This window comes from Chelon labrosus (assembly GCF_963514085.1).
Source record: "Chelon labrosus genome assembly, chromosome: 12".
NCBI classification, from domain to species: domain Eukaryota; kingdom Metazoa; phylum Chordata; class Actinopteri; order Mugiliformes; family Mugilidae; genus Chelon; species Chelon labrosus.
In genome coordinates, this window is record NC_140345.1 from 21,278,364 (window position 1) to 21,421,287 (window position 142,924).

Sequence of the window (142,924 nt, forward strand, 5' to 3'; positions counted from 1 at the left end):
GTGCTAGAATTGTGCTTGTGTTGAGGTTCCACTGCACCCTAGCGACCCCAGAGCCTTTGAGTGACTTGTTTCAGTCCACCATCTCGACCAACAATCGAACGCAAACTAAGGTGCTTGAGGCATACAACGGCATCAGGAATTCAATAAATACAAAACTTGTGGGTTTCTTTTCTTTTTTTACAAAATTTACATATCAGTATTTGCAAAAATAGTTTTTCATCTAATTATTTACAAAATGCAGCAATTTCAAGAACCCTCTGACCTTCTCGTCCAGCAGTCCAACCATCAAACTTGAGGGGAAAGGCCTCCTTTCCCCCCCAAAATTCTCACTTCCTTTTTTAAAACTCCATAATTGTAGGTTGCACCTGTGGAAGAACACTGAAGTCAGCACAATGATAAACAAAACACACATTTTGCTTGCATGCAAACACCTTTGCTGTGCAGTTGTGAGGTCCAAAATTGCTAGGGTAAAGTCCAAAACAAGTCTGGCCAAATTACAGACTTAAGGAGCTAAAATCAGCTGATGTGACAGACAACTCACTAGTGTTAATATGAGGGGTTTAATTTGGACAAATGTTAAGCGAACACACCCCTCGCCATTTGGTTTATAGTAAGAGACGTACCCGTGCACTGTCTCTTTTTAATAGGGAAAGATTAACTAACTTTATTTCCATTTTTCCTTATCTAACTTGGTGCAGTAGCGAGATGTGCCCAGCCACAAGCTAACGTTAGCTACTCCACCTAGCATTAACTCAATAGTGCCCAAGCAGGATTATGTTACACACCAAGCAGTCATAGCTTGTTATGTAATTTCAAATGTAGAAGCGAACTTGAGACCCCCGGGGTGGACAAATAAACCATTAAATGCATGTTTTAAAATTTTTGAAGATAACGTTTGTCAGCTAATTCCAATTTGACAGCTAGCTTAGCTGACACATCATCGCTAGCTAAGGTTAGCGAGCTGCGGCATATTGACGTCGTTTTCTTTTCTTACCTTCCGCTAGACGAAGAGAAAAGATGAGAAGGAGAAAGCAGCAACAACGACGTACATCCACTGTGTCATTACTACAAATGAGATATGCTAGCGGATTTTTTTAGCTGGTGCCAAATTTGAGAGGGCTAGTATCCCCTGAAAGCTTTCAGGTTACGTATGAACTCTCGTCAGTGTCGAGACTTCCGATTGGTCAGGCCCCTTACATCCCGATGTCCTATTGGTTCATTTTTTGGGTAAATTCGCTGAGTTCAGAGCATTGCTGTTGCTGGATAAATGATGTCATAGGAAATATTTTTATTCGTTTTTTTATTTTTATTTTATTGTTTACATTCCCGGCATAATAAAAAAATACAATAAAAATGTTAAATAATTATAATTTAGATAAAATACTGCCTTAATAGTAAATAATAAGTATCTTGTAAATAAATGTATCGTAAAAGTCTGTAAAAGCCTGTGTTTGTGTTATTTGTGTCAAATAAAAAAATAATACTTAAAAAATAAAATAAAATAATCACAAGAGAAGACAGTACTTGTTTAATTTATGTACATTTACATGATTTACATGAAAGTAACATCTTATTATTCAAAATAGAAGAAAAAAGTGTAATCTATCAGTCTCATAAAGATATTAAATAACAAGATAAGCAGACTAAAGGATTAAAATCATTATATGACAAAATAGGATAATGTTTTGCCCCTTGAAGAATAAAAATAATGTGATGTGCCACCCTAATCCAAGCTTGCGAGAATATCTTTCTTAGTGTGTGGATTAAAGTTTGCAGATCATCCACGAGAACGCTATCACAATAGTTTCATATGCAGCAGTTACACTTTGAGAGGAGTATCAGTTTCACTTACAATCCAGGTTTCATGGAAATACTCTAGATGATTGTCACATTGACCCTGGCTAAGAATAGGAGAGGGTCAAAGGAGGGTAAAGCTAGAGTTACACCAGGATGCACACCAGGGGCTTCCAAATATGACATATTGATGAGCATGCCCTCCCTCACCATTCAAGCATGAACACACCCACAGTTTTCCTTCTTGGTGGTATAATCCTGCAAAACCCAGCAGACAAGGCCTCCACTATAAGGTCGCCACACAAATAATTTATCAAAATGCACTCTTTGTTTTTTGAAATAATATTACTGAATTGTTACTGTGATGTGTTGTATTTCCGCATTTGATTGCGAGAATAATTTGTAGGTATTACACGCAGTTGGGTTGTAATTAAGGATATTTAAATTAAGGATAATTGCATTCAACTCTCTGCATAGATGTATAGTGAGCTTTTCAATCATTAGGGAATTACTTTGAACCTTTATCTCAAAACTTCTTTTAAACATGAGCCTGGCGCCAGCATTCAAATGAACACAAGTTACATTTATTTTACTATTATTTGAATTCGGTGTCTGTGTGATTCTGTGTCGTTTTGACTTTCAATAAATCTTGACAATGCTTTTTCCCCTGCCTTCAGTATAGAAGGTATAGACCGCCCTAAAGGAGATTGTGGCTTCAGAGTAGAAGTAGGCTCTGTGATGTGACATTATCAGTGGATCAAATGATTAATGGGTTTGCTTTAAGAGTATTCTTTTGGCTTCTTGGTTCCTTCATTGTTTTCCACTGACACTGCGACTTATCAAATGGGGTTTGTTTTGAACAGGACTGAAATCTTATGAGAGCTATTTCCATGCTATGATTCAGAAAGGTTTATCCAAGAAACTGGGGCAGCAAATTCCCCTTTAAACTACAGTTTCACCTAAACAAGTGATCATCAGTAAACTGGAGAAATTCAAAAATATTTTTATATGAATATGACAAACTTGCTTGTGCTTGAGTGGATTTTGTTGGTAAAGGTGGGTATTTACATTGTCATTAATACTTACCATGCAAGTCAGCGATGCAAACTATTTATTCAGATATATATATATTTGTGTGTGTGTGTGTGTGTGTGTGTGTGTGTGTGTGTGTGTGTGTGCGTGTGCGTGTCTTAATTGTTCCCTCTACTTTGCATTTCCTTAATATATTTCCCTCTTGCCTCTTGCAGTGCACTTTTAATTTCCTGTCTATGTAATTATCATAAACTATAAACACTGCACTGCTGCACTACAGCAATTACTAGCAATAAAAAAAAAAGATAATTGCAGTTTTTGCATTCAGATTTATTGACTCATCACTTCTCCATTCTGAGCTGTCCCACTTTGCCTAATGCTGTTGACTGGCATGCTTCTGTAAATCAGTTTTTCTAAAAATTCATCTTGATCGCAAAAAATACTGTTGTACTTCAAGATATTAAAATTAATAACAAAGATGGTTATAATTTAGATTGTCGATTAACAGTGATGATTATGTTGATTAATTCCAGCATTATTATTCATAAACAGTACTTTATTGGTTATTTGGTGCCACTCAACATTCACACTCTAAACTAGGGTTGTCAAACTCATTTTTACAGAGGGCCACATTAGTACTGTGGTTGCCCTCAAAGGGCCGGTAACTGTAAGACTGTATTAGTGTAAATACTGTTAAATAATTGTCTTTGTATTTCATTTTTCAGATTATTTATTCAAGATACAAATAGTGTGTTTTTTCCATTTGCATATATGTGAAAAGTATTATAACATTTATTTAAAAAAAATCACATTAATAAACATTGCTCCATCAATCAATGATCAAACTGCTCAAGTAAATAACAAAGAAAATGTCTTCTGTATGCTGAAGAGTCTTTTTCAGCCTGATGATCCATTCATCCTGAACCCCCCTGTCACACATGTGACGCCATTAGTACGCTCCAATCACTTTAGGGGAAACTTGTCACGATTTTAAGATTTGAAAGATTTAAAGACAAAATGAGGTTAGTGAAAAATAAACAAAAAAAAACATTTGTAAGCATCACTGTGTGGGAAATTTGAAATTTCAGCCCCAAAACAAAACTTCTGTGAGTTGTCCGTTCACCCCCTCTTTCTTGAATAGTGGTACGCTCCCCCCTGGCAAAGGTTCTGCTCTGAGCTACGGTGTTTGGTATTTCCCTACGAGGAGCACGTATGTAATAGATGGCACTTCTGGGTAGAGATGGTCGAACGAAGCCTTGTGAAACTTTTGGGGCTTCGTCCTCATTGAACCGTAAAAAGATTCGAAGCTTCAAAGCCTCAAAGACAGACACTACTCTTGACATCCAGTGGTCATCTGCAATTATAGCAGCCACAAACTTCTGAATGAGTCACACATTCCAGTTCCAACAAAAAACAAAACAAAAAAAAACACACAGTTGTGAAACAAGCAGTTGTGTATTCATTATGAAAATCATTGTCCACGCTTGAAAGTGTTACAACAATTTGGAAAGTCAACACTTGAAAGTGAGTGTTACAACATTTTGGAAAGTGTGTTTCCCTGTCCCAGGAGGGAACACTCAGCATTTTGCGTCTCCTTATAATGAACGAAACGGCGCAAATGTTTGGAATTAGACAGCGTTTCATTGTGACGTATGACGCCTCAAACGTCACCGGCCATGTGATCACGGAGATGTGATACAAGCCTCGGCACAGTGTTTCAAACCAGTCTGCTTCAGCAGAGTGAAACAGGCTTCAGAGCCTCGGTGTCAAACGTCCCATCTCTACCTCTGGGAGAAAGGAGGCTTTTTCTGTCGGGGAAACAGCAGCACGAGTAGAGCCGATTTTAATATCGTGCACCACGACTTGCTTTTTTTTTTTTTTTTCCTTTTTTTTTTGCCGGATATATCCCGTTTTTTTTTTTTGTTTTTTTTAACAGCCGCGGCTCGGGAAAGAAGCAGAGGACGGCCGAAGTTTGGCACCTACAGCGATTTAAATGTAGACTCACTATCCTGGCGGAAGGATGGTGTGGGGGTAGTTATATGGAGTTTTGACTGGGAGCTGCTCTCGAAAGGATAAAGGTGGGGCATAGTGTTGAAAAACTTTCCTTTGTTCCCCTCGGAACAACAAGGCGGTGACTGGGTTGGATAAAGTCTTTACGCACGGTCTGCGCACACAGATTTGTAAAAGCCAAGATGCGCCTGTTGAGCACGCCGCGCGGGTGTGGGGGCATCCGAGGCGGACTACACAAGTCCGGCATGGTGCGTTTACTTTTCCTCCTCGCGATCGCGCTGTCCTGTCACGGCTGTCCGCAGAAGTGTGTGTGCTCCTCGCAAACTGTGAAATGCCAGAACCAGGACCTGGACGAAATTCCGCGTTCCATCCCGAACAATACCAAATTGCTGTTCGTCACGGGAAACAACATTTCCCGTATTAGTGCTGCCTCTTTCCCAACCCGCCTGAATCAATTAACAGATCTCTATCTCAGTGGGAATGAGGTGGAGTCTGTGGATGAAATGGTATTTTTCAACTTGCCAAACCTTGTGCGGCTGGACTTGAGCAACAACAGAATTGAGGCTTTCAGTGAAACCGCTTTCCCTGAGGATAACAAACTGCAGTTCTTGAACCTCAGCAGGTCATTTCACAATCGTTCCTACACTGAATCTGTTCTCAATTTCCTGCACAGTGGAAACCTCCCCCAGCTGACAGCCTTGGACCTGTCCAACAACGACCTGGTGCTTCTTCCGGACAACATATTCAGCGGCCTCCCTAACCTGGTGAACCTCAGCCTGCAGAACAGCTCCATCGTCACCATGAAGAACGTCACTCTGAGGGTGCCTCCGCTGCGTGAGCTTGACCTGAGGGACAACAGCCTGAGGGATCTGCACTCCACCACACTTGCAGAGTTCAGCCTCAAATCCGGCCTCCGCATCCAGCTGGCAGGGAACCCCTGGCGCTGCATCTGCATCTTCAGCGACACGCTGGCATGGCTGAAAAACTCCACTGAGGTCGTCGATGTGCAGAATCTGACCTGTGCAGACCCCGACGCCCTAAGACACCAGCCACTCTTGCAGGTGCAGCTGAAGTGTTCGAGCGACATGGAGGGCGTCCTTGAGACTTCTTACGTTTTCCTGGGACTGGTGCTGGCCCTGATCGGTGTCATATTCCTGCTTGTGCTCTACCTGAACAGAAAAGGCATCAAGCGGTGGATGTACAACATCCGGGACGCTTGTAGGGACCACATGGAGGGTTATCATTACAGGTATGAGATAAACTCTGACCCACGTTTGGCCAACCTGAGCATCAATTCAGATGTGTGAGGGAGGACGGGACACTGTCTGGGACCCCACAGTGAGATCTTAAATGACTATACACTATTAAGATTTGCATGAAAGTCTTCCTCCCCTTCCCCTTCCCCCCATGATACTATTTAGACTCCACACCTGTCACAGCTCCTTATTAACCCCTCTCACAACTTCCCATTCAACCACTGCCGCATGTCCCGTACTGGCAGCTGTTATGTCACTTGCATTTTCATCGCGTGATGTTGTTCGGACAATGAATCATGGCAAAGTTTTGGGTTTTTTTTTGGAGAGCCACAGAGAGGGATATGTTCTATTTTTACTTTTCCTAAAGGATAAACGGATTGGAGTTCATTGACTGTAAAGTGAAAGAAACTTCCCCTGCATCCTCGTCAATATGCATCTGCGGCAGAGAAATGTTACACTGCTTGAGTTTGTGCTTTTTAACATGTGAATACGTGATATACAGTATGCCTTTTTTTTGAATGATAATAGTGAAACTTGCATAGCTTTTTGAATCTGCTAGGTGGAAGTGATTGCTCCTTTTTTTTTTTTTTTTTTTTCTGTGAAGATATTCAGCTAAATAAAATGCCTCTGGATTGCTGGTATCCATCTTGGCTGAGGGCGTTTAATCTTAAGACTGAGGAATGTGATCCAAGGGCCACACACACACACACACATTCGTGCCTGAGGCAGGGCCACCGATAGCGTCAACCATATGGCAAATACTGAATCTTACTCCAGCTGTCAACGAGTTCAGCAGCGTGTCTTATGGCACCTAGCAGGAGCAGTTTTTGTGCTATTTTCATTCGTGTTGCTGCGGTGTGGAAGTCAAATTCTCAAGCTGAATGGAAGACACGGTGTGCATTTAAATGAGCCTACATCTGAAGGTCTACAGGTGACGAGAGTAGTCAATTGTTATCTCCTGCCCAATTTGCTTCCTGTTGCGAATCTGATTTAAAAAAAAAAAAAAAGAAAATGAAATAAAAACAATCCTTGACTCTGCTGAGAATTCCCCTGAAATACTTTGTGTGAGCTGCAGCCGGTGGGCACATTTCACATCCAGCAGCCGCTACTAGTGGACTCCGGCAGGTATTGTGAGCACAATATGCTCCAGCTGCAAGGAAAAGGGAAAAAAAAAAAAAAAAGCCCAGAAACAAATGGTGTCTGCTGTTCTGTGGCACATGCAAATGAAGGCAAACTGAACCCGAGAATCGCATGGGGCACACAGAGGAATTATGGAAATCAGCTCAAGCGGCTTTGCTTCTCATGTAACCCTGTTTTAGGGGAACTAGCATCCTTAGGATAAAAGTCTTCCGTCGGTGTTTATGCCCAACTGTTTTTCCATACTGTCCAGTATGGTATGGATTAATATTTAATGATATGGTATTCCTTTGAAGGGTGAACCATGCGTGCTTCTCTCCAGAAGTCTAAATTAATGAAGATGTTTGTTGTGTCTGCTCGCAGGAGTGACTGTGAACTTCCTTGGCCTTTTCAACAGCACCTAGAGATACTAATTTCCCTAGTCCGCCATCTCTCCCTCACAAACACACAACACATCTCTTAACAACTGGCCTCACACAGCCTGCAGCTGCATGTAATTTGCAACACAGGCAGCGCGGCCCGTGCACAGATTTCCCCTCACAGTTTGCCAAGGCTGTATCCGTAGCAGCAACACAGTCTGGCTTGTGGGAATACTATTAGCTCTGTGTGTGTGTTTGTGTGTGTGTTTTATTATTTTTTATTTATTTTTTTTTTTTGTCATCAGCAGTCGCTGCCGTAATTGTGATTCTGTCTCTGGATGTGTCTGATTAGGGTTGTTTGACATCAGAAAGGGAAGCCATGTGCAACATTGTCTCTTCTCTGGCTGCTGCTCAGGAGTCGTTGTCACACCTTTTGGTTTCACACTTCCCACCTGGAAGTCTCTCTACGTGGAGGGAAATTTGTCGAGAAACACACCTTCATTCCTGGATGGCTCCGGATGTCTTTGTACAATTTGGAAGGTTAATTTCAGCCAGTCAAACAATCCCAAGCCACAAGACTGATATAGTCGAAAGCAGTTTTGTCCTTACTATGGTTTTATAATAGTTGCAAGTTCATTTTGAAAATGGATGGTCTCACTTCACACACGTTATTCCCTAAAGTGAGGCTACCTTACCTCTTTGTCTCAGGAGGGACAGACAGGTGCGGGCTGCTCACAACCTAATGTTTCCACAGAGACAGTCAGCGAGTAGGCCTCCTCCTCCTCCTCCTCACGCACTCTGCAGAATCATATTAACAAGTGATTTTGCCCAGCCACGCCTCAAGCTACGCTTGGCAGAGCAGGTGTAATTACAGTGAGAAAAAAAAAAAAGTGAGAGAATGAATGGCTGAAGGGGAAGAGGAATAAAATAGATGAGCATGGGGAGTTCTCTCTGTTCTCTAAGCACAACGACGCCTTCTTCGGCTCGCTCGGTGGACCCCTTTGTGCTTGTTAGCACCGGTCTCCAAATGGCTCGGACGTCTAAATAGGCTGCCCTTGACTTATGGTGTCTCCTGCGGTCCAGAGAGGATGCAGTGCGTCTCTGGCAGCTCCCTGCACTCCCTCAGCTGTCTGCTAGGGTCGTCGCCAAAAGCTAATTTCTAGACAGGAGCTCAAGTAAGGTTTGGTTAGTAAACAGAGGCTTTGTTGAAGATACTGTTGTAGATAGTGGGAGCTGGGGCCTGACTATATTATGGATTCCCACTTGTTGCCTTCTGCTGAACACTTACTCGCCCTAGTGTAGAGCAAAATCTATGTATGTATACATTGATCGAGCATAACATTATCACCGCTGACAGGAGAAGTAAATAACATTGACCATCTTGCGACAATACAATGTTCCCCAGGGAAACTTTTGGACCTGGGATTCGTGTGGAGGTTACTTAGACATGTACCACCCACCTAGACCAGAGCAGGCACCCTCACTCTATAGCAATGACACTCCATGATCGCAGCAGCCATCCTCAGCAGGATGCAGCCTGACACAGCCTGACTTTAGGGAACAACTCAAAAAAACATGAAGAACAGCACAAGGTGTTGACCTGGCCTCCAAATTCACTACATCCCCAAACTGATCAAGTATCTGTGGGATGATCCACAGAGGCCCCTCCCCTCAAAGGCCCCCACTAAGAACATTCTGTTGCTTGACACCACAGGACACCCTCAGAAGGCCCATGTCCATTCTCTGATGAGTCACAACTGTTTGCTTTGGAGGCGCAAGGGATTAGGCAGCTGGTCATAATGATTTGCCTTAAATGGTATATGTACAGTCAGTTTGATCTCAGAGCATTTGTTGTTGAATGAGTGTCATTACATTTAAGAAGATGGCTCAGGGTTACCTCAGCCATATTTTATGCTCATAACTGTAGTCCAGTGTAGTGCAGATAATCTATAGCTCAGCAGTCACAAGATACACAAGTCAGGATTGTATATTGCAAAGCTGCCTTCATTTTCTTTTCTGCAACCAGAATTTTCGACTGACTGCTGGAGATCCTCATTTTACTTGACTAACTCCTGCTGAGGCCTCAGCTAAGCTCCAGCAAAACACATACCGCAGCTCATCTCGCGAAGCGAAGTAAAGCTGCAGCCAATTATGTTACTATCTGTCATGTAATCTGTGGCTTTACTGCTCACAGGAGACTTTTGTTCCCTGACTTTAACCGTTAAGGCAGTGCCTCCTTTCAGATAACTGGCGCTCCACCTGTGGGAGAAGTGCTGCCTTCAAGATAAACTTGACGAACAAAAGCCTTTGTCGCTCGTCAGCCCGTGGGCTTCTCTAGGAGGCAGGTATGCAATGGGTGAGTGTAAACACCGGTCGCTAGCTAATTATGCATGTGAATTGGACGGACCAAAACACTTCAGAGATGATTCCACTGAAAGTAATTTCCATATACTGTGTGGAAACTGTAACCTCCCACAAAAAGCTTTACTTACTTTGAAATATGTACTGCAAGAGAACTTCCTTAAAATAATCACCATAGCCATGAATAATATTTTAAAGTTTGAAACTGGGCAGAGAACAGTCAAAAAAGCCTCAAAACAAAAAATCAGTCCTCCTATCCCAACATTTTGCACACACACACACAGACACACACAGGTGCTGTTTTCTGTCCACAGACACGTTTATTGAGCCACATTTAATATGCCAGTGCACTTTCCTAGTGTTGAGAGACAGACTGTCAGGTTATCGGATCGCCAGAGTGCCGTAATTACATTCATTGCACAGCGCTGGTCTTCTACACCACAAACACCTGTCAAGTTGCCCCAGTTACCCAACGTTCTGTAAAAAGAGAAAAGAAAAACTTTCACATGTGGCGTCTGGCGTTTATTATCCTTAGAAACTGAAGCGTGGCAATGATCCGACTACACTTGGCAGAGACTCGCACGAAACAATGAGGTAGGCAAGAAAGAAAACTGCATTTAAATTACCAGACTAAGTACCACCATCTGTTTGTATTTTAGAGTCTGGAAAAATCGATCTGGACCAGATAACAATGCTCAGCCTTGAGTCATGGAAGCATGTTGCTCTCAATGTGTTTATACTGGCTCATAATCAGGTCCGCTCAGCTCTGAGTTGCCATTGCTGGACACCGATTACTTATCTTTCATTACTTTTTCAATCAGCGAGGATTTCTGCCGTGCAGTGCTTCAGTTAACCACAGTGTTAGCAACATAATGTGTGTATTATCAATGCATCAATTGTATTAATGATGAAAGCACATCTGGTGTGCAGCTATGCATGTCTGGTAGTGTTCTTTTGTCATTGTATTTAAAAATGTAAATTATCAGGTACCTGAGTCAGTCTTTTCTATGATGTTTTAACTAAATAAAGTGGAGTTTATTTTGACTTTATTTCACCACTGACCTTTACCTTAGAAAGAAAAATCAAACCACATAGATAGCAGTCCTGAGGTGCATCGCTTCGTAGATAAAGATTTCTAACAAAGCCACTTCAACAAAGCTACAATTGCTCCTGATCCTTAGAGGATAAACAGCGGCCATGTCAGGTCTTTATTATGTGTGCCGGGGCTCGAACGCTTCACCCACGGCCACTGCAGCCCCCCCCCCCGGCTCCACATGAGATGCCTCGTCCTTCTCTAATGTGGATTCATGATGCCGTACATGAGCGTGTTGTGGAAGCCCGCCTCCTGTTGAGCCACGCCGGGCCTAATGAACAAGCGGCAGGCCTCCCTAAACGAAGACGGATCTGAGCTGACAGCGCCGAGGCCTCCCCTCCCTCTCCGTCTCTCTCGGGCCGCGCAGCATCTGCAGCGTGCGCTCCGGGGACGGGAGCATGGGGAAGCGCAGAGATGAGTGAGATAAGGAGGCGAATGCAGCTAAGATATCCGCCGTCTTTGCATGCCGCACACGTATTAAGACAAAAAAAAAATAAAAAAAAAAAAGGAACAAAGGTGGAACTCAACATGATGCATGTAAAATGTCAAAAAACACCCTGAGAATGACCTTTATAGGGAGATTTGCCAGCACCGAGGGTCACACGAGGTTTGTTTTTTACAGAACGTTGAGTAACCGCATGATAGTTGAGCACATAAAATGTTAATAATATACTGACCTTTCCTGTGTGACCTTTCAGTCCTGGAACACTTTAGGAAATAGATTTAATAATCAAGATCAGATTTAGTTTTCTTATATTTTTTACATCAACATAATTGCTGGATTTCTCAAAGAAAACAGAAACCTCTTGTACCCCGGTAGATCACACACTCCGCTGCATGCTCTGAGAATTTATTGGGGCTGTGAAGTTAAAGAATAAAGTGCAGGTAATTCAACTTTGGTGTAAATCAATCGGGGAAAAAACAAGCAAACACAAAAACAGGTGAACATGGCGTCGATGCAACTAAAAAGGACCTGGTTCAGTCCGAGCTTTATCATGTCTTATGTCAGTTTAATGAATCCAGATGTCACGCTGCGTTTCGCGGCCCGAACGTCTTCACTCAACATAATGAGCGCTGCATTTACAGACAGCAATCCATCAGGCACACTTGAGCGATCCTCGCGTCAATTTCCCAGCGTTCGACGGCGTGGCTGATCAATGGGCCAGTCTCAAAAGGAGTTTGGAGCTTTCCTTCAATACGTTTTCTGTGAACTCAGACTTGAACGCCGTGTCCAGCTCCTTGTAACGTCTGTAACAAGAGGCCAGCTTTCCCGGCTCCTTTTTAAAACCATTAGAGGCTGATGTATGTGCGGTCATGTGCACCTGGGGCCGGTTCTCGACCATCAAGCGCTCCCCTGTGGGTGCTCTCAAACACAAACTGAGATGTTTTTAGGCTGATTTGTTTCGTAGACGAGGTAATGTCCTGACAAGCATGCTATCGTTACCCAGTAGCCTTAGGAGCAGTAGGTATGCAAATGCTCCCATGAGAGAATTCATAAAACATACAAGACAATCTACAAATAAATAATAATGAGGCTCTCAAATGTGGCAAATATTGTTTATCATCCATAAAAACAAAAATCGGAACAATGCAGTAGAAAAGAAGGAAACTACATTTTAATGACCAGAGGAAGTGTCACTGTCTTTTTAGATAAAGAATTCTTGAAACCCAGATAACAACACTCGGCCTTGAGTCAAGGAAGCAGTTTGCGCTTAGTGTGTTTATGCTGGCTCATAATCAGATCCACACTGCTGACATGGGAGTTCCCATTGCTGGACACAGATTACTTATCGTTTTATTTTTTTAATCACTGTATAAACTTAGGATTTCTGCAGGTCTTCAGTTAACCACAGCCTTAGCAAATAAAGTGTGTTATCAAGGCATTAGCTGTGGAAACGATGAAAGCACAGCGTTGCGCCTTGATCGCTGCAGCTGTGCATGTGCAGCCGTGCATGTCTTCTATTGTGTTTAAAGTTGTAATTTGGCAGCTACTTTAACCTTCCCTGTAATATCCTGTTTATTCTGACTTTGAGGTGAAAAGTGTGCTCTAGTGTAAGGATTAAATCTGATCTGGAACCGACTTTTCTGGACTGATGTGTGATTATTTACCCTTTGAAGCAGTTTTAACTTTTTTTTTTTTATCCATGTTGAACACTTGTAACGTGCTTTAGTCATTTTTATTCATTGTTCCATTTCTCTCTCATTACAAAGTATACTGAAGCCTCCAGTCCCATCACATGGTCTTCTTGAGCATTATAGCATTATGACCAGTTTTAGGTGAAGTGAATAACACAGATTATCTTGTTATCTTGGCACCTGTCAGCAAGTGGAAATATGAGGCAGCAAGTGAACATTTAGTCTTCAAAGCTGATGTGTGAGCGGCAGGAAAAATGGGGGACTCTGACAAGGGCCAAATATTGACGACTGGGTCAGAGTTTCTGCAAAACTGCAGCTCTTGTGTTTTGTTCCCACTCTGCAGAAGTCAGTATCTACCAAAAGTGATCCAAGAAAGGAACTGGCAACAAGATCATGGGCAACCAAGGCTCACTGAGGAATGCAAAGAGCAAAGGCTGCCCGCTGTGGTCCGATCCAACAGACAAGCTACTGTAGGTCAAACTGATGAAAAAGTTCATGCTGAGAGAATACAGCATTCTTGTGTATGGGCCTGGACCATGAAGCAATGGACCAAGGTTGCCTGGTCTCATGTATGTTTTTACCATGTACCACATGGCTGCCGGGGTGCTTCTCTTACCTGGAGAACCGATGGCACTATGGGAAGAAGACAATGGGATGTTTTGGGCAATGTTCACCTAGGATACCTTGGGTCCTGCCATCCATGTAGATGTTACTTCGACACATACCACCTGCCTAAACATTGGCGGAGACCACGTATACCCTTTTATGGAAAGAGTATTCCCTGATTGCTGTGGCCTCTTTCAACAGGATGTCAGAAAGCAAAAAAAATAAACAAAAAAAATGGGTTCAGGAATGATTTGAAAAACATAACAATGAGTTCAAGGTGTTGGTATGGTCTCCAAATCCCTCAGATCTCAGTCCAACCATGCTGGACAAAGAAGTCCAATCCATGGAAACCCTGACTTTGCAATTTTCAGGGCTTAAAGGATTTGTTAGAAATATTTTGGTGCCAGATATCACACCCTTCGGAGGTCTAGACAAGTCCATGGCTGATCAGCTTTTAGGCCAGAGTAGCCAAGAAGTATTAGAAAAGTGCTCTGAAAACAAATTTGGATGTCTGCAGTTCCATAATACTGCTGCAAATTCAGTCTGGTGAAGATGATCGGGTGATATGATTAAAAAGCTCTAGAACAGCTACTAACTAGAAGTTGTTGAGGTTGTTTTCTAACAGCATCCTCTTCATTAAGAAGGAAAAGCCTTATAACAACATTCAACATCAATAAGCAGTAAAAACAGGAACTCTAAAGTCGATTTAAAAAATCTAATCATTTAAAAAAATAAGGCAATATGACAAATGTGCAACCAAGAAAATAATAGTGCAGTAAACACCACTAAACCTATTGGTGTCTCTATATTATTTTTTAATCTCTACATGCAAAGCATTTAAGAGGGAATCTCTACCAAAGAGCAACTGTTTTTAACGCACGTCAAACAGCTCAGTGTGACATTTTTGTCATCTTGCAAAGCTAAAGTGGTTCCACTAATTTGATGTACGTAGCATCTCAAAGAGAGAAATGAAAAATGAATCAGATTTGCAGAAGAGCAGAGCTACAGTAGCCTCAGGTTGGGATGGCAAATCATCCTTCTGTGTCTCTGTGTCTAGTTTCTTTCCAATTTCGCCGTGTGAAGTGTAAAGAAAAAAAAAATGAAGAAGAGCCAGTATTGGAAAAAATGTATGATATACTGCAGCCCAGTAATTTGTCCTGAGGACTTTACACCTCAGGAGGTAACACAAAAAAGATTTTGTTTGCAAAGTGTGCGCATTTACTCAGAGTATTTCAGAGGAGGTGATAAATAACCAATCAAGCAGAACGCCAACGCAAGGCTGTAAACCAAAAATTAAAAAGTTTTGCAGAAAAAGCCCAGCAGCGAGAAAGATTTGCTGAGGAAAGCACTTCAACCAATCATGTTGATGTATTTAGCACAGCCTGGTAGCCCTCTTGGCGGCTGTTCTGCGAGGCCGTGCGGTCAGCAGGGAGCGATTTGAAACGCTTGGTAATATGAAGTAGATCTGGAGAAGGTGTCGCGCTGAGTAATGACCTCGGCAACGGAGCAGTGGTAGCGGAGGCGGCCAGGAGGAGCTCGATCACGCCTGCAACGCTTTTACAAGGTCGTGCGGCGCAAAAACCCGCGTTTAAAAACATGTTGTTGTTGTTTTTTCCGTCTAAATTACAATGCTCAGCAGGCCTTGAAGAAACGGTGTAACGAGGTCCACGCTGAATATGAAAGCTGTGCTCTTGCCATTTATCTGTTGGCACAAGAGGTGTTACAGTGGATGCTGGTTCAACCTATAGCTCCCTATGCTTTTTTTTTTAATGACACTTGATTTAAAATGACTGGGTTACATGTTAAACTAAACCTTAGCATATTTATACTTTATTATGTCATCCAAGAAGAGAAAGATTGTGGGCTCTAACCTAAGCTAATAACCCGAGTTACCTTGCCAAAGAAAAGCCCTTAGTTAGATAGAGACACCAAAGCAGCATGCAGGTAAGTATGTGGAGTGCACAGTGTTGGCTTCAGGGATGCACAACTCAGCCATGCTGTCAGAGTTATCTTATTGGTCGCTCGAGGTATTGCAACAACAATACAAAAATCCCCTGCAGCCCAAATAGTGTTTTCATCCTTGACCTCAGTTTCTTTAAAATTAGTCAGTCAAGTAAAGTCAGTGCTATCATGTTTTGATTTATTTTTGTGAAATGTTTCCAGAGGCTGAAGACGTTTTTCGTCGCCATATAAGTGCAACGCAGTCGCATTCAGAAGAGACCATGTGAACACCCCACTCTTGTGGTATTCATGACCTTGTGAGTGGACATATTCTTAAAGGTCAGAGCCCACCTGTTGTGACGTGTTTGCTGCCATTATTTATTATTTTGTAATTACGCCATATAGAGTTTTCTTCATCCTCCTATTAAGTGCATCTTCTTCACCTTTAGTTACCTGGTGGCCGCTGCTGTATTATCATGACGTACGCCTGATGTTTCCATCATTTTGTGTGCACAACTTCCTGTGTTGTAACCGCAAGCTCACGAGTTTCACTTGAAGGCAGCAAAAGTCTCGGACACCCTCAGAAAAGGTCATGCGTGCATGCACGTAAGACTTTTGCTGCCTTCAAGTGAAAATTTCTTGTTGGCCATAGATTGCCAAGTAATCCAAGAAGAAAGCAATTTTTATTGAAGTGAATGTTGCGCCACCTTGGAGTCCCATATCCAGTTCTCCTAAGTGTACTTTTAAAAGAAGAGTTCAGTGTGTTCACATGATGTTGGACTGAAAAAATGTGTTAAGTTGGAATAACAACTTGGAAAGTCAGTAAAAACTTTGACGAATTGCATGCATATGTTTGGAATTAACCATATGTCATTGGTCTCCTGATCCATTTCCTCCACTATAATGCAAATACTGAAGTCAGAGCTATAACTATTACTATTGCTATCACTATTTTACTTTCAGGTAACTTTGCTAAAGTCACACAGTCAACTTGATTGCTCTACTGATGCACGGGCAGACCACCACTCCAGGATAACTGCTATGGCCTTCTCATAATGACAAAAATAAGGTTTTGCATCACAAATAGGATCAATTTGTCTTCTTCTACAGCCGACTGATTTAACTACTGTTTATTTTACTGCTCTCTGTCTGTTTTCGCGTTCCGCACCTTGTTAAAGTTCCGTACGGGTGCGTAACACACAAGACCTCAAATGGAGCTCTTTCTCCCCGGAGCCTTGGTGAAGTGAACGTGGAAATACTCACATTCACATTTCTCCAGTTACAATCTCGGCCCCCGGTTGTCAAGTGCGTCGTTCCGCCCCCTTGCGCTCCGTCTTGTCATTTTCTATTCTCTGAAATGAGACGTGTCTCCATGCCAGCGCAGCAGTCTGGCAGCAGCGCCGGAGAATAATGAACCAGGCTTCAGATACAGGCTCAGACAGTCACCCCCCGACAGATGACACGCAGTGCTCTTAAAGTGCTGTGTAACCTGAGCTTCATATGTAGATATCAGATAGTACTCGACGATACCGCCATTACCGTCCACAACCAACGCTTTGGGCAATTAGGATCTCTCCGGTTACCCCTCTGTACACGAGCCAATCCCAGATGAGGGGGATAAAATCTCAATTAGCCTTTGTAAAGTGCTGGCCACTACATACCAACTCACGTATTCCATACTTCTTTGTAGGATCAAACACCAGTTTACTGCTCATTGTTACTAGTTGGCTTTTTGGGGATGAAAATCCAGTCTCTTCTGATAAAACCAAATTCTTGCAATTCACTGGAGTATACAAAAAGCAGAGCTCATGAAGGATTAATCTATCATGCTCTCCCTCAAATCCCTTCAACAATGTGGGGATAAACATGAAGAGAAAACTTGATCTGACAACTGGTCCTGTGGTTTAGACGGCCATGAGGGGGCAGTCAGAATAGGCGTCAGTTCAATAACCACAGAGGTCTGCGGTGAAGTCATTCCTAGGCCTCAGAGGATGAACTGAGACAAAATGGGCCATTTCTCCTTATGCTTTCTTTCTGCACCTTATCTTTGTCTCAACGTCTTTTTTCTTTCTCCTACTGTTTGTCAGAGATTCATTTATTTTCGGATGAATTCTTCTAAATCAGAAGAGTACTGAAGCCAAAGCAGTAAAAGCTGATCTCTGAGGGACATTGTTACACCACAAATATCTATTTAATTTGACAGAAAATGCGTGAATCATAAGAAACGAGGCGATTTATGTATTTATGTTCATTTATTTCTGCATTTTAATCCATCCAGGTTATTTTTTTCTTCGTTTCAGTTCAGTGTACCCAGCTTGACCCACACAGTCATCTGATTAAGATCTCATGACTGCATTAAACCCCATTTGGTTCTTTCATTTTTAGATTTGGCAGCACATTAAGAGACATACTTGTCTCGCCACCGTAACGTAGAAAAAAATTTCTTCAATAAGCTGACTATGAATTTTCACGTTTGTGCAGTTTAACACAGACAATGTACAAAACATTTATTGTACTAGATATTACTAGAAAGCTAATGTCCAGTAGAGCTCCTACTGCTGCTGTTCCTCATACACAGATCAGACGTAACATTATGACCACCTTCCTAATATTGTGTAGGTCTCCCTTGTGCCTCCAAAACAGTTGTAACTCATCAGAGAATGGACATGGGCCTTCTGAGGGTGTCCTGTGGTGTCTGGTAACAGGATGTTGTTAGTGGGGGCCTTTGGGGCCTGTGGATTGAGGGGAGGGGCCTCTGTGGATCATCCCACAGATACTTGATCGGAGGCCAGGTCAACACATTGTGCTGTTTTTCATGTTTTTTAGTTGTTCCTAAACCGTTTTTGTGCTGCATCCTGCTGGGGATGGCTGCTGCCATCAAGGAGTGTCATTGTTATGGGGTGGGGGTGCCTGGTCTGATTTAAGTGGGTGCTACATGTCTAAGTAGCATCCACATGAATGAATGCCAGGTCCAAAAGTTTCCCAGCAGAACATTGAATTATCACAAGATGGTCAATGTTGTTTACTTCTCCTGTCAGTGGTTTTAATGTTGTGGCTGACTGGTGTATATGCATCTATTAAACAAAACAACGCTGTGCTGTTGGCATTTTCTGGCGGCCGATCATTTCTGAAATATCGCTGGAAGTAATAGAACGAGAATGAGCCGCTACAATGAGCTGTTGGACGAAAAGCAGCAGGCGACAGACTGCACACCTCCAGCGCAGCCAGGCAACCAACTCCTTTCACTGTCCTGCTGTTTACAGACTCATGCTGCGTGTGGCATTAAATCAAATGACAGCTACTCGTGTTTTATTAAAACCTTATTTCTTTTTATGTTTTGTTTGCGTTACCACCATTAACTGTAGATGTCACCAAATGAACCGAGACTCAAATGTTTGAGGTTGACATGTCTCCATGAAATCAATTCAGTGTTCCCCTGGGAAACTTTTGGACCTAGCATTCATTCATGTGGATGTTACTTAGACATGTACCACCCACCTAGACCAGACCAGACCAGGCACCCCCACCCCATAGCAATGACACTCCTGATGGCAGCAGCCATCCCCAGCAGGATGCAGCCTGACACAGACACACACACAAACGGTTTAGGAACAACTCAAAGAAACATGAAGAACAGCCCAAGGTGTTGACCTGGCCTCTAAATTCACTAGATCCCAAACTGATGAAGTATCTGTGCGATGATCCACAGAGGCCCCTCCCCTCAACCCATAGGACCCAAAGGCCCCCACAGACACCACAGGATATGAATGCTGCGTTCACAACTCATTCCTGCTTCCTCTACGCGACCCAAGAAAACCCGTGGAAGAAAATGAATTTGAAGCAAGGACTCTCATTTGCTTTGTAAATTATTACAAATCTGAATATATCTTCCACTACTGCAAAGTAGTGAGATTGTTACAACATCTTCATTTTATAGTCTGAGACTCAGGTCATGATGAAACATTTTTTGACATCCAAACAGATGCAAGATCTGTCACATCTTCAGTCTTAAACGCGTCTTATTAAAAATCCTGAGGCTACCATATGCAACTTGTGTTGTACGTGCCTCGTATAATAAGATAATGATGGTGTTTCAGTGCTTGTGCGACTGTGAATGCGCCTCGTGAAGAAACTTTTTGAAAGTCAAGTGCTGCAGCATGTGAGCTAATTTACCTCCCCAGACATCAATGAAACTCAAACTTTAATTAGTGACGAGAGACTACAAAGGTGTGGATGCGTGTGTGTGCGTGTGTGTGCGCGCGTGCTGCGGCGTACAAAGTCAAACCGACAGCTGTTGTGTGAAAATGAAACGCTTCCTCGTCGTCGTTCCCATTAAGTACGTTTTCAAAAACACTCCTCTCATCAGCAGTGATCTTGAACGAGGCTGGCAGGGTTGCAAGCGGGCCAAGGCCAGAGGCAACAACGCGGCGATACACTGATGTTACAAAGAGGAGTGTAAAATGTTAATGACAACAGATCGGCCGCGCATGCACACGCACTGTAATCACACATGGTCCCCACGGGCCAGTTAGTCACCCTCCTTCAGTAGGAGCTGCGTTTTCACCACAAGCGTTGATGAAGTGTACGTACTGTGCCTTATAAGCTCGGCAAAGCACGTGACACACAACAACAGTAGTGACACAAGCCCAGTCTTCATGGCCTGCTGCTCTCCTCCGCAGCGCTGTGATGATGAGGCTATTCAAATGATAAAGGAGCGGTTGGATAACAAGCAGAGACAGTGGAAGATCAGAGGAAAAGGGGCTGCTGTAATAACATCCTCTGATTGAGACGCTGGCATCCCTGAGAGGCATCATTTAGTCATATGAAAACAACAGAGAGATGTATGGCTCGCAGACAAAAGCTGCACATTAGGCTTGATCTCAGCCCACTCTTCTGAAATGTTTTGTGGAATTAAACTCCAAAATGGCCTTATATGGTCTGAACTCAACTTTATTACGCAAGGAAAATATTTATGCCAGTGAGCAATTAAAAGGAGACAAATGTTACCATAAGTGGCAATTATGTGTCGAGTGATGATTGTAAAATGGCCTTCAAAGGTTTACTGTGAAGATTTTCAGCCACCAGGTTAAAGAAAACTGATCTGCCACAACATTAAAACCACTGACAGGACATGTAAATGACATTGACCATCTTGTGACAATGCAATGTTCTGCTGGGAAACCTTTGGACCTGGCATTCGTGTGGATGTTACTTAGATGTAGCACCCACCTAGACCAGACCAGGCACCCCTACCCCATAGCAATGACACTCCTTGATGGCAGCAGCCATCCCCAGCAGGATGCAGCCCGACATAGGCACACACACAAAAATGGTTTAGGAACAACTACAGCAGGCCCCTCCCCTCAACCCATAGGACCCAAAGGCCCCCACCAACAACATCCAGTTGCCAGACACCATAGAACACCCTCAGAAGGCCCATGTCCTGTTATATTAGGAACACAATATTAGGGAGGTGGTCATAATGTTATGCCTGATCAGTGTATATTTTAAAACAATTCTAAAGCAAAGGCAACTTGACATTTAACTACTAATTCAAACTGCTTCTTTCATTTGTACTAGTGGGCCACAGATGAGATGAATAGACTGTTTTCATTGGCTGAATAGTGCTCTCCATATCTGGCCCTTTAAAGCTGAGAAAGCCAAAATAAAATATGATATTTTTTAACTGAATCCTGGTTAAAATGAAACCTTTACTAGTTCCATATGAACCAATTGCTGTTTTCTACTTCCCGTAGGCGGGACATCACACCCCGCCCCACCCTCTGGAGATGGTGCGTGGTACTATTTGTCAGCGAAATTGAAATTCTAATTTTATGGAAAGGTGCATAGGCCACGGTGTGGCACTGTTAAAGGTGACAGTCAAAACTGCAGTATGGTAATTACAAAGACATCACCAGTGAAAACGTCTCTGGTAACTCCCGCAGATAATAACGTGCACTGTAATTAAAGCTGAAATTAAAAAAAAAAAAAAACTCTCTCCCTCCCTCATACCTTAACAAAAACGTCTTTCAGGGCTGCGTATCGTGACCATGTTTCATTCTCCACGTACGGTGGATCACAGTACAACAGTATCCCTCAGCAAATTGAAGTGAATCGTGTCTTAACTTTGTTACAAAAGCCATTAAAGTCGACACAATGCCTTTTTCCAGATCGGCTGCCAGAGGCACCGTCAGAATGGGTCCTCTTATAGATGAGAAGCAGTGAAGCCAAACTTTTTTAACACCTGAATATCACAGAATTGTTTCCAAGACTTTTTTTGAGAAATAACACAAAATGTGATAGAAATTGGTTTTCTCATGATTGAGGGATGAGTTGAAGGAGATTAAAACTACAAGAGCTGGTTTCGGGAGGTTGCGGGAGTAAAATATTCGTCTGTGATGACTGAAAACTTCCTTTCTCAAGCGTTACTGAAGCCTTCCTACGTGTTTTCAAATATCCCTCACTGAGGCCTCTTCCACCAACGCCAGACAAGTAAAACATGCAAATAATCCACCTTTTCTCAGAGTTGTAGGAAGATGTTTCAAAAAAGGGAAGGGACATTTTGACAAGAGAGTAGATGAGAAGATACTCTCAACTTGTCTAAACGTCCTCCCTCTCCACCTGTCGCCTCTGCGGGATAGCGAGGGTCTTTGTTCTGTCACAGCGATAAACTCTCCACTGAATAAAGGCTTCTGTCTCATGGAACCGGCTGCTCGGGACACCTGCGTGCAGAGGGAACCATGATTCGGGAAAAGCTCCAAGAAATGGGGCCCTCCATATCTCCAAACATCAGTGCCCCAGGGGATTCATAATGTGCACAGTCCTGGAACCATTCAGAAAACGGCACTCATCACGCTGAATCCAGGCTAAAGATAGATTCATGGAAATATATTGGAACAGGCAAAAGGCCTCTCTTTGGCAAGAAGCAATGAGTAACACACAGTGCACATCAATGCACACACGGTAACCGTGGAGACCGTCCCGGTTTGGCCAATGGGAATGTGTCTCTGCCTATTAGTTGCTTTGGTCCCAGGTTTCCACTTTTCTTGGGTTTATCATGTGAAGGATGTGTTGCCGTGGGGTTCCAGAGGTCAGGTCTGCTACACAAACAGAAGGCCTTTTCTATCCCGAGGCTACAATCAGCTCAGACTCCCAGAGAAAGAGAGGGGGAGGACAGCAGAGAAATGTGCTGAGCGATATTGCAATTTTGGGTGTGCAATATTCTCTTCTTCTCTCTCTCTGGCTACGAATTTTTCTTTTGTCCTAGAAACGCTGGGATGGTGAACGCTTCCTTAACGTCTCCTGTTTTTTTTTTTTTACTAACAAATAAAATAACTGTATGTCACAGTGGCTTTACACATGCTCCAGTACATGCTATATGAATATACATCAATCAGGCATAACATTATGACCTATGATATTGTGTAGGTCTCCCTTGTGCCTCCAAAACAGTTGTGACTCTTCAGACAATGGACATGGGTCTTCTGAGGGTGTCCTGTGGTGTCTGCCAACAGAATGTTGTCTGGGGGGGGGGGGGGGGGGTGTCATCCCACAGGAACTTGATCAGTTTGGGATCTAGTGAATTTGGAGGCCTTATCCACATGAATGCCAGGTCCAAAAGTTTCCCAGCAGAACACTGAATTGTCACAAGATGGTCAATGTTATTTACTTCAACTGTCAGTGGTCATAATGTTGTGGCTGATCGGTGCATGAATTCATCCAGAGATTTCTGTCATGCTTTGGATCTCCCTCACACGTGGACTAAGCTCGTTGCACATTCAAATCCAGTCTTGCAAGACCGTAGCGAGATGTCTAACATGAGGATGCAGGATGTTTTCTTTTGTTTTTTTGTTTTTTTGTTTTTTAAACCCAGTAGCATTTATCTCAAGACACCAGTGCACAGTCCCATAACCACAGCTGTGGGCACGGAACCTATATTCAGGAAGAACGTTAGGTCAGGGGGAACTGACGTGGAAACTAAGGGTGAGCTGCCATGCCAACTTGTAGGCTGAAAAATGAAAAGTACCAAGGAAGTTCACTTGAGGCTGTCTCAAACAGAGAGTTAATCCCTGTAGACCCCCATGTAAAAATGCCCAGCCTTACAGCAGACATAAACATGTTCACAGCCAGGTACAAAAAACTGTTTTTGCCTTGTCAGCTAATCTCCGCATTCACCGCCACGAAAGTTATGCATAAATAAGGTGGTCTGGTTCAAAACTGCTCTTGCCAAATCCTATGGGTTAAGCCCCAGAGGGATTGTCCATAGGGTCAATGGCAAAAGCACAAACAAGCGCGCCTTCATACGTTCAGTGTGTCCGTATCATGCTGATTTATAACTTGAAGCATCTTAGCTGGGACTGCATTTGATTTTCTGGAGGGAATCAATGAGTACCGCAGCAACGGTTCGGCCAAATTTACATGAATGAGTTTGAACTTTGATTTGCTTCCCATTTTGATCTGGAACACCAAGGATGGTTATAATTAGGAATCACTGGCTTTAAACTTCTTACAGCGTTCCTCTGTGAAGCCCCAAAGTAACCTCTCAAACACAAGGCCTGTGTCTTGTCTGGTGTTATCACAAGACCACATCAGATCCTGTTTCAATAACTCAAGTCTTTACGTGAAGGTGCAAAACAGCAAGAAGTCACACCACAGCCGCAGCGACTACACCCATGAGGCACGCAGAGAAGACTTGAGTCTGCGTAGATTGGACCATTTGTCTTAGCCATGAGTGCTGACAGATCGCCCTGTCGGTAACTTCCCCCTTCTCCATCTCTTCCTGTTCCCAATTCTATCCATCCCTCATTTAGATCCGCCCAGCAGCAGCGGCACAGCAGTCCATATAGCTGTCAACTCAGTCATGGGACCCAGCCGAACGATCAATCTTTGATAAATACTTAAAAGATCTAAATTTTGGAACAAACGTCTGTCCTGCCAGATGTGCAATGCTAAATCCACAGCCACTGATTAGTAATATCTCTTTTCTATCTATTTGACCTCTTGATTTTCAACCACGTTGTTCATTATAGAACGCTATTTATCTTCCCCAGGCGTGCGGATAGCAGCAACAGGAAGCGTACCTGCTCATTTGTCCTTAACACATCCTAACATAACCCGCTGATAAGCATTTTGGCCCCCTATCAGCGAGCCAAAAGTTCCTCTGTCTCTAGACCGGGAAGCAGCAGCAGCAGCCGATTCATCTTCCCTTGGGCTGGAGCAGATATAAAGCTGCAGCAGCGGCAGAAACAGCTTCCGAACACACCACTTCCAGCAGGGCTTCCATCTCCTCTGTCAGCTGTCAGCTCAAAATGTATCCCGCCTGTCAGGCCGGGGCTTTCAACTCAGTCCGTGTCCACCTACCACCACACTTTCTTTCCAAAGTTAGAAACGAGGTTTTACATCATGAGTGGATATCAGTAGCTGATGTGTGTCCTGGCACCTAAACAACAGAAATATTGCTGATGCATTTGACAAGTTTCACTCTCACTACTGTATTCTTACATTAGATGAGCCACTCGTGACAGTAAGCAGTTTTCTGTCTGTCATTGCACTGGCACAAGCATTATGAGTCCCAGAAGTGCTTTGTGGATGCCTGTTTTTTTTATTTTTTTGCCTCAGCAGTGCCATTCTTCCCCAGGAGCAAGTTGACTTCGTGGCCTTCGCCTGCTTGAAGGCTCGGTGAGGGTTTGCTCCAAGGTTGCCACTGTGACTTGTTGAGACCAGTGGACAAACTAATGAGCCCCTGCAGGCATCATGGATATGCCCAATGGTCTTGTTAGAAAGCCAAGAAGGGGGAGTTGCAGAGGGAGAGGTATGGGTGCAGGGCGTCGGGTGGTTGTTAAAGCTGTGAGGAAACGGGGGTGAGCTGGAGGAAAAGACAGTAGGACTTTGGAATTAAGATGAAACTAGACGACCATGCTAGTGGCTCTTTGAAGTCATTACTTCGCCACGGCAGTGTTTTAAGCTAAATGCTATTATCAGCATATTTACATGCTCACAGTGACAGTTAGCTTTCAGCTGATAAATGCACACTCTTTGCTTGTCACTATGGTTTGTACATGTTTTTTTTAAAGTCATGCATAAACACCATTTAACAAAAGTAATAAGTAACGCATAATAATTCATCTTCTGTGGACCATGAAAATCAATTGTATACAAAAGCCAATGACAACCCATCCAATAGTTAAGACAGTACAGCCACGTATTGTTCCAACAAAAAGACTTAGAAATGCACAATCTTTGCAAGGCACTTCGGTTTGTTGTTTCACTACTGAAAGTTATGCACGGTTTTCATTTATCACATAATTTGGAAACCAAAACTGCTTGCCTGTTGGCATTTTAACATTTGCTAATTAGTGTTGAACGAAACAGAGGTGAGACTGTATTCTTGCAGGTGTTTGAAACCAAAAATGTTGTAAAGATTAGCTTCACCAAAGTTCCAGTCCACTGCAGAACATGTCAACGGTTTACACCTTGTAATTCAATGTGTTCCACTCATTATGTAATTATGAGGTAAACCAGATTATGTTTTGCATTTTAGATTATTCAAAGTAGTCGCCTCTTGCACGCTCTTGGTATTCTCTGAATCAGCTTCATGAGGTTGTCACATGGAACGGTTTTCCAACAGTCTTGAAGGAGTTCAAGACTGTGCGGTCCAACTCATCCTGAACCATCTCAGCCAGGTTTAGACCAGGTGATTGCCTTGAGGCCATGTCATCTGATGCAGCACTCCGTCACTCTTCTTCTCGGTCAAATAGCTCTTAAATAGCTCGGAGGTGTGTTTGAGGTAATTGTCCGGTTGAAAAACCACTCATGGTCCCACTAAGTGCAAACCTGATGGGATGGCACGTCGCTGCAGAATGCTTTGGTTGCTTGAGTTTTGAATGAATCACCAACAGTGTCACCAGCGAATCATCCCTACACCACCAAGCCTCCTCCTCCATGCTTCACGGCGGATGCCACACATGTAGAAACTGTCCGTTCATTTCTGTGTCTCGCAAAGACACGGGATGGAACCAAAAATCTCATCAGACCAAAGTGCAGATTTCCACTGGCCCGTTCTTTGTGTTTCTCGGTCCAAACATTTCTCTGTCTCTTGGCATTCTTCATTGCAACATTTTGACCATGAAAGCTTGATTTGAGCAGTCTTATCTGAACAGTTGATGCAACCTGAACTCTATGAAGCATTTAGGCCTCTGCAGTTACTCTAATGAATTCATCCTCTTCAGCAGAGGTATCTCTTGGCCTTCTTTTCCTAGGGCAGACCTCTTGAGAGCCAGTTTCATCATAACGTTCGTTCGTGACTTGAGAACACATTCAAAGTTCTCCAGACTAACTGACCTTCAAGTCTTAAAGTAATGATGGATAGTTGCTTCTCTTACTCTTGACATAATATGGATTAGATCAGCATAGGGCTATTAACTGTAGAGAACTCTGTACCGACCCTAACTCTCCATAACACAACTGATGCTGTCAAATTCATTACGAAGGGAAGAAATTCCACAAATTCACTCTTGACAAGGCACACCTGTTAAAGGAAGACCATCCAGGTGACTACCTCTTGCAGCTGATTAAGAGAATGCTAAGAGTATGCAAAGCGTAATTACATAATTTCTTACAATGGAAAATCATGCAGGGACATCTTAATTATTTTTTTGGAACCAATTCATTTATTGCAGGTGTTTGGGTGGTAACGTGGGAAGCAGTGAATACAAATTGGATTTCTCTAATTGGAATTCTCTAATCAATGAACTGATCATAACCTGTTTGCAGCCCTATGAAAACTATAACCAGAATAAATGTTGACTATATCATGTTTGTCTTTATTTTTCTCCCTTTGAAGTGACCCAGGAAAAAAAAAAGGAAAGAGCAAATACACTGCCATCCCTCTTTCACAGAACAACTCCAGGATTCTCAGGATAGATGACCCATTAGGACTGGGTGACTTAAACGGGAACTCAATCTAATGCCTCATTTACTCTCAGAGACGAAACGAGCTTCATGGCTTGACCTCTCCCGAAAGTATCTCTTTCTTTCGGCACTGGCCACGGTGTAATCTCACACATCGTTGTCTCGCTTAATCCCAAAATAATATCGAGTACATTAGCAAAGGCAAAGACCTGGAAAATCCAATTTGTGATTCGTGCTGTGGCGTTCGTAGATCTTTCCATATGCGTGGTGTCACGGGTGGTTTTAGGAGACATTTGTCTCAGATGGGAGCAAAGTCATAGAAAAAGGTTCTGGGTGAAGAAATGTATGGAGTTGTTCTGTTAAGTACCAGTATAGACACTGGAGGATAGAACAGTTGCTTTCAGATGCTAGTTAACAAATAAGACAATAACAAATATTTGGTCTTGCCTCTTAAGAACTTAAAGAAACTGATTACTTCTTAACAGCATGTTTCATTTTTCCATGTAAGGCTGTTTAGGACACTGGCTGGCTAGGGATCACACTATCTGCCACTGTCCAGACAAAAATGTCTCAACTCCCACTGGATTTCTTCAGATTTCGTAGAGACGTCTGTGATGACAGAGAATAAAGTCAGTCTTCTTTCTTCTTTATCTGACTTCTCTTCCAGTGCCACCAAATGGTAGATGGCAATTACCATTGCATTTGCTGCAGAGATCTGTTGTTCCCAGTGGATGAATCTCAAAGGCTCTAGGGCTTTTTTGTACCTATGTGGTAGACTTACTACTACTAGACTTACCATCTACTAGATGTAGGGCTGCAAAATTTTGGACAGACATTCGTAGTAGAGTTGTGACGTTCGCGAACAAACCGTATCTACTGAACGGCTCTTTAAAATGAATGCTGGGAACTGAGTCAGTTGCGAGCCGTTCTTTTGTTTTTTGTTTTTTTTGGCTGTGTTTCAGCCAAAGAAAATGCAGCAGCATCTGTATCATCATGAAACGGTAAAGCAAAGTGTAATATTGGCCAGAATACTATGGCGGTGTGCTGGTGAGGCTAGCTACCTCCAAAGCCGTTGACCAGGGTTCGATTACCGGTTAATGCAGATGTCTTTACCAAATTTCCACGCGATAAATGAAGTATTTATCTAAAAGTTAGTTAGGCCATCAATAGAACATAGGTTTGAATGATTCTGATACCCCGTCTTTCCCATTCAGTGATTAATTCCCGGATAAAGTAAGTTACCCCCAGACTGGCATCTTGAAAGTTAACAAATACTAAAATGAGCTAGTCTTTTGAACAGCTCTCTAAAAGGAACAGATCTACAAGATCCGGCTCCCTCTTTAGAGCCATAAATCCCATCTCTATTTCGTAGTTCTTCGAGGATGAATCAGGCTGACCTTAGTAATCTCTAGACGTCTATCACCACCATGGTGTTGATGTAAGAGTCTTTGAAAGATATGCCTCTCTGTGTTACCTTTTTATTTGGAGCCATTGTCAGAGTATTTCTTCGTCTATTACCTCGTTTTATGCCCAAACAGTTTCAAAGCTGATAACATACCAAATTAGAAAATGTTAACAATTGAGATGGATCCTCAGGTTGAATCACTGATAAAGGAAGTGACCTAAATTCAATATTTATTTATTTGAGGATTATAATGTTCCTGCAACACCAAGATCAGGGTTAACAGTTTACATAATAGTGATATATAAAAAAAAAAAAGTTGAACAGGCATGTGCAGGCAGGATGGAATGGGTGGAGAAAGGTGTCAGGTTTGTTGAATGGAAGGAAAGGTTTAGAGACCAGAGACGTTGTATGGTTTAGAGACAGTGGCTTTGAGGAAAAGACAAGAGGAAGAGCTGGACATAGCAGAGCTAAAGATGTTGAGGTCGCCTCTGGGTGCGACCAGGATTGATAGGATCAGGAATGAGTACATTAGAGGGACAGCTCATGTGAGATGATTTGCTGTGGTGACATCTGAAGGGAACAAGTGAAAGGAAAAGAAGACCCCACCAGATAATGATTAACTTACAGGACATCAATGACAATAGTCTGTTAGTATTTATGCTATTCTCGCCTTTTTTACTTAAACCTATGCACATTGGCAGCGAATGTAAAAAAAAAAGAAAAAAAAGAGCTGTCCTCCAACCGCATTTAAGTATGTAGTAGACCTTTGTTCAGACTGATATTATTTATGAGATAACTGTCTGAAAAAGGCTAATGAGTCTCACAGTGTCTACAGGCAGCCGCGTCCTGGCCACAAACTTTTAATTTGACACTTCTATTGTCTATCATCAAGGGGAGTAAGACAAAGAGTGTCTGTAACTCCTCAAGGCCTCTGGGTGACCGCATCTATCGGTGTGTGCAAAACCGCTGCAGAAGCCGGTAATGTGAAGGAGCTCCTTCTGCTCAGCAGGCTTGAAACAAATGGGTTATTTAGAGCCTACTTCATTTGCACTTGTGGGGAAAGGGTAGAGAGGAAATGAGAACCCCTTGACGGTTCAGCGTTGGATGTATTTAATTAGCCAATTCACTCTCTGCTTTGCCGCCTCAGCGGGCACAATACTTCTTTGTATTTTTAAAAGTAATTGTCACTTGCCGCATCAGCATTCAGCAGATCCAGGCATGCAGTCAGGAGCAGAAAATAAATGTCTCCTTGTCCCTACCAACAGCTTGTAAAAATAGACATGCAGACAGATATTATGCTGCACTGCTGGTCAGAAATAACCAATGCATATTCGATGACGCTGTGCTTATGAGCCATGAATTAGAGGTGTGGACATAATATACTCCACTGGTAATTTGAAATACATCACTTTGCTTTACTCACCTGACTGGGCTCTGCAGGCAGTTTTGCAGGTACTGAAAAATGGTCTCAACTTAATTTACGTAACGAAACGTTGAAGCTTCGAATGTTTACACTGATCAGGCATAACATTAAAACCACTGACAGGAGAAGTAAATAACATTGACCATCTTGTGACAATACAATATTCTGCTGAGAAACGTTTGGACCTGGCATTCGTGTGGATGTTACTTAGACATGTACCACCCACCTAGACCAGATCAGACACCCCCACCCCATAGCAATGAACACTCCCTGATGGCAGCAGCCATCCCCAGCAGGATGCAGTCTGACACAGGTACACACACAAAAACGGTTTAGGAACAACTAAAAAAACATGAAAAACAGCACAAGGTGTTGACCTGGCCTCCGAACAAAAGCAAAAGAGGCCCCTCGCCTCAACCCATAGGCCCCAAAGACCCCCACTAACAGCATTTTCTTTCCAGACACCACAGGACACCCTCAGAAGGCCCATGTCCATTCTCTGATGAGTCACAACTGTTTTGGAGGCACAAGGGAGACCTACAATTTTAGGAAGGTGGTCATAATGTTATGCCAGACTGGTGTATATGTGTAAGTATATAGGTTTACACTAGAGGACTTCAGTCATGGCAACATCTCAAAGAAGCTACAAGGCACCGAACTACATTGAGCTACATGTCAGCAGCTTGCTAACACACTCACAATGACGCTGTAAACATAATGATGCTCAAACAGATGCTAGCATGCTAACATTTGCTAATTAGAGCTTGACAAAAAAGGCAACCAAGACTAAAGGGGTTGTCATGAGTTTTATAGGGATTTAGTCATAAAGCAGCAGATGAAGATGAGGGAGTTCAACCTCAAATTTCATGGTAACCCACAGAAAGATTTAGCCAAAACCAAAAAAATGAACGTCATGGGGCGCTACAGGAACAATTTGGGAATCACAAATTATCCTCTCCAGCAAACCAAGAATGTCTGTTGAGATATTTTAGTCTGAAGTGGTGGACTGACTAAAAGCCACATCAGTCTTGCTGTGCCAAGTTAAGTAATCCTAATTTAATAAAGTGCAAGAACGACTTGACAAGCCCATATCATAAAGAACTTAAGCATACATTTGACTTTTGCTAGCATGCATGTTACTTCAATACCCTTCAAACACGGACACACATTTGCAAATAATCTGACAACTATATAAAAAAAAAAAAAAACACAGCTCCGCAAGCTGTAATTTCTCTCAAGTGGAGGATGTGCTGCTGCACCCTGGGGCTGAAGTGCGTCTATAATAAGCTTTCATCAAGAGCCAACTCAAGAACAATGCTCCACATATGAACCTGCACTTATCTCCAGGAGACAGGAAGAAAGAAGAGAGGATTCTTTCAAAAACAGTTTAATTGTGTTTGTTGTTGAGCATGGTAAAAAAAAGTGGGCGGAAATAAATTGTACATACACATTTTATTTTCAAACCTTATGATACATTTTAATTGCAGCTTAAAACAAATGTGACAAAAGGCGACTCAGATGTTCTTCCAGGTTTGCATTTACTGGACATGTGTTAATACGACTGAGCCTGGCAGAGCCCCGTTTCAACACAAATATGTTTGCGGGTGATGACACGCTACCAGACATTTTAACAGAAGCAACCAGAAACCACAGCGTGACCTACTAAACAAGCTGTTGCACGCCTGCTGGATTTTCTTCTGCAGTGGGAAAACTTACAGAAATACAGAACGAGTTCACCTAAGTTGGGTCTCTCAGCTGTCCGAGGAGCGTTTGAATTCCCCACTGGAGTGATGAGAGTCGCCGTGACCAACTGGCTTCTGGGTTGTGATCTCACAGTCTCAGGTAGGCCACCTACGAACAAAAACAAAAGTCTATAAGGTGAAAATGTAAGTAGAAAATCACGACATGGGACAGTAAAGCAAAATTAGCTTCACTTGAGCATTTCAGAAAACTCCAGTTTGCACTGGGCGATCGTGAAAATTTGTTTGTTCCCCAAAGCACAGATGCACTCGATCACTACGGTCTGCTGATCAGAACAGTAACACATTATCTCCAATTACTGTCTTCACATGACAAAAAACCCCACAGGTGGTGGAGATTTAATCAACTTCAGAAACACACATTCAGAGAAACAGAGCCCAGAAAAGAAATCCGCCAGTCCCCGGTTCCATCTCTCCCCTCTTCCTCCATCTGCTGTTCCTGGGTGTTTGCCTGCTGCAGACAATGGTTACGCTCCACTGAGGGCTCTATATTGGGATGATGGATGAGGGCATTTGCCTCACTCAAGGCCCTGTCTTCTCCATCCCCATGCCAATGTCTGCGCACCACTCGAGCGCATCAATGGTAATTCATATAAATGATAAGAAACGACAACTTGAGGTGAGCTGCTGCGAACACGGCTCAGAGTCCCAGAAAAGGAAGACTGAGTGCGATAAGGAAGCAGCGCAACGGGAGTCTAGACCGAGCAGAGAGGCGGCCTCGGGACCAGATCCTTCAGAGTAAGAAGCTAATTGAGAGGACACAAATATAAGGATGTCAGGAAATGTAAAGTAAAATGTATTCTCTTCAATACTGAAGCATGAAGGTTTGTGACTATTTGAATATCTCTGTTAATCAGCTTGAATAAACAGAGATAATACAAGGATGAATACGATATTGAAAGGCTCTCTGTTTCACTGGGATATACACCGATCAGGCATAACATTATGCCTCCAAAACAGTTGGGACTCATCAGAGAATGGACATGGGCCTTCTGAGGGTGTCCTGTGGTGTCTGGCAACAGAATGTTATTTGTGGGGGCCTTTGGGTCCTATGAGTTGAGGGGAGGTGCCTCTGTGGATCATCCCATAGATACTTGATCAGTTTGGGATCTAGTGAATTTGGAGGTCAGGTCAACACCTTGTGCTGTTTTTCATGTTTTTTGAGTTGTTCCTAAACCGTTTTTGTGTGTGTGTCCTGCTGGGGATGGCTGCTACCATCAAGGAGTGTCATTGCTAAGGGGTGGGGGTACCTGGTCTGGTGTAGGAGGACGGACGTGTCTAAGTAACATCCACCCGAATGCCAGGTGCAAAAGTTTCTCAGCAGAACATTGAATTGTCACAAGATGGTCAATGTTATTTACTTCTCCTATCAGTGGTTTTAATGTTGTGGCTGATCAGTGTACAGTGGAGTTGTGAGTCCAAAGAACACATGACACATTACCAAGAAAAAAAAATGCTTCACTTAGAAGAATTCAATTTGACAATCAATAACAAGCATTATGTGGTTCCTGGTTCTTAAACACCTTTAGGAGGTTTTCCTTCCTTGTGTGATATTAAATCACAATGAAAAACAAAATTAAGGCACTTGAACTTTAAGAAACCATTATCCTCACATTATTTTCTAACAAATTAATAAATGATTAATTGTGGAACTCGTCAACAGGTTGACAGATAATCTCACTGGTTGCTGCTCTTTTCTGAACGAGAAACTGATGAAAATGGAGGAAAGCCTTACATTACTCTGTCAGAGCGATCCCAAGTATCATTAGGACCCTGCTTGACACTCTTGAAATGTTCAGTCCGCAGAAAGGAACCAAATCCAGCACAGCTGTCAAAATGCAGTCATGATGAGTCACCTGCATCTTAGCAGTAATCGCTCACGCGCAGACCAGAAGGTAAGCTGCCGGCATGGCCAGCTCTGGACTTAAAGTGGTCGCTCCCCTACAACTTGAAATTGGAACTCTGAGCTGCGTACCGGCCGGTTATAGGCCCGTCGGAAAAAACCAAGGCACTAGCATATGTAGTGGACCTGTTCCTGGGGAGAAGATTCAACTTTTCTCTTCACATTATTTATATTATGAGAAGATGCACGAAAAGTGGTTCTCAGATAGTTTGTATTTATCAGAGGCAAAATTCTATGAAGGTCTTTGGGGATCCTGACAGCAGGGCTGCTCACAACCCTTGAATATAAAATGCTTATGGGCGTTAAGCTTCTTTGATTTCATTGGAATTCAGAGAAACATAAAATATCACTGCAAAGCCTTAGGAGTAATGCAGTAATGCATCTAGGTGTAGCAACAGATTACCTTTGCTAGTTCTATTTTCCTTCTCTACACAGCAGCACTTTTCTTTTTTTTTTTCTAAACAACTGTGGGTAATGTCTGGGATTTAAAAAAAGGTAGTGAGACGGTGACAAGAGGCTGGTATATGGAAGTCTTTTGAGAAAGCAAACAGTCTTTGATTCTCTGTGCCAGAGCCTGTTATGATAACACTTCAAACTTGGCAAGCAGCACGGAGAATATTTCTTCACACGTGAAGAAACAGACTGGAAGAGGTGCGGAGAAGTAGAGCATGATTGAAAAAAAAACAAACAAACAAGACAACACGTGAAGCATCTCTCCGTTAGAAAGATAATGAGCAATAGAAAAAAACATACTGGCAAAATGGCCCGCATAATGATGCAAAGGCATTACCATACTTGGGTGTGTCTCCGTCCCACCACGAGCGCGTGAACAAACAGTGGCTTATTCCAAATTGGGGACACATGGACTGCCTTTAAAACGCTGGTTAAGCTATTATTAGCAGCACTTTATCACTGGCTATTTCTCAGTAGCTAAACAACACGTTTTAATGTGGTTAGTTAGAGGAGGAATTAGTGTTAAATACATTTACTAGTTGTTTGCCTCCACTGACATGTCAAGCTGCAGCGTACATCTATGTACCTGAGACTCTATATGTAGTGAAAAAATAGACAAACCTGAGTTGACTTGTTGTTCATGTTCTGCTGTGTGTCGACCATATAAGGCTGTAAGTTCATTGAGAGGAACAAAAAGAAACAAAGGAGCTGCCAAGTTGACCTTTGAAGTTTGGGATTTTAAATGTCATCACCTCATTTTTTATTTTTTTTTTATTTTTAATCCTATTAGACTTTTGTGTAACCTTTTGGCAAAGAATTTTTGAACCAAGTCCAAAAAGACATTTTTGTGAGGCCACAGTTTTGATGTTTGACCACCAAACTCCTAATCAGTTCAAGTGAACGTTTGAATTTGAAGAAAGTACCTCAAAGTGTTGCTGAAATATCGAGCTCACGAGGATGGAGGTTTGTAGCAAAGAGGAAAATAGCAGCTGAGGTACCCTTACTTGCCAAAACATAAGGTACACTAGTGAAAACAAAAAGCATTCCAACACAACAGCGTAAGAAAGGTGGTAATTCAACTGTTTGATCATTTTGTCTGTGAAGGTTCACGGTCATTCAGGTCACGGTGTGTCCGAATACAAAACTAGGACAAAGGCAACTGCTCTGAACCGAAGAGGCTACTTGGATGAGTGGTAAAATGTTTTCAAGAAGACATTCTTATGGGATTATTCTCAACTGATTAGTCAGTGGACAAGGCTAAATTTAACAGGAACACAGACCACATCCTCTGAAAGGACCATACAGCTGAATTACCACGTCTCTAATGCTGTTTCAACATAAACTGAACATTAGAACAGTCATGAAGGGGATTTAGTGGAGGACTATTATATTAGAATGGATTCATTTTTCATTCAATTCTGAAATATTTAGCAAAATAACTACATTTAATTCTTGACACCATATTGCTTACAATGCTTTACTCTAGTACTGATACTTTTCTTTAAAGAGACTCTGCAGACAAAACACATTTCTGAACATGCATTATCCAGCACACTGGACCATCCAAGAATATTTACCTACTCCAAATCCAAAATTTGAATTTGATGATGTAGTTTGTGGTGAAACTGGACTGAAACGTTGATGTGATTCTGTTATTTAGCCTAGCCTACTGACTGAAATGGGGTTGTTAAAATAATAGAAGCACGTGTCAGAAACAACACATTACAATTCAGTAGTACCACAAAACACAGCCTCCAAAGTTAAACCACAGTTGAATCAACAGCAATTTCAGTTATTTGAAACTAATACTTAATACCACAGTCCTGTACACTAGTAATTAATTCTGGATTTATTTTATTCATTCATTTTCTTTCAAAAGGCTTCTAGATTTAGGGTCAACTAGTTGGAGGTAGGTCCTGGTGTTCCGCTTGCTGTCTCATTGCCAAGGCTTCCCGGGAAAGATAACAAGTCTGAGCCACTGAAGTCATGTCATCGAAATCTGTTTAGATTGTGCTTTTCCTGCAGTGTCAACACCTTGAAACAGGTCTACAGGCGTAAAAGTAACAGACAATGAAATAAATAGCTAGATAACTCAATGTTATTAATGTTAATGCACATTAATACTTCCTACCCTTATTTTTTTCTTTGTACTTACTGTGACCAAGCAATTTCCCTAGTGGATTAACAAAGTCTGTCAACGTCTAAGTGTAAAATATTGAAATAATAAGTGTGCTATCAAGTGACAGTTGAAGTAGTCTGAAAGAATTAATACACAAATAGTGAAATATTTAGCAGCGCATACTTGATGAGCAGCTGAACTGATCAGCCAAGAGGGATGGATAAACATATCACGTTAAAATGATAAAAGGTAAAAGATATGGAGGCGCGGTTGAAAGCATTTAGAACACCACCAATTTTATCAATGAATGGGCACTTGTCTATAAAGTACTGTTTGAAATTCTTGTACAAACGTTGCTGTGACTGCAACTTCAGGCCCAGGGCATCCTTCACACAACCAACAGTATTCATTTGTTAGCCACTGGAGATGTAATTCAACAAACTGCACCAATACAGGAGAGGCAAACAACGCTGACTTGCCCTTTTTTTCCCTTTCAAACTACAATATCTGCCTCATTTATCTCATCACGTTGAGATAATGGCCCAGTCTCCAAATAAACATTGATGCAGCACAGCATCACCGACCTCCTGCTCTGTTGATAAATTCCTCTTCTCGTGCATTGGTCCATGCGCAATGAATCGAGACGTGCACAATTCAGGGGAAGTAATTTATTTTGACAAAAGTGCAGCGGCTCCCGGTGTGACACTGTGTGGACTGCACAAAGACGGCAACGACGCAGGGTCGATACATCTCACGTCTTCTTCGCGAAACGCAGAATTGGTTTTTGGGTCAGTTTCTGTCTAACCTGCGTGCCGTGTTTGTGCGGGGGCTGAGGAGGCGATTAATGAAGCGGTGGGAGAGAGGAGGGAGGTGTTGTCTGTGTTGAAGAGCGACACTCGAACCTGACTCTACTTTACACCCCATTACACTGGGACGGAGGGCGGGGAACGCGGCAGCCCAGACATTCCACATGCAGTATAATAACAGGCTGGGTTATGGTGCAGACTTTGATCTACTCACAGGGACTGAATTAAACAAAGACACACTGTGCAGGCACACAACCAGCTCAGCACAGCTACCTGCAAACAACGTCATAGTGCTGTGACAGTTGGGTTAGACTCTTGAGGTTGTGCTGATAGAAAATGTGTATTAGGACACTGTGTGAAATGCACATTTAATGTAGTTCTATATATATGATGCAGTTTGGTTGTATACTTACAACCAAACCATACATATTTTAGCTGTCAAGCCTGCATTGGTCTTCTTTTTTATATGTTTTTCAAGGCAGACATTCTGACATCAAGGCAGATAAACTTCGGGTGTAATTAACAACAGTAATGGCTGCATTCCTTTCAGTGAGTCAAGTCCAAATCCCATCTCCAGGCCTTTTTTTCACAGCAGACATTTTGACTTGTCATAACAGGAAAACCGCTGTTACTAATCACATTACAAATGCCTCTATTCTATTCAAGTGTTCCAGTAAAGTCCTGTCCACATCTAAAGCCCACTAGCTCGTCACCCAACGTTTTGTAGCCGACATCTGGTCAGTAGTGGACATTGCAGGGTACGGATTCCAAGGATGCCTTCTTTTATATTACCATCCCAAATGTTTGTGAATGAATCAATCAGAAAATAAAAACACTGCTACTGCCTTACCACCACCAGTCTCTATTTGAAAAGCAAATACCATCACTGCCATCGCTCACTACGAGCATGGTGAATTAGGTGTTTGAAACAAAAGTAGTGGACGATGTTTCTCTGTGGTAAACCTTTGATGAACTCCGTGTTTGCATCAGCTGCAACTCGCTGAATTTCAAGGTCTCTTGACGCCGCATTGCTTCTAGCCTCCTCCTGTGCTTAAGCCTCGACACGGGCACCATGAGTTAACACTAGGACCCTAAAACCACAGCAGCTAAATGGAAGTCAGCCATTATTAAGTTTACTACTGTGAGATGTCAAAGTCTTTTGTGTCCTTCTGTGCATAAAGAACTGTGGCCTCTCGCAGGACCGTAGGAGAGGTTTTGCCGAGAAAGTAATTTGTTCTTGCAATTTCTGTCAAAATGTCAACATGAAAAATGCAATTGCAACTAGTACACTAATAACGGCTCCTTTGTATTAAGTATCGCTGCATGTTGTTGCGGTCAGAACGTACAATACCGAAATATCTTTAGGTTATGAGTGTGCAACCTGTGCCTGTACAGCTTGAAGCTGTCAAAATGTCTGCTGCTGTGGAGATCTCACAAAATCTTCAGCATGGCCTGAGCAGAGAATAAGTAAAAACACCAGTGTGTGCGTCCAAAGAGGCAGTTTATCTTTACTTCGTCTGACCACTTGTCACTTTCCTTAACAAGCTCCAATGTAAATCTGTGTATAATGAAAGATTAATGGCAACTGTGTTGTGCAAAATGTTATTAAAGTCTATAGAGAAATGGACCAAACGCATGAAAACAATATAACATTTCCTTAAAGTAAAACTAAAGTGTTGAAAATTCCATTTGTTCTCCTTGCAAGGCTTTTGCTCTCTTGATCTTTCAAAGACCAACACTAGAAACACAGCACTGAAGCTCACAGCAGCCTTCTGCTATCCTTCCTCCTTCAGCGGATGCAACTCTTCAGACGATCCTCAGCTCTGAGGCTGCTCTTGCGCTGCATGCCGGTCCTCCCTCTCTGATACTCTAGGCACTGGGGTGTTTTTCAAGCAGTGTTTAAAACAAGGACTCTCAGAGTATCTCCGGTAACTCTAGATGACCCAATGATCACATTACCTTTCCGTCCTTTGCCGCCTGGAGCACAACGGGCCTCTACTATCAGGAAGTGTTGGACTGTGTTAGTTTATCACACTCTTTTTTACTCCCTCCGCTTCCACCACCAGACAGATACCGTGTCCCGTGTCTGGGTTGCCCTATCTGTAGCCTTCTCCATTTCAGCATAGCCTTATCGCCCGGCCCTCCGCCCACCGCCGCCATGTTGTTACCTCAGGAAACAACATTAATGCTCCTCACCGCACCACTGCAGCCATGTGTCCGTTTAATTAAGAAATATGAAGCAAACTTTCAAAATGGCACAAAAAAACAAAATGCAATTCTATTAACTGGTTTGGATCGAATAAACTAGGGTGCGTAGTCTGGTCAGAAGGTATACGTGCATAGTTATAGTTACGTGAGGCTGCAATAAAAAGAGAAGACTGAAGAAGAAGAATTGTTAAGAGCGATAAATGGAACGAGAGGAATCTCTTTTCGCAGTTGGGCACTTGTAGATTACAACTAAATGGTTAAAATGCAAGCAGTAAGGACCTTACAGACTCATCTTCTTCTCCAGAAGCTGACAGTTCATAATTATAAGAACGGCAGACAGCACACTCAAGAATTCAAATAATACTTTTAACAATTCGTACTTCAGAGACAAAGACAAGACAAGACACATTTTTCAGTGCTATTATTAATTCTGCTTGTTATAAGCTGAGATGGCAACCTTCCCCGTCAGACTTTTATCACCTGTAGTAGGGTATAATTAACAGCTTGTGTGCCCCCCCCCCCCATGTGGGGGCATGAAGCTGTTGCTAAGTATCGCAGTCGCGTCTTTTGCTGCTTTCGAATGGGATCTTGTGAACTTGTCATTTACGACATTGGGAAGTTGTCGTCTGTAAGTTGAGAGAAGACCGCTGTCAGGCGACTGCTGCCATCTTGAAGCCACTGAGGCTTTGACCGGGTGATTTGAATGCAGGAAATTTAAAGGTGTGAAAAGACAAGGCAACGGGAACATCAGTACTCCATAAAACTACAAAGAAACCTGTGCACGACTAACCTACAATATATTAACTCACCATTCACTACCATAATTTCGGGAAATGTTTGCTGTTTTGTGTTTGATGTGGGAAAAACGAAAGGAAGGACCACACCAAACTGACTTTAAAGAGCTACCGGCAATCAAGGCCGACTTTGACGTCACCTAACATCGCCTGTGCCAAGACTTTTCACCTTAAATAGCAGGCATCCATGGTCACGCCTTTACCTGTGGTGGGCATGGATGTCTGTTCTCTTTCAGTACTCAACATTCAATAAGTTATTAATGCAAAATCTTTGCACAAAAACAAATATATAACTGGATATATTATTTATTCACTGCAAGTGAAGTATTCCTTTGTCAGCGTCGATAAAAGCTCAAATCCAGCTCTTGTATTTTTTAGTAGATGGAAAACTTTAAATGGTAGGAGTCCCTTCCCAAACTTTCTGAGCAGGAAGTGGAGGATAATGGTGCTAATTACCCCGTCACTATGTTTAAAAGGGCAAGGAGAATAGAGTTGTCAGCAAAGTTAACACCTCCTATTTTCTAGTCAAAGGGTTTTTTCCCAGGCAACTCAGGCTAAATATACACATTTTGCTCAATTACAGGTGCACAGAAGCAGGAATAAGGCTGACAAAAGTAAAATCCTACATCTGGCCCACATAATCCCCTAAGCGAGGCTGTTAACTGAAAGCTCTGAATCATGAAATTAATTAAGGTGGGATAAAAACACTCTCGAGCACTACTGAATAATGGAAAAACAAGGTGCCGTAAGTAAAAAGGGTGAGTGAAGTAAAGTGACTGCTCTCAGCTAAAACGGGCCGCGCTGGGCTGCTAATACAGCTATTTACAATGGATGAAGATGAATTAGAAGACCTTCAGCATCTCTTTGCTTCCCTGACACAATATCAGCATAAACATTTTGGAAGAAAACATGACTATGCCAAACATCCACATGTCTGAGTCATCATGAGCAGGTACAAGCGGCTCACCTCGTAGGACCTCATGCGACGCATCGACGCGGGAAGCGCCGAGTTGCTGTCATCTATCACTTGCAGCAGCTCCTCACACACCTTCAGCGGCAGCACCACGGGATGTCCTATGACATTGACCTCCCAACTAGATAGAACCCTGAAAAACACACACAGCAGGAGTGATTTACTGTGACAGCCCCAGCTGAGAATAGGCTCTGTAAATGCATTTGCGCTGCCGTTTTAATTAAGTAGTTTTAAACTGTAAACTGAAGTACTGTAGAACACAAGGGATACGTAAAAGTGTGTGTGTGAAGGAGAGACCAAAAAAAAAAAAAAAGAACAAGACGAGACTGAAAGGAGAAGAGGAAGAGTGATTGAGAGAAGAAAGATTGATGCTCTGTCAGGGTGCGGTGCTGATCTAGTTTGTTTGGGTGACATTTAGCCATCTGTGCTGCTCCTTAGAGGATAAAGTCTTCTCAAAGTTTTGGGAGTTGTACTTAAGATGTCACTACTGTTCCATGAATGGTTATGTCTATCCAATGAGAACATTTCCTAAAAGCCTTTTTAAAGATCAGTGTCTCAGTCAGGTTAAGCTGTTTACAACATACCAAGTTATCAAATCTATACTGACCCCAAAACCAGCTAGTTACTGTAATACTGTAATATTGTGCTTGGAAATGCTAATGGCGTCCACTGTTTTGGATTTCATTTCAGAATGAAGTGTATGGAAAAACAGCTGCGCTCCCCACATGTGTAAAACCTACTGTTCCGTTGCACTTGACTGTGACGGTTCCTGCGACTTTCACTCAACTCGTAATCAAGTCACTGCCATTAGTGACAAGCGTAATCCACTTAGGCGCTGGCTCACTGATTCTCCAGCCAATTATTGGCAGTTTTAACACGGCACACCGCAACCTCTGGCTGCAGTCGACTGTAACCGACTGTATCCAGACTGAGAGGGTCTGAGAATTCTGCTCCCCAGGCATAACATTTAATTTAAAAATGTCAGAGAAGAGTGATGAAGGATGAATGGCAAATTATGTAGGGGGAAATGGAAGCGTGAGTAACACCGCCGTTCAGTTTGCCAGACTTGAGAAAAATGGCGTAAATGGGAAATTCCAAAAGGCGAGAGCTTATTTTCGGACCCACTGTAGGGTTATAGCAGAACAGAAAGTAAGAAACAGCGGGACCCATTCAGACCTTGCATTATCATCTGTCCTGGGCCATCCAACTGTAGATGGCAAGCTTTTGAGTTATCTGATCTCAGACCACTTTTAGAGATGGTCTAAGATACATTCCTTTGGTAGTGTGAACACACAATGAGTCCTGGGTCACATTAAAGACGTCCTATTCAGCCTCATTCATTCAAAAATAAAACATCCGATGTCATAAATGATCACCAGAAAAGGAAAAGCACCGTGAGTGATGTCTGTTCATTAGTAATGAGATCCTTTTATAATATTCTGTCCTTGTGGATGTTAACAAACTAAATAATAAATAAATCTAAACAAGAGGAACAACCACTACGAAACAAAACTAATTCGTAATGGTGGATTCAGTAAGAGACTTCACAGCTCGTTTCAGAATATTAACCGTTTCCCCACACACAACAAACAGCTGTTTATGATTCGGATATAGCAGTAGGTAGCAATTTATTAGATATAACAGCTGTTATAATATTCTACTGCGCACCAAATGATGTCAGTGTTTATTAGCATACAAAGTGAGATCTGATCTCTGGTGCCCAGATCGGATGTTGAAGCAAGGCCAGAAGGCCAGAGTCAAAGTTATAAACTGGATCTAAAGGCTTGACGAGAAACTTAATTTCCGATTACACGGTGGTGTTAGAGGATGCTGGATGCTGGATGCTGTTGCTTTGCCAGAACTTCACCGCTGAAGCCAAATACATCACATTTATAGAACAGAGCCTGGCTCGGGTAAAGAGAGCAGCACTGAAACAGTTGTCGAGATAAGTTTGGGACATCCGTTAAAACACTAATATGAGGTAATGTATCATTAGACATTGACATCAATCTAAAAACGACTAGTATCAGTCGAGCTCTGGTAACACCGACAAAGCAGCGGATGTTATAACTTCATTTCTTGCTCTGCAGCATGAACTCGAATAACTGAAAAGTACTCCAGTCATAGTCTGCAGTTGCTGTCATAGCTTGTTCTTCTACGACATCCGTCTTGGCACCCGGCCGGCAGGAGCCTATGGTGACAGAGCTTAGCTCGGCTCATGTAGTTCATCACGTCATTCATCTCCTCTGTCCCCGCTTTGACTGAAAAGACTCGCCTTCGTTCTGCTTTAGTGTGAGTTTTGTCTCTAATTAGCCTCTCTCCGTCAGTCAGCCTGGTGGGCTTGTCAAAATTTTAGAAACAACAAAACCTCTCTGTTCTGCCTTCACTCCTCCCGGCTGCAGGGAAGAAGTGGAGAGGGGGAGAGAGAGAAAAAAAAAATGCTGAGTGCTGATTCAGTTGAAAATAATGAGGGTGGAAGGCTCCTCCAGTGGGGCGCCGCTGTACTGAACACGGAGAACCACATGCAGCACATCCACCTACACCTCTCTAATGCATCACAGCGAGGTACACAGACCCTCGCTCCAGTCAAAACAACATCTCCTGTACGGGCTACAAAGCTGCGAGCACAGCTTACGCAACAGCTCTGACACTCTTGATGCCAAGCTCACTTGCAGAAAAAAAACAGACAGTTATGTTTCCGCAGTGACCGTTGGTGCAAACTGCTAAAATCTGCTGATCAACAAAGTAGTGTTTCATCCCTCACATTGAGCCGAGACAGAAAAAAATGAAAGAAACTAAATTAAAAGAAGAAGAAAAATTGAAGAAATGATGATAAGTGCCCTCTCTTACTCTCTCTGCTGGATGCCCGGGTCGGAGCAAGTGACGTAGAGGAGTTTCAGGGCTCTGGCAGCTCTGGGTGATGGACTGTGAAGATCAGGGGACTGTGAAGGGCTGACGGACCCCTCACCACCGACACATGTCTCAGAGACGGTTGCTATGATGGAGTCGCTGTTCAGCAGCCAGAGCTGCAAGAGGAGCAGACAGGTCACTTAACACTTGAGACACACATCAACAAGGAATCCCACTCCAGCACATAAAGCCTGTGCAGCCATCCACATGTCTATGCACGCTGACGTTAGAGCGATTCTTGTGGTTGACTGTGGAAGTTTAAATTTCTTTTGCCATACTTCATGATTTATCCTCATTTCATGTAAATTGCTTTTAAATAAAAGTTGAACTTATGACATGTATGACACAAAAATCGGTTTAACAAATGAATCACCCCAGCTCTAAGCTTGATTTGCATATTATGTAAATCTTTGTGGTGCTTACAGTCCTTTTATATAACCTGTTTCCCTGTATCAAAGTTGATGATTATATCTTTTATATCTTTAGAAGAAACAGATACTGTATACAGCAGAGGTCTATGGTCTCTTCCATTTCCAGCTAGTACCAAGGATTCAATACTTTCCTTCATACTTGAGGTGAAATGAGGTCAGGAGGAAGTAAATACAGGAAAAAAAAGAAAAAGTTGATTATTGCAGTCATTATTTTTCCCGAGTCTGGTTCAGTTTGGTCCAATTTCACACAAGATTAATTATACTGTTATTGCTGTCCTGAGTTTCAGTGAAGAGATTTAATGTCTCTCAGTTTAAAGTCTGCCAAAAACACAATCACAATGCTGGAATACTTCTGGGACATCCGTGTTGTGCAAATAGTCAGGCTGAAACTTTATTTAATTTTTAATAAAATAAACCTATTTATAACAAACTCACATGTCCGAGTGTATTTTGGGCAAGACGCTGAATCCCAAAGGATGGTCGGAGCAAAGCTCTGTATGGTATGGGCATGGTATGTGCAAACTGATAAATGATTAAACACAAGCCAGGAAGCCAGCCTGGCTTGCCCTGCCCACATTTTTTTTTGCAGCAATAGTTTGTCTGGGGTCACTATGTTTGGAACTGTATTATGCTCCAGCAAAGACCTGCCAGGACAATCGAATCATTTGTGCATGATGGGACATTAGGACACGGACCACAAGCCATCACGATACCTGGGCTATGCATCATCACATCTAGTGATTCACTGCTAAACCTGTGAAATATAATCTCAACCTGAGAAATACTGTTTATTTCACATTGTGGAACGCACTCTTTAAAATGACTGTTTATGCATTTGTGCATAAGCAACACGTCAGGTTGTCCACTTGAATTTCATTGCATGCACCGTGCAAAGACAATAAAAGGAATCATAGAGAGTAAAAGCAATTTAGTCATACAAGTCATCTGAGCACAGATGAGCTGAATTTGTGTACAGCTAAATGGATCTGGTTGTAGTATCAGGTATCTAATTGCTTGCATTAGCATTGGTTAAAACCCACTCTATAATGAAATCCAAATAAAGTGTTATTCTGATATTCTGATAATAACTGAGTCTGGCTAAACCACACGACTAAAACTCTGCTCCAGTCACAAAATGCACGAACTGAAACCTCTCTCTATATCAACGGCCTCTTTCCACCTATAATAGTCCGCCTGCATCTGATTTAAAAGATGTTCAACAACCCTAAAATCACAGTCAATCAGTCTCTCGCATGCCTTTAAGTGCCCACTGTTTCAATCTTTTTCCATTTCTCAAACATTAGAGTGCTCTATTTTTACCAACAGGTCACTTAGTTCTCTCATTACGCCAGGTGATTCTTACCAATAAGAAGGCTTTTCCATCAGGAGTCTGGATCGTGAAGTGGAAAGAGCTCAGCGAGTTGGACAGCTGCAGCAGCCTGGCTGCGACCGTCCTCTCCAGGAACAGAGATCTGTCCAAGAGAGACCATAATCGTTCATTTAGTACGTCTGTACCGGGCATAGTGACTCCCTGGTTATGCACTCTCAGTGGAACAGAACAGAGCGTAGGACGTTAATAAACAATATGTACAAGCTGCTTTTTTTTTTAAAAATGATACCACAGAGTCTAATAAAGCAGACAATCATGAGGAAGTACACTTATGGTAGCTTTAAAATGTTTATGAGATGGTCTGAAAAAAAACAAAAAAACAATAAAACAGTGAGACACAGATGCTCACGCGTAGATATTTAAATTATTCAGAAATCACACCGAGGGAAATGTGGTTATCAAAATGTTTCACTCAGACTAACACACTGTAATTATTTGTGAAAAAGCCTGCGCCGCTATGCCTCGTTCCCCCAAGTTCCAGCAAAATCCAATCAATGGGAGTATCAGATATTTGAGACAAACATACAAATGAACCTGAACTGATTTATAGTCCCCGCACTGATTTTATTGTGAAGGTCTAAAAATACACGAGAGCAGTGGAGCAATGATTGGAAATGTCTGGAAAGACTATAAAGTGTTTTTTTTTTTCTTCCTCGTCACTCGCAAGTAACAGCCTCTCTTTATTTACTTCCCTGTGAAAGAGTGTAATTTCACAGTTTCCTAATTATCAGCGCCTGAAGCTCGGGTAAAAACCTGCCTGTTAACAGAAGCTTCTGGTTTTCTGTCTCCCACAGCGGGCTCCACCACCACCTGTGTGATGTACAGTTTTATGGTTTCTGTAAGATACAATAGAGAGAGGCTCATGAAGCATATATATGAAAATTACAATGACTTCATCTATTAAAACGGTGCATACCTGGTGCGACAGCCTCTCCCAGCACTGAAGAACAGCTCGCGCAAGAGATGACTGCGTGTCTGCGGCAGGGTTTCTGTACACAACACAGGGGAAAACCAGAAACCAGTCACCTCAATACAACCCCTGTCTGTAACTTGGCTGTTTTAAAACTGAAAACAATAGCTGCCATCACCAGAGAGGAGGACAGCAGAGGAGGAGAGACAGACAGAGAGAGATATAGAGCAAGGGGGTTGTTTTTGTCCTATTTGTGTCTGCTTCTCTTTCCGTCTCTCACCATCAGTCATGCAAAGAGTGCTTCTTCTTACGTTGAGAGTGACTAATGGAAGAATAGGGGGCTCAATCCTCATCTGCAGAAACTGAAGCGCAATGACACAGCTGTCTGAGGACAGTGTGTCTGTGTGGGTGAGTGCACTGCCCTTCATTTTGTAGGAATTCCACAAACTGTGCTAACCACACCACTGGTTCTTCTTCAGAGGAGTTCTGCCTAGAATAAAAAAGTAAACCACTGTTTTTTATTTGCATATTCCTTTACCTTCGGGTCTTGGCTGTCTTCCGCTCCAACGGGACTCATTTCCTGGGTCAGAGTGTGTTCACAGCCGCCGTCCCGGGCCACGAGGATGAAGCTGTCGCCCAGTAAACAATCCTCCGCTCGGGGCAGCAGCTTCCTGTTGGCGAAGGGGTCCGGGTGGCAACACCAGTCGTCCACGATGGCGTTCCAGTTGCCGTTAGGTAGGGGAAGAACGCGCTTAAACACTCTGGAAGAAAAGCGATTACAGGGTTTCTCTGTGTTAATGTTTAATGACCCCTCTCATGCCAGACATGAACTTTTTGAGTCACTTCCCTCCATTAAGACCAAAACCTAATGTTACAAGAACACTTTGGTTCCCTGAACTCTTAAACAACTCCATCACACACACACACACACACACACACACACACGCACACACACAGAGTCTGCATTTATCATTATTATATATTTAGTTATATTTTATATATGCTTTTTTTTTAATATTGTTCTTACTTCTCACTTAGATTTACCCCGATCAGGCATAACATTATGACCGGAGAAGTAAAAGTGCGGGTAAACTTTTGGACCTCTTATTTGTGTGGATGTTACTTAGACATGTACCACCCACCTAGACCAGATCAGGCACCCCCACCCCATAGCAATGACACTCCTTGATGGCAGCAGCCTTCCCCAGTAGGATGCAGCCTGACAAAAACTGTTTAGGAACAACTAAAAAAAAAATAAAAAACATGAAAAACAGCACAAGGTGTTGACCTGGCCTCCAAATTCACTAGATCCCAAACTGATCAAGTATCTGTGGGATGCACTGGAACAAGCCTAATCCACAGAGGCCCCTCCCCTCAACCCACAGGACCCGAAGGTCTCCACTAACAGCATTCTGTTGCCAGACACCACAGGACACCCTCAGAAGGCCGATGTCCAGTCTCTGATGAGTCACAACTGTTTTGGAGGCACAAGGGAGACCTACACAATATTAAGAAAGTGGTCATAATGTTGTGCCTGATCGGTGTATGCTTGGTGCACCAAGCACAAAGACCAGTTCCTTGTGTGTGTGAGCACACGTAGCAATAAATATGAGTCTGCTTCCTCCTTAAAGTGCATTTCAGTTTAAGTATGTTACATTTCAAGTCCTTGTGTGGAATCGTCTTAGTATAAAGGAGGAAAAACCTTTGCAACGTCACCGAGATGCCAACACAAAACAATACTAACACTGTCATCCTGTAAAGTCATCCTGACTCATGGCTGCACGTCACATCTACCCGTAGGTAATGACACAGGGACCGGAGGCGCCTCCCCAGAAATCACCTGAAAGCAACAGCAGACCGTGACAACTGTGACTGTCCTTAAACCATAAACCCGCATTCACCTCTCTCAGTGAATAAGCACAGCAAATGCTCCATCTTTCTGCCTCCTATACACCACCTACTCAGAAACCCTTATAGATTTTCTGCGTTCCACTAATTTCAGTAAAAGTTGCTGTTGTTCAGCATTTATTGACTTCAGCGCCAGTTCAAGTCACCATTGTTTGAAGCACACAGAGAAACTCAACACAGCTGACTAGGCGGTAGAGGTAGAGTTTTAGCTGGATAATTAAGGAAAAGTCCTGACACCATAGTGCACAAATATGAATGCTCACAACAACGTAGTTATCATTGGAGCAACGTTCAGCTCTGGCTTTGTCTTTGCCATCCTCTGAAGGAAATCATCTGCAAATTAGTCTTTGAGAGGGCATTAATACCTCAGAGCTGCCGCATAAAATGAGCATTTTTGCTCATTACAAATGACCACTTCTCTCTGTGTTTCTCCGTATCACTCATAGACCTTGTTGAAAGCAAAGAAAAATAAGATTTTTGACAACTTTAAGCATCTGAGAAACATCGCCAGAGGGCAAGGGTCTCCATAATGCAGCTATTGCAATTTTCAGCATGTCACATTGCTGACCAGAAAAAGCTACAAGGCAATAAGAACAACACCGCTGTCCACCCGAACCACCTTGAGGTAAGAAACACAATTGTTTTTTAATGGGTAGCGCAGACCTTTACGTCACAGACTCTATAACTCTAACCCAGTCAGCCTGATAACCGTGGACTCCGCCGAGGCTCCATCCATCAATTTTTTTTTTCTTTCCCAGACTATCACTTCAACAGCTGGGTACCACCGTCAGCAAACAGAGGCTCCTCTTTCTGTGAAGGACGTCGTGTAAATAAAAAACAAACAAACTACATTCCCACTGAGGCTCTTCCTCGTCTTGTTTGCTCCTCACCTGTCCTCGAGCAGCCTGGTCTCGCAGCTCTGGCAGTAGAAGCAATAAGTCTCTTTTGCCCGGAGTGTTTCCATCACCCTGTCAGACGCCTCTGTGGAGGGCCAAAAGAAAGCAAACAAACAAATGAGGCGGATTTGGTGGCAACCTCCTACCACCGAGCACAAAAAATCAATAAAACACAGGATGGCGAAGGTGGCTTGGCTAAGGAGCGGGCAATCAATCAGATTTTTATTGGACTGTCACTGACCGTCCTTAGCTGTAACTTTCTGTTACGGTGGCAGCGTCACAAACAATCTCAGGAAATGCCAAAAGCTGGGGTTAGGGGATATTATGCAATGACTCTGGGGTACACTTTAGATGATATCACCTCAAACCACTTAAAGGGAGCTTTCTTGTGGCTGATAACTGGTTGCATGTGGCCTGTTGAAGATCCTCAGAGTAAAATTTACACCGTTGCGGTCTCTGGTGACCAAATGACTCACTCAAGTTAATGCAGAGCAGCTCTAAAGACTTTGTTCTTGTCTTTCCATAGAGGACTAGAGCGGCACAGAGGGAGGTTTCACATATCTGGATGCGTCTCCATGCGGCTGCCGTCTTGTACATCATCTTTACCGTTGCTTTGTGAGACGCTGATTCGCATTCTGAAGTGCAGCTCCTCTCCACAGGATTCTCCCGCGGGCGTCGGAACGCAGGATCCCGGCTCGAAGGCGACTCCTGCAGGTAAAGTCATGCTCAGCTCGCCTCTAGGAGTCCGGACGTGGAGAGAGGACTCTCCGCCCGTCACGGCCACGTCTGCAGGACTTCTGCCCACGTCCTTCCTGGATGGAGAGCAGATGGAGCAAACACTTTACGCCCACAAGTTTAAAAAGCAGTGCGTACAAAATGATCACATTAGCCGTTCACAGGGCGCCACCGTCCCTTCCCACACACTAGCTCAATTAATTTGCAAACTTAGCAATGATTAATTAGAAATGATTAATCTGCATTTTTCCCAAGGTACTATGTCAAGTAGGATTTTGTGTTTTTTCCCAACGTAAAATTGGTTTCTTTGGGTTTTGCCAATCTGCACGCATCAGCATCAGCAGTGGCCAAAATATAGTGGGGAACTGAACATTCTCCACTATTTTTTGACATCTGTGTAACGCTACAGCAAATCTATCCCGCCACAGTCCATCAGTCTGTACAACTCCTCATCTGTGTGTGACAGATGACACTCTGGACTGATTGTTTCTGGCACATTTTGCACAAGGTTTTCTTTTTGGTTAGTGTCGTTTATGGCATTTCATTGCAACTTCATTTCATTTTAATCATTCAGTCATTTTTACTACTGTGTAAATACTGTGTGTATAGATTTTTCCAGCGTTATAAATTATGTATAGCACGCTGAGTGCCTGTACATTGCTGCTGCAAGTCTATCCTAATTGATAGATAAAGATTAGTTTCTATGGATTGTTCACACAACACAATATGTGCAATATTTCGGTACAGATCATTCAACATCACTTATTCAGTTTTATTTTTTTGAGATGACAGTCAGGCAGTGAAGAGTGAAAGCCTGGTGTTTCAACTTAGAAAAAGACTGAAATGATTTGCTGATCATCAAAACAGGAATCTTCTATGAGCCTTTAGTTCTAATCGTTAAATCCGAGAAAAGATGAATACAGTGTATTAATCAATCAGGCAATTTTCCCCACACTTCAGACCATGCATTTGTTCCAAATACTTTGTAGATTTAGGAGAATCTTAATCAGTTAGAGCCGCATGCAGACAATGATCAATGAGCCAGCCTGGGTTGCAGAACAAGAATCTGTTGTTTTCTAAGTAATGTACTCTGAGAAGAGACATATAAATATTAAATAACATAGCAAGCCAAGTAATACAGTCTAGAATAGTTGTTTTATGTGGAAACAAACTGGATTCGGGCTTAACAGTTGCTCTGGTTTTGGGAATTTATTTCTACACATGTTGTATTATTTTTGGACTGTACTGTATACTGTTCTGTGCTGAGGGATCACAGGATTGTACAGTACAAAATGTAGTTGATAGCAGGGTACAGAGCTGCCTCTCCACTGAAATGTATTAGGCTCATTTTGCTCATTTCTTTTTTTCATCTCATTAACGCCATCTAGTGAAGTTATCAGTGTACAACCGGCACTGTGAGTAGACAGAGCTCTGGTCCCATATTTATCAACTACTATGAGTGAAATTTCTGGACATTAGGGAAACACAAGAGTAAAAATGGCTCATTTTTATTCAAAATGTACTTAAACGTTCTGAGGTTTCCCTGAAAAATAGATCCCAAAAGACGGAGCACCCTTTTGTTTATATCTGAATCAGTTTAATTAAGAATCGACTTTTTCTTTTAAATCATTTATTTGTGCATCAACATTTGGAAGGAATTAGATTTCTGGGGATTTAATATGGGTGCAAATAAAAAAAAAAAAAGAAATCTGCAACTGATTTCATAAGCAGTGACTATCTAAAAATTATCACTCTGACATTTTGTCTAGCAACAGCAGAAATGTCTTTCAGTAGAATTATGTTTCAATTTCCTATCATTTCATTCATCATTATTTAAATATTTACACATTATAATTATATTACATGGATGTTCATAATTCACATGTTATGAAAATGTCAAAATGTGAGTTTTTAACAATAAAATTTACATTTAAAAAAAATAAAAATGCTCATTATGCCAAACTGTCTCTGTTAGATCATATTATTATATAACTAGTTGTATTGCTGAATTTAGTGCTGTTGTAGCTTGTCAAGGCAGTGAATACTATAGTGTACTTTTGGGTGAATTAATCCGTATGAGTGCATTTTATAAAATGGTCTTCTGTTTTAAGTAAACTCTTAAGTGTTATTAGGTTATTGTCTCCTTTGTTTTTGTTGTTTTGTTTTGTTTTTTATTGTTTCTCTTTGTGCACGTGTGTATGTGTGTGTGTATATTGTATTAAGTGTATATGTAGATTATGTTTTGTTTTTTTGTTTTGTTTAGTTTTTTTGGTAATTCAAGTCAGGAATATATTTTATTTATCTAGAAGTATCAGGCATATCTAAACTAGTTGCAAGGAAGCTTGGTATTGTCATTCATTATTTAAAGAGAAGGGGTGGGAGTTTATAAGTTATTCTTCTTCTCACTCCTTTTCGAATATGTATTTCTGTGTTTAAATGTTTTGCCTTACTTTTCTTTTTTTCTTTTGGTTTGCATATTCGAAATAAACACTTCAATCAATCAATCAATCATTAAACAGAAAAGTAAGTTTGGCTATAAAAAGAAGATAAAAAAAGATCTAAGAATCACATTAATAAAATAAAGTCAATCAAAGAATAGAATGAAAAATAAAACATTAGCCAATTGTAATTTAGCCAATTAACATTATGCTAAGCCACTACACATAACAGCCTTCTGTCAACAATCAGCAATCAATTCCTGCAGTCAAATTTCCAGATGATGCTACTTAGAGATATAGTAGGGTACAAGGTGTTTTAGGGAAACAGCGCCAGGTAAATCTCTCAGCATTTCATGTGCTGAAGTTTAAAGTCTGGTGTCTGTGGCGACTTTCCCGCGCTGGCGCGTCAGTAGAGGTGCATTTTACGTCAGCACGTACTGAGCTGTCCACCTGAGCATAACTGAACAGCAACCATGGAAACGGGGATGGAGTGGCCTACAGCAGATAGATAGAAAACTCTAGAAAATACCTTACTCTGTATAATAATTGTCAATTCAGATAAAAATAAATCATTTAAATATTACCACTTAATAACTTCAAACGTAGCACTCTTCAAATATATTTATTTATTTACGTGTGTTTGACTTGGTTCAATTATTCTGACATTTAATAAATCCGAAATTACACATTTGTCATGTAACCATAATCTATTTTTCCTTTTCTTACTCAAACAGTAGTTATGTATATCATTGAAACAACAGATAACCTGTGGTCTGTCCAAGCTGTGGTGAATCAGTAGCATCACTACATGGAGTTAGCGGCTAAGCTAACACTCTGAGCTAGGCTACAATGCACCGTGAACTAGCCAAGAAACCGGACAATGCTAATTAAGCGGGACTGTAGTTATGTGCATTAGGAAACTGGTGGATATTTACCCGACAATGAGTAGTCCACCCTGAAGCCTTGTTCTCAGCTCCAAGAAGACTCCAACTCCATGTGTCTCCTTGGCGTGCATCTCATCTGCCATTCAAACGGCGGAATGTTCGGTAATAGTAAGAATAATAATAACTACAATAAAGAAATCATGCGCTAATCAAAACTGGATGTGGCTGACTTTTGATAGCATTATAGCATCCAAAGTACATTCAGCATGAAGTCAACATGAAGTCATGCCTGTTTGAGTTAGCTGGTTGAATCGAGGGGGTGGCCCTGTCTGCTGCGTGACAATACCGCCAGCGTAAAGTGAGTCATAGTGAACAAAAAGCATCCGGTTAGGTATTTCAAAATAAGGACGCTTTTTAAATTTTATTTTGTTTTTAAATGTTGAAATTGTTGGTATATGAACCCGTTTTTTTTTTCATTTTAGTACAATAAAAGAAAGAGTGAAATACATATGTGAAGCTGAAAGGGTCTTTCAGTTTCATGTGTGAAGTCAACACATCTGGAACGGCAGTCTCAAGAGGGAAAAAGGTTTGGAAGCATTTACACCATCACAAATATTGTGACACCTGCAATAGATTAACTCTTAAAGAAGCGTCAAGATAGTCCAACATCGATTTAAAAAACGCTGTCAAACGATTTTATTTTGAAAACGACCGCCATCACTTCCGAGAGTCTTTGGCGTAACGGCGGTTGACTTCACAGGGCGCAGAAGCGGAAGACGTCCATGCGGAAGTCCAGGAGGACGTTCGCCTACTCTGCAGTGCAGTCTGGGAACTGTCAATCGAGTCGCTTTGTATCACTGGCGCTGGGAGGGAACTACTGATGCGCTCGCCGCTGTTTATTTACTCACAGCGGGGCATTACTAAAAGATATAAGAATATGTAGAGTATAAATTACCTTGTATTTGCTTCCGAAGCCATCCTGTAAGGGGAACCGATTTGTACGCACCGGTGACATCAGAGCCGGGCCCATCAATTAAACAACCTGCTACTAACATTAGCCAGCTTGCTAGTCGTTACATTGACGTTGTCAGCCGTTTTGACTCGTCGAGCCGAATACATGGTTGAATGACAGCTGCTTTTCTATGTCCCACAACGGTAAGCTTGTTGTTTTATTCAAAAACATGTTGATATTCAATGTTAAAAACGTGTCGTGTAACCTGCGTTAGCTGAAATCACCTCACCTAGCTTGTGACAAGGTAGCTGCTAGCTGGTATATTACTGTAACAGTTGTCTCATAAACAGTAACAACAGTAAGGAGTGACCAGTATCGCTATTTTGGGGGCATACCTCATACACAGATGTGTTTATGTGTGATTTTAATAACGTGGTTTCCAGCACAAAGCCATAACATACTGTAAGTGCGCAGCTGTAGTACAGGAGACAGGGGTGAATCTGCTCCACCTTTTCTGTGTTGTTGACAGTATTGCTTAAAGTCTGTGTTGCTCCCAGCAGAACTGCCAGATGTGACAGCGCAACACGTTATTCTTGTACCTGTATTTCGCCTCAGTCTATTTGAAGTGTCTACCTGGCAAGTTTTGGATAAACATCCCTGGAGACTTCTTTGAGTTTCACTCGTTTTTGTTTTTTACGGCAGATATGTTGGCTTGACGGCAGGAGAAGCACAGGTGTGATTAATGACATCAATTAGTGATGACTGCATTGTGCACCATTGCTCTCTGACACTGTTTCCTGGAGCACCGTGATACTGAGTCCCATTTAATCGTGTTAGCGGCGCCCTTCTCTGTCTGACAGAAAGTCTGTGGGTGAAACTCACTACTCACACAATCGCTTTAGAGTCCATTAGTGAAAACAAATCCATTTCAGTGTAACAGTCCTGCACTAAATCTTCTAATGTTTAGTTTATGTTGAAACGCTGTCAGAAAGGTGGTAATTCAACTGTTCGATCATTTTGCCGGATGCAGTTTGTGGTGATGGTAAACCAAACTGAATGTAAACGCTAACATGTTTATGTTATTTAGCCTAGCAAACTGATTAAAATGGGGTTGTCCACATTACAGAAACATGTGTCTGTAACAACACAACTCGGTTCAATTGTCCTACAAGACACAGTTGAATCAACCACTCTCTAAGTTATTTTAAACAAATGTCGAATACCGTAATGATTTAGTGCAGGACTGTTTCTCTAGCGTGCCTAATGACATGTCAAATTAGTGTATATGTAAACTTGATTGAGCATTTTACAGTATATTCTGTAAACTCTAAGCAAGAGAAGGCTGTGTTGACAAAAACAAACATAATGTCAAGCAGAAGATTTCAATGTTTGTTTCGAAGCTTGACTGAAAAAGTGGTCCGGCCTGTTAATGTGTGCCGATATTGACTTTTTGCCGCGTTATTGCCAGCGGTGTATATACTGCACATCGATCAGCATATGGCAGGACATTTGAAGTAATTTGGAAATAGAGTGGCTGTTAAGTGTTTGTTCACAGCAAGGATCTTGCAAGTTTATTTTCCTTCTGCAAAATGTCTGGGCCAGTCCACATCCGAATATGTGTTTCTAAACAATAAAACAGTCTGTGTATTGTTAGCAGAATCTCAAATGCCCAGATTTTAATATTGTCCTAAAAAATTACTGTTGAGGCCGTATAAATCTGTATAGTTTATCCCATGCTTTTCTGTTTTTAGTTTTTCTGTCAGTCTTTGCGGTGCAGCAGCATGCGAAAGTCACCTTTTATGTTGAAATAGTAGTTGCTACTATGGTAGAGATAATAAATGATAACTATTACTAGGGTATTAAGTCTAGCACCAGCTCATTAAAGGTTATGTTGCATGTACCAATATGCTAAAACTATATCTAAAATACCATGTAAAATGTAAGGAAACGTAGGCAGTCACACTGGTTTTTATGGGTTTAATGGTCTTTATCAGCCTGGATAATGCTGTGCAGTCCAGGGAGCAGAGCTGACATAGCTTCTTGTCAACTGTGTGGACTGAACAACACAACACAGCCGCATGTGCCGTCAACAAGAGCCCATTTTATGGTGAGGCTGTAATTTATTTCACTGCCTTGTGATGTGAAGTACCAGACAGACTCATTCCTCTCCTGGTCACCAGCTGCAGAAATCTGTCTTGTGAAATGCCATTCCTTTACAATAAATGCTTTCCTCAAAGATTGCATTGTGGCAGCCGCTGCATAGTGGTCAAGTGGATGACTCCCCTTCTTCTCCAAACTTCGCAGAGGTCATTGTGTGTGTAATTCCCAAACGCAATAAAAATGGCTGCTCTTTTCAGACTTTGCCCCTGCTGATTTATACGTCTGACTCTGTTAAAACGGCTGCAGATCCACCGAGGGTTTCAGCTCCTGATATCTGTATTTTTAATCTCTTTTATTTCATCCCAGCCTGTTTATTTTGTTGCAGGTGTGATGCACATATGTGTGGCTGGTGTCGTACATTAGCGTAATAACCACCCAGAAGAATGAATGCAGAGGAAGTGGAGCTGCTGAGTGACTCCAAGTACAGGAACTATGTGGCAGCAGTGGACAAAGCCCTCAAGAACTTTGAGTACTCCAGTGAGTGGGCAGACCTCATCTCTGCACTGGGAAAACTCAACAAGGTAGGAGTCTGTTAGCTTGGCTAACATTTGTCTAAGTTAATATTATGTATGAAAACATACCAGAACACATGCCACAGATTTACCAATGGGAAATCACCTCCTGACAAACATTCCACTTGTCACACTCTATGTCTGTATGTCACTTATTAACCTTTTTCTCTTAGGTTTTGCAGAACAATGCAAAATACCAAGTGGTGCCCAAGAAGCTGACAATAGGCAAACGGCTGGCCCAGTGCCTCCACCCTGCCCTGCCCAGCGGGGTCCACCGTAAAGCTTTGGAGACTTACGAGATCATCTTCAAGATCATTGGACCCAAGAGGCTGGCCAAAGACCTTTTTCTTTACAGGTAATACTGCACTACCAGGTGTAAGGGCCAACTAAGTAAGCCGGTATCAGATCTTAACATCAGCCATGTCTTTTTTCATCACTACAGCTCTGGGCTCTTCCCTTTACTCTCCAATGCTGCTATGTCTGTCAAGCCTGTGCTGCTGGGGCTCTATGAGACCTACTACCTGCCCCTGGGCAAGACCCTGAAACCAGGCCTGCAGGGGCTTCTGACTGGCGTCCTGCCGGGTCTGGAGGAGGGTTCTGAGTACTATGACCGGTAAGAAGAATAGGAATGGAAACAGTTGGAGTGATGATAATGTGTGACCAGAAGGATGGGCCATTAGGAGAAAGTATCTTATTGCATAATGTGGAAAGGAATTAACTGCATATTCTATGAATGATACATGAGATATATGAGTCACTGCAACATGAATATATTTCGTAGTGAAGACACCCTGAGACTTCTGTCTCTGTGTTGTCTACTCAACCCAACTCTGTTCTTCTGATGATCAGTAATGCTTTCATGAGTTCCTCTGATCTAATTTATTGACATGGGAAGCTGTTTTTCTGACCTCTGTGTATTTCTGTGCTTTTCGGTCAGTTAAGTCTAGTTGATTTAATTTGTGTAGGGGAGGAAAAGACTGCATTATGGGACTTCTTCATAGTACACAGTTTCTCTTGTATTAAAAATGCCTTAATTTAACTAAATTAATATTATCAAGCACACATGTCATAGCCATGGTACTAATTCTACTACACATGCCTATTGCTGCTGTGTTCGTAGCTCATTAACAGGGAGCTAGCTAGATCAAAAAAATGCAGTTTATTTCTAGGAAACCTACATTTTCCAAACATAACTGAATAGAGGCTTCTTTAAACTGTGTGAGTGTGTCCCTTTCACCCTCAGTCTAGGTTTATCTCTTGTAAACTACCTTCTCCTTGGGATATGCTGACATGCTGATAAAAGATGCTGCTTTAAACAAACAGTTTTACTTCTTTTCGCTTGTCACTGCGGTTGCAAGTAAATGGCAGTGTGTACTTGATAAGGCTGGTCAAGATGTCCTGTCTGTCTGTTTCCCATAGAACCAACACCTTATTGGAGAAGGTAGCTGCAGCTGTGGAGCAGTCGGCCTTCTACAGTGCCTTGTGGGGCAGCATCCTGACCAGCCCCGCTGTGCGTCTCCCTGGGGTATCCTTTGTACTGCTGCACCTCAACCGCAAGCTGTCCATGGAGGACCAGCTCTATGTCATGGGCAGTGACATTGAACTCATGGTACATGACAGAAAACACTCCACCGCAGCATTGCCTGCCCTTCAGTTAGAAATTAAAGATCAGCTCCTGACATTATTAGGGAGGATGCGGTATTATAAAACACACTGCATGCACTGTGTCTTACTTTATGGAGAAAAAAGAAGGAGCTGTGTGCAGAGTGGAGGTGCAGAGGTGCAGGCCACTGCAAGATGAATCAGTTGTCAAAATAAATAAACCACACACCCACTCCATAGAAGTATACTATAAATCTCTTACTGAGAACAATCTGAACAATGCATTCAGCTCAACACCTCTTCAGATGAAGGATTATTTAGCCAATAATGTGATAAGGTGTTTGACAAATCTTAAATCCTGTTTGGGTGAAGTTTGCTGATCCATTCAGATCGACTACCTGCACAAATTTACCTGGATTGGTGTGAATGTGTTAGTGTAATGTTTTATATACAATAATAATACATTTCTGTTCTTACCAGGTGGAGGCAGTAAGTACCTCAGTCCAGGACTCCAGTGTTTTGGTGCAGAGGAGCACACTGGACCTGATCCTTTTCTGCTTCCCCTTCCATATGAGCCAGGTAGAGCAAACCTTGTGTTTGAGGAATGTGTGAAACTCTATGCATGTGTGTTATCGGCTATGATAAGGATGTATGTATACCAAAATATCTGATATAGGTATTTTATTATCAATTGTTGTTGATTCAAGTGTGTAGGTGTCTTTCTGTGTATTTGCATGCGTGTGACCATAACGAGGCCTCTTGGGGATGCCAGTTTGATGACTCAGAGTGGCTGCTTGTTAAATCCTTCACCTCAAAACATTCCTGTACCTGTCAGTGCGGGAGGAACACGGCTCCAATCTGACATGTGCAGTTCTCATAATCGCTCTGCATCTCTGTGGTTGATGTGTTCGTAGAATGTATTTGTGTGAAACACAGTCACAAATGTTCTGGTCTGTTGTGTTGTGTTCAGGCAACCCGCCCTGACATGATCCGGATCCTGTCAGCAGCTTTGCATGTGGTTTTGAGGAGAGACATGTCCCTGAACCGCAGACTCTACGCCTGGCTGCTGGGTGCGAAATACACACACAGACACAATACTGACACTGTGATGTATTGGAGTTCCTACTCATCATGTAGTTAGAAGAGTGTTGGTATCAGAGAGGTACTTTCCAAACTTTCTTACAAGGGATTGCAAAAGAATAAGCATTTGGGGAAGTGCAAGGCTGTTGCCAATTGGATGTTTTACTCATTTGTTAACCTGCTGTCTTTCACCACTTTAGTATTAAGTTATAGAAACCTGAGAATCAAACCTTTGCAAACACTTTGTTCTGAGATAGACGTGTGTGCTTTGTTGCTGTTTTCCATCTGTGCCGTTCCTTTGAGCAACTCACTGTCACCTTGTATCTGCTTTGGTCGTTGTCTTAATTCACTTTTTTCTTGTTTGCAACTCACTGTGGTCGAACACACTGGTAAGTATCAGCATGGCTAAAAGATGGGCTCTGAATGTACTAAGCTTTAACAAAAAGCATCTTATTATCATTGTTATGTTATAATATGTCCAGTTTTTTTTTTACTGAATGTGTTATTACTGTATTATCTTGTGGTTTGAATGTGTGCTGGACTAAAATATTTAGTGATATTGAAGATTGACTCATCCAATCTAATCTTGTGAAGTAGCCACTTAGTAATGCTGACAACATCCCATAAGGGTGTACAAAGTAGGAACATGATTCACAGATAGCTTATCAATCTCAGTTTGTGCCTCTCTAGATAAGTGCTTTGCTTCTCTCCTTGTGCTTGAACATAGTAGATGTTTCAGACTGTGTGTTTGTTTGTTCTTTTAAAGGCTTTGACAACAACGGGGTGATAATAGGACCCCGCAGCACTCGACAGAGCAACCCGGAGGAGCACGCCAGCCACTACTTCAACACCTTCTCTAAGGACATGCTGGTCCAGGTGAGGTTTCAAGCTAATTCCATATTTAGGTCACATGTGAAAATGTAGATTTTTTTATGTGTGAAAATGTACCAGAAACAATCCCCAAATGATTTCTCTTGAGATTGGACATTTATACATGTTGGGGAAGTGTTGGTTGAGGTTCGTCCAAAACTTGGCAGATCTTTGTCTTTTTTGTCCGCTACACATTTTATCCATCCCTTTTAAGCCTTCTCCCACACCTCCTCTCTGGGGTTTGTGTATACTGTACATCCTGCTCCTATTCCCAGCAGCATGTGCTTTGAAGACCGTCTTTAGTTCTTGTGTAATGTGCCCTGTCACGCTCTAAACAGCTCCAGAGGTTGGAACACCGGGCTCAGCGAGCGGCCAGGAGCGGAAGTTCTGCTTTTGAAAGTATTTTTTGTTTGTTTGTTTGTTTCTCTTCCCTTTTTTTGCCATCTGCTCGGAGATAGTTATTGGAGCTTCATCCATAGGGAGAGGGTTTGGTACTACAGGGACCGTCTGTTCCATGCTTCAATTATGTGGCAGACGAAGCATGAAACACACACACACAAAAAAAAAAGAGGAAGGCATCAGTGGAGATATGAATTGGTTGTGCCAAATATTATATACACCAAAAACAAAATCAGAACCAAAGTAATGTCCCTTTGTACTGCGTCAAAAGTGTCTCTGGAGTTCTTTTCTGATCTTTACTGTAATGGAGGTGTGTGTCTGTGTGTCTCTTTGTGTTGTCAGGCAATGGTGGGGATCTTGCAGGGCAAGGCCCGAGGCGGAGAAGAGGAGAGCATTCTCATGCATGACCTTAAGCCATTTCGCATCCTGATCAGCCTGCTCGACAAACCAGAGCTAGGTAACAAGTTTGTCAGCATGTCGACAGCAATAATGTAGTTAGTGCTGTAAAAGCAATATGTGTCATACAAGCAGTCTGTAGCATAGACAGATGTTTATTCATCCTCTGTACATTTATATACATGTCTCACATCCTCTACTCGTCTTTGCAGGGCCAGCCATCCTGGAGGATGTTCTGATCGAGGTGTTTCGGACTCTTCACACACAGTGCAGGACAGAGTTGGACCTCCAAAACCAGAGTCCATTCAGTAAAGATCATACGCACCTCAGCAGGTCAGTCCCAGTCCACTACTCAAGACTTGTGTGCCCCATTTATTTATTACTCTAATTTAGCAGGACAGTGCACCCTCATTAACACTGCTTATAAGATAAAACTGACGCCGTAGTGGCCCTTCATAAGCATTATAAAAACACTGCATTATTCTACATTGTCAGATACTAAACATTATGTTCAAATTAATAGAAATATGGACTCAATTAGATACTAACTGAAAATACATAGCAGAAGCAAACATGTGAAAATCACAGACATGAAATACATAACTCACTCTGACAGAATACAAGCAAAGCCACAATAAAAGCCGTGGTTGCAAGTAAATGAGGTCGGGCTTGTAACGGCAAGATAGTGGCATTTTTAAGAGAATGTAGATTGACTCAAAGCAATTTTGTCAGTGGGATAAACCAGTGCCCTCTTGGTAGTCCTCTTCCTGATATATTTTCTTATGTTCACAAAGCAAGCAGAAGAGCTGAGGCCTGTATGATAATAATACATTTGGCAAGTGTACTACTTAAAGTACTGGAAACAGAAAGTTGAATGAAATTTCCACATTATTCTCTCTGGCACTTTATTGCTCAGATCATTAATTTCTTATGTGCAAAACACTCATGCTGGCACTGGCACACTGTACGTTTGTGGAGAAACATGGATAGCGTGATGGCAATTTTGTCTTTTTTCTTAGTAAACTACGAGAGAACAAGAAGACAGCCGAACTGATTAAAACAGCCAATCTGCTCTTCAACTCCTTTGAGCCATACTACATGTGGGACTACATCGCTCGCTGGTTTGAGGAGTGCTGCAGGTCAGTATGCTGAGATAAATGTGTGCACATGAAGTCAAGTCACCACAGTTGGCTAGTGTCATAAGAATACACAGTTAAGTTGTAAGTCTGAAGAGAAATGAAGCTAATTTTGTGTTTTTGGAAAGATTTAAAATGAAATATTTGATCAGTATATTTTTGTTGCAGGAGGACACTGAATAGCAGCACACGTGCAGCACGGCATGCTGGGAGCTCAGATCCCCCTGAGTTCTCTTTGGTGGAGTTCTGCCAGCTGGTTGATTTTCTCCTGGATATTGTTTCCTTGGTGAGTCTTTCTTTCTTTCTGTCTGTCTTTCTTTCTTTCTTTCTTTCTTTCTGTCTTTCTTTCTGTCTTTCTTTCTGTCTTTCTCTCACATACTGTATGTGTTTACCATTTTCTCTTTCTTTTATTCTCTTGCTGTCTTTTCTTTTACTCCATTATTTACTCCGTCACCTTTTCCCTTTCCTGTCTTTTTCTATTGCTGTACTATGGATGTCACCACTTCATAAATGAGCAGCCCCGCCTAGCTCATGTTATGAGTAGTGACCTCACAGGATGTATATGTATATATTTGGACTAAAGTATTTTAAAATTACAAACAGAAACTCTCTTAGCATGAATTCTTTGAGTTGTTTCATTTTGGCATCAGTTCTTGTGACATCCCCACTCTGTACTCTTCGATGTACTCTGTACATCCTTTCTTAATATACGTTCATGTGTTATTTCTGTTCCTCATCAGGTTTCTGTTTTCTCTGTATCTTGTATCTGTACCACATGATTTCTCTTCCTTCTCCTGCAGTCCTTCGCCCCCCCTGCTTGGGCTTTGAATCTCAATCTCACACCCTCTTGGCTCACACACCTCCTTCTCAAAACCATTTTCTTTTTCTTATTTTCCAACAAGTATCCTTCACAAACTTTCCCAATTTGGCATCTGCGCACTCAAATTTGTCATTCACGTCCATTTCTGAGTCCAATCTTTGGATGTTACAGCCACCATCAGGGTGTGTGTATGTGTGTGTGTGTTCCTCCGTCTGTTCTGTGCGTTATACATGTGCAATCCCTACACTGTTTCAAAAAGCCTTTATGTTCCCTGCCAAAAGTATTGTTTGCATCTTAGAAATGTGCTTGTCTAAACTGTATTTCCAATCTGAACAGTTTGGAAATCCCTCTCTTTTATTACCCCGTTTGAATGCTGGTGAGAGCGTGTAGTGAGCGATGTGCGTACACCTGTGTGTGTTTGTTTTGGGGTGAGTGTGTGTGTGTGTCTTTGCAAACAAAGTGCTGTGTGGCCTGTGCTCTGCTTGCTCCTGTCTGTTCAAACTATTTGCTCTTTCTCCTTGAAGCCTACTAGAAGCATGAGGGTAATCTGCCAGGTAAAGTACTGCTCTTTCCTGCTTTTTTCACCTCACTTTGCTTCACTGAGGCTACGATAACATTTCTGCAACGTCCTGCCAACATCCCTCGAGCCGCCTTTGTTCCTTCCCTGCTTTTAAGTAACCATTGCAGAATGACTGACTTGTCGTCATATTTTAATGCCATGAGATCCAGAGGGATTATAACAGTCATCACATGTGATGAAAACTTACCCTGGCTGTCTGGTGTGGATCTTGTGAAAATGAAATCTCTGCCCAGTGTGTATGTGCTTTTTCTGTTTAGCATGCATGCAGTCATATGCTACTGCAGTGCTCACATATTTGTAAGAAATGTGACTATTTTACTTTACTCCACGTTTTAGTGCCTGTTTTATCATTTGGAGGTTATTTTAGATTTTTTTTTTTTTGTTTGTTTGTTTTGTTCCATAAAAATGCATTTTGCTTGTTGAGTACTTTATAATCCATACAGATCCACAGGCCCAATATTTTAAACGAGAGAGGTGCAATTGAGTTTGATAGAATTACCCAGACTTCTCTGAAAAACATGTTCACGCTTAAATTAGATAAGAAGCCTTAGCATACACAAACAAAACGGAGAATGTGACCAGTGTTTTTCGGATAAATGGCATCACGTAGCACCTTAGGCTTTTTAAATATTGACATTGTTTGTCTTTTCTTTTTATAGCTGCTCACTATAGCTTTGTGTAAAATGTTATCACTTCCTGGTCAGTGCTGTGGTTAGACCGTCAGAAACTCCTCTAAAAATTGTGACATGGAAATTCAAATTGATTATATGTATGAAATAGGTACTGTATAAAAAGACAATTGTGTTATTCATGCATTCCCTTTGACATCCAGAAGAAGATGAGACAAGATGTTAAATCTAGATTTGAATATGTATTTCGCCCTATTTGCACAGGATTAGTTTTACCTGGGGACGTCATGTGATTTGGAAATTTCACCCCATGTCTGTGTTTCTTGTGGCGCGTTCGCACGGGATAAGCAAACTCTGTGTTTTACTCAAATTTCACTATCCATGGTTATGTTCTGCTTCCCTCCACTACATGTCAGAGTTAATATAATACCTCTACACCTTTTGGCATCTTTAGTTACTTTGCAAATACAAATTAATAACCATAAAACATTATGTGATGAGACTATTGATCCCAGGAACACGTTATTGCACCACTAAATAAAATCCAACACATCAATATCTTCTGCCATCCATGTCATCCATTTCATCCTATGCGGCTTCGGTCATCTGATGGTTTTGAGCTTGCTTTTTTCTGTTAATGGGTCGGCGACATTTCAACTTTGCACCCTAACAGCTGTCCAAGCTTGTATCCTCTTTGTTACGAGAAATAGGGTAGGTAATTTTCAGAGTAAGGACATAGCTAATTCCTTACTCTGTGATTAAGATCACAGACGGCCTTGCAAATTACTACAAATTACTAGAGGACCCCAGGTGAAAGTAGCCTGGTGCGAATAGGGCTTTTAACACTAAATCAAGCTAACTGCGTGATATTGAACACAGTATGTTGGAGCCTTAGCTACCCGCCTTAATAACATCATATTGAGTTAACAACCTCTTAAATACCCTGTCGTCCTACTTTCCTCGACTCACTTCCATGTTTTTTCAACATTTAGGAGACGTACATAGAGATCCAGACAGAGCATCTCCCTCAGCTGCTGTTGCGGATGGTGGCAGCTCTGACCTGTCACCTGCAAGCTCTGGGCCTCGGGGAGCTCACCCACTGCCTTCGTCTGTGCTCCAAGATCCTCAGCAAAGTGCAGCCTCCTCTCGTGTCCCCTCTGGCCCTGCCCTCGGGCCCCCAGGCTCAGGGTCTCTCCAACTCCACTGGAAGCTCGTCAAAGTCGGAAAAGGACAAAAGCAAAGACACGGAGGACAAGCGGGTGAGGCAAAAAAGCTGTTATTAATTGTGAAGTGTTGGTTTTAATATGACATTTTCCTGACGCTTAAATAATTATACTGCCACCAGGGGTCGCCACTTCCTCCTCTGTCACCCCCTGACTCTAAAAAAACATTTCCATCTGATATTTCTGTCTCTGATCCTTTATAATATTTTTTTAAAAAACAACACCGGCCCTGCTGCTGCCATAGCCAGATCAAATCATAGTGTGACCCACTTCCCCAACAAGTCATTGCCCAAAAACCCATCAGTTTAGGCTCTGATGGTGTGTCCTGGTCCCTGAACAGGGCCTCTTGGTGCCTCGTGGCCTCTACTACAGTTGGCTGGGTGGCCCAGCCGTCCCACACTCCCTCGACACAAGGCATTTGAAGACTTGTTCGGAACGAATGCTTCGTTTGGCTGTCCTGGTCCTCCTGGTCCCTGTCCAACGACCTGGTCGGTTAAGTGAAAGATATCAGTGAGGCATGATTAAAAGTTCAGTCAGTCCCCTGCCCAGAGATGGATATGGGCAGAATGGACCGAGATAGACCCGTGAGGGACAGTAGAAAGACGGAAGATGGTTACTCAACAGCTGAGCCCAGATTGCCTTTCTTTCCTCTGAGGAGGCAGAAGAGTAACTGGCCTGAGATGCCTCCGGGGTGTGCCCATCAGAGTGGAAAACATCCTGCGTACATCCACTGAATACTATAATGCCCCCTCCCCCACCCTGAGGGACACGTTCTAGCCAACATGCCATCTGAGTCCAGTCACCAGAATGTGTGTCCTGCCCCGATCAAAATGTATCCCAGCGATCCCTCAGGGGATGTCTGTGATAAAGAAATATAAGAACTTACATCTGTCAGTCTGTCTGTGGCAGGATGCCACACTGGTGTACAGTTACATGTTATTAATATTGATGTTTTGTGTTTGTATTTCATGTATTAGCTCATGTTGTTTACTCTAGTTTAACAGAATTTGAATGAATAAAATGTTTGTGCTGTATTTGCAGTGACACTCATAATTTTTTCCCTCCTTTGCTTTTTCTCCACTTTGCTTTATAGTCTCTCACCTCTACTCTGGAGTTACCTGGGAATGGGGAAGTATTTGAAGAAGGGGAAAATCCTCCCAGCAGCCGTTCTTCTGAAAGCGGCTTCACGGACTTCGTCCAGTACCAGGAAGATGGCCCCGAGGAGACCGAGCGAGCCCCTCATCCACACCCTGCACTCAAAACAGGCCGTCGCTCCTCGGGCCCTGGCCAGACCAAGCCTTTGGACAAACCAGTCATGCAATGCTGCCTGGAGCACTTCCAGCAGTTCCTCTCTCGCCTCATCACCTTGTACATTGTCCCAGGGCATTTAGACAAGGCTCAGGGTCAAAGAGGCGAGGTCGTGCACGCAGGGCTGATAGTTTCTGAGGGTGATCACATGGAGTCATGCACAGAATCTGGGGTAGTCCAGAGGGAGTGTGTTGCTGCTTTCACTGCTGCCTGTCAGCTCTTCTTAGAATGCTCCAGTTTCCCTGTCTACATCGCAGAGGGCAACCTCAAGTCCTCACCCACACATGAAGAGCAGTCTGGTAAGTGGCAAAAGACTCTCTCCTTCTGCTAAGTGCTTACAGTAACTGGGATAACATTTGAGTACTTGGAGATAAGAGGAGTGGACACGTATGTGCACATGTAAGACAATACAGATGTACTTTGTTTTGCTTCTGAATCCACACAGACGGTGAGCTGGCTCGGCTGCCAGCGTGGCTGCAGACACTGATGGATGCCTGTTGCCTGGCGTGCGACTTCAGCCTGCAGGGTGTGGCCATCTCCCTGCTCATGGACCTAGTGGGACTTGCCCAGTCCGTTGCCATGGTGACCGCTGAGAGCGTGGCATCCGGTGGCAGCTCTGAGTCTGCCCAGCACATGAGCCCCAGCCAGGGTCGAGTGGCTGTAGTCATCAGGCCACCACTTACTCAGGGAATCCTAAAATACATTGCTGACAAGACGGACTTCTTCAAGGTAGAGATCTCATTTTAGGCTACACTGAAATATTATTGGACTTATTTTGACAGTTTTGACCGAGTTTAATCTTTACTGTTTTGCTCAGAGCGTGGCTTTGATCTTGTGGGACCAACTGAGTGAAAGGACACCTCAGCACCATCAGCGCAGCGTGGAGCTCTTCTACCAGCTTCACAACCTGGTTCCTTCCTCCAGCATCTGTGAGGACGTCATCAGCCAGCAACTCATGCACAGGGACAAGGTCTGCATAGTGGACACGAGCCAAAAGCACACACAGTTTTTTTCTTTGCTAACACGCACTAATTCTCCAAATACTGTTCCTTTTTCTTTCAGAGAATTCATCTGGAGGCGCATGTAAAGTTCTCTGTGCTGTGGCATTTAACACGTGATCTGAACATCACCAAGTCTTCTCCTTTTACTCGCACGTTTGACCGGTAGGTTTTAAATCTGCTGAGCACATCCAATCCAATCCAATCCACTTTATATATATTTATATATATATATAGCACAATTTAAACAAACACAAGGTTTCCAAAGTGCTTTACAACCACATGGAGGTGGTGATGACATCACTGAAGATGTTTGCATCTTGCATCTTTTTAATTTTTTCCTTTATCTGCTATATTGTCCTCTCCTCCCTTCTCCTCACGTTGTCCTCCAGATCTCTTTTCATCATGCTGGATAGCCTCAGTTATTGGGACCCATGTACCAGTGCAGTTGGTCGGGCTTGGCTGAATCAGGTCCTCCAAAGACATGACATTGCGCGTGTCCTCGAACCTCTTCTCCTCCTTCTGCTTCACCCCAAGACCCATCGAGTCTCTATTCAGAGGGTGCAAGCACAGCGCCACTGGGCCCAGGTCTTCCCTGACCCGTCCGAACAGGAGCCATCGGAACCCATCTACACCAGAGACTCTGGCTTCTCAGACAGTGAGCAGTGGCATTTATAGTTTTCAGTTTTGTTAGCCACAACTAGTACACTTTACGATACGAACATAGTTTGGCACGTTATGTGATAATTCTTTCCTCTTCTCTTGTATTCATTAGACTACAGTCTGATCCAAGGTGAAAGAGTTGGACAAGGGGAGCTCCGAGGCCTAGCAGTGGGTGAAATGGAGCCGTTCTGTCTGACTGTCAACCCTTTGAGTGACAGCCTGTCCATTCTGAGCCTGAGCAGTGAGAACTTGCAACTAGCCGGCGCATATCAGCCTGCTGACCAACAGGGGGAGCCCCAGAGCTCAGAGTCCAGTGGTTCCCATTCATCTACGGTGGAAAATTGCAGCTTTGAGGAAACGGAGGGGGTCAACAGCACTGTAAACGGCTCAGACCGGCAGCCTGGTTTCTCAGATGACACATCTGATGACTCTGTAGAGGAAGTTGTGTCCTGTGTTATAAAAGAGCTCGTCGACAGAGTTCTGAATTTAGTAGATGAGGGATCACTCGAGGTCTCATCTCCACCTGAAAACTGGCCTGACACTGACAGCACTTCCTCCGATATCTCCGCTGGCCCTCGTCTGGACTCTGACCTTCCTCCCAGTTCTAACCACCAGACTCTGCCAGAGATGTTAGCCGGAGGCACACTGGAGTTCTTCTCTGTCACCCCGGCTGACATGTCAGCAGATGAGCAGCACAAAGACAGCATCACTCGCCACAGTTCATCACCTTCCATCGTCACTTTGCCAGACAGCTCCGATCCAGCCACCCCGGACCACAACTTGCAGGTGGACGACTCTCAGGCCCACAAACGTAGCCATAGCAGCAACCAGCTCAGCCTTAAAGGGAAGATCATGGAGAGGCTGGCAGACAAATCCCCAGGGGCAAAGCCCAAGACCAAGAAGGCTAAAAGGAAACAAGAGGAGAGGCAGAGAAAGGCTGCAATTCAAGCCGACAAACTACGTCCACCCAGTATTTTCTTTGGGGACAGTCTGGATCTGGAGAACTGGTACAGCTGTGGGGAAGGTGAGGTATCAGAGATTGAGAGTGACATTGGCTCACCCGTTGGGGGTTCCGGGTCGACCGTCGGGGGTGTCAGTGTTACAGGACGCAGATCATCGTCTTCCCCGCCCCGTTTTAACATCCATCCCCTCTACCAGCACGTCCTGCTCTACCTCCAACTGTACGACTCCTCCCGGGCCCTCCACGCCCTGTCAGCCATTGCAGCAATGCTAAGAGCCACTCCCTCAGGGTTTGTAAGTGCTATCTCCACCACCAGCATCAACAACACCTACACTCCACAGCTGTCTCTGCTCCAAAACCTCCTAGCCCGCCACAGGATCTCTGTCATGGGCAAAGACTTCTACTGCCCAATCCCCCAGGACTCGCACTCGCATTCATTCCGCAGCGCCATGTACCTAGAGATCATCATCTCGCTCTGTCTCTATTTCCTCAGAAGTTATTACTCTTCACATGTGTCAGCAGGGCCTCAAGACTTGGCAGGGAACCGGGCTATGCAGCTTACCAGTGTGGAAGTCCTTACCCTCCTTTTTACTGAGCTAGCCAAAGTCACAGGTGGCTCAGCTAAGGGTTTTGCAAGTTTCATCAGCGATGTTCTCTCGAAGTGCAAAGTTCAGAAGGTGGTTCTCCACTGTCTCCTCTCCTCAATATTCAGCGCCCAGAAATGGCACGAGCAGCGGGTGGCAGGGGTCAATGTGGCCACAGTGGAGGAAGGACTCTCAGAGGACAGCGTTATCAACCTGTCAGAGGACCAGATAGACAGCTGTAGCGCCGTTCAGTCTCAGTTGCTCAGACTGCTGCAGAGTCTAGTTGTGCTCGAGCACAGAGTCCTGGTGCCAGCTGACGAAGGAGGAGAAGGAGGACCCGTGGGAGGAGGAGCAGGAGGTGGAGGGACCGGAGGCAGCACTGGAGCAGGGTTTGAGATCCTGGGTGCAGAAGTGGAGCACGTCAACCCTCAGCAGCCAATGACGTCATTGCAGTACCTCCACGGACAGCCTATCACAGCACAGGGTATGTTCCTGTGTGCAGTGATCAGGGCCCTGCATCAGCACCACGCGTGTAAGATGCACCCCCAGTGGATAGGACTCATCACGACCACCCTGCCTTACATGGGGAGAGTGTTGAGGAGGGTGGTGGCCTCTGTCACTCTGCAGCTGTGCAGGAACCTGGATAATCTCCTCCAGCAGTACCGCTATGAAATTGGGATGACTGACACCAGGTATTAATACCTAAATGGATCTTATCAACTACATAACATACCTGAAATATAATGCAATAAAATGACATGGCATGGCCACCAGGTGGCGCTCTTGACCATGAGTTTAACAGCTTAACACTTGTGCATTCTTTCTTCTGATGTCCCAGGCGTGTGTAATGTGCAAAATCAGAATTCTTGTGTTGAAAAATACTCTAAAAATATGTGTTCTCCCTCCATCTCCTAGACCCCAGTGGATGGCTCTCTGCATACCTCCTGACCTGATTTTGACTGTGCTAGAGGGAGTGACAGCCATCATCCATTACTGTCTGCTGGATCCCACTTCCCAGTACCACCAGGTGAGGGCATCATGCACCAAATTATTGCAGCAGAGAGTGGATGTTCATGCCAAAGTAAACATTTACTGCCCTTTACATGCACTTGTTTAAATGCTTTTGAAAGTAGGGCTCTTTGGTTGTACGTTGTGCCTTTATCTGATACGTTAGAAAAAGACGTTTGGTTATTTTCAGCTTCTCTGCACAATACCTCCTAGTATACTAGTACTGCGGGTATATAATCAAGAATATATTCTTCTGTTCAGTTACAAGTCAGCGTTGATCAGAAGCACCTGGCTGAGGCTCGTTCAGGAATCCTGTCCATCCTCCACACCATCATGTCTTCAGTCACCCTGCTGTGGAGCGTCCTCCACCAGGCCGACAACTCTGACCGGCCCGCTGCTGCCTCTGCTGCCTCCACTTCCAACATCAACCTGGGCTCAACTAAGGTACATAAGGCAGTTATGTATTCATGTCAATCAAATTTAACCAGTGTTTCCACTTAGTAATGCTGCTCAAATAATTAAACTGATTTAGTTTGAATATTTGTGGTGGTTTATTTCTTTTCTTTTTGTCACTAAAAATCTAAAAACTAAAAGAAATTCAGTTTGTTTTAAAGACATAACCTGAAAATTGTTATGCAGCACCACAGACACACAGTCCAGGTCTAGACCAAGAGCCTATACAACAGAGCATGTTCAGATTACTTGATTATCGACTGATTCGACTCCTTTACAAAAGTGTCTATTGCTCTATATTATTGGCAGACTCTGTGTACACAATGGTTGGTAAATGAGCTGTTGACAGGTCTAGAGCAGGTTAGCCCTACCTATCCTAGGTAAAAGTGAGGCATGTTAGAATCCCTCACATTGTTTCCAAAAATGGCAGCAGTCGGCACCAAAGACTGCATGAATCTGGACTGTGCATCGCACTCTTTAACATGGAATTCTGTCCTAGAGCTCAACTGGACATGAACAGAATCTTTTTCAAGCTCTCTAGTTTTCTACTAAAATTATTAGCCCTATCCAGACAGTATATGATTTTTTTTTCCTGGAGCGGGGTTGGAAATGTAATTTTCACTGAGATAATGTTGTGAGTTTTATCCTGCACCGAACATAATTTGTATTCATTACGGAGCCTGCGTCCCTGATGAAAGAATAATATAATAAGACCAAATAACCCCCCACCTAATTTGCTATTGCCAACTTTTTTCTATCTGCGTACTTGAAACAGGCAGCGTGCCTAGAACTTCACTTTAATGTGATGAATGTGAAAATGAAATGTCTTCTCAGAAGATTTAGAATATTAAAGCCTTTGATTTACTCCTTGCACACAGTTGCGCTAACACAACACACTCCAAAGATTGGTGTGAATTAAAGTTTTAAAGTGCATGGTTATTTATCACTTGTTTATTTCTAATCTAACTTCCTGTTTACGTCGGACCCACAGAACCTCCGTCAGCAGATCCTGGAGCTACTGGGTCCAATCTCTATGAACCATGGTGCTCATTTTATGGCAGCCATAGCCTACGTTTGGAATGAGAGGAAACAGGTCAAGACTCCAGTCAGAAATAAGGTAAAAACACTCTTCAGAGGTTGTCTTTACCTGTTATTGTCTCGTTGCCAATGCAGGCATCGGGACAATATTTATTTTTGGTTTGTAGTACTAAACATCACAGTGTAGTAAAATGTATTAAAAGTGCATCATGATAGCAGTGCATTAGCTCGTCACTCTGTCGCTAGGAGTTCAGTATTCATAAAGATTATCTTTCAGGTGATTCCTGTAGCCAGTGAGGAGCAGCTGCTGCTGGTTGAGCTGGTCCGTTCGGTGAGCGCCATGCGCACTGAGACTGTTATACAGACGGTCAAAGAGGTCCTCAAACAGCCGCCAGCCATTGCGAAAGACAAGGTTGGTTTTTAACTGTTTGGTTTTTAAATATTTCTCCTCAGCATAAGATGATGAAGAGCTGAAGAAATGCTAGAACTAAAACACACTAATGAATATCGTGTTAATTTTGCATTAATGCCCAGCAGTGTATTTTTGAGTACTATTTTTTTACTATTTTTTTCCTACAAGACTTTGTCTGTCCAGTCTTTCTTTACATTAATATAATTGTTTCACTGTTCTCCAGAAGCACCTTTCTTTGGAGGTCTGCATGCTCCAGTTCTTCTATGCCTACGTCCAGAGGTGAGGACACTGCTACCCAGCATCAGTATATATTTAGACTACGTGGCTATTACTATGGGAAGGTCTAATGTGAAGGATTTTGGGAGATCTACTTGCAGAAATGTAATGTATCAGCACTGGTAGCACAGAGCAAATAAACCAAACAATGGCAAGAGAGGGCCTTTGGTGTTTTTTATGTTTTTATGGGCCACTGTAGATTCTTTTAATGCTTGGAAAGGATGACTGAATGCTGTTATTGCTTAGTATTATTGTTCTCATTTGTGTTAAAACTATCAAAACCTTTTTGTATTCATGGTTATACTCGGTTTTTGTCCTAGGATCCCTGTGTCCAGTTTAGTTGATAGCTGGCCATCTCTGCTGGCGCTGCTGAAGGACTCTGTACCGTTAGGCCTTCCTGCCCCGGGACAGTTTCTCATACTGGGGTTGGTTTCTCTTCCTTCTCTCTTTCTCATTGTCATACAAGGGTCTGTTTATCCTCACAAAATTTTTTTAAATCATACATGAATTTGTCAGTTTATGGTGGGTTTAAGGTACAGATTCTTATTTTTCACATTATTTAAGGTGGTTCTTCATTTGTTTTTCTTTGTTCTAGAGTTCTGAATGAGTTTATTCTGAAGAACCCGAACCTGGAGAGTAAGAAGGACCAACGAGAGCTGCAGGTAGTTAACTTAGATTATGTATTTTCTTTTCAATCAGTTATTAAATATATCATCTCAGTGACAAGTTGACATTTTGCCTTAAATTCAAGCTCTACAGTCGTACAGGACAATAAAGTGAACACAGTAAAATAATCACATTGAACATAAGATATCCGGTAAGATATCTGTCTGAATTAGTATAATCTGCATATTCAGGATGTGACCCATAAAGTGGTGGAGGCCATAGGAACAATTGCAGGATCGTCTTTGGAGCAAACCACATGGCTGAGGAGAAACCTGGAGGTGAAGCCTTCTCCTCAGATAGTTGTGGATGGAACCAACCTGGAAGCTGATGTAGAAGGTGTGCCACTTACAAACGCTCACTGCTTCAGTATAGTCATTGCACTGAAAAAACATTTCAGGCTAATAGCTGTGTTACTGGATATTTTTATACATGCACTTGTTTGATTTACTTGTCATGATCACTGATTTTAGCCTCTGCACCTAGCATGAATGATTTCATATGTGTATTTCTGCATGGCACATATTATTACTCTATGTTTGTCTTTAAAGATAAAGAGTTTTCTGGCTCATAAAAGTGAAAGACATTAAAGCTTTGGGAGCTGACAGAAGCCTGTATTTACGCTTTAAAAGTCAAATCTAGTTGCATTGTCAGGGATTAATGTAATCCAACTAGACACTAAATCTAGTTGTAACTAAGGTCAAGCGGAGCACTTACACCCTTCTGTTCTCATGTTCAAGCGGCTTTAAGAAGCCTGTGATATCTGAATGGATTTTGGTGCTTCAGCATGCCTGTATTATAACCTGCTATGTAGCCGCTGCTAACGTTACGTTTGTGTGTTTTGTAGATTTAATGCTCACAGTGATGGAGGCCTCCAGCTTCACTCCATCAGTGTACAGCGTTCACGCTCTCACCCTGCTGGCTGAGGTAAAACAAATAGTTATTGTCCATTGTTCATCTTCATTATGTCTCAAGCTGCTCTCACTTACATGTACCAACAATGTTTAGCCTTGTTGCTTCCAAACACAACCCCACAGAACACTAACACACTCCAGCTGAGCTCTTCAGAGCTGATTTACGACCACCTCGCCACCTCTTCAGTCATTATCAGTGAAGCGATAAATCCATCTGTTATTACTGGGCTCTGGAGGGAGTGGACAATTGAAATCACTGGCCGCCGCCTTCCATCTTGGCTGTTTTTATCTCACTGTGGAGCTAATTATGCAGATGTTACCTGTGTTGCACTGAGGTTGCAGCTTTTAGATTAATGGTTTCGTTCAAGGCAGTATAGCGGTATATGTTGCAGTGCAGTTTGTCAGACTGTAGGTTGATGCTGGAGTATTGTCCCATATATTGTTTCAGCCGAAGAATCATAGTAGGCTAATATTTCAAGATTAATTTCTGTTTTATTTCAGAAGGACATCAATCAATGTTGCTTCGTTTACTGAATCCACAATGTCGTCTGACCCAATGAATACTGGTTTTATTTGTCAGGTCCTGGCCCATCTGTTGGACATGGTGTTCTACAGCGACGAGAAGGAGAAGGTCATCCCGCTGCTGGTTAATATCATGCACTATGTAGTGCCCTACCTCCGCAACCACAGGTCTGGATGAGCCTCTTTGTATTTATTTCTTCTATAAAAATGTCAAGTAAATAAAGAAGCCGACATTTTTTGAATTTAGAAAGGCTACTAAATGAAAATGATTTGCAGCTGATCATACGCTTGTGTACTGTTTCCCGTTTGCCCTGGTAGTGCTCACAACGCCCCCAGCTACCGGGCTTGTATCCAACTATTAAGCAGTCTAAGTGGGTACCAGTACACCCGCCGTGCCTGGAAGAAGGAGGCCTTTGACCTCTTCATGGACCACACCTTTTTCCAGATGGACTCCTCCTGCGTCAGCCAGTGAGTAATGGAGGAAACCGTGTGTGGAAGGTCACTTTTCTAGCTATAACTGAGACACGAATGAGATAAAAAGTATTTACCACATGGTGACGTTGAGATTCTAACACTCAGCCAGTTTCAGAACTGAAAGTAGAAACACAACTTTTCTCCAAAAGGTCAGTGGTGGGAGCAGATGCTGCTAGTTCTGTGTAGCACAGTTTGTTACGCTCATTGGCTTCTTCAACTGAATTCTCCCACGGGACTGTGAGCTCTACGATGTAGACATCCTTCAGTGAAGGGGACCAGAGTACCAGGTCTGGCCTAAGGGTGCTGGATGCAATATCGGGTGTACAAATTAGTTGTTGGCCCATATCCACTAGAATCTTCCAGTCACGGGCCCTGGACAGCTGTCCAGTGTGTGGCTTGGTAGGAGGATATTTGGACTTTTCCTGTCCCTATTGGATAAATGTTGGTGCCTTGATGGGATTGGATGCTCTCAGGGGCAAGGAGTTGGTCATACTCCTCTTGCTTTCAAGAGCTGCTGCCAGACTCTTGAGGACCTGGTTATGCCTGAGGCTGGTCTTACAACCGCTCATGATTTGTTTGAGAGACGCACATGTGTTTAGCCTGGTGTAGCCAAACTCAGTTCTTATTGGAATATTAGTCTGTTCACACCATTGACTGTATATACTAGGTTCACACGTCATTCGGATTTCATTACTGGGCAAGTTTCAACCGATACAGAGAGAAAAATACTCAGAATAGACCTACAACCAGTTAGAGACATCTTGTTCTAAACAAATTCAACTCCATGGCTCTCAGATGATGTTGTGCGACTATGTCCCTGTTACTCTTCTGTCCATCACCGCATAAAGCCCACCCAAACTATTGGACTTGCCCAGCAGATCTTATGAGTTCCCAACAGAGCGACCCCAGACCAGATTTCTGCCATAACGATTTTGTTGGTGGCAAGACTGTGTTTCTTGTCAGATTATCAACAGACTGTTTTAGCAGTCTGCCCTGTTGTAAAGGAACTTCACGGACATCAGAGATATGTTTTAAAGTGTAAATAAGGTGTTGTTCCCAGATAAAGGACGGCTGTGTGTGTCTTTTTATACTTACAGAATAATTTTCTAATATCACTTTTCTCATTTTGTAGCTGGAGAGCGATCATTGACCACCTGATGACTCACGATAAGACCACATTCAGAGACCTCATGAGTAAGCTTTATGTTTCCTGAGTGGAGTTTCATTTATGAATTGGTGTGGATATGTTACCAGTGGGTACCATTTACCAGATCATTACTCCGGAGTACTTTTTCACTGCTCCGTATCTAATCTCACCCAGATTTAAACCTTCATCCAGCATTATCTTTTAATCATTGTTGATTTACAGACAACACACCCAACTACTAATGTGATTTATCTATTACAAGGTAAAAGACTGTGGCAGGTAGATGAATAACGAGCCTATGTGTTTCCCTTTAGCCCGGGTGGCCGTAGCACAGAGCAGCTCTCTGAGTCTGTTCACCAACAGAGATGCTGAGCTGGAACAGAGGGCCATGCTGCTGAAACGCCTCGCCTTTACCATCTACAGCAGCGAAGTCGACCAGTACCAGAAATACCTGCCAGACATACAAGGTAAACACTCACACACACATCTGCCAGAGTTTTACAAACTGAATCCTGTTTTCAGGTAAGGTTGCGTGAGAATAACTTTTATCAACACCTTTATAATTCATCATTAAACTAGTACACGTACACACAGATGGCATTAATCTCCTCTAGCGAAATTGTTCAGAATGATGCAGAGTAATCCCGTAGCCACTGTTTCAGTTAGAAGGTAAACTCTGGCTCCAGGCTATTCCTTTCTGTCTGGGACACCACAGGAATATTAATCACTGAAACGGTGCTAAAGCCTTGTCTGTAATAAGCTGCTGTACTTTTCTACAAACATCTTGTCGCTAGAAAGTGTACACAGTCACACAGTGTTTCAGAGACATCCACAGGAGCCCTCTGTGCTCAATACAATAATCACCTGTTTATTTGACAGGACAACATGTACCGTGATAATGTGGCACTTATAAAGACGTGGAAACCATGAACTGGCCTTTAGTCAACACCTTTGTATTTGGGAGACCGTTTAGCACGAGCATACAAATGAAACCTAGCTTAGATGTTGACAAGACTAATGGAGGCTCTGTTGATCAAGCAGGTGTTTATACTGTATGTGTGTGTTTAGAGCGTCTGGTGGAGAGCCTGCGTCTGCCTCAGGTGCCCATCCTTCATGCTCAGGTGTTCCTGTTCTTCAGAGTGCTGCTGCTGCGCATGTCACCTCAACACCTCACCTCACTGTGGCCCACCATGATCACTGAGCTGGTGAGCTCTAGACGCTCCACAAACTCTCTTTCTCTTCCTTACGTTGCCTTCATCTGTTTCTTTTAGCTTGTACTGCATTCGCTACAACTACTCTACGTGTGTTTCCCTGTAGGTTCAGGTGTTTCTACTGATGGAGCAGGAGCTAACAGCAGATGAGGACATATCCAGGTATAGTAACCTTTGATATCACAAACTTCATTGTAGCAGTAAATGAACAGCATATACAACTCTCTCTTGTCTTTCTTTAATGATTTATCCTCCCTGCTGATGTCTAGGACGTCAGGGCCGTCTGTGGCTGGATTGGAGACCACGTATTCTGGAGGGAACGGCTTCTCCACCTCCTACAACAGCCAGCGCTGGCTCAACCTCTATCTCTCTGCCTGCAAGCTCCTGGATCTGGCCTTGGCCCTGCCTCCCGAGAGCCTGCCTCAGTTCCAGATGTGAGTACAGACAAACTTGGGTCACGGTAGGCTTTGCATGTGATAGGATGGATCAGAGAATGGTAATGATGGTAATATTTTGATAGGGGCGTAAATGTGTGCCTGTGTGTCATTATTTGAGATACACGGCTACAAAGGGATTATCTGTAACTATTTTAAGATGAGTTTTTATTTATCTCAGTATGTGTGCTTACAAAGTGCATATAAATGGAAATGTGAATGGTGTATTTATACAATATCACTCTTTTAAGCTTTGGTGACTCTTAAAATAAATGAAAGAGGTTTCTGAGTGAGGTCTGGCTCATTGCAGGTACCGCTGGGCCTTCATTCCAGAGGCTTCAGACGATTCAGGGTTGGAAGTGAGACGTCAGGGGACTCATCAGAGAGAGTTTAAGCCCTACGTTGTCCGGCTAGTCAAGCTGCTGAGGAAACGAGCAAAGGTATCTGATCCTCTTACTGTTACATATTGATGAAAACAAATGACTGCCTCTTACAAAGGGTATGTTAAGAAAAATGTTCATTAAATGAACTCGTCATTTCGTTTGCATTCCTGTCAAATACATTTTCTACTTGAGTGAAATATTATTTGTTTACCTCTTCCCATAGAAAAACCCAGAGGAGGACTGCTCCACCCGAACCCTGTCCTGGGAGCCTGGCCACCTCATGCTGACCCTCTACGTTATCCGCAGCATGGAGCAGCTGCTTCCCTTCTTCAACCTGCTCAGCCAGGTGTTCAACAGCAAGGCCAGCAGCCGCTCAGGTCCCGCCTTCACCCACAACCCCGCCGACGGCTCTTTCCCCAGCCACAAGGAGGGCCACAAACTGGAGAGCCAAAAGGTCTTTTGGAGTCGAGCTCGACAGAACATCGAGGAGATGGTGGAAAAGGACTTTCTTGAGGGTCTTATCAAGACGTGAGAACACAGCTGGGGGGAGGGAACGGGGATTAACACACGACTGATTAACACTAGTGAAACCTCAACCTGTACATTGAAGAACAATAATAGGGAATATAAATGGGGAAAATAGTTTGTACATTTTGTATTTATAATGATTATTTTACTTTTCACAAGCTACTGTATTTAATTTTAATTATTTGTATATATGGAGCAGCTTTGATGACTTTTAACATTTCATGTGAGTCCCTTAGGACTAAGTGAAGATGCTGTGCCATTCCATATCGATGTGACTTAATAAATAAACATTTCTAATGGGAGGCTTACACTGGTTAATGTGCTCTCATGACATTTACTCTATCTTACTCCCATTTACTGACATTTAATTCTAATACAGATATCGGTCACGTCCTGATATCTAACCTAATATTCAGATCCTTTCCTTAAAAGCCCCTACACTCAATAATTAGTTTAGGTCAATATTCTTGGATGGTGCATGTTCAGAACTTGTCTCTTTAAAGTGTAAATACAACAATGTAAGAGTAAAGCACTGTCAGCAATACGGTCAAAAGAACAGAATTACTGAATTGAAGTACTCCTTTTGTCAAATGTTACCTTTCAGAGTTGTTAGGAGTACTTATAGAATACATACTCACTTGCCAAAACATTAGGTACACGAGTAAAAACGAATGCAGTCCAATGTGACAGTCCTGAAACTAAATCTTCTAATGTTCAGTTTATGTGGTATGATCGTTTTGGAATTTGAAGTTGATGGTGCTGCTAAACTGGACTGATATAAACATTGAACTGAATTAATTACAGCGTGTTATTTAGCCTAGCCCATTGATTATAATGGGATTGTGAACATAATAGAAACGGTTGTCAGTGCAACGTAATACAATTCAATCGTACCACAAACCACAGCCTCCAACACGAAAACACGGATGAATCAATGTCTCTCGCTGTCATTTGAAACTAATGCTGAATACTACAACCTTCATTCAGATAAGATTTTGTCCAGGACTGTTATACACTGATCAGCCTCAACCTTAAAGCCACCAACAGGAGAAGTAAATAACATTTTTCACTGTTGCTGCTGGGAAACTTTTGGACCTGGCATTCATTCGTGTGGATGTTACTTAGACATGTACTACCCATCTAAACCAGATTAGGCACCACCACCCCATAGCAATGACACTCCTTGATGGCAGCAGCCATCCCCAGCAGGATGCAGCCTGACACAGGCACAACTCAAAAAAACATGAAAAATAGCACAAGGTGTTGACCTGGCCTCCAAATTCACTAGATCCCAGACCAATCAAGTATCTGTGGGATGATCCACAGAGGCCCCTCCCCTCAACCTATAGAGCCCAAAGGCAATCACTAACAACATTAACAACAGACACCACAGGACACCCTCAGAAGACCCATTATCTGTTGAGTCACAACTGTTTTGGAAGCACAAGGGCAACTTACACAATATTGGGATGGTGGTCATAATGTTATGCCTGATTAATGTATAGCTACTTCAGGTGGGGGGAAGAAATCAACATTCTTGTCATTTAATGTGTCCGTACATCATATTTTGTGTGATGATCTGAACTCAGTAAAATATTACGTCTCATCTTAGAATGGGATTAGCACATGATGCTGAAAAACCTCGCAGATCAGCACCATGGACAGAGACACACGCTGAAACCTGAAACACTCCCCCGCGTCCTGATTGGCTGTTGTCTTGAGTCTAGTGATGATGGAGAACAGTGTTCCCTGCAGCTGCACGCTTCATATGACCTTCATAGTATGGAAGCAGCACGACGAGCATCAAGCTTGGCTGTAGAGTAGCGCTGTTAACCCCTTACGTCGTCACGCGTCCACGACCCCGATCGTTTTTTCTCGCCTCTCCCAAGCTCTCGCGATGACAGGCGCGCCGTCGGGGTTGGCAAACGCTGCGTCACCTGACTCCAGAGAGAGAGAGAGAGAGGGGGCAGGGCGTGTTGAGAAATATAAATAATTAATAATTAAATAAACAAGCAGGACGTAAATCCGCCGAAAACGCCGCCATCCTGCGAACCGGTTCGAAGCGCGCATCTCCGGGGGCTAAGACGCCGGGCCTCAGCAGAGAGGAATCAGTGGCGGAGGAGGAGAGAGTAACCGCTGCGCTGGATGGTGGGGATGATGATGATGATGATGGTGGTGATGATGCCAGCCAGGGCTTGATGTTCCCCTACACGCCCCGCTGATACACTCGGACTGTCAGAGCTGGTGGCAGTGGAGCTGGTGAGGATTATCCAGGAGGCTGGAGGAAGGGAGGCAGAGAAGGAGGGGGGAGGCTGCAACGAGCATCATCCGGAGAGGACGGTTTTCTAAGGGCGGCAGGGCGACGGTAAAACTGTGAGAAATCAATCGGAAATATAAGGAAAAGCCATTTACAGAAACTAAAAAATCTCGACAAGGACTTTCCTGTTGGGTGGCTGCGCCTGTTTAGCCTCTAAGTGTCAAAAGATAGTGGCCTGCAGGGAAGAAAGTCAGCTCATGATTGTTCCAGAAACACATGCACGTCCAGCGGTGCTGAATCAGACACTTCCAGCTGTTATGCAACTCAAATCAATTGCCATTCTTTAGGAAGTGTGCCACCATTTCACTGTGGTGGTGGTCTTCGAGGGTTCGGCTGGGATTACCGAGGCTGCTCGCTCGTTTCAGTGTGTGTGTGTGTGTGTGTTGTGTGTGCGTTGGGGGGGGTAGGACCATATCGGACGCTTGGTAGTCGAGCTCGGAGGAGAGAAGATGTCGGGGCAGACGCTAACAGATCGCATCGCCGCGGCTCAGTACACCCTGACGGGGTCCGAGGTGTCCCGAGCTGTGTGTAAAGCCACCACACATGAGCAGACAGCTCCAAAGAAAAAGCACCTGGAATGTGAGTACATCTATCTATCTATCTATCTATCTATCTATCTATCTGTGTCCTTGTGACCCTCCATCCATCCTCCCCATGTGTATCTAGGCCATGCACCACAGCCATAATACCCCTCCACTCCCCTCTCCATCCATCCCTCCTGTGTAATGCACTTGGAGGCTTCCATCCAACCACACTATGTCCTCTTGTGAATGCACACACACACACACACACATACTGTATATACACTACTCAAGGCCGCACAGCCACTTCCATTTAAGCCTTAATTGAACAAACCAAACTTATTACCTAATTACAGCAGGGCTTCTTCCCCCAATGTGCCGGGCAGATGAGCGTTGTCGTCGCAGAGCCAGAGGCAAACCACAAAGCTATAAACCCGATACTTACATCCCTCTGACTGGAGGCCGTCTGACTCCATGCTGCGTTTGGTGCTTGTGAATGCATAATTGAAAAGGTTAAAAGTATCGTTGTTGCTGCTAAACAGTATTTCTCTTTGCTCAAGCGGAAAAAATAAATAAAAAAAATGTGTGGCACACCCAGCTATATCACTGATTTTTCTCTCTCTGTGCAATTAGTTGATTTATTGCTTTGTCCTTAGGAGGAAGTGAAAGGATGGAGGAGGGGTGCCAATTCAATTTCAGAAAATAGAGAGAAGGGCTATAAACTATTTGGAAAGGGTTTAATAGGCCCCTATTTACTCATAGGCACGACTTCTGTGTGCATCCATACATGATGTTGACTAAACTGAATGCACACATTGCATAACAGTGAACATCAGCTCATTGGATGCTTGAAGGATTTCTTCTTGCTCTTTTAGGGGATTTTCAAATGCCTTCTAGCCTAGATTACTTTCTTTTGTGTCTCCCTGAACACATTGGTTGTGTTCTCAGGTTTATAGACTGACTCAGTAAAACTCCTCTTTTTGTATCACTTAAATAGATATACTTTGATTTACATTTAAAGACATTTGACATTTAAAGACCTGGTGGTTACGGCATGGGAAGTCGTGAACGTGAAATGCCTGGCCTTCAAGTGGTAACGTGATCTGTAAGCCGTGAGAACACAGCTGCTGGGCAAATGTTGACAACTAGAAGCTACAGAGGCTAACAGTTTAGCAAGCCAACGAGCAAAATGCAAAGGCATGATGAAAAGATGAGGCAGCTGAGGATATGAACATAATGTAAAAAAAAACATATATATAAAAATATAAAAAGAAAATAAAACCTCAATATAAATAAATATAATAACGTACCGTCAACCGCAGAATAAAGTCCATGCCCTCCGCCATTTCTGAAAATGTCAGCAAGGGGGTCACTCATGTTGATCTCATGAACGTGGTGACATGACTCCAGGCTGCAGCAAAGAGCCAAATGATAAAGCAGAATGTCAGTTTACATAACTGCCTGCTCTGGTTCCCTTGCTAAATAGCACAACAGTGCAAAAGGGCTTGTAATAAAACAATACTGAACACACAATGTAATAACACACAGGCAGAACCCGAATGTCCACCGAAAGAAAGCGCTTCAGCTCCTCCACCAGTGAAATAAATGTTACTCTTAGCAGTTTAGCATAAATGCTTGCTGCACTTTAGCTATTAAAGCAACTTTTTGATTTTTATATATACATTAAAATATATTTGACAGTGACCTAATAAAGCAGAAAATTCACTGCGATAAAACTGCAAACGCACCCAGCCCTTAACTACACCTTAGCACTTGTTATTAGCTTAGTTGCTAACAACAACGGTTGTTTTTAAGCTAGCAGTGTTTAGCTGTTAAAGTAACTTTTAGGCAGTATGGTAAAAAAATGAAAACAAATACACAATAAAACATATTTGTTTTGTGACAAATAATAAAGGGTAACATCCATGTACTGTAGAGAAACCACCTTGCTTCCAATTCAACTAAATAAAAGACAAAAGGGTATTAGCTTGGTTTACTTGAATCTAGCATCGTTCAGGCATTAAAACCAAAAGATGCTAATGTCAAAACTTTTTATCTTTGCGATTCCAGGAGGAACATACTTTATGAACTGTGATGAAACCTGAGAATGCATTAGCATGATAGGTTTACAAACAAAATGGGATAAATTGAATTTTAGCAAGAAGCTTCGAACTTCGGAGGTTAGGATTTGGTCAGAGATAACACCAGACCAAAAACGTTTCACCATGTTATTGGAGTCATTGTGGTGCGTCACTTTCTTCATTTGAAGGGAAAGGCGGTTTTCAAGTTTGTAAAGTCAAACTCAGAAAGAGAAATCAACCAACAGTCATCCCCCCAGCTTGGTAGTGTTCAGATTGAAATATAAAAGTGATGAATTGAGATAAATCACAGCGCAACAAAGCGTAAAGCGGCCTATTTGCTGAACACCTTGTCAGCATTAATGTTTTAGTGGTGAGTCTTACATCTACCTGACACAGTGACGGATTATCACATTTATAATGTTGTTTAGGCTGCAGCTGCCTCTGTTCTCACACCAGCGTTGCTTTAATGGGCAACACACAAAGGAAGTAATACACGCTTCTATTTATTAAGTGAAATCAATAAAAATCCCAGAATCCTTGCTATTCCTTGCCATCCCATGGACACTACTTAATTTGTTGCAGTGTGGAATTTTTTAGATTAATTCAGAGGTTAAAATAAAATGGTGGAGGGGAAATAATCAATTGCTCTAGCATAGCTTTCGGCTGCTAATGCTAGCTAAATTGACTAGAAACTGTAAAATTAGTAGCAGCTGTCACTGACTTTAATTAGTTCTTTAAGTTTGATTTGACCGATGTAACATTTCAGAACTAACATGAAGACTTCACATCACAGCTAATGCTAAATCTTACTTCCCCATCTCGCTTAAAAGCTTATTGCAGGGCTGAAAACAACAAAGTGAAGGCACCAACAAGCATCCTTTTTTAAGGGCGGCAACCAGACGATAACGCCGAACAGTAAGACATTAATTGAGAAATTTAAGAAAAAGAACTTTCCGATTCGATGATTCTGCTTTTTTAGCTGTTAAAAGACTCTGACCTGCAGGGAAAGTTGGTCTGGAGTCTTTCTGTTGGGAACTGATTATGCTGCAGCCAAGATCCACCTCACCAATCAAACCGTTTGGGCAGGCTTTATGCGTTGATTGGCAGGAGATTAACAGCGAAGTAGTCATAAATACCAATCTCTGTATTGTTTGAAACACGGCCCATAATGCAATCCAAATAAACCAGACTAATGATAAGAATTGGGTCTGGCTACAACAGACTATGTGAATGCTGTAAAACTACAGAACATTTTACATCATTATGCATGGGCATTTCCTCACCGTCCATCAGTCAGTTAAAAGCCCCTATTAGATAATATAGTCGGTCACAATATGTTATCAAAGCTACATCCTGCACAAAACATGCTTTCATCTTCATTTGACTTCACTGTGTCAAATAAAGATTTTCTCTTAAAAAAGACAAACTCATTAAACGGCTAAACAGACTCTTGTTGCTAGCTGTGTGTCTGTGGTCTAAAAATATCTCTCATGGATTGTTCCAGCGATGGACAAATGTGTGTTGGTCTGGTTGAAGTGGCATCCAGGCCAGTAAACGCCTCACGCTGTGATGCTAAAACTAAAAATTCCAAAAGGCTCATATCCCTTACTTCATACCTTAAAAATAACCTAGAACCGTAACTGTGACCGATTGCCTTCTGTCTTTAGTCCATAAACTGGTGACTTTACAGAAGCTAGAGAATATAAATAACAGCACTGCAGTTAATGTGTGTCTCCGGAGGTTTATCAAGAACCTTTAGATGCTCTTGGCATTTATTTTAAGAGTCTGACAGATGACTGTGATACAGATCGGAAGTCGTCTAAACTCTTAAAGGATTAGAGCTCAGGCAGCAGCACAGATTGCCCGACACCCCACATGCTCAGTGATTTTTTATTTTTTTTTACAGGAAGATCTTGATATCTTGCACTGGCTGCGTGGATGTTTATGCTTGTGCGTGCACGTTCACAAAAAGGTGCTTGTAAAGCCTTTGGCAACATCCCAGTGAAGAGGACTTGAGTGTGGGTCCAATGGGGTGTCTTTGTTTGCTGGGCACTGGCGGGGTTGTGTGACGAGGAGGAGGTGCAGCTGTGAGTCAAGTGTCTCAATGGGCTGAGGTTTTGAAGGCGTCAGATTATTACTGTGAACAAAGAAGACCATTCTTTAAGAAGATTGGTGTAGCTACATAAAATCCAAACGCTTATGTGTAGTATTAAAGTCCTGTTTTTGTTTAATGGCATACAGTAAAGGGCGTATGTGCGCTGTAAATTGAGGGTATTCTGTGGAACAATCTTACTATTGCTTAATATCATGAAATACACATCTAGATATCCAATTACAGGCTGGTGCACAAGTGAAGAAGAAGTCTCCGGGCTCGAAAAAACAATGAATTCTACTCTGCAGTGTCTATTGTGTTGTATGATTCCAGCAGTACTTGCTCTAACCATACTGAAAGTCACAAAAATGTGTCAGAAAGAAAAAATTATTACATAAAACACCTTTATGTTTGGGTTATTCAGTGTTCAAGTGTCTTCCTTTGAATTATCTTGGTGCAGCATCGTGGCCATCTGTCATGCTGGCGGGCACACGCTCGACTCAGGGGTTCACGATTGGAGTGAGGCATGTTCACCGACACTCGTATGACACAGTGAGATGAGAGCCAGACACAACTGTTACTGAAATATTATGATTATAAATCGATGATTGAAAAGAGAAATGATCCCATATTTTATTCTAGTATTTAAGATGCTGCGGCGGTTCTGTCATGCTGGATTGATTGGTGGATTATTAGAATATCATTTATTTTTTATGCTTCAATTCTGCTGTGTCTGCAGGGCAATCGTTGTGCTGCTTGATTCCTAAGCTAAAGCAACAGCTGCCAAATGATTACTTCATTTCACCAGATTAATATTTCTGTTATTACCGCCATGAATCAACTGAATGTGCGACAAGCACCATTTCTTTTTCTCTTCGTCAGTGTGTAGAGTTTATGAGTAGCTGTCACTTTTCTGGTTTGTCTGTGTAACAATTGAGCTCTTTCTCAAAGAGCCAGCTCATGGATCAGAGGACTTTCAGGGTATCTGTGGTCCAGAGGGAAACAGCTAAGCGACTAGTGTAACAGGATTTGAATGTCTGCCAAATGAAGATGGCTCTGTTTCCTTAGACAGGCTCCACCACTCCTGCAGCTTCTAATAGCCTCCATCTTTATCTGCTGCTACTCATATTGCCCTAACCTCTTAATCCTCCCACTGAGAGTTCGGGAGAGAGTTCGGACAGCTTTATGGCTTGAAGGTTATGTTTTAAAAAATCAACGGCACCCCTTTACTGCACATCAGTGCAGTGTTAAAATCCAATGACTAGCTTCAATGTCTCAGTTTAAGCTTCATGGCTCAGTTCTCATCTGTATTTGCTGCCATAATTAACACCGGCTCTGCTGCCACTCTAAATCTAGTCTCTCCAATTAACAGGTTTTTTTTTAACGCAGAGATGCGATTATGCTAAGCTCGGAGCGAACCTAAGATAATATAACCTGCTATGTGTGTGTGGGTTGATGTTGGGGAGAAAGCAGGAGGGTACACGGTGAGAAACATAAACAGCGTGCTGAGTCCCCTTTGGCTACTATGGTGCTGTTACCACAACATGAGTCACCATCAATGTGTTACCACATTTGAGAATCAGACGGAAGGAAGGCGGATGGGGGTGGGGCTCCGGGGGCTCTCATGATGGTCTTTTAGACTCACCTGTGTTCGTGTTCATGCTCAGGGTTCAGTTTGACTCGCCCCGGTGCCAAATAAAATCACTTTGTTTCTGCTACACACCTTAGAATACCTTAAGGCCTGCAGGTGCACAAAATGTACGTTCAAATGAGTAAGGTCGATCTTGTTGAGGCAAGATGCACTTGAAAATTATGTAGCTCTGCATGGAAAAAAATAGCAGCCTTATTAACCCTCTTGTTGCATTTGACACTGTTTAAAAGAGAACCTCAATATTTTTTGGAAACAGAAAGGGGCAGCCAGGTTAGCTTAGCAGGTTAGCTTAGTGCAGCCACGTTGCTTAGCATAAAAAAACCAACTAGCCTCTGTCACTAGGTCAAACATGTTGCCTTCCAGCCCTTCTAAGGCTCATTGTCTACGATGTTATATTTTGTTTTGTCTGTACAAAAAGTTCTACACAGCCGCACTAGCTAAAATAGTTGCTTCAACTCACAAACTGAAGCCAGAACAGTTTGGGAAAGTTGTATAAGGGATTAGCTTAGTTGCTGCTGGAAAACTGCTAACTGTGTTTTTAATCAAATCAAATATTAGCCCTTAGCATCTGTTAGCATCATTTGCTTGAGGTTTTTCCTTCAGGTATTAACTTGCCAGATGTGTACTAAGGATTTCATCTCACCCGGCAATAGTCAAGCCATTCCACTTTAACCGGCGGTGGACTGTCAATCTGGAGGTAACATGATTTAAACAGTCTGTCTTTATTCCAAGAATGGAAAAAAAAGTAGCAGCAGAGGTAGGGGCATGCCAACGCTGTCAGTGTGAATATCTCCACTGCTTCTGCTAGTTTTTTTTTTATACTGCTTTACAGTTACAATGCTGGGAGTTAGGAGAAGAGCCTTTTAACAGGCAGTGGTAGGACTATGACAGGCTTGAGTTGTCAGAGTGCAGTAAATTGAAAGTTGGAGGCATGAAACGAAACATGGTCACCAGTAGAGTAACATTTTCAGTTTGACAAGTAGGTTAGCTCTGCGGTAGCATTGGCTCCTGCTGAATGATGGCGCCAAGTGAGATTCTGAATACCCCCGTATACCTCTGCATTCATCCTGTTGCTTCCATCTGCAGTGAAATCATCCATAAATGCCAGTGTGCCGGTTGCATTGGCAGCAGTGTTCAAACCTTGAGTCCAGTCTGCTGGGCATCATGAGCTGCTGTTCCTTTTTGGTGTACCTTTTTTTCACCACACTTTTGTCTTTCCATCATTGTGATTCAGTGTCATTTTTGTCTATTGAACTTGCTTTCACATCTCCACTGGTGTGTTTCCACAAAATGCAGTTTTTTATGAATCCTCTGAGGCAAGGAAACATACATCTACAGAACGTTCTTGAATCGCCACGCAGTCATCCGCACCATGCAAATTATTTTCCTGACATCAAAACTCCGTGCTCTACCAGCTTGTTTTTAATTTTCCAGTTTTCCTGCTTTAGAAAGAACCCCACAAAGATGTTTGCTTTCCTATGCTATGACCCTCATCATTGTCCTCTTCACCCTGACCCACATTTGAGCTCTTTTGTGCATTTGCCCTTTTGACAGCTGCAGCTACAATTGCCTTCACTGTTGTGATGCCACGGTCTGCATCTCTCTGTCTTTCATCATTAATCTCATGAATCATTGTGACAGCAGGAATCATATCTTATGCCAAAGAATCAGAGGAGCTCACTTTTCTGGTTAACTCTTTAAACGGTACAGACGGGTACCACACCGTGGTGTAGAGTTTACTAAGGTGAATGGCGAGATTGTCGGGGAGCTCACAATCAGAACCAGACATTGATAAAACATGCTTCAGCTCTATATATTATCATGCTAAGTGCTACTAGCACGTAGCACTTTCTGTTTTGCTGAGTCAGCATGTCTTGCCGAAGTCTTTGTAGGCTTGTTGAGCTGCACCTGAATGTCTTTTAGGTGGGAGTGAGCTGAGGCGGGGTGTCACCACATCTGAAACACCTCTCTCAGCCATGAAAAGCTCCTCATTAACAGCCAGCTAACCTGCTCGTACCGACCCCTACCTGCGCAGCTGTGAAGTGCTATCAGGTGCAGTTGTAAGTGTACTGAAGCTGCTTTACAAATACAAGCATGAGAGCATGAGCATAGTGTGATACCCAATACTTGTGTTGATATCGATTCATCCCTGGAAGTGACATGACACTGACATACAGCGGGGCAAAAAGAATTTATTCGTAAAGGTGTCCGGTTACCTTTTGGGCTGTGTTAAAAGCCCTACATCATCCACATAGGTCTTACTTTTTAGATACCCTGTTCTTCATTGTGTTCTTCATTGCAAGTATAAAAATAAAAACAAACAAGAGGACAGGGAGGTTGTTGAGAAGACTTGGCATGTACTGCAGTGCCCTCACAGCGGGTTCCCCAGAAAGCCCCAGAATGTTGCTCTAATGTTAAACAGTGCGTAAGAGGTGGACTGTGTGGTTCCAGATTAATGAGCTGGGTCAAACCGTTATCTACTCTAAATCTGAGCAGCTGATTCAAATTGATTTGCTTTTCCTTTCTTAGTACCTCCCACTGTGTGAGTGACTAACATGAGTGTCCCCAGTCCCTTTCCTTACGCCCACTGTATGTTTTATGGACGTCACAGTGCCCTTGAGTCTGCAAGCCTGAGGATAAATACATTAATATCTCATCCAGTTCTATCTCTGCTGCGATTTATGGGACTTAAATGGGCAGAATGTTCCCAGAACAGGATGCAGGTAAACAGTCCTCTGTGCTGGTATCCAGGTAAACAGCAGAAGCCTTTCCAGCAGCTCAAACATTAAAGGGGCATGTCTATACTCCTGCTGCAAATCAATAATGCAGGGAGGCTAGGGTTTCCTGCCGTTTTATTACTCTCTCTGACTGCTGAGTTTGGCCTCAGGACCCGACTTTGCAATAAAAAAGCAAAGTGTCGCAAGAAAGTGTTCCCCCACTGACTGAGCTACCAAATAGAAAGGTGTCCCGTGGGAACATTTTGTTATTTACCTTGTAAGTTTTGGACGCTTTTAAAAAGTTACACCTATCCCTCAGAATCATCTCCTAAGACCTCTTTCTGTTTCAAAGCTATTCAGCTTGTTTTATGTCTTTCCATAAAGTTCCCTGGGTGATCTGTATGAGGTCTCAAACAAATCTACCTTCTTCATTTAGAAGATCACTGATGAATTTAGAAAATTACTCCAATCTCAGTCAAATCCCATATTGCTACTGTTGCTGCACTTGTCAAACTTTCCATCCTCACATAGCACATACAGCTAACAGTAATGAACGGTGGCAGATATTCCTGCAAGCATTTGTAGGAATATCGGGCTTTTGATTTCAGACAGCGGTAGACGACAGTATCCACGTCTAACGTAGTAGTCTATTTAGCCCATCATACTGATAATTGTAGCATATTGTAGACAAGGTACAGACCGGTAATTAAGCTACACCTGTGACTGAACAGATGTAGTTTGAGGATTTTAGAAAACTTTTGCATTTCACTTTTATTTTACAGTGGCCTTCATCTGAAAGTCAAGGACTCATGCAGGTTGTTTTTTAAAAACTTGAGATACATGCTTTTCTGTCACGGCCCATTTGCTAGTCCCGAACAGCAGCTGTTGCCAAGTAGAGATTGCTGCAGATCCCCAGGTGGTGGTGGCTGCTTTTTTTTATTTATTTATGTATTTATTTTTTGGTTGCTCATGCAGACACTGAACAGACACTCTTGGGAGTATTCGCTTCAATCAGAATATACTTTTTTATGAAGCATGCACGATAGCCCCCCCCCGGCTCTAGACCAGGGGCGTCAAACTCCGCCCCGAATTTGATCTCAAGTGGGCCGGACCAGTAACATAACAGCATAATAAAGGGAAAATTCTGGAGGAAATGTTGACATTTGATGAACTATCCTTTTACAAAACAGTTTTTAAACACCCTGAAAAATTTTAAGAAAATTAAGTGCTATTTTGGCATTTTTCATCCAGCTGGCCAGACTGGACCCTCTGGTGGGCTGGTTTTGGCCCGCTTACCGTATGTTTGACACCCCTGGTCTAGACACTGGTGGTGGTGAAGAGGAAAAGAGAATGTTTGAGGTCTGCAAGATAGTCTTCCTGATTGAAGTTGAGCTAAGCTGTACATTGTTGTATTTCTTTCAGTAGTTTTTTACCTTAGACTCTCTAGTGTAATCTAATAACACTACCTGAATCCATATGCCGATAGCTTGGTTTAGATATTCAAGTCAGTCAAAGTTGATCAGATTTCAAGTGGGCAGAGCTGGTCCAGATCAGACTAAGCTTGTCAAAAGACAAGCAGAGCTTTAATCTCACACAGATATGTCAAGAAAATAAATCCAACAATCCAATAACAAAGAGTATTTGGTTCAGCCCACCTCTCTCTCTGTGCTGTGAACCTCCCTTGGAGCAGAATAATCTGCACCCAACCGATATGAAGACAGAGGTGGACAGAATTAATGTACGCAGTGAGAGAAAAGGTATAATGGAAATTTATGTTTTTTGTTCTTTTATCTTGTCTCAACAGCATCAGTATTTCTCAGGCACATATTGTGAGCAGACGGAAGTACAATTAGAGCAGTTAGAGGAAGATTAAATCAGTTATAATAGTTTGCAAAAGCAGCTCTGTTCAAGTATTTATAGAAAGTCTGTTTAGATGATTAGTTAATGAGGATGAACATGTTATGGCAATGAACAAAGCTCTGCTTGATACTGCATAGAGTCTGTTAGCTACAGACGCCACTAGATTCTCTCTTATTGTTTGACTCCTGATGGTCACCATTGTTTGACCTGATTAGCAGTCATTAGTTAGAATTAAACAACCACAGACTTATCCAAAAATACAAAACAAAAACAAAGCTGAAACAAAGGCGACTGGATTTCTTTTAAGATGCACTCATCAAGTAGTTTCGGCAGTTCTAAAAGACCGGTTGGGAGTTGGGGGTTTAAATAGGAACACCTGTGGGTGTTGCCCTTTAGAAACTCATATGACTATTGGCAGGTAAGTGTCTGGTCGTTAACAGACTCTAGCCTTGAGAGTTTTTAAAGAGCAGCACTCACAGGTGTTCCTACTCAAATCCCCAACTCCCCATTGGTCTTTTAGAACCAAAGAAGCTACTTGGATGACACGTCTTCATGAAACCCTACAAGTCCAGTTGCCCTCGATTCAGCTTCTGAACAATGACCAGATACTTACCTATAGTTGGAGGAACCTGTTTGGATTCTGTTGGAATGGTAGGCTTCAAAAAACCTTGCCTTTGGTTTAAGCTATGTTTTCTCTGGACATACCATGACCTGGATGTCTGAGAACACAGACACATTGCATAGGTTCCTTTTCAGACATTTGTTTCACGTCTCCTGATTGCGTGCCATGACGTGAGTGCCGAGCTTACCAGTCAGGTACACATCATGCTAAACATGCTAAGGGTATTAGCCAATTACTTAAGCTAGTAACACCAACCTCCCTTAATATCAAACCCTTTTACTACCAATCATCTCATCACAGCTACTCCTTTTGCTAGCACTGTGTTTGAGAAACGTGAATGTGCTTTGTACAGTTACAGGCATCAGCATTTTCATTTCCGTATGTAACACTAATGTACGGCGAGATTGCTGACTGATTTTGAGATCATAGGGAAATAATATGAATCATTACCCATTTTGCTTTCAGTATCCAGCAATGCTTGAAGGTGTGTGGCGTAATTCACAGTTTTACGTTCACAAGTTGACTGCAATGGGCTCGGGTCTTTTGTTGCATAAAACCTACCAAACCAAATAACTTTTTATCTAATCGGATCTAATTGCAGTTTTCTCTAACCCATTACTGATGTGGAAAAAAGTCTGTGATGGATAATCAGAAACTGTCTGAGGGTGGGATTTTCTTTCGTCATATACCCATGAGTAGCGTGACAGCGAACCAAACCACAACTCCACCCACAACTGAGTTAAATGTCATCGAAAGCCGAAGCGGCCCTACGAATGCAGCACATCGCTGCTATCTGTGTCCACCAGCAGTTGCAGCAGCGCCGTGTGGGTCGCCAGTTTCTTCTTCAGATGTCACATCCAGCCTCCACCGTGTCTGGATCCCGGTGGCTCACTCTTTGTTTGGCTGCCACAACACATTGGTGCTGTGCTACGCTGGAATACAGTGCAGCATTCTGGGTATTTTTTATTTTTTTTTCACTCTTCCCCTGCGTGTTGCTTGAGGATGAGAGGAGCTATAAATAAACTCCGTTCTTTCATGGTCCATTCATTTGTAGCTCAGCAAGGCGTCACTCGTGCAGCATGGCTTGTGCACTGTTACAGAGGTCTTACTGAATCAACCAGTCCTCGTGTTTATCGTCCAAATATGGATTTACTGTACACCAAATATGACATCTGAGAGAAAATATGGTAAAAGCTCATACGACGGATAATGCCACGTCTTGTTATGAGTCCAGTGCTGGATTCAGAGTTGTCTCTTTCAGCCGTGGTAAGGCTATGACTCATGACATGCATCTGGCTTTGGCTTGATGGCCGCTGTCACTTTGCGAAGATGATTTCACATCTTCACAGCAGATTTTTACTACTTGATGCCACTGCAAATATGGCAGCCTGTTGCCTAGGAAACCACCTTGGCCGGTCCCCAATGGTGCGTGTACATTTGTAAAAATGAATCTATAAAGAGGAAGAGGAGGATGTTGCGTGAGTGTGGTGCAGCGGGCTTTCACTATATGCTCTCGGTTTGCCTTCGGTTGTTTTCTTGACAGACGCGGTGGGTTTGATATCACTTACAGGTATCGATCACCAGCTCATGATGTCCCTGTATGTTTTCATTGCACATTTGCAGACTGCATGTGTGCACCTTATTCGTGATCTCCTTGTTTTGTAATCACATGCACAGACCGTGCGTGAACGCGAATGTGTGAGACCAGTGGTTCTTTTCCCTTTGCTCGGTACACTGCACAAAGATAGCTCAGGTGCTGTGGTTGTAAAAGAGATGTTGTGTGTTGGTGCACGTTTGTTAGAGTGTCTGTATGTGTGCCCTACTGTTAGAAATGTGTGGAATAGTGTAGAGGCTTTTGTAAACCTCTAGTCACGAATAACCTTGACTAACCAGCAAAATATTCCCCAGGCTTTAAATGAAGGACACAAGCTTTGTGATGAAATGTTACGCTGGGGTCACGGTGAAATAGATTGTCAGCCTCATCTTTGGCTGTAATAACTTTTATGGAACTTTGTAATATTCATACCTGATGAAAAGCAAAATCAAGATTATGCAGTCACATATAACTGGTCAACACTAGTATTACAGACCTCTGTAAGTTTAAATCCAGATGTGACAGTTGCAGTAATCACAGCTTATGTAGCTGTAGCTATAGCTGGATGTAGCTCTGCAATTACTCTCAGTGGTTCAGTGCACACTTTTCCAGTGGCAGCTCATTCCGTTCCGACATTCCCGTAAGGCATTTTGTTGAAGCTTGATGTCACATGGCTGCTTCAGCTCAGGTTCGCTCTGATATCAGTACTTACGTCTGCTTTGATCTTATCTTGTGCTCCGTGAGCGTTTTCCCCAAGACATACTGTGGAGTGGAATGACTTCATTAACAGATGTGTTTCTGCTGTTGCACGTGTAACCACGATCTAGACATACTCGAGTGATACAAATACAATGTGCACCACAGCTGTGAAAAAAAAGAGAGTCTTTCTGTTTTGTTATATTAGGATGTACACCGATCAGCCGCAACATTATGAACACTGACAGGAGAAGTAAATACCATTGACCATCATGTGACAGTTCAATTTTCTGCTGGGAAACCTTTAGTCCTGGCATTTGTGTGGATGTTGCTTAGACATTTACCACCCACCTAGACCTGACCAGGCACCCCCACCCCAGAGCAATGACACTTCTAGATCCCCAGCAGGATGCAGCCTGACACAGACACACACACAAAAACAGTTTAGGAACAACTCAAAAAAACATGAAGAACAGCACAAGGTGTTGACCTGGCCTCCAAATTCACTAGATCCCAAACTGATCAAGTATCTGTGGGATGCACTGGAACAAGTCTGATTCACAGAGGCCCCTTCACTCAACCCACAGGACCCAAAGGCCTACTCTAACAAGACACCACAGGATGCCCTCAGAAGGCCCATGTTCATTCTCTGATGAGTCACAACTATTCTGGAGATACAAGGGAGACTTACACACTATTAGTAATGTTATGCCTGATGGGTCTATACCTTTTGCATGCTGCATATTTTTATAGGACAGTATCTCAAAATTAAGAAACTAAAAGTGAAAGCGTAAATGCTGACATGATTTATGCATGCCAGTGGTTAATGGTAGGAGTCCATGGCTCAAATCCCAAATGTGGGATCTGTGATACAAATGCACAAGTACAAATATTATCTGGGAGTTGGGTATTAGAAAATACACAAACAGTAACTGAAAGCCGCTGGGTTATTTACTTTGACTGTAAATGTCATAGTTGTTGCTCAACATAAACAGTGAAAACCAACTCCAGGATAATATTTAATAATCTATAATACCTCACAAGAGATAGTCACACAAATAAAAGTCTGTCTTGCCAGTATGCAAGTGCAACCGCTGTGTGTTTTAACAGACGTCAGTGCAATAGAAGTATTCATGATTCAGTCTGCTATATGTTGCAACATGCAGTAACTGTGCAAAGGGTCCAACCGTGCTAATGATAGTCAGAATGATAGTCAGGGTCTCGGCCTGTGCTGGCGTTCGGCTCCATCCACGGTAGGTTTTCCTGCGCCTCTCTGTCTTAGTCACACTCACACATATGAATAATTGAGAAGGAAGGTGGGGGGAGCCGGTGAGTCAAGAGTTCCTGCTGAATTGTTGCCCAGCATCTCAATCAGAAGAGAATCTCTCTCCGTGTTTCTCTTTTGCTGCATGATTAAGATTCTACAGCGCGCATGAATATTTCCCAACGCATTTTCTGATCGACTTATTTCAGTTGACGGTTAGAGACCGTTTGTTTCTCTTGAAAATCATGCTATAGTTATATGATACAGGAGATTTGAGACACCGATTTGTAATTTGTAGTAGCTTTTTATTATGTTTCACCGTCTTACAGTAACACAGGCCCTTACAAGAGGAAATGCAGAGAGACAGGCAGAGAAACAGGCAGACAGAGTGATGAAAAGCGTAGGATGATGCAGGCTGCTGACTCATCAGCCCTGTAGGGATTATACTTCGCACTGTGTATGTGTGTGTATGTGCCCACTGCTTTACTACTGGAGAGGACATGCACAGCCGTCGTTACTGCATGATGAAAGCATGATAGAGGAAGCGAGGGAACCAGGAGACTTGTAGCGTGACTGTCAAAGGCAAAGTGACCTTGAATTTAAAATATAACAGCCTTAGAATGAAAATCATTGCCTCGAGCTCAGTTATTAAATGTCTCCACGGGAACGAGACCGTACTTTCATGTCAAGGATGTTCAATAGATTACAGTAAAGAGACTGCATGAGCTTTGAATTTAGACCTGCAGCAGTTAGCTTCACAAAATCTGCAACAAAGATGGGACAAATAAGCTTTCATGTCAATTAGTCAACCACATAATGTATGCTCTATGTACATTGTGTTCCTCTTTGTCAGATTGTTTGTCATGTTGTTAGCCTGACTCAGTTCGTATTTGAATTTAAGTCTGGTAACACGGCATTTAGATTTTATTATGTGGGATGTTTCAGCCATCATAGAGAAAAAAATATCTCTCCTACAACCAGTTAGAGCTGTTTTGTTGTTAACAAATACAACTCCACAGTGCTCAGATGGCATGTATGACTACCTGGCTGTTACTCCACCCCACATGACAACCCTTGTAGATCTTTGCCAGGGTATAACCAGTTCCGATTAAAGACCAGCTTCCAGGCTGCCTTCCAGGCTATCATGTTGCAGTTTTTTTTTTGTGCATTTGCCATCTACAGATTGTGTGTACCTTCTGTAATGTTAACAAGGACTTACTGTGTCATTTTATAATCACGAGACAAGCTTTTATAAATATGATGAAATGCAAAATAGACTAACGTGGCCTAAACTCTTATGTAAACACTTCAGTAAACAAGATGCCACAAAGAGGGATGTGTCACGAGTAACACAGATGAGCAGGATGTGTCATGTGGAGTGTTTTCAGGTGTGGATTTGTTTTAAACTCCATGACTAAAATGGCAAAACCTTCGAGTGCAATCAAACTTGATTGATCACTCCCAGAAGCGTTGTTGAAAGAACTGCATCCAGATGAAGTATTACAAACAGCTTGGTCCTTAATGACAGTATGAGATCGGTATTAGTATCTGCAGTTACGTCGTCAGTGTTGGTACTGGACGTGAAAGATGATACATTAAACCAAACAGTGCCAATGCAGCCTGACACGGGCATGTACACAAAAATGGTTTAGGAACAACTCATAGAACATGAAAAACAGCACAAGGTCAAATTCAAATTCACTAGATCACAAACCGATCAAGTATCTATTGGATGACTCCCTCCCCTCAACCCATAGGACCCAAACCTGTTTTAATCATGCTAAACGTTACATATTTTATGGCCATTTCAATTTGGTATAGCTGTGAAGGGCGAAGCGAGGTGAAAATCTGCATGAAAGGTGCTTTTCATTTTGGAGAGGTCTGAGTGTGCAGCTCTGTCAGATCCAACTGTGTGCAGAAAGGAAAGAAAGAAAGCCATTTAACATGTACTAAGTGCTGGTTTTCAGCGTCTCTCTCTTATTTACTCTGAGATTTGACTGATTGGTTTGAGAGTGATTAGAGTGTGTCAGCAACCCTGTATAATTTCACTACTGAGGTGCTTACATCCATGACTTTGCATAGGCATACTAACCTAACCCAAACAAGGAATCTTAAGAAAGTTTCAGAGTGTCTGACATCTGGTAAATACATGATCAACCACAAAAATGGTTTAGGAACAGCTCCAGAAAACATGAAGAACAGCACAAGGTGTTGACCTGGCCTCCAAATTCACTAGATCCTAAACTGATCAAGTATCTGTGGGATGATCCACAGTGGCCCCTCCCCTCAGCCCATAGGACCCAAAGACTCCCACAGGACACCACAGGACACCCTCAGAAGGCCCATGTCCATTCTCTGAGGAGTCACAACTGTTTTGGAGGAACAAGGAAGACCTACACAATATTAGGGAGGTGGTCATAATCACAATAAACGCTTGTTACCCATCATTATCATTATTGGTCCTGGCAGATTTCCCCGTGTGTGAGGTGCACTTGATATGAGGTGTACTGCCATATATATATCTACATAACGCCAGGGAGGAAAATTCAATTGACACCTCTCAACTGCCTCCCAGTCTGCTGGCAGCAAATGTGCAGACCTGGATGTGACACTTTTAATGAATCACAGGCCTCAACACTCACAATCGTTATGCGTCTGCAAAAATCGAGGCTTTTAAAATGACACCGGTCATGTTTTCCCTTTCTTTCTGTCCGTCCATCACTTTGCATAACACTTATCTCACTCCTCGCGCTGTCTCCGGAGATACGCCCCAAGGTTTGCCATTGAGGTCAGCTCTCCTATCTGCCAGTGAACAGATTTCCTTCACAGAGGACTGTTACCTCTCAGACACTGATAAACGGCAGGAAGGGAACACTGGTGTAGTAGAGTGGTCTCAATTAATTGGGTATAAGAAGGTATTAGTCCACTTTCCTTTTAATTAGTGCTATAGGAACACACACCACATTTTATGTAAGGATTTACAGTGGTTAGCTAGAATTCTTTTAGTAATGAATATCTGTTTTCATGATACGCCCTGAACAAGCTGCATTAATTAATTTTAACAGCCATTAAAGGGGCATGATGAGAACACGCTGTATAACCTGATAACCCAATTAGCAAACATGTAGAAACAGCAACACTGATTTGGACCTGTGTTGCTGTTCCATATCTGCTTTCCCATTAACTCGGTTTCCACCAAGTCCTGGAGGAAATACGTGGTTCTTCAGTTGGTAAATACTCAACTACGGTATGTTCCCCAGCTAGTTGCCTAACTTTGTTTATCTGGATCTGAGTCGGTAGCTTAGATTTGCCTCATCAGAGCTTTTATGGAAACCAGATTGATTAGAGCTGTGAATACTGAAGTGAAAGGCATTAAAACATTTGGCAGAGCTGAGGGGAACCATAGAGTCGGGTAATAACTTTAGGTTTTTCATTATTATCCCACTCACATTACCCATACCTCCCCTGACTTCTGATTCACATAATATGGTCCTGACACTCGCAGCTTTCCACCATAAAGTGAATTATAAATTTACCAAAGTGCTTAAATAACTATATAATTTATGACACCCAGAAACATATACACAACACACACATACACCTATCAGGCATAACATTATGACCACTGACAGGAGACGTGAATAAAATGCAATGTTCTGCTGGGAACCTTTGGACCTGGTTACTTAGACATGTACCACCCACCTAGACCAGACCAGACCCCCCCACCCTATAGCAATGACACTCCTTGATGGCAGCAGCCATCTCCAGCAGGATGCAGCCTGACATAGGCAGACACAAAAACGGTTTGGGAATAACTCAAAAAAACATGAAGAACAGCACAAGGTGTTGACCTACCTTCCAAATTCACTAGATCCCAAACTGATCAAGTGTCTGTGGGATGATCCACAGAGGCCCCTCCCCTCAACCCATAGGACCCAAAGGCCCCAGACTAACAACATTCTGTTACCAGACACCACAGGACACCCTCAGAAGGACCATGTCCATTATCTGATGAGTCACAACTGTTTTGGAGGCACAAGCAAAAACTACATAATATTAGGAAGGTGGTCATAATGTTATGCCTGATAGTTGTAACTGTAGATTGTGTTATACAGCAATTTTACTTTTACCTCTAAAAGAAGGCAATTCATTAAAAACAAAATATAAAAAATCATTATTTTTTATATCACAGTAAGTATCCCTTTCATCAATAACTCTTGCCGTGGGTACCATCCGTACTGCTGTTTTTTCTCTCTGCGTCTCTCTGCTGTGGAATATTGAACTCCCTCTCTTCCTGCCTGTGCTGGTATTAATGACTGCCTGCAGAAACGAAACAAAGCAGCAGCCAGCGTGACTCATACCAGGCAACGGTGGCATAATGTGAAACCCTGATCTGAATCCATTTCAAGCAGCTTCCTTTGACACAAACTAGGTCCTTTTGCTTGGACAGATACCGCTTACTAAATGGACGTTTTACATTAGACAGATGTTGGGCCACGGAAAGCCTGACATATCTAATGATAGTTATAATTAGTTTAGTAAAATGGGTAACACAATTTCCTTCATAAAAGTGACAGGATTTTGAAATGAGACTGAGCAGGTTGCTGCTACAATAAACGTTTTAATAGGTGGGTTAACACAAGTGAAACATTTCTCATTCCATTTCCAGGTGTTTTGCATATTAGAGGAAACACAATTAAGCATGGGTCAATTAAAGTGAAAACTAGGAATCAAGAATGTGAAATTTAGCAAATCCCAGATGCTGGGTCATCGCATATATTGTCTCACACTCGTTTCTCACCCGTCTGTCTTTCTCCTCTATCCCTGCAGCTGTTTGTCTCATCGTTACTTGCTGTAACTTACTCCAAAAAGTCTCTTACAGCAGCCTGTACCTGTGCTGCATACCTCCCCTTGCTAATATCTAACACCTGACCTCCTGTTCCTCTTCTCCTCTGTGCTCCCCAGACCTGATCCAGGCCACACAGGACACCAATGTGAACGTCCCCCAGATGGCCGACACGCTGTTGGAGAGGGTCGGCAACGCCAGCTGGGTGGTGGTTTTCAAAGCCCTGATCACCACGCACCACCTCATGGTGCACGGTAATGAGGTGAGGCTATGTACTTTACCATAGTATGCCTGTAGCCAACCGGCAGATACAGTAGAAGACAAGTTGTACAGGATAAGGTTAGATTAGCTTAGCTCAAATGTAGCTGCAGTATAAATAAAAGTGTATATGCACTATACATTTTTGTCCTTGAATGAGTTGTGAGTGCAGTAGTTTAGTTTGGGTTTGTTGGAGACTGAAATGATTAGCTGCTCTCTATTTTAATGATAGAGGAATAAAGGTTGGGGTTGGTGTTTCCTTGTGGTGAACATTTGGGCAACTCAGTGTTGCTGTTGTGCCCTATGTAAGTCCATCAGTTCAACTTGTTACCTGCCAAACATTATTTTACTAGCATTGCTGCAACCCACATTTATTATTTCGTTGTTCTCTGGCCACACCACTGCTAGTTTCTACCTGTGTGTCCCTTTAGGAGTTGGAAGAACTTAAATATGAATAGATACAGGACATTTTCATTTAGAGTCACTCATCTGTCACCTTGGTAACGAATGACAGTTGGATAATTCAAGGGAAAATTTGAGAAAATTGATGGCTGTGGACGTTTATCACAAAAGGAAAACAAAGGAGAAAATCAAACACAGTCGGATAAATTTTGCCTCAGAGGTAGTCATGGAATTAGCCAAGGGACTGACCCAGTCCTGACCCCCTGACCCGATTGATCTCCTGACAGCTGAAAAAAGGCACAGGCTCTGGATGGGCAACAAGAGATAACTCTGAGAGAGATAAATAGCTGCTGCTTTACTGCCCCCCAAGCTGCCACTGAATTGCAAATGAGACAAAAGCAAAGGAATAAATGCTGATGGATACAGTACATATCCCAAAGGATATTTTCTAAAATATACAAATACATTCTGAAGTGTGCCTATAATATTTCCTTTGGCTACTTTTCCCATTTTTTTATTTTCTATTTATTATTATGGAGTGGGGGATTACCAATCTCAGCATGCACTGACAGAAAGCATAAGAGATTAGCCAACAGGAAGATAACAGCATTAACCTTTGTAGGCAACACAGCAGGTGTCAGAGAGAAAGGGCAAGTGAGCCACAATGGGATGCAATAGCCCGTGTGCGCACCCATTTCACAAATAATCTCTGTGATGTCTGTGCTATAATGTGTGTTATCTGGACACTAAATCTGAAGGAGAATATGCATGTGTGTTGTTGGAGTCTATTTGTTTTAATGCTCTTTGTCCCAGTCCCCTTCATTTTTTCCTTCGTGTATTCACATCCTCCCACTCATGAAGGCTCCAGCACTGTTTCTTAAGTGCTGGATTTCTCTTCACTCGCCTATAAAAATAACGACATTATAGAACCATGCTATTCTCCTCTGCACTTCATAGGTTTCTTGTAGAGTGCTGAATGGCTCCTCTGAGATATAGGAGGAAATAATGCTGTATATTTGTCGTCTCCTGCAGAGATTCCTCCAGTTCCTGGCATCTAGAAACACCTTGTTCAACCTCAGCAATTTCCTGGACAAAACTGGCTCCCATGGTGCGTAGTGTTTCCTTGCTTCCAGTCTGTGGTCAAGCCAGCCCTCCACCATTTACTACCCTGCAGTATCCCTAGATATCTTTTTTCACTCTTAAAATTAAAACATGAAATAAGGCATTTGGACATATTTTGAAGCTGTGACGACAACAGCAGAACAAGCGTGTGTGTCTAAACCAGCGCCAGTTGCAGCTCTTCTAATCTCCGCTCCCCTCAATTAAACTCGTTTCCATGGAAATTAACGCAGTCTCCCATGGTGATAAACACCGGCTCCGCAGCCTGTTGTCGTGGACATTTCTGCTGGGGTAACTGTAGAGTTTAGAAAGCCAAATAGTGCGTTTCAAAGATATTTCATTTTAAATTAGGCTATAATCAGAAATACTTAAGGCTCTCTTAAGGTTTATTATTGCTCGGCACTAAATTAAAATATTTACACAACTTTTTTCCAAGAACTCTAAAATGTTAAATGTTTTTACCTTTGGACAGAATAAGACATTTCCTGCCTCTTGTCTTTAAGCCAGGCTAGGCTAAACTAAGCTAAGCTAAGCTATATGGCTGCTGGCTCCAGCTCATAAAGACAGGAATATTTAACAGTTTGTCTGTTAAATATCCAAGTACAAACAGGTGATTAGTAGCCTAGTTTAGTATAACTGAAAGCATAAAGATCTTTTTCTTATATTAATACCATTAGTATTATTAAATCTTTAGACGGGTCAGGCTATTCCTTATGTTTCCTGTCTTTATGCTAACGTGTCTTTATGCTTACGTCTCATAGCTAAACTATATTATAGTGGCTTAGTCTAATTAGCAGCATAAACAGCTAGGCTAGCTTTTTTCTTTTTTTTTAAAGCAAGTTCACCAAAGCTATATGTTAAATACTATATAATTACCATTAGTATTGCTGGTAGGTGTTTTTTAATCTTTAAAAAGCGTCATGCTAATCTACACTTTTCCTGTCTTTATGCTAACGTCTCTTAGCTGAGCTTAATATATTAGCTTAGCAGTTTAGCTAAGCATAATTTGCCGCATTAAATAACAGCTAGCCTGGCTCTGTAAAGAAAAAATTAACGTTTCTCTTTATGGTTTTAATAGTATTTAATATTTAGCATGCAGACATGAGCATTAGAAGAAGGTTGATATCATCTAGAACCATGTAGTTAGCTTGATTTAGCATAACTGGAAGCATGGGAAAAAGCTAGCTTGGCCTTGTAAAACGGCAACCTGTTATTATTTCAGTTATGATTATTATTGTCATCATCATTTAAAATAGAAAAGTTTTCAGTCCAGTTTTTATGATAAACTAAGCTAACTTCTCTTAACTTCATATTTAGCATACAAACAAAGAGACATGAGATTTATTTGTATGTCACAGGTGGAACATTCTTTGTAACATATTGACTTTACATCTTGTGTTTTTTTTAACCCTTTTAAAAGTCTGCTGTATTTCATGTCCTGTTTGTGTCCTCCTCAGGCTACGACATGTCCACATTTATCAGACGCTACAGCCGCTATCTCAACGAGAAGGCCTTCGCCTACAGACAGATGTCTTTCGACTTTGGTCGAGTAAAGAAAGGGTATGATTTCTTCCTTTATCAGAATATCACCATACTTTTAATCATTCCAGTGTTATTATTTTGTTACTGTTATATTTTTTGTCCTTTTTTTATGCTTTATTAGTTTAGCCAGGATCAGAAAACATGGTTTACATTCGTCAGAATAACACATCCCACAGGGGTCTCATGTGCGTGGAATGGACTCAGTTACCGTCAGCACACCCTTAGGCCAAAGGCATGGTTTTACTGGTGTGCAGAGATGAATACAGAGAGGGTTATTACTCATGCTCACAGAGTGAACATCTCTTTTTAGCTGGCAGACACAAGGTCCTTCTGGCAACTTAAACTGACAAAAAATTCAGACTATAGAATAAGGACAGAATAGAGATGAGACACAGTGGTGTGTGTGACAGGTGCAGAAACTGGATTCATTATAGTGCTTAGTAGACCATTTGATTCCCAATTATTAAAGGAGGTTTAATTCCCACCTCCATGTTTTAAATGTCTCCGAGAGCTTCTGCTCAATTCCCGCAATTTCAATTTCGTTCTGTCTCGCTGCATCTCAGAGCTGAGGGAGTGATGAGGACCATGTCAGTGGAGAAGCTGTTGAAAGGGATGCCCACCCTGCAGAGCCAGATTGACGCACTGCTGGATTTTGAGGTGAGTGACATCCGCTAATCGGCAACAGTGTCTCGTTGCAAGGTTACTGAATTCGCTGCGGGACACACTCGGTCAATAATGAGCTAATTGGCTTTGACTAAACCTGGTGCCGTAGCAACTTCCATAAAGACATGTTGTGGTGATGACATAACATGTCACAGCCACTTTGACATCATAGCTGTAAGACCATACTCGGAGGGCTGAAGTCAGTGATGTGCAGCCATGTATACATTTGCATATTATTCAGCCCTGCTGAGTATGAAAGAGTTCGCTCATGAAAGACTTTCTGATGATCTAGAGTTTCTTTTTTAAAACACTTATGAGTTGACTGACATAACCAATAATGAAAATGTGCAACATTATTAAGTCGCTATCTAATATCGGCAAAGGCTATGAGACACTCAATGCTTTACCAGAATAATGTCTAAAAAGCAAATAAAATTCTACCTGAATATGTAAGAATAAGAACATCCTCACAGTCAAACATGAAGATACGGCACTTCCTGCCGTGAGGATGTTTTTCTCCTGTGTCGTAATTCGTATCCTAGCTCGTCATTTGGACTCCAGAGGTTTTTGTGTGAGGAAACCATACTTTGTCCTTCAAAAACCTTAACCCGTTCAAAATGTTTGTGTCCTCAGGTGCATCCACAGGAGCTGAACAATGGAGTGATAAATGCCTGCTTTCTCCTGCTCTTCAAAGATCTGATCAAGTTATATGCCTGCTACAATGACGGCATCATCAACCTGCTAGGTAAAAAAAATTAAAAAATCACTCCCTCTGTCAGGATCAGTCCCAGTATTAAATGTTCCTATTTATATCTTCCGTTATGTAAGAATTATTCTTTGACTTTCATGATTTTTTTTGCCTAGAAAAATTTTTCCAGATGAAGAGGAGCCAGTGTAAAGATGGGCTCGAGATCTACAAGAGATTTCTTACGCGAATGACTCGGGTCTCTGAATTCTTCAAAATTGCTGAGGTAACGTGCACAGCACCCGGTAGCCCTGTTTAGACCTGGTTTTGAAATGTGAACTGAGTGATGCGATCACAAGAGTCCATGCTTTATGTGCTCATGGCTGTCTCTAATGGGCCGCTGCCACTGAATGCGTCCAGACATGACGACATCATAGAAACTGTGAGACATAATGAGATGTAAAGTCTCTCTCACTCGCTCAAAGCACACACGTTTTTATTTCTTTTTCTCTGCCCCATACATTAGTGAAGAGACTAGCACAGTGCTCCGATTATAACTTGAACACTGCGTTACCCTATGCAGAGTACCTCATTAGCCACTTATGATCAGATCCCTTAAGACACATGTTAATAACAGGTCTAGACAGGGCCAAGTGTCACTGATTACCTGCTAACTCGCCTACTGCCTGGTAACTGTTGTCTAACTTGTCCTTTTTTCTTTTACAGCAAGTGGGAATAGACAAAAATGACATCCCAGAGCTCACTCAGGTAAGATTACTACAAATTCTCCTTTCCATTCTTTATTTTCAATAAATGATTTTTATTGGATTTGTTATATTTTTTAAGCTACGTACTAACATAGCATGTCTGCTGTGTTTTCTTTCTAACTGTTTTGCATGTAGTATGAATGTTTAAAGCGACCCTATATTTTTCTCCTGCTGTGTCCACCGGGATCGTCTGATTACTCTGATTACAATCAGACATTCACTGACAGGTCCTCCACGCAACAAACGACGTGTGGTTCTTGACAGTCCCTGTGCCCCCCTTTTCTTTTCACTTCCAGAGATGCAGATTGATCATTCAGGCTGAGAGTGTGAGTAGTGAGTAGTGCACAGAGCTAGCTTTTTGGAGCAAGCAGCTTAGGGAAGGTCAACTCTTTTTGAGTGCACTGAATTAAAGCACACTGCACAGTGAGTGCACACCCAGCAGACAGACACCAGGCGCTCTGATGTAGTGGGTTGAAGTGACTAGAAGAACCGAAAGCTGTGATGTGCCGAGCATTGCTGCAAACTGGACGGCTGATTTTCTGCTGCTAAGACTCTGAGCTAAGCACTGTTTTAGTTCAACAACTGTATGAAGGCACAGTAGATTGTCAGATTGTACTGCAGTTTCCATGACAGCTACAGAGTTACAAAAGTTTTTTTTGCCTCTTCTAATTCCTAATTTGTGGGTCACTGACCAATATAAGTGATTCCTAAGATGAGAAACCTTATTTTCCTGTTGGTTCCTGAATCAATTACGTGGTTTTAAATTCTGTTCTGCTATGGAAACTTTAGCTAGGGTCCTTTCAGACTTTGCAACATGGATGAACTTGCATGAAAAAAGCTAATAGCAAATAAAATGCACAACATAGCAAATGTGCAACTTTTAAAGATAAAGGTTCAATGTCGAGGCTTTGAGACACAGTTGCTTGTGCCAGTGATAACCGTTTATGTAAAGGTTTTGTTGAGAAAGTATATATTTTGAGAAAGTACCCTTAACTTTCTAGCCAAGAGGAAGAGTGATAATACTCTTGTATAGGTTATATGATATATGTTATTCCTCCACCACGTCATTCGTAGATTTCCTGTAGTGTGTCTTTAGTCTCTGAGTTGTTGCAGACTTTCCCTGGCTACGCCTTTTTTTACACTTTGATCTAATTTCTAGCACTGCTGCGTTAGATTCAGTTTTTGCTCCTGAAGGTTGCAGCTTGATATTAAACTAAGGATGAAGATTAGAAACAGAAGGAAAGCAGCAACCTCCAAAAGTATGAATCACATATTCTACAATATAGCTTGGAAGAGGAAGAGTGTCCCCAATGCACACACATTTAGGGGCATTGCAATTTGGGTTTGCATTATAAAACCACGTGAAACAGAGCCTCTGGAATCACAGTGGATGCATAAACATCTCCTGAGCTGTTAGAGTTTAATTTTAGTGTTTTATTTTGCAACTACATTTATAGTGCTTTCAATACAAGGGCATAAAACATAGAAATAATAAAAAAAAATATATATACATATTTTAAATGTAGTGGTGCATGAACACATCACCATATGTAAGTTAATTTTTAGCGTCACATAACTGAGAAATGTTCTCATGTTTTCACATCTTGCTATTGTTTTTATGCTAATACTAATTCTTGTATTTTTATTTCTCTCTTGTCAGGTTTTACACAGACGTGCAAAGCAGTAGCAAAACGTAGTTAAGCTATATTCCGTTTGCTTTTATACATCTTTGACAGAAAAAGAGACACACATAGACTTCATAGATTGCTTCCTGGCTCCTATGGGTGTGGTAAATATGGCGTTTAAACCTGCTGCAGTCTGTTGTAAATGAACAACATGATTACAATAGAGGATCAAATAGTTTCTTAAAACTTAAACTGTCTTGCAGCAACATTACATCCTGGTGTTCTGTAATCTCTGCTTCCTTGGTGATGTGTTTGTGACGCTAGAAAAGCTCAGAGTTTAGCATAAAAATGCACTCTCTCCAGTGTCCTTTACCTCATACAGTAACAATTTCTGGTTTGGTTTGCTTGAAAAACTGTTGAAAATTCTCAAAATGTCTTTGTTCTAGTCTTATAAAATGAATCATAAACCATACATTAATACCAGATAAATAACTCTGCTTGAAATAAGTGTGCAGCAGTGTTTAGACAAAAATAACTCTGGGATGAATTACTGCAACGCCTCATCTTCACAGGGCCGACCCTCAGATTTATCAAGCTCCTGTCTTTAAACATGAGATACTTTAAGGCTGATAAAATTTGATTAACGTTTGCAAGAGATGAAACTCTATCAGTCTCCCAGATGCCTGAAACTAGAGTGCATTATTCACAGCCACCAATTTCTGCTCTCATCCCTTCCACAAGAAATTATATCAGCACAAACAAGACAGACTAATTTTGCCACTGAATGATTTTGTAGCTGTGCTGTAATGTCATCACTCATCGACACTTGCATAGTGTTTCCTAGAAGATGCCAGTGATGGCAGTTTTGGCCGTAAGGGACATAGGAGGCTAGTTGGTATCACAGGGAAAAGGTATTAGTGTCATCAGGTGAAAACTATCACTGGATGTGTCTAAGCATCTCTGTAATAGAGCTGAAATGTCTGTCCTTTGTTTGCAGAACGGCCCTCTTTGTACTTCATGGTGAGGACAGATGCTTTAGTGTCCCGGGATGATTAATGGTCTATTCATCCCTCCCAATGCCGAGGCAAAGTGTTATCAGCTCAGCTGCTTTGTTAGTCTTGAGTATTAAGGATAATAGAAAAGGCAGCTTTAAACGGATTGATAGAAGAAATCGGGCAGAGAATTAAGAAAAGTTAATTAGTGACTTTGCTGAATTAGCTTTGACTTCTATTGGCAAAGCCTGCTGCAATGGCTTTATTGCATGTTGGGAAGTGATCTGGTTGAGCATGCTGCTTTTGGCATCGTAGCTGCCTGGAACGGTTTCCTCTCAGTCAGCATGAAAATGAAACCTGTTTTTTGTTGCTTCTGTATCCTGACCTGTTCCCTTCATGGTTTCCTGTTTCTTTCATAAGCAATAAAGTTTAGACATGATCAGAGTATACCAACAGTAACAACAGAATTTCTTCTTCGGGCCTACGTCTGGATCAACGTTCTATCCAAACTCACAAAAAAGAATAGACGAAGAAAGAAATTCATGTGCAGATCTTCGTCTTTCTTGAACAAGTGTTGAAATTTATATAAATTAATTCTCAAGGCATGAAAAAGGTTGGGGCTGAAGGCAGCTTTCATTCCATAATGTGGATTTCTCTCATTGCGATAAAGATTTAATGAAGAGTTGGAACAAACTGGCACTGAGGGATAAGGTGATTTTAACAAGATACCTGAGGGGTTCAAATTCAAATCATAATTTAAACAATGAGTCAGACTGAAGTTAACTTTGGAGCAGTGCATGCAGAGATGAAAGAAACTGAGAACATAGTGAGGTTTCCAAGAGCCAGTGCTGTTAAGACACTGCTGATTTGATTGCTGAGAAAAAATATAGATCATCAGGTAGGGAAATAGGAACTAACAACAGCGATCCGGATATTAGACAGACGTCACATCGTCTCAACATCTCAGAATATGGACCTTTCCATTATAGCACCATGACTTACATGTGGTTAGTGTAAAAAGTCCTGGCAGGTGTTGTCATTACAGCAATTGTATGTCCAACATGTAGGAAGCTAGTTTAGCAATAACACAACCTAAATGCAAAGCATTTGTCTTTATCTCTGACTGTACTGCTGCATGTGTATGAGCTGGGGTTGTAGTAGCCTCTCTTTCTGTTTTTTATTTTTTACCTCAGGCCCCGGAAAGTCTTCTGGAGTCCCTGGAGACCCACCTCAACACTCTGGAGGGGAAGAAGCCGTAAGTAATCTGTTTCTTAATGGTTTAACAGCAGCATTATTATTATTTTTTTCTTTTTATCAGCGGTTTACTTCTTTCTCTGGGGGCCTGTTTGGTCAATGCTCTCTTCTATTATCCTGTCATACTACTCTAATATGTCATTTTCTCTTGTCTTTACACAACTCAGAGAGGATAAGTGAGTATTCTCTGGCAATGAGAACGGGTCTTGTAAATGTTGTTCTGCCATGATTCTTATTGTTTTCAGTGATTCTATAGAATTGCATTTAAACTATCACTGGCATGTGTTTTTTTGTAGAATAGTTTTGTTTGAAATGCAGTTCTATACAATCGTTTTCACGTCTTGTAACCCAAAATAACTTTCCTTTTAAACTCGTGACACACCAAACCGACAGTCGTCCATTTCCTGGTGTCGGTCTGTTAGAGAGCGCCTGTGGCCCTATTGTTTGATCGTAATGCCACAGTGTTGGCATTATTTGGACCCGTCAGCTTGTTTTTAGTCGTTTCAGTGTGTTGAATCCACCATCGTGGTAGAGATCTCTCACTGGCTGTTCTGTGGCAAGAAAAGAAAGTAAATGAAACGACAAAGGGCACACAGAAGTTCATCTTGTGTTTTATCTGAGATTTCCAATTTGCAAATATTTTGCTAGCGACAGGCTCATCGGTATCAATGATAGACTAACTGATTAGCATAATTCATAAGACATCAGCTCTGTACGACAGTTAGCAGCTCTTCTTTGCCTCCGAGCTAATAGTTCCTCTTCCGGTTTTCCCTTTTGAATGACACATATAGACTTCTACCACTAGCTCAGAACGTATGATCCATCTGGCTGTAGTCCCTGCAGTGTATTCAAGTGCAACGTTTTGGTCCCTTCTCTGCCCCTGAGTTTATTGATGTCGGTTTGGTGTGTCGGCCCTTTGCCTCACGTCTTTACTAAAACCTTCCTCACATTATCATTCTGCTGAATTGTCAGCCCTGAATTTCACAAAGCTTTGAATGCACGACGTTCAGAAACATTCACCTTCTGTCTGCGGCGTTGAAAAGAAAGGCTTTGTTGATTAGGAGCTGATGCCAAGGTGCGCTTACTCAGCAGTGCACCCTGGATCCATTAATTGTATTTATATTTACTTAATGGAACAACTTTGAAATGCTGCGTGGCTGAAAACACAAAGTGATACTTAAGCCGTCACTTTGCCTCCCATCTCATTTACAGGCATTATGTGTCATATTGTGTGCCATTAAACTCTTTAACTTGTGTTCTGTCATTGATTTTGCAGGTCACCAACTAAGGTAAGCCTTGTTTCATGATAATCATAATTTAATGGTAATGACGGTAGTTTTTATTTATATGTGGCATTTTCAGTGTTAAAAGTTAACCTGAGATATTTGAATAACGATAGTGGCTTATCATCAGTGTCACATCTTTAGCAGTTCACACTGCAGACATTTATTCACTGATTTCTGTTGAATCACATCAGCTTACATAACATACATCTAACAGTCGTCTTTCTCTATGACAGGAGGCAACAGCCAACAACACCACGCCAGCGCCTCCTCCTGCTGCTGCTGCTGCCGCTGCTGTTGCGCCCGCCAGGCCCACTGCCCCAGCTCGCCCTGGGCCTCCTGCCAAACCCCCTCCACCTTCCGTCACCCCTACCGCACCGGCCCCCACCGCAGCCAGCAAGTACGAGAGAGTCACTCAACAATATTGCTAAGCGCTTGAAAAGTGCTGCGTCACGATTTGAAATGTGTCTCCTCTATCGACACACACTCTCTCTCTCTCTTACTGTTTGTGTTCAGTGCTCTTGATGACGGGTTCCTGTTGGATCTAGACCCCATATCCTCTTCATCAACAGGGGGCGCTGCAGCAACATCCTCCATCACCGGATGGGGAGGTGAGATTACTTTTTAATGTTTCCAGCTTACTTATATTTTTATAAAAGTGGCCTTGGAAAATTAAATTAATTGCTGCACATATAATGCCATGCAAAATCTTTTACAAACATGTCTGACCTATTCACAGTCCCTCAACTCACTCGTGAACTCTGCTTTTGTGACTTAGGGATTATGGGAAATATTGTTTGTCATGTTAAAGTGTTTTCCGAACCGCTTTAGTAGGAACATGAAGTAGAGAACAAAATTTATAGACTGGCAAAAACCGAAAAGACAAACTTGACCACACTGGCTGCTTAGCTGACACTCTGATGTTTTCAAATGATCAGTTTTTACTTTAAAGGAGCAGTTTCACATTGGGAAAGACTACAAAATGGATGTTCTTGTCATGAACATGAAGCGATTATGTATTCTACAGTAACCTTCAACACTAGTTAGCTAATAGTATTCTTCTTTGCTTCTGAATTAACACATAATCAGGACTGTAAGCTAATTTGCTGGACACGCAGCTTATGTTAGACCAGACACTTTATCAGCCTCTACAGATTTTAAATACAGAGTCTCTCACGGCCCGATGTACACCTCTTTTGCGTAAGGAAAAACCCAAACGTCGACAGACTCGCTGCCCCAAATTATGGCTGCTCAGCCGTGACGGACCCATCAGCGAGCTGGGCTTATGTGAACGGTCAATTTGCACCGATGCCAAAAAGAGATACTGAACGACCTTAACTTAATGTACTGGCACAAAAAAAAAGAAAATGACTTTCCATCAAATTCAAGTGGGCCAGCCTAAAGCGCACATCTTTGTTGAAGTCACAGAGATTTGATTTTAATGCTGCAATTAAATCAGTGAAAAGTAAGTGCTGACTAGAAGAGATAGGAAGAATGTATTTAGAAACTAGAAGATGCTTTGGAAGATGGATTTCCGCAGACCAGACATACTAAAGCGGAATTACTCTACTACCAAGCAGACCAATCACAGTCTTGTGCTCTGTGTCACTGTGGCACGTAGTTACATTTCTAGGGAAATGCATGTCAGCTATGGCGCCACGATCTGCATAGTGTCGCCATAGTGTCAAATTAACGCAGAAGTCTAGGTTAACTGTGGCCTTTTCAAAGCTTCAGTTACATTAAGGACTCTTTGACTCTGCTTTACCAGTGGTCCATATCTTCTATTCTGGCTTGTACTGTAAGATGTTGGCAGTGTTCAGGTGAAGTCATTCATTGCCTCTGACCTCGGTTCTTTGTTGTTTTTTGCAGATCTCTTAGCTGAGGGTGAGTATTCTGCTGACAGCACTGAACGCCTGCAGGTGTTTGATTTTATTCCTTCCAACTTTGTTTTCTAACTGAAGTTCTTCGTCTGTCACCTTTTGGTTTTATAGAAAACAATTGTTCTTTCGCCTTCCTATTTATCTCTTGTCTCACACCAAGCCTGAACTTTTTCACTTTCAGTCGCTTTGACGCTACTGTCTCGCTCCTATTCACTTTTTTTTCTCTCCTACTATCTCTTCCGGGGGGGGCTTTGACTGGGTCGTGGCGTTTGGATCACGGGGTTCATCTGCATAGCAACTCCAGCAGCTACCGATGGAGCCTCTGAAGCTCTCCTGGCAGACGGAGAGTCTGCCGATGCTGACGCTGCAGCCCCTGCAGCCGCTGCCCCCGCCGCCGTCGCTGCCCCCATGGCTGCCGCGCCGAAACCTGCTGCTTCCGCTGCCCCCGCCGCTGTTACGGCTCCGGTACCCACCTCGCTGCCCATCTCTGCCCCCGCCACCACCTCAGCCACAGAAATCGACCTTTTCGGAGGTCAGTCTGAGCAGAGGGTCGGCTGTAGACCGGAGTACACAGCATGGCGGCACGCCTGCTTGTCTGCAACAAGCCTCGTTGTCATTTAGTCATGTGCTGATACAATTATATAAAGTTTGTTTCTTTGTTATATTAAATAATAATGTTATAATCTCTAAGTCTATAGGCTTCTGTCTAAAGTATGTGTAAAGATTTAACATAATCTGATCTCAATCCTGCATTTTTTGATATTAGAGAACCTGAAAAACCTCTGCAAACATTAGTAATGTACATTATGTCAGTAAGCAAAAGACACCATAACCCCAGTTTGGGCCTCTAATCCATAACCACCACATTTGAGTCACAGAACTAAACTTCTGATTTTCAATGTCTTTGCTATTATTGGATAACACAAGCAAATTATCAGGCCTTGTTTTGTATTGAAATATAAAATAATACAAACAAACTTCATTATTTGGTTCCACATACAGCACTAAGAGCTGTTGGAAGTCAGGTGCTTAATACTGTGGCCCAGAATGTTTTTACTGTACGTCCTGCTTCGTACCTGATGTGAACACCAATGTGCTGACATAATAACCAGCCTTCACGCACACCGTGTTTTTTTCATTGAGCACGGGGCACAGCGTTTATCGTTTGCGGCACATCCCAAAAATACGATGCAGCGCAGTGCAGCGCTTGCTTTTCACTGGATTTATTCAAGGCTGCACATTCCTCGTGGGCTCAGGCATGAATGGGTTTTAAACATTCATCAGCGTGTCGTGATGATTTAATAATGTGTGCACCTCAATAAGCCCACTGGAATGTAATTAGTCTGCTATTACGACACGTATTTGTTGGGATTTGTTGCTTTTTGCTTGTTTGTTTATCACCCGTTAGCGATTTTGTTCGTAATCGCTTACTAACAGTTCCATAAACATGTCAATATGACAAATAGCTGAATCTGGAGTTTTAATACTAACATGAGCCTTAATATTTTAGTGTCTAGAGAAATTTAGGTTCTTTGTCCAAGAGAGACTTTGCCTTGCCCATCCCTGACCCTGACATCCTCCCCCCCCTCTTGTCACAGAGTACAACTTGTGACAACTTGCCTCATTTCACAAGCCTACACAGGTAGTGCACTCTGTGAATGCAGCATTATGCAGCCCCGCAAAACTTCTACTGTGACTGATGATGCAGTCAGTCATTAATCAGTAACTGGGCTGCATATTTCTTGTATTCTCTGCTTTTTCCTAATGCTGACCTCTCATCTTTGTTTCCTGTCCGTTTTCATCTGTTCACTCATCTTCTGTTCTGTACATCCCATGTGTCTGTCGGTGTGTCGGCCCGGGTGTTATGTTTTGCGTTTGCGTTCCCGCTGTTTTCGTCTGCAATACCCTAGATGCCTTTGCACCTTCCCCAGGAGACGGTCCTGCTGCCGTGGCCGCGGGCCCCGCCGCCGATGCGTTTGGTGGATCTGGTGGGTGACAAAACTGCTTTCTGTGCAACTGCGTGAGCGAATGTACGACTGCGTGTGTAAATGCGAGAGCTGCTGCTTTTATTATATTAAAGCTGCTTCTGCTTCCATAGGAGACAGTAGAACATACATGCCCCCAGGGCCTACTGTCTCACCCCAATTCCTGCTCTAATGCCCCAGTCATGGACCCTCTCCTCCTCCATCTTGACTACTCTTGTCCTTCTAATATTCACCCAGTGAATCCTGTAGTAAAAAGCACAGTTCAGCTGTTACCTTTTCCAGAAATGAAGACCATTTATTTTGATACCACTAACCTTGATAATAGCAGGCTGTGATAATTACACTAATCATCTTGTTTTATTTATTTATTTTGTTCATTAACTCCATTCAGTTGCTCTCTTTGGCCTGAAACAGTTTACTTAGCAGAACAATAACTATCACAACCTATGTAGTGTCTGTGCAGTTCAAATGAACTCTAACCCTGTACATTTTGGAAGTATTGTGTACTAACTACAACAGTAAGTGCTTTCACATTAACTTTATCCTGCACCACACTTAACAATGTCAAAAGGAAACTTTAGGTTTTTATAGATTTTCACACTGGTTAGTTTTTTTCAGCAACTGACTTATAGGTGCTTAAATTATCCATGTGTCTCCTGAAGTACAGTACATCCCCAATCTATTTCTGGCAAAATAGAAATACCATCCCAATCTTTTAACAACAAAACGTAATGCTGTTTTCATATCCACCAATTTGCATAAGAATTATTAAACTCAGTATAACAAAAATAGCCAGCTCTGAAGCGTGCTGTCGTATCTGTCGACTATCTATCGACTGAAGGTACAGTCATGTTTACCAGAAGCTGATTCATACCGAGTTTGGTGACTTTGCTCCATCTTTAGGTCAAAAGCATTTATTTAGTTTTGCGATGCCTGCATAACTTCTAACATCCCACCGCTTGAGTTGTTCTTTGAGTTTTTTTTTTGGATAATTAGCCAGTATTAGCACGCTAACAGGCTAAAATAAGATGGTGAATTGCATGAAGCGTGTAGACTTTAGCACGCAGTACAACCTCACAGTCTTACGTTTGGCTATTCAGAGAGAGTCCTTTTTTTTTATTAAATATTTTAATAATATAATGTTTGTTATTACAAAACAGTCGACTACCTGATGAAGGTCAGGATTTGAAGTTTGCAGTTTGAAGTGATGAATCAACTGACTTTAGTTCTTTAAAGTATTAATCTTTCATTCTGCGCTCACAGTGAAAGATCTGTCACCTGGGACTCATTATGAGGCCAGCTGAGTTAAATAAAAGCCAGTTAATCACTTTCATTAGGTGCAAGCTCCTCGCTCTTACTAGCATGTCACTGCTTTTTCTTCATTGTTATACAACGCGAGGGGCCTGCACAGTGTTTTGGGGACACATGGATGATTTGGGTTCTCTTGTAAAACAAATTATTCAACACTTAATTATAGTGATTAATTAATGAAGAATTGTTTTCCACTGTTTGTTGCACCTCCTGGATGCAGCACTGAGATTAATGAGTGACTGTGTGCCTGACTGACTTTCTTTGAACCTAACCCTGACTTGGAGCTTAGAGACACACAAAAAAATGCTTTTTACAGTGTTTGTTGTTTTAACAAACCCTCAACCTCCCCCTCCCCACTTCATCCCCCAACCCCCTCTTCCCCTTTTCTCTAACCATAACCCCTCTAACCCTTCAACGCCACGCTCCTGCTGCTCTTCCTGAAGACCCCTTTGCCACAACCGAGGGGAGCGTGGACATTGCTCCAGGGCTGGACCTCTTTGCAATGAGGCCCACCGACACGGGGGCCGCCACTGCAGTCACCCCTCCGACCTCTAGTGAGGCGCCGACCATCATCGCTCCCATCGCTGCCCCCGCTGCCCCAACCCCTTCTTCCACCACCACCACTACTACCACAACCACCACCGACACCACCACCACAGAATCTGCAGCTGCTCCGACTCTAGATATCTTTGGTGGTAAAGTCCTCTCGCTCTCATTATACCTCTCACTGCATTGCCCTGCATTATGATGATGATGATGATGATGAATGCTTTGATAGAGTTGATGACTGTGTTGCTCCTGCTACTGACAGTGATGATAGTGACGATGATAGTAACTTGTCCAGCCCCTACATTACAGATTTGTTTTTTATTTTCCATGATACCTTTCCTTCTGCTACAGATCACGTAGAATTAATCAAGCATTTTGGCCTCCTCTGTCATTTCCAATCATTGCATTATATACATATAGAATAAACACACAATAAAGGCCAATACTAAATTCAATCCACTAATTATTTCTTGTTTGGGCTCCAAAACTTGTTAGCTAATTCGATATCGAGGGACATAAATGTATGTTTTTCTCTTTTCATCTGCAGAGTTGGCTCAAAGTGTTTTGATTGTTAACCTAATACTAACAGTCTGCCAAACTTGGAGGGAAGAAACATGGTTTTCTTCTCCTGCTTGTGACCGGTGTTTTAGATAGTGGCAGCTGAGAATGCTTATTGTAGCTTTACGCACTTGAGTTAAAAGGGAATGTTGCTATAATCCAGTTTTCTCTCGCATGAACTCCTGCAGGTGGATTTCTAGTATTTCTGTAGTTTATAAAAAGAAAAAAAAACTATGCACAGCTTGTCAGTGGTTGGTCAATCCACAGTGTTGTTCCAGTATATTTAGTTATTAACTACTTGGCTGATATTCATAATCCCCAGAGGATGCTTTCCATTGATCATCCCTCGGTCATTCATAGCCTTCTCGTTGTCCGCTTGGCTAATGATAGATTATAATAACTGTCCATATTTTCCAACCAGAAGGTTAATGTTTCCTAATGTTGCCAAAATACATTATAGTTTATCATTTCATTGATCAATTCAGCCAAAACTTCAAGGTTAATGACACTCCCCAATGTGTTTGGCGCTAATTTAAGCCCTATTTGGCAAGAAATGGTGTTTTCTTGCGGCAGGACTCCCCTATAAGTTTCCTTTAAGAGTGGAAGTCACTTTTACACCACTGTCATAAGATGTCCAGCTAGCGGCTAAACCTCTGCCAAAATGGGCTGACTTGGCTCATGATCCAAACTAGCAAGGTACTTTTGTCAGCAGTGACAAACATCAATCAAGTGGACGTCCTAGCCCCTCCAGACTTCTGCTGCGGCGTGGTTCTTCAGCTACTGTATGCGACGTTAAGATGCTTAGATGCTAAGATGCTTAGATGCTTAGATGCTAAGATGCTTCCTCATCCTCTGTTTATTTCCTGTATATAGAGCTGTGTCAGAAGTTTATACCAAGACTTGAAAGCTGTTTATCATGAGAGAAGTTTTAAATTCTAGTATTGTTAATTTAGTACAATGTTTTCTTAGAAGCACATCCATTTAATGTCACATTGCATTGCGGATCTGACAACTTCAAAAGTGACAGAAATTTCCACAACAAATATGGAAGTCTGTACTCATGCGTAAATGTAGCAATGTTCCCCTTTAACTTTTGCACTGTCTGATATTGCATTGCCCTGAATAGAGACACAGCAGCTTACCCATTTTAATGATCAAAATATCTGCTCTCTCTATTCTTTCCCTCATCTCTCTACTTAACTCATCCTTCTGTTTGCACTGGACTTGAAATCTGAATGTACATATGATTGTGTGTCCTTGTTCTTAGATATGTTTGATTCTATGCCTGAGCAAAGCCCTACCACAGAATCCAAAGCTGCTACCACTCCTAGCGTAGACCTTTTTGGTGCAGGTACAGGAGTCGATATCCATTTCTCTTGTGTGTGGCTCCTCTTTATCTCCTCTGGTTTCCATGTGTCCACTCCTCTGTCACCTGTGTTTTTCCTACACATCTTGGTTTGTCCCCCATAGTGGTATGAGAACTGTGCATGCAACCCACTTGTCAAGTACTGGTAGTTGTGGCTGCTTTCTATCTAGGTTTTATTTTGATCTGCCACGCTAATGCTTTTTTTTTTTTTTTTTTTTGCTCCTCCATCTCCACGGTTTTTCTTCTTTCTCGTATTCTGCCTCTTGCTTGCGTTGGTAAATTAGACCTTCCTGCTGTCTCGCGCGGGCCCTCTCCCTTGCCCGAGCCTGCTCCGGTTGGAGACATTGTTACAGGTGAGTTACGCTGCTTTACTTTTCAACTGCATCACTGTTTCCCTTCCTTTTCTGATGAGGAGCGCAGACAGACAAGTTTCTGCATGGTACTGGGGTCTCTGGGCACTTTTGCAGAGCAGACCTCTAATTGCCAAATGGTGCACACTTCAAGGATATGGATACACAGTTAAGATGCAGGGATGCTTGCTCCCTCTTCCTGCTTTCTCTCTGCATGTCTGGCTTTAGCCCTTTAGCACAGGCAGTATAATAAGTAGAGCACCCTCTCCTTGGAAATGAAGCTGCCACTGAGAAAAGAAGGTTCTATAATTAAATCTCCTTCTGGTTTTCTGTTTGTTGTCCAGATTCGTTTTCAACTGCAGCTCCCGTCACTGCTCCCGCTCCTGCTCCTGCACCAGAAGCCTCGTCTCCGCCTAAAGCAGCGCCAGAGCCGGTCATTGACCTTTTGGGTACTGTGCCTCAAAGCACTCAAACACATGCATGACAGGGATTCATCCGAGCTGTAATGGAGGCCGAGCACACTTCAACACAATTTACTCGCCTTTCAGATTCTGACATTGTGTTTATGCACCCGTCCATCACCTGTTAACGCATCCTCATAACAGCACCGTCATATCCTTCTTTAGCTAACTGTACATTATTGAAGCTGCTTTCAGGGCTGAAGGTTCTGTCGATGATATTAGTATTAATTATTATTTTTCTTACTAACATTGATTCATCTCTTATTCACAACTTGCCGGTTATAACGTTGCTGTTCTTTTGTGCATCGTATAATTGAATGTTCTTCTGTTTTCATCATTCCTCCGTTTTCACAGTAAGTTCACAGACGAATGTTTGTAGCAGAACAGTTTGTTAGGTTTTAGGTGTGAGAGCAAAAATAACTCCTAACAGTTTAACTGAAAGCAGAGAGATACTAGATAGGTGAGACTGTGCTTAGCTCCCACTAATGCTCCCAGAATCAATGTTGCACTCTGCATCATTAGATCAGTTGAAACAGTCAGTAATTAGTTAACCTGATAACCACGGATAGGAGTGGGTATTATTTCTCTTTTTTACTTACACTAGTGACACTTTCTGTATAGTTATAAAATTAGTTTGGCTCTCATTTAGCCTTTTTTAAGTCATACCTTTGCTTTATTAAGACAAACTTGTCTCCCCCCCTCGCCATGTCTCATTGTGTGGCTGACCCCTTACCCCTTTTTCTGCCCTCCACGCTGCCTTGTGGATAACTGTAGACTCCTTCGGTGGTCCTGTGGAGGAAAAGCCGAGCTCTGCTCCTGGAGGACCTGGAGACGATCTGCTGGGAGGTGAGACTCCTCTGGCTATCATCTGTGTTTTATGTAAATTTCAATTAAATTAGAACATTGGATGGACCAGAAAAAAACAAAAACAAAAACACAATAACATGTTTGTAACTGTCTGGCAAAGACTTTTTATCTTGGCGAAAGGCTGATGGAAATGTCTTATGCAGTGAGTAAGGATAAAGGTGCATTTGTCTGATTAATAATTACACAAACCTGGCAAGACTGGTTGAATCCATTACACCTCAGGGCCAAAGTAGCTCAGGACGCATTAAAAAATGTCCATCCACTACAACCTCTAGATGATGTCATACCCATATCATTTCTGTCCTCGCCAAATAGCTGATAAATTTCACTTGCCCATGCACATTAGCCATTCTGAAACCATTTTAAGATGTAAAATAGATTGGTATTGCCAGTCAGTTTTGAAAAACTCTGCGGTGTGCATGAGTTCTTGTCAGGATTTCCGAACTTGAGGTCACTAGATGCATAATGGGTGGACTTATTCTCAGAGAACAGAGACATCTGAATGAATTTGACTAGTCACTCATTTTACTAGCAGCTTTTGCGGTTGTGTAAGAGCAAAAGGCGTAATCCTGTGCTCTTAAATGTAGTGTAGAAGTAGTATAAAGTAGCATTTAATACATGTCTCTGTGTGTGTGTGCATACAATTTCCTGCTCATGTCTTTGTATGTTCCACTGTTACATGCCCCTGAACCAGTACTGATGTCTGTATTTAATATTAAACGTGTCAAATTATATGAAATAACATCTAGTGTCGGGCGGTTAGCACTGATGCCTCACAGCAAGAAGGTTCTTGGTTCAAATCCAACTGGGGCCTTTCTGTGTGGAGTTTGCATGTTCTCCCTGTGTCTCCGGGTGCTCCGGCTTCCTCCCAGCATCCAAAGACATACTCACCATAGGTGTGAGTGTGAATGGTTGTCTGTCTCTCTGTGTGTTGGCCCTGTGATAGACTGGCGACCTGTCCAGGGTGACAGCTGAGACAGGCTCTATGTAGAATAGAATAGAATAGAAGCTTTATTGTCATTGTATAACAATACAACGAAATTTCGTTTGGCAGCATCTCTTGTAGCAGCTACATGTCACAGGTATAGAAGAGAAATAAAGGTATACATGTAATAAATATGAAGGTGCAGTAAAAATACTATATATAAATAGTCTGTATTTACACGTTGCTACTGTTTGGTGATGAAATTATCACTTTTCCCCCAGAGGAATAACCAAAATATAATTTTGCTTTTGACATGTTTTCTTGTGCCATCTGTTGCCTTTAATCATATTTCACTGATGTTTGTATACGACGTGAGATTATATTCTGTCTGTCACTTCCACCAGGCCTGATGTCGCCCACCCTTACTCCTGCCGTAGCCCCTGCTCTGGCTCCAGCCTTGGCTCCAGCTCCTCTGCAGAACGACCTCTTGGAGTCGGGCTTCGATGCTCTGGGCTCGCTTCCTTCCCCAACACCACCGGTACCCGCTGCAGTCGCAGCAGTGCCATTAATACCGGCTGCAGCAGCACCAGAACCACTGGCGCCCTCTGGTGGCTTTGATGCTTCAAGTAAGTGGATCTTATGTTGCAAAAGGAGATGTTTTGTGAAATGTGAGACTTTTACAAAGTATTGTGGTCATATTTGCACAGGTCTTCTGCTTGCAGTGCACTAATCTGGTCTGCTTTATTAAAACAAGATATCTGAACAATGGGCCTAGTTATCTTTTCCTGCTGACAGCTTGACTTCTGCATGAATGAGACACTGACATGTGCTGCGCTCACTGTCCTTACGCGAAACTGTTGTTTCTTCTGACTGCTCTTCTCCTAAGCACTGCTGCTTCTATTGCAATGATCTCTCTTTCTCGCCATATCTTCTTCTTTGCTTCTTGCATTTTCACAATTGCTGTGCTTTCTTCACCTCCTGCTCACATCACCCCCACCCTGTGAAACATCTTTTCTTTTTCTTTCTTTCTTTCTTTCTTTCTTTCTTTCTTTCTACACCATTTCTCTTCGGTTTCCCCTCCCACCATGTCCCTCCCTGTTCCACTCTGCTGGGTCATTGCTTGCTTCTTCTAATCTGTAATTGGTGAGTTCAACCCCGCAGTGGATTGCAGCATGTGCAGTTTGGACAACTCTCCCCCTCTGCGTCTTCCAAGGACACTCCTAATTTGCATGTTGCAAAAATATCCCTGCGTGTCTGCGTGTCTCCTGCATGAGACCTTACGTTCACAGAACACGTCTTTATTTGCCCTTGATCCTGTAGAAAAGTCGAACAACCACATGCCATCAAGGCCTAAAGACACTTATTTCAAAGTTTGCCAGCAGTTATGTGGAAAGATAGTAGAAAAGTGCTACTAATTTGAAAATACTGACGCGAGTCAGCTGTAGCATCCAGAAACTATGCTGTATTTTGCAGTGAAAACTAGCGAGCCAACTAAATGCATGTAAACAGTATGGTCAAAATAACTGGCAGCTGAAATAGCCGAATGTATGGAACTGTTGCTTGGAATAGTTAATCGAAGAGGCTGAAATATTTTGCAAAAAGTACTGGATAAATAGTAGAAAGTCCAGCTACTGCAAGTATTAGTCCTAATATCACAGTTTTCATAATTGATATTGTGTTAAAGTCTGGAACGTGTGGTGCTGAGGATGTATATCTGAAAAGAACATTGAAAGCCACTGAGTTGCAAATACACTTTCAAGCAGCGTTCAACAACCGTGGAATGAAAAGGGGGTAAACCTTTGGCCTTGATGACACCTGGTTCAAAAGCTGTGCTCTAGATTCAGACAGGTTTTTATTATCCTGCCATGGTGACAGTGTCAACCAGTCAAGCAACTGTTGAAGTGAGTGCAGTTGCTGTAGTGATGTCCCTTTGAATGCTCCGATATACCTGCAGTACGGTCTGACATTGCGCATGCGATGCACAGCTGACTTCCCTTGCTGCCACAGCTGGATTGTCCCTCTCACCGAATCGTCTGCTCTCACATCTGTCCTCTGCCTGTCAGCGGGATTAGGAATTTACAGGTTTGTAATCCGTGTTGTTGTTTTTTTTCTGATGTCCCGCCATTGCCACCCTATCCCGAAAGTGTTTGGTGGATTAGGCGACTTGCTGATGCCTGCCATAACACCCCAGAGCACCGGGGGCAGCACTGCTGGAAGCACAGCTGGAAGCATGGGAACTCCTGTTGCACCGGGAGGCATTGCAGCCGCTCCGGCTGCCACCCCACCTCCTACCAAAGCCATTGGAGGAGATCTGGACACATCGCTGGCGAACTTGATTGGAGGTGCTTAAATTTGGAGTTCCATATTTTTTATTTAAGTGATGAATAGTTAAAATGAAGTTCACTCATTCTTTTTTCTTTCTCCTTTTCAGACCTTGGAGTAAAGAAAAAGTAAGTGTACATTGAATTGAATTCTGTGAAAGCACTCTGACAAAATGTTAGTCTTAGGTCAGTTCTTGTGATTGATCGAGTTATTTGGTTTTCCGGTTTCACAAAGCTGGATCACTATCTGAGCTAGCTATCTGAACAGAGCTAGAAGTGTATCCTGTGTCTGATCTCCTATAGGGACCCACAGAGTGAAAAGAAGTTGACAGGAGGGGCCAACTGGATGCCACAGGTCGCCCCCACGAGTTGGGGTACATCAGCCCCCATGGTAAGAACAACACGAACTAGAGAAGTTTAATTTCTCGATGTGTGAATAAAGATTATAGTTGTGTTGATGTGACCTCTGCTTGGTCTGTTTAGGCCGGTGCTGCCCCTGGAGCTCCAGGAGCACCAGTAGCGGCTCCACCTGGTGCAGCCATGGTGCCACCAATGAGTGCACAGCCTGGATTTGGCATGGTGAGCGTTGTTTCATTCATTATTATATATTTACTAAGGAACTGAGCAACTGGTTGACTTGATGGTGAACTGAATGAATGCCAATTAACAGCCATCATTCAGTTTTACACCACTTACACTTCCACTTTATATATTTTTTGTAAATAACGCCTCTGATTATCCTGATGTCTGATGTATTTTCCCTCTCCAGCCTCCTGCAGCAGCTCCTATGATGCAACCCCTGATGGGGCAGCCTATGATGGGGCAGCCCATGATGAGACCTCCCTTCACTGGGGTGGTTGGAGCTGCACCCGGAGCGGCTGCACCAGGAGCCCCGGTAAACACGCACACAAACAGTTTATAGGACTGAATTCTGAATGTGTGAAAAATGTGTACGGCCAGTTTATGAAGGACTGTGGTTCCTTTTGTGGTTTTCTTAGATCTCTCCAGGACCTGCAAGCCAGAGCCCCAAGAAGCCTAAGGACCCTCTGGCAGATCTCGACCTCAAGGACTTCTTATAACGCCCCAGGTTTGTGCTCAGATCAAACGCAGCTTGTATGTGGAACATTTCTGGAAACAATCTATACAACAGAGAATATGAGTTCAGAAATGAATTAAACTTTCACAGCTGCAGCCGCTTCTGAATGTCCTTCTTATAACTTTTAAATCACTCTTTATTTCCTGTCCTGCAGCTGCTTTCCTCTCTGGATCAGAGCCGTCTCACCTTCTGCCTGGTGTCTGTCAACATCTCAGGACGCCGGCGACATTCAGCTACCTTACGAGAGCCTCTTTTCTCCACCCCGTCCATCCACGCCCCGTCCTTTTTCCCCCTGTGTGATGTCGTAGCACAAACTGTGAAAGTGAACCATAGCGGATTATATAGAAATTAAAAATGAAAAAAAAATAATAATAATAATACTAATACAAGCGTGTGCTTTTGTCGATGTACTTATCTTTTGTTTAAACAAAATCACACAACAAACAAAAAAAAAAAAGTCCAGAAAAGTGGGTGAAAAAGTGAAGGCGTATGTGTTTAGATTTCTTTCTAGTTCCGAGTTGAATGATGGCTGTGCTTTGGTGTCCTAAGCTCCACCCACCACCCGTGTTTGTCTCCGCCTCCTTGTAAAGGGGGAGGAGCTCTTCTTTGTGCCACTCCGATTGGACGGGAGTGATAAACGAACCCCCTTTCCTCCTCCTCCTCTAAAGTTTTTGGAGAAACGTGTTGCGTGTTGTTTACAAAAAAAAGGTCCTCTCTGATGTACATAGATTTCTCTGGCGAGGATTACGTCTCTATTCTGTATGTCTGTTGAAGAGAAATATAAATGTGAATCAGACATGAAATTGTACGAAGTCGTGTGAGTATCCTTCTATTTCCCGTCATCATTTGAAAGTATTTGGAAACAATATGACTATGGCTATATGATTAATATACTGTATATTTAGGAACAACTTCTATGGGCCTCTGAGTCATACCAGACCAGCAAGTGATCCTTGTTTTGGTTTCGTTTATTTATTTTTTTTAACTTGTGGCTTACTTTTCTATGTTGTCTTTTTGTTCTATGTTCTTTACAGTATGTGTTCTGTTTGTTTTAGAATAATCCTCAGACTGCTGTCGATACGTGCTGGCATTGCTAGTAAAAAAACAACATATCCTTCCAGAGAAAACAACAAAAAAAAAAATATTTAAGCTTTCCTTCAATATAACAGTTCAACTGTCTGACATGATTCTGTGCTTTCATTTTAACTGTGACCAGGTCTGGATAGTTATTGTGTGTTTGATAAGACTGCCGTACCAAACTCTATGTTCAGACATGTCAAATTAAACAAATCTTATGTCTGGTTTAAATCGTGTTTGAAATTAAATCTTTGAGACTAGGCAGCAGGAAGTTGGACGGTTCTTTTCGTTTTCCATCATGACTTCAAAAAATCTTTAAAAGTGGAGTCACGAACAGATTAAAGGTACACTGTGAAGTTTTCTTCTAAACAAAATGCCTGTTTACAGTCAATATTGCTAACCAAAGAACGCGGTATGACACTGACACCTAACCAATGTGATAAATGCTTAAAAAAAAATAACATTTATCTATCAAAACCAACATTGTTTACAAAAGACGTGGGGCCCGCTCATTAAAATATTGTCCCTTAGCGCTACTAACAGTGTAAAACTCCACAGAGTACCTTTAACTCAGATGCTACAGTTTGTATGACTGCGCTGCTGCTGCAGAAACACTAATCTAAAGAGATGGATTGTGACATTTAACAAAATCCAGATCTGATTTCTGTCTGAACATGGTGCTTGAGTTCATTTGATCATTGCCGACCAACGGCCAATTGTTAGTGGAACGTCTGTATTGATGTATGTGGCCACGTGGGAGCCGAAACCTTCTGGCCTCGAACTTGTTCCCGGAAACGCCTCTTTACGCGAAGCACTTCTGCTCCCTCTGACTTGCAGTGGAATCCGTATGATCTAATGTTGACATGGATTTGGACAGTTTAACGCCGGTCTCTTCTCCAGTGCTATAAACCACAGACAAGTTGTAAAGCTTACTCGGTGTGTGTCGTCATATTAGTGGATTGGTCGAGAGAAAATCACATGTGACTCTGAGAAAATAATGGGAGATTATTAACATTTTCCATGACTGAATTATTAAAATTGTATTTTTGTTTAGTTGTAAATTTATTTTTATTTACGACGGCCCTCCCCAGTGCATGTAAGCCCTTTGAGATGCAATAAATTCAATGACGGATTATACTGCCCATCTTTTCTTCAAAACGGCAGACATGTCTGATTTAACTTCTGGTCATAAAAAGTACACAAGGTTTTCATAGTTTGGGAAATCTGCAGCTCAGTGAGCAATCCAGGTTGTGAATTATTGTCTTATGCTTTGGCCCTGCCTTGTAAAAGGATCACTGAATAGAAATCTGCATTAGTTGTAACTCTAAATAATTATAAACTGACTCACAGACAGCCAACTAGAAACACTGCTGTGGCACTGAATGAAGACAGTCTAAATTTTGTGCCCCTATGTTTTTTGACATACTTGCTCAAGAAAACAAATTGTCTTCTTTGAAACGGCGCCTGCATGTAAAGGTTGTTAAACTTGAAAAATGACCTATTTCCAAGCATTTATTCAAGTAAAATATCAATAGATGTGTCATGTCCTTGTGCACCTCTACTGGCCTTGCAGTGCAAGTGTCTTCAGCTCGTTTTTAATCACCTTAACCGGCCACACCTGAAAAGATTGAACAAAGGGCGTCGTTGAAGAGGCCTGAGGCGACCACTTTTCAGCTGCAGAAGCTCACCGTGTCTCACCTGTCGGCTTTTTGTTTCGTTTTAATGACATAAGCCCATATTTTTGTTAAAAAGGCCAGTAGAGGTGCAGAGAGATGTGACGGCTGTAACATTCCTTAGTGGAAAAAGCAAGAACACTCTGGCATCTGATGCTAGCAGAAATAACTTCTTGTAGGTGTCGTCCACCAGATATTTTGAGCACTCTTTCATGCAGAAGTCAAGCTGCAAGATGCTTGAGGCCCAGTCCACTACGCCTGCTATTTGCTCAGTGGATTTGCTACCGTGCTTAGATCACCGTCCTACTGAGACTTCACATTATCCGCTGGCACTGGTAACTGCTGAATCAGTAACTGTAGGCTGTCAGACATTTGCAAAGGAACCCCAAACCGAAATATGTAAACCAACATGAATCTCATCCCAACTGAGAAGAGCTGGGGTGATAGTCTTACCGTGAAAAGCTGAAAAATGCGTCTTCTGTTACTTTGTCCAATCTTTTTTAGAGCCTATTATTCCAGTAGGTTTGGTTGTTGCTGATACGGGAGGTTTTCTCTGCTGTTCTTTAAGTACAGCCAAGGCCTTTGCTTCTTCCACTGCTGGTCAACACCAAAAGTTACCTGCAGAGACTTCTTCCCTTATAAGACACTCTGGTATTGGGCTATTTCTTATTTTGTGGGTTTAAAGGTGTGTAAATATAGGGTTGTGCTTGGTCAGAAATATTGAAAAAGTGTGCAATTTCCCTGGAATATTCTCGCTCCCACTTAGAGGTTTGATGCTTTACTGTAGTTGCTGACTTACTGATTTGAAGCTATTTAAAGTGATCCAGTATGCACCAGCGGTATTATTGTTGTAGCAGTTGTTATCGACAAACCAATTTTTAATCTGCATCATCACACACACACACACAAACGCGCACACATACAAGTAGTTATCTTGGTTTAATGGTTGGTAGTCTTCAATCTGCATCATAAATTCTGCGTATTTGGTATTCAAATGGACACTCATAACTTTTTTTTTTTGGACTATAAGCAACAAGAAAAGTAAAAAAAAAAAGAAATTACATATCAAATTTAAATTTGTTACTCTATAACAATATCGTGGCTTTTGTGTTCTCACCTATCCTTTAGAATTAGAGAAATATAAACAGCTCAAGTAAAGTGTTGAATGGTTCAGTCCTGTCTTAACACAACCCAGATATTTAGCCTCACATTAAATACATAGTTACAGTACTAGGCTATCAAAATATATTCTGAGAAGTCGCCCCTCCCCCCTGCAAAATAAAAAAAAATAAAAAATAAAAAGTTTACAGTTCCATAAATTAGCACCACGTCTTCCGGAGGAGCACCGATATAATTATGTGCACAACAATGAAACCACATTTTCACTGCGTTGCAAGAACTAAGAAAAAGACTCAAAGCTCAGAGAAGGAAAATCTATCAGGATCCGTAAGGAGCCTTTCTCTAGTTAGACAGAAATACTCTTATTTAAAAAGGTAGTTGTAAAAAAAAGTTCTAGATATACACAATGCAAAATGCCAGCTTGTTCAATTAAAACGTTTATCAAAAAGAAGTTTCTAAAAATTCCTATATGGTTCACCTGCGAAACAAAAGCTACATCAATTTCCGGGGTCTTTTGTCAAAGCCAATGCACCCTCGTTTGTTCTTTTTGTTTTTTGTTTTTTTTCAGAGGTGGAGGACACTTAAACATGCAAGTCTGTCCACGCGAAGTCTCGGAGCCATACGGACTAGGTCTTATATTGGTGCACGCTATTCAACGTTGTATCAGGTCAAATGTCAGCTGTTTTTGAAGAGTCAGAAGAGAGACTGAAGATTTAAATCAAAAATACAAACATTTTACATATTTTTTCTCCGCTTTTTTTTTTTTTTTTTAGCAAATAAATTAGAAAAAGGTGAAGAGCCATAGTTCTCTTGATGCGTTGACCACTGCCGCCTGGTGTTATCAACGCTGAGTCTGCACGGTTGTGTGTGAACTGTGCGTTTGTGTTGATCAGTGTAGCAGGGATCACTGGGAGGCAAAGCAGGGAGAGGAGAGGCAGTCGTCGGGCCCCTGGCCTGATTTGTAAGAGTAGACTGGGAATCTGTTTTGACAGAGGTTGCTCTGAGGGGACAGGGATAGTGGGTCCGGCGTTGTCTGGCGTCGTCTTAGGCTATGTGGCACTCACTCGAGTCCCCGTGGACCCAGTAGCAGATCTGAGCATATTTGAGAGGTGTTATCCTGACCGCCACGTTGTAATCCTGCTGCATGCCGTCCCCATTTACATCCACCCACTGGTGACCAGAGAAGACCCCAATGATCTTCCTCTTCCACTTCTTCTTGCCGGCCTCTTTGAGTCGGATGTAGACCCCAGAGCCGCTTGTGCCGGGTTTGGCGTCGCAGTATTGGTACAGCAAATCATTGGATTCCTCAGACACGGAGCAGAAGCGGTACACCAGGTTGCCAGGTCGGTCATCGTCAAAGCCAGAGAAGTGGATCCTACCGGCAGGGAGCTTCTTGACGGAGGGAATGACGCCCAGATCCATGTACTTTACTTTCGGGGCTTTCTTCAGCTCCAGAACAGCGTAGTCATAATCGGCAGCCAGTCCATCCGACACACCTTTGAACCAACCCTTAGGAACCTGCGTCTGTTTGACTCTGGTCCACCTAAATGAAGGTTTCTCAGGTTCTGCACTTCGGCGACTCCGGCTCTTCCTACTTTTCCCTTTTCCTTTGCGATCCCCTTTCCCGCCAGTCTCCTCCTTTTCCTGTTCGTCTTCTTCAGCTTTGTCTCCCTTTCTTCTTTTGCCCTTTCCTCGCCCTCCTCTCCCTTTGCGTCCTTTGCCTCTGGACCTCTCCTTCAAAATACCAACGCGTAGCTTCTGAACTCCGTCTAAGTAATCCTTTCCGTCGTGGATGCAGTGCGCAGCGGTCAGCACGTGTTTACGTGACACCAGAACCCCAGAACATCCCGTGGAGATCTTCACAGAGGTGGAGAAGGGATATTTGGTCGAGAACTGCTTATCTGCGATGGTGAAGCGCGTGTCTGTGCCGTACACCTCCCGCTTGTGGCGGGACCTGGACGAGGTGTTTCTGGACCAGGTGGTCACCTCGTTGAGGCCCTGCACAGAAACGGAGGTGTACGTGCGGGTGCCATTCTCGTAGACCGTCTCGTAGGACAGGAACTCCTCCAGGTCGCCCAGAGAAGGGGAAGGGAGGCGGCGCTGACATTCGATCCCGCAGGTCCCGCTCAGCTCTGGCTGAGGATGAGCTGAGAAGTTAGGGCTGCTTAGAGGCACAGTGCGTCTTTTCCTTACCAGAGGCACCTTCCACTGTGGCCAGGTGTACTCATCGTCCACCGTGTTCTGCTCATTAGCGACAGCCACCACCGCTAGCACCGTCATCGGGAGCAGCACGCACAGGGGTATGGGGCCCATTGTTAAGTTGGGCCTGGCTCTGAAATGTAAAGAACAGAAGTAGAGATCATTCACCACTGATTTGAAACAAAGACTCACAGCATAATTTGTTTGGAGCTATTGGATGAGTCCTATAACATAAATTTGAGGTCACATTGGGACTTCTGTGACCCAGACTTCCCCTCTACTGCTTGGTAGCACCTATTACTAGATAGGTTCCTACAAAACCTAGATATCCAGGGTCCACAGAGGTTGAATCATGATGACCCCAGTGATTCTAGCGACTTTTTTAAGCTGGTACCATGAAGTCCAAGTGAACATGTGTGGTTTCCATGTGATAATCTTAATAAATAAGTTGGAGATGTTTTGTTTTGAACTGAAATCTCTAGAGGACTATTGGTCAGATTGATCACGTTTCCCTCAAGACGTATTTTAATCATCTTAGTGACAACTTAACTTCTTTTCTGGTGCTTTGTTTTATGGTCATTCACTTGTAAAACTAATGACATACTATTTAGTGCTGACAAGCTACTGACAAGCTACAGAAAGATATCACTGTAAAGTATCATGATGAACATTTGATTGCTATCAGCATGTTTGCTAATATTGACAATAGCACTTCAGTACACAGAAACTAGCATGGCTGTAGGCTCTTAATCGAGCACCAGTCAAAAAGATCAATTAACAATGTCAGTTTTACTTGTTTGCCCAGTTACGCTTGGTTTTTCAGGTCTCGTTTCGCTTCTATAAATAATAAAACTAAGGATCATCCTGATTCTTTTAGTTAAAGAAGTGACGTTATATATATTATGTTACAGGTGTATGATCTTGCTTGCAACCTGAATACTTTTGGTGTGACTAATGTGTGGGATTACTCTTATTTCCCTTAAATGTGAAGGTCCAGCTGAGGAGGCCTCTCGATGAAGAATAAATACGCACAGTCCCATTTATAGCCACAAGGAGGCAGTATAATCCAGATTACTTGAGACAGAGTTTTTTTTTTTTTTTGGTGCACACCTCCTTCAAACCTTTGCCAGACTGTTTGGTACCATGATTACATTTTGCAGTGGCAGCCTAAAATATTCTCGAGCTCTTCGAACACGGCTCTCCAGCTGATACATTAGCTGTGTGGTTCTGGGCAGATTTATGTCCTCTGAGTCCTGCTGGAGGCTGCGGGCAGCGAGGAGGAGAAGATAAACCCTGATCCTCTGAACGAGCTGAGACGTTGGCTTGGAGGTTTGCCACAATGGTTAACCTTCTCCTCCAGTAATGACCATATCTGGTTTCCTTAGCTCCACTAGACTGCTTGCGTGCACACGAATGACACCAAGCACAGAGGCTGTGCAGACTGCAGACAGTCTGCTGGTTCATGCTTCTACTGTACGACTGCGTGGCTGCCAACAATCCTGATAGCCCCGTAAAGAAAATTACAATCTGGGTGCGTTCTAATAGATTCAACAGACCATCACTTAATACAGAGGAGAGCTTCGTTTCGTCAGCGCGGCCGTGGTCACGAGAAAATGATTTGGACGCGCTGCAGCTTGAGTGCAAATCCAGCAGTTAATTTCAAACAGGAGTCAGGAGTAAAATGCCGCAGTGATTGCACAGATTCGGTCTGTTTCAGGAGGGTTCAATGGAGTGAGACTGTCATGTGCAGCTGGAGGTCAAACCTTCAGGAGTCCAGCATCGGCCAGGGGCGTCCACACAGAGACACATACCCTTTCAATTAGATGCAAGTGCAGTGTGAAAATGAGACACTGAGTGGTTTGGCAAAGCTCCCAGGAGACTCAGCTGAGAGGGAGAGGAGTTACCTCATTGCATATATAGCATCAGCTGCAGACCACATCAGCTGAGCCTCTTCTTAAATTCCACTTCTGGGTCCTGAAAGATTACCTGTTTGAGTTTAACTTTGTTTGTCAGTAAATGCACTGTCATCCATCTGAGTCTGACTTTTTGGCTTAAGTCAACCACACGGCGTCCAATAAAACAAACCCAAACGGCCAACATCTAACAGCCTTCGACAGACGGCAATAAAATACAAGCCCGCAAGAGCTGTAAAACAGTCTCAATAAATGAGAATACAAAAATGACCCGTCGTTTTTCTGCGCAGCTTCACACTCCCACCTCCCAGACTCCAGACATAACACAAATCCACGAGGAGACCCTGCAATTATTCAGCGTAGAGTGGAAACTGATAGGCTGCCATGGTGGCTCTGGGTCTTAGGAGGCGCTCGTTTCGATTATTTTCCACTGCAGTCAGCTAAACTGGAAGCTGTGCCCTCTTCATCCCTCACTGGAGATAGTCACAGGAGGCGCCTCAGGGCACAAAGCGACCAATGGGTGGCGCTATGGCGCAGTCATCAATGCACAAACGCTCGGTCTTTTGTCTAGTTCAACGGCATTTTTATTGAAAAGGGAGGATTTCAGTCATTTTGACCTGTTTTCTCAACTTTAAATTAACTCCAGCCTCTTAGAGTCCGTGTAAAAAACTTCCAAGAACATTTAAATGACATAACAGTGTCCTGGTAAAAGTGCAGCCCGGCTATTTTTATTTTTAAACAAATGACACAATGCAAATAAAAATTCCACTGATTTAAATATCAGCAAAATGTGAAAAACATCTGTGGTGCCACATCTGCACCAGCTGCAGGCGCAAACAGGAGAGGCGATGTGTCTGTTGATTCTAAACTGTGTTAAAAATCTGTATGTACAGTTAGAGAGATAATTATAATAATGGAAACTATGAAAAACTAATGTGTAAGAATAAGGATTTTCTTTGCACTACTAGTTGAATCCACTTAAAAAAAAAAACAATAAAATCGAAGAATAGATTAAATAAACTGTTAAGAAGAAGAAACAAAGGAGTAGAACTGAAATAAAACATTTTCTGCTCCTGTTTCCATCGAGTGGTCTTAATAACATAATGGCAAATGCTTCCTACCTGCTCGCATCCGATTGATGGATATGCCAAAAATCCGCAGCGTATTGTTTGTTTTCCCTGGAAACATACAAATATGATCCCCCTAGAAAACAAAGTGCATCCCAGACGTCCTGGTATCAGCAGGGAGACGGCTGCCTTCTCCTCATTGCTTCTTCAAAGAGGCTGAGAGAAAGTCGCAGCCGGGACGCTCCGCTCGGGGTGCACTTGATGCTGAGGAGGGAGGGAGGGAGGACTGAAGGGGGGAGGAAAAAAAAAATCTGTAAAGGACTTTTCTTTTTTTTCTTTTTTCCACTTGTGACAAAAGCTGTTCACATATGGGTGGGACCGGACCAAGCGGTCTAACTAAAGGCTGAATCGGGGTGAAGTCAGTGGTCTATTCAGCGGCGGTGGTATGAATCCCGCTGCAGGCAGCGGAGCAGGGCAGGCAGGAGGAGGAGGAGGAGGAGGAGGAGGAGGGAAAATGAAACGCACCTCAGTCAGTGGGACTTTCAGCAGGCTGTGAAGGAATTAGTTCCACCGGTCTCTACAATAAGGCGTTTCCATTGAGGGCCATGTGAGCCTCAACATCTGCACCACTTTATTCTACAAGTCCAGTGATGTGGAAACACTGCGATTCTTTCTCTTCGTGACCGAAAAATAGGAAGAAATAGTCTACTTTTCCAAAATCACTCATTTAAAATGACCTTTGATATTTAGATTTTTCTCCCCACGGGATATGCTTTTATTTTAAGACAAAAGATGTCTGATTGCTCATATCTTTCTATTCTTCTGTCCATCAAAACTGTAAAAAAACAACAACAACAAAAAAAACTTTTGATACCCTGTAAATAGGTCTTTTCATTTATATATTTTTACATGCATTAAATTGGAGATTTATCCTTTGGAGGGGTCCCATCCTAAACTTTACATCAATAGACTAGTTGCCATAACACCCATTTGTGGTGCCTAGAGGATGCATCATCGTGACCTCTGTGACCCTGACTTTCCTTCTATTGACCGGTAACCGTCACAAGGCTAACAACTATCGGATAGGTCCCTACGACTCTTGCTACGGATATCCAGGGTCCCCAGAGGTTGAATCGTAATGACCCTGGTGACCCAGGTGACTTTTCATGTTGTAGCCTTCCCACTGAAGAAGCTAAACATCCTACAAGATTGACTCGTACAATGTTTGAACATCAGTGGTGTGTTGGAATTTGGAGTGGTTTGAAGTGGTTTGAAGTGGCGATAAAACACGAGTCTAGTTACAACCAGCGATCTCTGCAATGGTGTCTATATAAGAGTGTCTATATCTGCAACACTTTATTCTACGAGCCCAGTGAGGTGGAAATACCATAGATGTTGCTCTTACACAGGCTTGAAGAACAGCACAAGGTGTTGACCTGGCCTCCAAATTCATTAGATCCCAAACTGATCAAGTATCTGTGGGTGATCCACAGAGGCCCCTCCTCTCAACCCATAGGACCTAAAGGCCCCCACTAACAACATTCTTGCCAGACACCACAGGACACCCTCAGAAGGCCCATGTCCATTCTCTGATGAGTCACAACTGTTTTGGAGGCACAAGGGAGACCTACACAATATTAGTGGTCATAATATTATGCCTGATCGGTGTATATATATTACATTAGGTGTATTCACTCAAAGTCACTTCAGTAGATTTGATGCTGACAGTCACTCTGCTAGCTGGTGAACAGTGATGGGCCAGCATCTGAAAGACGGACCTGGTGCCCTAGCTGAGCAACAGCCCACTTGGATAATGTTCTTTGCGTAAAACCACAGGGAAAAAGGGGCCTCTGGCAGATGAAGGAATAATGCCACGGTGACTAGTTGAAGTTTCAATGAGCCAAGTAAAGACACGGAAAATATGTCTGTAATGAGGGAGAGAGAGGGGAGATGAGGGAGTATGACGAAACGCATCTGGCTTAAGAGGGAATGAGGAGTAGAGGATCATTTGGAAAAGAAACTAATATTTGAGCAATCACTTCTGTCACTCACGTTGATGCAGAGCAGCCTCTACTGCAGTTTTACTGCTTCCAAGAGGCTGGTTGAAAAATTGCACCTGCTGCTCCTGACCCCAAGTTAATAATCCCAATTGATGCTCATCCGTGTGGGTGGTGATGTGTCGGTGTGTATCTATGTCTGCAGGATGCAGGCCTGAGTCCTCCTTCAGGCAAAGCATGAAACAATGAAACACATCTACATTGCGGAGATTAAGGCACTGTCCAATGAAAGCATATTTCAACGACTGGAAACTCACGGGAGGACAGATCGTCGGCTGTTGTGCAACACATTGAGACGTTTGCACAGTTTTAAGCATGCTTAGAATATTAAGTTAGAAAGAAGCCCACACACTGTGGAAAAACATAGTGACGCCACCCACTGCTTTCTGAAGGGACTTTTTGAATCTTAAGATGGATTACGGTTTGCCACAATTGCCCCTCGAATGACTGAAGCCACTGTGTCTGAATTATTTAGGTAATGGGCCCGAGAGCAGCAGAGGTGTGATGAACACTTTGCAATCATAGCAGTTAATCCTTTTACCATCAAGTAAACAGGCCTGCACATAATTAGACCCCGAGGCACTGTGAACGCTGACAGATACACAAAGAATTAGAGACAAACAGATGATTATCCTGTTAAATTCAATTGCCAATTTTTATGTAACTCACCAATTTAGTCTGTATCCAGCCTTAAGGTTACAAATAATTAGGAGTTATTATTAAGAGAATTAGATTTAGGCAGATTCAAACACTGACAAGCTTGCAAGGGCCTTCATTTTCCCAGGATTACATCGTGGCCATCATCTAGTGGCCATAACCTGAAGGGCAGTTTCAAGCTCCTCCAAAGAAAGTGGCCGAGTAGTAAGTTTTTGTTCGTTTTAATTAGCCTCAGTTTCAGCTGGGTTCTCAAAAAGTTTGTTCACACATAACCTCAGTGTCCTCAATAATGACAGGAAAGACAGAAAGGAAGCACGGCCATGAACATTCCTATGAGCTTGAGTTTGATTTCAAAGTTTTAGGAGCGGCATGAGAGATGGATTTCAGATTTTGGCCACGTAGTTAAACAATGGACCGTGAGAATGCTTAAACTCTAAAGCAGCTGACTAAAACTTATTACTTCTGCTACGACAGCCGAACAGGTGCTGCGACTTGCCCGCCGCTTTCAGAATGCATGTCGATCAAGACTCAGCCTGATTATAAACTACACCTCACAGCGGCTGATGGCAGCTTTACAGTTGACTGGTAAATATGACATCAATCATGACTTCAGTATGAGGTCAAGGCGGGGATATTAAATATTTGCTCAACTAAAATATCCTTTGTTGGAACAGGTGCAAATGATACAAGCAAAAAAAACAAAAACAAGTTTGGTCTCATGCAAGAACATTTTTGTTCCAGTGTCAAAGAGATTAATCTCAGTTGATAAAGGGAGACAGGGCCTGTTGACCTGACCTCTAAATTCACTAGATCCCAAACTGATCAAGTATCTGTGGGATGATCCACAGAGGCCCCTCCCCTCAACCCATAGGCCCCAAAGACCCCCACTAACAACATTCTGTTGCCAGACACCACAGGACACCCTCAGAATTCCCATGTCCATTCTCTGTTGAGTCACAACTGTTCCAGATGCATAAGGGAGACCTACACAATATTAGGAAGGTGGTCATAATGTTATGCCTTATTGGCGTAAGGCTCCCTGCTCTGCTTTTGGAAAGTTTGCAGAAATGTCCCAATCTTAAAGAGTACTATTCCACACAGTGAAGTGGAAATCAGCAACAACTGGTAATTTCAGACAAACTTAGATTAGATTAGAAATTGTTAACGTCACATCTGTCCATGAGCAGCAATACTTCCTGACAGAAAGACTACTAGCTCGTGACTAATATGCAGTGGTGTAAAGTAACAAAGTCAATGTATACAGGTACTATACATACAGTATGTACAGCTAACGTACTTTGTTGACGGCCTTCAAAACTTGCCATGGCCATGGTTCCTCAGTGTTTTATACACAGTCAGTCGTTATATTGTACTGAATTTCTTTGTGGCCAACATCTAGTAGCCTTGAGTATTTTAATTTTACTCAGTTCGTACTTCATCTTTGCAAGTTACTTTACAGCATCATGAACTGAATAAATGACGATAAGGCTCCTAACGCTACATACTCATCTAACTCAGTCAGTTCCAATGCTACTAGGATAAAACACTGACAGAGTCCTCTTTGATTAGAAATGAATACTTTTACTTATATATTTTTGGTACATTTTGCTGATAATACTTACATATTTTTACTTTAGACATATTACAAGAGTAGTGATGTTATGATCACAGGTGCAACACAAGATGAAGCAAGTATATTACCAATTATATTACTTTACCCCACTTGGAGAAAGTCATCCTACCTATTCCTGGGGTCACTTATGAATTTTGTTTGTGCTTAAGAGAAACTTTATACAAATCTGGTTTTATGACTGCTTCCTGCATAAGTATTCCTGTGTATCTGGCAACTTGCTCCAGAGGCCACTCAACACCATAACAGGCTTCGACCGCTGGTATCACGATCCTGCCACAAAGCATAGCAAATGGTCCTGTTTTCAATTAAGTTCAAGGTCAAGGGTCACAAGGGAGAAGTGAAACAACACTGAAGGAGAGAGAGAGAGAGAGAGAGAGAGAGAGAGAGACAGAGAGAGAGAGAGAGACCTGTGCTCCCAGCCCCGTGGCTTCCAAATAGAAAAGCACTGAGTGATATTTCTGGTCGGGGCTGTTGGGTGTGCATAGAGGGGCTTTTGTGCCGGGCGTCACACCCTCATGGGAAGTGCTCCCTTTGCGCCCTGCTCTGGCAGACGGATGCTTATTGGTGGAAGCTTGGTTTAAGGAATTTCATTAGTTGTGTTTGGGTGCACTGGATGAGACCTTAAAAACGGCAAAGGCAAAAAGCTTAATTTCCAACTGAAACCCTTTCTCAGTTGACCTGCTTGCTTTTTTGATGGAGTGTACATTAAAGTTAGCCTACTCCTCTGTACAGACCACACTAATAAACCAACTCAGAGGGCCGCACTGACCCACAGTTCACTTCCACAGGTTTTATTTTGACAACTGAATGGTCTTTTAGCGCTGCTGCACGCTAAACAGACCACCATTGATCTGATTAGATTCTCTGCCTCACTGGCTCTCTCTCTCTCTCTCTCTCTCTTACACACACACACACAAACATTAATACAGTGTGGATAGTAAAGATACATAAACAGTAATGGGACAGTTAGTTGAAGGTCTTGCTTAGATCCACATTCAGTTTATGACCTTTTTTTAATGGTAAATATTTGGGTAAATGGTTAGCATGCCAGCTTTTAGAGACGAGACTGTACATGATGAAAGGCTCACTGGGGTCACGCGTGCTCCTTTGAATCTCATGTGGAAATGAACAGGCAGCCACAGTTCTGCTGCAGAGATGGACTTGAGAAGGCAGGTCACAGAGATGCCACCACTGGAAGACATGCTGCCCACAAGAATTTGAAGGTGAGAAAGAGTGAGACATCGGAAAGCACAACAACTGTACTGGATCTGTTTAGTCTACCTGCCAGCTCTCTGTGGTTGTGAACCGAGGGCAATGGGCCAAACTACTGGGTTTGTGATATAAAGACATACTGACAGACCAACGAGCTTAAGCCTCCATAAGGAACCCCTAGGTAAAACTCCTTCCTGTTGACGGAAGTCATTTTACTAATGAAGACGATGAAAACGATGAATCACTGTCTAGTTTATTGGTAGACAGGACGTGAGAGAAATGGATGGAGGAATGAAAAGGGTCGGAGGGGATGGGATGAAAACGATCGAAGGGATGGGATGAAAAGGGTCGAAGGAATGGGATGAAAAGGGTCGAAGGGTTGGGATGAAAAGGGTCGAGGTGATGGGATGAAAAGTCTTGAGGGGATGGGTTGAAAAGTCTCGAGGGGATGGGTTGAGAAGGGTTGAGGGGGTTGGGATGAAAAGGGTCGAGGGGAAGGAATGGGAAGGGTTGAGCCAGATGGGATGAAAAGGGTCGGAAGGGACAGATAGATAGATAGATAGATAGATAGATAGATAGATAGATAGATAGATAGATAGAGACAGAGACAGCAGTCTGTCACTGAACAAGCTGCTCTGCCTGACTATGGTGTCGTGTCGAGGGTGGTGGACGTTGTTCGTGGACCTAATGTGTAGACGGATGATGGTATAGCAAAGCTCTGAGGAAGAATATACAATCTTGCTTCTTGCAGCTGCAACCAACATCCATATCAGTTATGAAAAATTAAGCATTTTGAGAATCTCTTTCAAGGCCCAATCCATCTTTTATAACTAAAATAATTATTCTTCCCTGCCATACCACTGGCTCTGTGAAGATATCTTCACTGTAATTGTTGTAAACAAGACTCACCGTTCTCACCACTTTACTATGCTGAAAAAAAGTTCAGACTAAAAGGCTGATCCTGCCACACTGACGACTAAACCAACAGTATATCCATTTGTATACCTGCACCAAAGTTTTTGGAAATCTTGTCTAGGCAAATGCAGATTTGCATTTGAAAGCTGAGCTCGTCCTTTCAAACAGATCAGCATCTATGCCTTTCCCACCATCTATGAGTCTTTCTGTGTGTGTGTGGCCTCTTGTTTACACTGACTACCCATAATCTCTTCCTGCAATAAAAACATAAAAATATCTTTCCACATCACACGCCGGCATCCCAGCTCCAGTAAAAAAAAAAGAGAAAAGAACAACAACTGGCCTGCAGGTAAGAAACAGAGTGCTTTTTGCTTAGCTGGGGATAGTATTTGGACATTTGAGGTTTCACTCCATGATTGATGAGCTTGTAATTTGTCCTCTTATACAGTAGTAGTTAGTTCAGCAGCCCCAAAGTGCATGAAGGAAAAGGCATTTAGGATCCAAGACTCCTTTGAAAAGGAGAGCTAAAAATAGGAATGCTCTTTCACTGACCTCTCTGTCACAT

General features: G+C 42.5%; 7 protein-coding genes across 7 annotated transcripts in view; 4 read left to right on the forward strand and 3 right to left on the reverse strand.

Moving 5' to 3' along the window:
• The window catches only part of ibtk (inhibitor of Bruton agammaglobulinemia tyrosine kinase), a 19,335-nt gene extending 18,196 nt beyond the window's left edge, over nt 1-1,139 (reverse strand). Inside the window, exons 1-2 of the mRNA XM_084556876.1 lie at nt 995-1,139; nt 1-365 (exon numbers count right to left, since the gene is read on the reverse strand). The exon at nt 1-365 is cut by the window's left edge and continues 530 nt beyond it. The gene's annotated coding sequence lies outside the window, so the exon portion shown is untranslated. The remainder of the gene's footprint in view (nt 366-994) is intronic.
• A 3,423-nt stretch (nt 1,140-4,562) lies between these two features.
• Nucleotides 4,563-7,130, forward strand: tpbg (trophoblast glycoprotein). The gene has a single exon (XM_084557311.1). It carries the CDS (start codon nt 5,019-5,021, stop codon nt 6,141-6,143), a length of 1,125 nt encoding a protein of 374 aa, XP_084413437.1. The 5' UTR covers nt 4,563-5,018; the 3' UTR covers nt 6,144-7,130.
• A 24,736-nt stretch (nt 7,131-31,866) lies between these two features.
• Nucleotides 31,867-54,286, reverse strand: ube3d (ubiquitin protein ligase E3D). The gene is made up of 10 exons (XM_084556218.1): nt 54,033-54,286; nt 50,531-50,736; nt 49,919-50,009; nt 47,659-47,881; nt 47,127-47,199; nt 46,968-47,046; nt 46,184-46,292; nt 44,330-44,505; nt 41,474-41,612; nt 31,867-32,314 (listed from the first exon to the last, which is right to left on the reverse strand). The coding sequence occupies exons 1-10, from the start codon at nt 54,122-54,124 to the stop codon at nt 32,294-32,296; spliced, it is 1,209 nt and encodes a 402-aa protein (XP_084412344.1). The 5' UTR covers nt 54,125-54,286; the 3' UTR covers nt 31,867-32,293.
• Nucleotides 54,287-54,771: 485 nt separating this feature from the next.
• dop1a (DOP1 leucine zipper like protein A) lies at nt 54,772-80,799 on the forward strand. The gene is made up of 37 exons (XM_084556635.1): nt 54,772-55,136; nt 57,419-57,614; nt 57,779-57,960; nt 58,048-58,218; nt 59,025-59,214; nt 59,688-59,786; nt 60,178-60,277; nt 61,054-61,163; nt 61,899-62,013; nt 62,165-62,285; nt 62,972-63,091; nt 63,257-63,374; nt 66,110-66,376; nt 67,434-67,947; nt 68,094-68,377; nt 68,466-68,618; nt 68,711-68,811; nt 69,039-69,304; nt 69,422-71,546; nt 71,770-71,881; nt 72,124-72,306; nt 73,307-73,432; nt 73,631-73,765; nt 73,989-74,044; nt 74,362-74,466; nt 74,637-74,703; nt 74,899-75,043; nt 75,552-75,631; nt 76,199-76,308; nt 76,459-76,608; nt 77,747-77,808; nt 78,076-78,228; nt 78,830-78,966; nt 79,079-79,134; nt 79,242-79,406; nt 79,717-79,846; nt 80,013-80,799. The coding sequence occupies exons 2-37, from the start codon at nt 57,477-57,479 to the stop codon at nt 80,319-80,321; spliced, it is 7,455 nt and encodes a 2,484-aa protein (XP_084412761.1). The 5' UTR covers nt 54,772-55,136; nt 57,419-57,476; the 3' UTR covers nt 80,322-80,799.
• A 2,284-nt stretch (nt 80,800-83,083) lies between these two features.
• On the forward strand, nt 83,084-112,984 carry snap91a (synaptosome associated protein 91a; the record flags this gene model as incomplete). The annotated part of the gene is made up of 9 exons (XM_084557008.1): nt 83,084-83,213; nt 102,698-102,840; nt 104,271-104,346; nt 105,815-105,917; nt 106,463-106,556; nt 107,196-107,307; nt 107,427-107,533; nt 107,974-108,015; nt 111,825-112,984. 9 exons carry the CDS (start codon nt 83,084-83,086, stop codon nt 111,888-111,890), a joined length of 873 nt encoding a protein of 290 aa, XP_084413134.1. The 3' UTR covers nt 111,891-112,984.
• Nucleotides 112,985-123,802: 10,818 nt separating this feature from the next.
• LOC311496946 (clathrin coat assembly protein AP180-like) lies at nt 123,803-127,176 on the forward strand. Its single transcript, XM_084557007.1, has 8 exons — nt 123,803-124,046; nt 125,565-125,762; nt 125,852-125,870; nt 126,045-126,132; nt 126,225-126,320; nt 126,511-126,636; nt 126,740-126,828; nt 126,992-127,176. Exons 1-7 carry the CDS (start codon nt 123,830-123,832, stop codon nt 126,818-126,820), a joined length of 825 nt encoding a protein of 274 aa, XP_084413133.1. The 5' UTR covers nt 123,803-123,829; the 3' UTR covers nt 126,821-126,828; nt 126,992-127,176.
• Nucleotides 127,177-130,507: 3,331 nt separating this feature from the next.
• prss35 (serine protease 35) lies at nt 130,508-136,177 on the reverse strand. Its single transcript, XM_084556488.1, has 2 exons — nt 135,940-136,177; nt 130,508-133,038 (listed from the first exon to the last, which is right to left on the reverse strand). Exon 2 carries the CDS (start codon nt 133,017-133,019, stop codon nt 131,751-131,753), a length of 1,269 nt encoding a protein of 422 aa, XP_084412614.1. The 5' UTR covers nt 133,020-133,038; nt 135,940-136,177; the 3' UTR covers nt 130,508-131,750.
• Between the last annotated feature and the right edge of the window lie 6,747 nt (nt 136,178-142,924).

What these genes read in the sequence shown, in the direction of transcription:
- dop1a (XM_084556635.1), top strand. Translation starts at nt 57,477, where the DNA reads ATGAATGCAGAGGAAGTGGAGCTGCTGAGTGACTCCAAGTACAGGAAC. An exon ending in CACATTCAGAGACCTCATGA is followed by an intron (nt 77,809 to 78,075) that starts GTAAGCTTTATG and finishes GTTTCCCTTTAG; the next exon opens with CCCGGGTGGCCGTAGCACAG. An exon ending in ATACCTGCCAGACATACAAG is followed by an intron (nt 78,229 to 78,829) that starts GTAAACACTCAC and finishes GTGTGTGTTTAG; the next exon opens with AGCGTCTGGTGGAGAGCCTG.
- prss35 (XM_084556488.1), bottom strand. Translation starts at nt 133,019, where the DNA reads ATGGGCCCCATACCCCTGTGCGTGCTGCTCCCGATGACGGTGCTAGCG.
- LOC311496946 (XM_084557007.1), top strand. Translation starts at nt 123,830, where the DNA reads ATGTCGCCCACCCTTACTCCTGCCGTAGCCCCTGCTCTGGCTCCAGCC. An exon ending in TGGTGGCTTTGATGCTTCAA is followed by an intron (nt 124,047 to 125,564) that starts GTAAGTGGATCT and finishes CTATCCCGAAAG; the next exon opens with TGTTTGGTGGATTAGGCGAC. An exon ending in CACAGCCTGGATTTGGCATG is followed by an intron (nt 126,321 to 126,510) that starts GTGAGCGTTGTT and finishes TTCCCTCTCCAG; the next exon opens with CCTCCTGCAGCAGCTCCTAT.
- tpbg (XM_084557311.1), top strand. Translation starts at nt 5,019, where the DNA reads ATGCGCCTGTTGAGCACGCCGCGCGGGTGTGGGGGCATCCGAGGCGGA.
- ube3d (XM_084556218.1), bottom strand. Translation starts at nt 54,124, where the DNA reads ATGGCAGATGAGATGCACGCCAAGGAGACACATGGAGTTGGAGTCTTC. An exon ending in AAGACAGCCAAGACCCGAAG is followed by an intron (nt 47,200 to 47,658) that starts GTAAAGGAATAT and finishes TGTTGTGTACAG; the next exon opens with AAACCCTGCCGCAGACACGC. An exon ending in GGGAGAGGCTGTCGCACCAG is followed by an intron (nt 47,047 to 47,126) that starts GTATGCACCGTT and finishes TGTATCTTACAG; the next exon opens with AAACCATAAAACTGTACATC.